This window comes from Camelus bactrianus, chromosome 3 (genome assembly GCF_048773025.1).
Source record: "Camelus bactrianus isolate YW-2024 breed Bactrian camel chromosome 3, ASM4877302v1, whole genome shotgun sequence".
In the NCBI taxonomy this organism is placed as follows: Eukaryota; Metazoa; Chordata; class Mammalia; order Artiodactyla; family Camelidae; genus Camelus; species Camelus bactrianus.
In genome coordinates this window covers 68,303,397-68,447,575 of record NC_133541.1, presented here as the reverse complement: position 1 = coordinate 68,447,575, position 144,179 = coordinate 68,303,397, and positions in this window count along the sequence as shown.

Sequence of the window (144,179 nt, the reverse complement as noted above, 5' to 3'; positions counted from 1 at the left end):
GATCCAAAGTAGAGGTATACTTAAGAAATGTCTTCCTTAAGAAGTAGAAAGTAATAAGCCCAGTCAACAATATTAAAGGAATTCATTCAATTAATGGATCTATTTCTGGAGAAATTTGATGCAAGCTTTTGAGAAATTTAAATGCTAGTCACTTTATTTTAGTAGTTAACTTAGATTGATCTAAGTTTCATCTCCAAGAAATCTAAGAGCTCTAAGAAATCAATTTACATTTTCATCAAGGTTTTTAAATAGACATTAGGTTTATAGAGAAGTTTGATTCCAGCAACTAATGACTTCTTACTTCTATTATTTGGAAATCTTCAAGAAAAGTTGTTCTATTACAGAAGGAACAGAGGACTGAGAAATGGAAGGTGTTCATTCCAGGTGGGCCTTTCCCTCCTAATTTGAACAGGTGGTAACAGGCAAATTATGTCACCTGTTGGGACTAATTTTCCATCTATGAAAAAGTTAAGAGTGCATTATTAGATGATCTCTGAGGCATGTCACATCTCAAAGACTTTACACAATTCTCATTTGTTAATCATTGGTTGAAAGTTAACGATTTATCTTGGTAAGTTTTCTGTTTGATAGAGCATTGTTATCCCCTCAAATATTAAAATCATAGTAAAAATTTGATGCCCATTATTAATTAGCAAATGCTCATTGTTAATTATTTTTGGTGGCTTACAGTGAGTTCCACAGGACAGAAATGGCACCCATCACAAATAGACAGCACTAGCATATTTAACCAGCAGCTCTATTGATACTTGTCTTTGGAAATTCACATTAATGGAGGCACTTGTTCAGAATATCAAATACTACCGTGTAACCCTGTAGAAAGAAACAATAAAAGGAATATCACTGTTAATGTTTAACTGGAATGAGTGTTACTAGTGGCATAAACATGCTGTGGTCAATAATTTCAGTCCCGGCTGGAAAATAAATTGAAAGAGTGGATTGAGCAGGGCATTGTGCTCAAGTAGCTTTTTGTATTTATGTGAACAAGCATCAGTTAATTTTTTCTATGCCTTCTACAGCATGAGTTTTCAAATGTGGCTGTACTTATTATCAACTGGGCAACTTAAAAAATCCTTATCTCCCAGCTGTGCTTCATAAAATTAAATCTAAATTTTTAGATGTGGGGTCTAGGCATTATTGCGTTTAAAAATTCCACACATGAGTCCAATGTGTAGAGTTGTTTGAGAGCCACTCTTCTTCAGAATGAATTGCTTTTGTATCTGAAGCTCTTACAAGTTTCCAAATGAACCTAATTTAAGAAAAATGTCTATAGAAAGATTTAAAAAATTGCCTTTTGGTATCAGAACCATGGAAATCCAAAATGTTGGTTTTCAAAATTTTGCCTTAGTTATATGCTACAATTTCACATAATTAATCCATTCACATGAATGTTGTTCTGCTATGTTTCAGATATCATAAAGAACATTTACTGACATAAGATTCATATATGTATAAAAAGTTTCCTATCTTGTTTAATTTAGCATTAAATAAATTTGACTCTTCATCATATCTGCTAATTAACCCCGAAATGCAACAAACTTTTTAGATTGCCATTAAAATTCTTAACTTTACTAAGCCTACTTGAATATGTTTATTATTAACCTGAACTTTTTGGTTTAACTTATTTAAACACATTAACTATGTGTTTAATTTTTACAGCTTTATTGAGGTATAAGTAACAAATAAAATTATAAGGTATTTAATATATACATAGTGATGATACGATACCATGCAGTATTTGCATTTCTCTGGTTTATCTCACTTAGCATAATACTTTCAAGATCCATCCATGTTGTAAATGGCAGGATTTTCTTTTTTCTCATGGCTGAATCTATGTATGTATGTATGTATGTATGTATGTATGTATGTATGTATGTATCTTTCTCTTTCAAGATAGCAGGTTTCTCATAATGCTTTAACTCTTTTTTTTCCTTAAAAGAAGCTCAAAAGCATGAAGCAATTTCTGCAGTGGCATGTGCACTGCATGTTTCTATTCTGACCTGCAATTGGGCAGTGAGTGCACCCTCAGGGAACAACAATGGGGAGAAAAATATTCTCCCTTTCCTATTTCCCTCCATCAGGTGCTTCCCTTTCTATGCATGTAACAATCACCTAAAGAGGACGGTTATATGATCATGTAGGTGCAAGGGGCCCAAGAGATGGGATCTTTAATAGTGGACAACCCAAATTTGGGAAAGCCCCAGGATTATCAGTATCTTCAAAAATAAAGTCTTCACTTCTGTAATATGTTGCCTTTAACAAAATGCTTTTAAATAAATGATCTCCTTTGATTTATATGCCAACCTCTTTAGATACAGGGCATGTTTTATTATGTCCACTTTGTAGACAGGAAATTAGAGCTTAGAGGTTAAGAAAACTCCTAAAGTAGTCATCGTGGAGTGTGGCCTCACATTCCATTTTCAGAGTCTTGCTCTCAGGTTCTTCCACTGTGTCCTGTGTCATGTAGTGCAGCAGTCTGTTCACACAATAAGAATAGCAGGTAGGAATTAAAGTGAAACTATTAGACTGTATGTCTGTTAATCTCCAGGTATGTCTGTGAGCTTGACTGTGGCTATATAAATTTTATAAACCAGAGTAACTAAAGGCATATAGTTTTCTGATATTTTGAAACTCTGTTCAGCAAGGATTAGAAATAAAGATTCAAAATATATTCAGAGGAATAGATCTTCCTGTGGTAGCACAGCATTTCAAATGTGTGAAAAAGACAGGAAAAACCTGAATTGCAATAAATTATGGTTAAAGTGAATTAGCTTATTAACTTCCTTTCTCTGTTTCCAGCAGCTAGAAGTTCTTAGAAGTTTTTAAAACCTGGGAATGATAGGCATCCTCAAGTTCAAAGACTCCCTTGAACCTTTTGGACCTACAACTGCAGCTTGAAGTCCTGTTGAAACAGGCTTCCCTGGGTAATTTTCAACACAGTTGGATACGCTGCACTGTTAGAACTAGCTTCCTCGAGGTTGTACATCACTGACATTCTGTCCTCAGCTAGATTTGGGAGAACAGAGGCTGCCTGTGAGACTGGCCTGGGGCATGTACACCTGACATTTCTTACCTGAGCCACTTGACCCTGGTCACCACTTCAGCACTAATAGGCCCTCCCCTACTAACACAGATGTCAGGTTCTGCCAGTGTGTCTCACACATAATTAGAAAACACATCTGCACAAGAAGCTTGGAGGGGAATTTTTCTTACAGAAAGAAACCTTTGCTACCTTTCTTAAAAATGAAGTCTAAAAGGATTGTTTTTACATGAGTCAGTTCCTTAGGGATAGATTGTGATCCTTGATATTAAACCATATATATTAAAGATCTGTATGTTCACAATAATTGGCTAAGTAGACCATGTTCAGGAATAAACAACTCTGCTCAGAAGTAAAAGATGTCACAATCTTTCCTTGATAGGTTTTAGTGAAAAATGAAATTGGCAGAAGCAGCACTACTCCCACGGGTGTTACTCCCTTTGATTTTAGAGAGGGAGGTGAATATGCTGGGCAGGAATGATCATGTCTGAAAGATGAAACACTTCCAAAATTATTCAACTTTTGGTTCCTGGTTCTTTGAAAAATAGCAAGTAAGTCTATAAACAACTCTTAGTTGTGCTCTTAAAATTGAAAAATAAGAGACTTGGTGACTTCCTAAGAAAACTCACCTGCACCCAGTAGGACCTAGGTTTTAGAAGCCAATTGTTCAAAGTACTTCATTAGATTTCACATACAGATCACTCCTTGCCAGAGGTGGTTAAGAAAAGATCAGGATCTTAAAGACATTATATCGCAGAAACACTGGCTCTTGTCGAAAACAGATTCAAGTATTGGATACAAAAAAGAACAGTCTTTTAACCCACAAAGACTTTGATCCTAATGGATCTCAAGTCAAGGATGTTTCAAGAAAGAAACTGCTGAAAAAGGGGCTCATTACTTCAATATCTGTCTGACTCCCCTTTAAATGGATTCAGTACCCAGGTCAAAGCCTTTCCCTTTATTTTGTCATGTAATCCCAAGTGATAATAGTCCTGATTTATGCTCACAAGGGGTCCTTCTCTTCATGTGATACTAGAAGTAATCTGATTTTTGAAGAGTATAAGGGGCAAAGTGGCTTGAATATAGATTTAGGAGATTTACCAATTGCTGTAGGGGAAATGGTAGAGGAATATGAGATATCTCAGAAACTATAAGATGCCTGATCATCTTCCTAAAAACTAGATGATTTTGCCATAGCATGCAGACATCTCTTCAAAGGCAAAGGCAGGCACATGGATTTCCAGTGTATTTCTGTGAGAAATATTCCCATGATAATTTTCCTTCAGTTAAAATTACTTATTAAAATTTTATTTAAAAATAAGGCATGGGATTTGGGGGGACCACAAAAATGTGCAGTATTATTTTATAGTACCTACATTAAGATGCTCAAAATTAGATTGCCAAGTAGTATAAAAGATCACTTGTTCTTGTGTGTTGTATATTCACTATAATGCATGTGGACTGAAGTTTGGGGCCAAAAGATTTTTTATCCCTTATTGCTAATTCATTTGAAATTCTAGATCTCCAACTTAGGTGAAACAACTTACTTGCTGTTTCTCAGAATCTTCCAGTTTTGTAAAAAGATCATAGGTAAGATAGACCAACTAACCTATATATATCAATAAAGGTAATAAAAATTTATGCTCTGCATTATTATACTAGATTGAAACACTCCCTGAATACCATAATTCTTAAAATATTTTTATAAGAATTCATTGAAAGAAAAGTCATCTATTTTGATTCTTCAATAAAATGGTGTATTTCCCTCAGGACATCAATTGAATTAGCTCAATTCATTTCTTGAATTATTTGGGAGCAATTTTCTCCTCTCCAACTTATATAAAATCTCTCTCTCTTTCACATACACACACACACACACACACTCACACACATACACACACATACACTCACACACATACACACACACAGAATTTCCTCTTCTATTTTTATGCTTTTATTTCTTTTTAGGAATTTTCTGTCTAACATACTAAATATTAATTTTTTTCTTTAGTTATGGTCTGTCTCTTTCATTAGAATGCAAACTCTGTGAGGGCAAGAGATTCTTCTATTTGGTTTACTGTTGTACTTCAGTACCTAGAATGTGTCTGGTCCATTGTAGTTGCTCAAAAAACATTCATTGACTAAATATGTGACTGTTCCTAGAGCCTGAATGCAGTGGTCAATGGCACAAACTCTTTTTTCAATTTTGGGTGTATGACTCTAGCTGGAATCAACGTATCTTGAAAAAAAATGGCAGAAAAAGATAAGTTTACTCTATTAATTAGTCAATAGAACAACCTGACCAGTGGAGAAGACACTGATGAAAGAAACTGAAGAGGATTCAAACAGATAGAAAGATATATCATGTTCTTGGATTAGAAAAATCAATACTGTTAAAATGACCATGCTACCACCTAAGGCAATCTACAGATTGAATGCAATCCCTAACAAAACATCAGTGGTATTTTTCATAGAACTAGAACAAATAATTTAAAAAGTTGTATGGAAACACAAAAGACACAATAGTTGAAACAATCTTGAGAGAGAAGAACAAAGCTGGAGGAATCATGCTCCCTGAATTCAGACTATACTACAAAGCTACAGTAAGCAAAACAGTATGGTACTGGTACAAAAAACAGACACATAGATCAATGAAATAGGATAGACAGCCCAGAAATAAACCCATGCACTATGGTCAATTAATCTACAACAAAGAAGGCAAGAAAATACAATGGAGAAAAGACAGTCTCTTTAATAGGTGCTGGGAAAACTGGACAGCTACATGTAAAATAATGAAATTACAACATTACACTATATACAAAAAATAAACTCAAAATGGATTATAGATCTAAATGTTAAGTCCAGAAACTATAAAGGAAACTACAGAGGAAAACATGGGGATAACACTCTGACATAAATTGCAAAATATTTTTTGGATCTGTTTCTTCAAGTAAAGGAGATAAAAGCTCAATTATGAAACAATATATTGGTAATCAAATCAAAATCACAGCACAGAGAGCAAATGAAACTAGAATGTGTGCTGAAGTCAGATTTAGAATAAAAATGTTTCTCTATTGCTGTTTTAGAGTTAAGTATTAGTAAGTAGAATTTTGAAAATGAAGAAAATAATAGTACTATTTACAATGAACTTGCTTGATATTCATATGGTCTTCACATGCATTTGCAGTAGTTTAAACATAATTTGTAATTTCTTATATGGGCATAGAATCAGTCTTTTGAGAGACATTCCACCCCATGTAAGGGCAATTTTTCACTTAATGGTGGCCGTGAGTTTGCAACTGATTTCTTCATAAAGATTCTGTGATTACTGAATTTGAGAAAAAAAAATAAGTATAATTAAAAATAAGGTAATAATCCCAGTATGCATTTATCAATAAATTATGAGCAATTCTATTTCCCTCATTGAGCTGCATACTATAATTATGAGGATTATGGCTCAGAAATAATTCAGGGACAAGGATGTACAATGGATTTAAGGAGAGACTGAGTAAGAAATTTCCACCCACAGGTGATAAATCTATACTTGCTTAAATAACTCAAATATCTCTCCTGTTATATGACATTTAAAAAAAAAAAAACCTATGACTAATTGATTTACAGACAGAATTTGGAGGCAGGAGATTGTCTGTATTTTAAAACAAAGTTTCCCTGATGCGAAAATCATACCGAAAAGTAAAAGTATGTGTCAATGTGTTTTTTTTTTCATATTAAGATGTTACTCCTTAAAGTGCGATACTGTTAAATTTATACAGAATGACTCATGAAGTAACATAATATTTACTTTCTTTTCAGCCTCAACTTAAACTATGTTTTACTGTGATACTATTTAAAGTAATATTGTTAAATAAAGGAATCTGGATATAAAATATGACTGTCCGATTACAATTAATATTACAATGAATATTGTATGTGTATATGAATAGTGTCTAATTTTTTATCCTTGTATGGTGTATTGCAGGACTACGGTTCTGAGAAGTAAACATTTAAGAGCAGAGTTTTTTCTGTCTTCATTTTACATTATACAAAATAAGCTTATTATTTTTCCTGAGATTTCTTCCTGCTTTCATTTTTCTCTTTTCTTCCAGTTATATTTTTTAGTATTCCAAAGTTCAGAATGGAACAATTTCCTTGAATGTGCTCTGAGATGATTTCCATGCTTTCTCAATTTGTATATTCCCACAAATCTAAACTAGAACATTACAGTAATCAATGTGTGACTAATACTTTGGGGGAAACATTAACTTCCTTAGCTAGCTTTGTAGGTTTTACATAATTATTTATGGCACATAATTATTCTCATTACTAGCACAATATTGTGCTAAACCTTTTCTGCCTCTAGGATTGTGGATTTTTCAGTCACACTAATTACATAGCTTTGTTTTATGTGTAAGTGGCACATGTCATATGTAGATTTGTAAGATAATGGACATGTTTTCAAATATATTACCATGCTTCTGCAGGCTTTAAACATTTTCTAATTATGTTACCCTCTGATTTAAAAGAAAGCAGCATTTGTTTTAATCCAAATAAATTATTTCTAAATTGATAGCTCAGAAAAATTTATAAGAAATGTGATTGTTCTCATCCACTATTTTTAGCTAAAGGCTCACCCAAAACTTTGATATTAAAGTACTCAGACTGCTCCCTACAATAGCCCTCTGTAACCTTTTCTATATGCCAAGTTGTCTCCTCACACAGCAACAATTATCTATGTACAAATTGTTAGCAAGAAATAAAAGGATTTAGGAAAGTGTTTCCCTTACTGGAAAAATGGTGTTTGTATGCACTGCCTTTCCTGTACCCCCTCCCAAAACCCCAGTATCTAGCAAAAAACTTATGTGCAAACTGAGTTCCCAAAGTATACCACTATTAGTAAATAGATTAAGAGCCGACACTCTCTGACTTCTACTGTTCAACATTTTTCAGGCACATAGTAAAAAAAACAGACAAAAATATTTATAATTTTAAATCATAAAAGCACAAGGGGTCCTGATAAAATATCAACATGAATAAAGGAATAAACAAATAAGCATGTGAGGGTAGCAAATCTACACAACATTAATTTTCTAAATATTTTTCTTTAATTAAAAGTTCTGACATGGTGGGAATAATTTTTCCCTTCAAGTGCTCTTGTTAAGTCCATGTATTCTTTGTCTTTGATAAACTAGGTGGGATTATTATTCTGCAGCTGCAGAGGAAAGTGATTTCAGCAGTATTCAACTCTGTATGCTGTCCAAGGACTCAGTCAATGGGGAATTCCGCATTCTCTCATATCAAGGATCTGATATGAGAACCAAAGAGGAGAGACCTGAGAGAGGAAAAGGGTTCAGTACTTGCTCATATATTATTTAAAAACCTGTGTTAGTGCTTTAGATGTCATAGTACTGAGAGATGGGGAAAATACCTTCATCTCTAGAACATAACGAATCCACCCCTTAATAGACTGGCCATGCACAATAAAGCACAATTGTGGTTTACTTGTATAAGTCAGGTGACTTCTCCCCAGGCAGTTTTGTGTGCAGGAATGAGATGGACTCTTGGGAATCAGAGATGTACTCATAAGTAAGAGAGTCTGCAAATTTTCCCAAGTGCAAAAGGACTTTATTTCAGTGCAAGTCGGGTTCTAATAAAAATATTCCCACCAGGCCCAATTCTATACTGTTTCCTGCCATAAAACTCCTATATGTGTCACAGGAAACTTTAAAGGAAGAAGCCCCTCGAGAAGGAGGAGTTGATTTAATAGCGTATCTACTCAGTATCATGAAGACAAACACCTGTACTTCCTTAGCTGCTGAAATCAGAGATACACCGGAATGTCACAGCCCTGTGCTCTGCATTCATAGCAAGCAGTGCATGTACTAATGGATGATTTTCACTGCCCTACAGTTTTACCGTTTTTGTCTGTCATACTCCAGACAAGACCAGCATGAGAGAAGGGCCAGCAAAGATTTATGCGGTATGATTAGAAGGAGATAAAGAGACAGACCATCACCTTTAACTATCTCTTAAAGTTGTCTGAACTTTTCAATAGTAAATTCTTCCTAAAGTACCTTCATGAAAGGCTAACCATTTGAACTGAGATTGGTAAAATTTTTTGGATGCTATCACATTAGTCCAATTTCACTTATGATCAACACTCAGTGTTTTGTAGACTAGAGATAAAGTAGACAGAGTTTAACGAGGCAGTGGTTTGGGGCAGCATGGGTTCTTCTACAACAGAGAGACTTTATGGGTGGCTGCCCCTGCCACAAAGGCTGTCCTTGAGTAGTATGCTCCTGGGTTTTAGAGCAAGAACTAAACAGAAGGGTGACTGGAGCAAACCGCAACATCATTCCATCATTGTCTGGAATGAATTCTGGCTGGGGGCATTTGTCAATGGTAGTATCATTCATTTTACTGATTTGAAGAAGAAAAATATCCAAAAAATACAGCAACATGTTTGAAATGACTATTTGGAGTCCGTACTTAGCCTAGCCAATGACATCAATCATTTCTATATATTTTAATAAAACAATTTCAGGTTTTTACTTCAATATCACCCTATTAAAACTGTTTTTAGAAGTTACTATGGCCTAATAATTGACATATTTAATCACCTTTTCCATTCTTTATTATCTTTGATCCATTCTTTTTGATACTCTCTCATCCTTTAAACATCCTGATACTTCAGTCCCTTTGTCCCTAAAACATGAAAGGGAGGGTCTTGACTCAAAAGTGCAGTGATTAGGAGGAATCAAGGCTACAAGTTACTGCTCTCATATGAGTTGAAAGGTGCTTGCTTACTGCTAAGAAAGGAATTCATCATGCAATTGATTAAGAGAATAAAGACAAAGAAGGAGAACTTCCTGCAACATTTCTCAGATCATATATCAGTCCATTATTTGATGGACCCCAGAAGAGTTTCCTTCCTCTATGCACAACCCAATGTTAAAAGCACATGGAATTTCTCAAGGTTCAACTTCTTAACCTCCTGGGTATATATTCTCCCTTCTATGAAGAACCATAGGAAATGCTAGGTAAATTATTTAAAATTCCCTGACATTTATAAACAATGTTCCTGATACTTTCAATTAGGGATTAGTCTTCTTTTTAAAGAGCTTTGGATTTGAATTCAAAATAGAGGGATTTATATGATTCTGGAATACCTCCAAATTCACAAATTCTTCATTGCAAAGTTAAGGGTGTGAAAGGATGTATAAATATTTGGTGAGTAGCCTGAGTCATTCCAATGGAAATATTCCCTTTCTGGTATTTTGGCAAGAACTGAAAATGCCCCAGGGCTGGGACTTGACTTTTGATTCAAACGTAAAAGACTGAAAATAAGTGAAACATATAGGAACATCTTAATCACCTCCCTGAGCCCTATATTCCCCATAAATACCCATTATAAAATGAGAATTTCCTGATGCACATTGAATTAGGAGAGTGAGAGTGGGTGTGGTGGCTGAGAGAGGGCTGGGGTGGGGCAGAAAGTGAGGAAGAAATCATCTCACTACCACTGCTTCCTAACTTAAGAGGTTAGGAGCAAGGAGTGCTGCTCATTTTCCGGGGAATTCCCCAGTTACCCACTATAGATGAGTGTCCAAGAGCTAGGAGCATAAAATACTAAAACTGGAGGATAGGGAAAGATTCTGCCTTTACAAACGGGCCATTGCTTTTTTAATCCTGTGTTAATGGTTTTATGGGAATAGTACTTTATAAGTTACCAGACCTCCTCTTCAGTTGTTACTGAATTTTTGTGTGATTTAAACTTTTTTTGAGGTGTAACATACATACAAAAAAGTGATAAATTTTTACATATATATTCACCCATTTCACCACAGCCTAGATCAAGCATAGAACATGAAGTGTAACACAAGAACTTTTTCCATACCTGCCCTACTCCAGTTAGTATCATCCCATGCATATTAACCTTTATTCTGATTCTTATGACTATTAATTTAACTTTTTGAATTTCATATAAGTAGAATTTTATAGTATGTATTTCTTTATTTGGGGATTTTTGCTTGACATTATATCCATAAGATTCAGCTATAATCTTTATGGATGTAGCAGTAGTCTATTCTTTTTAATCATTGTGTAGTATTCTACTATGAACATGAGAAAATTCACTTATCCAATCTACCATTCAAGGACATGTTGATTGTTCACAGGTTTTTTATATTATTGATAAAGTTGCCATGAACATGCCTTTTTGTACATGCCTTCTGCTGCACAAATGCTCTCAGTTTTCTTTGGTACATATCTATGAGTAAAATTTCTGGATCATAGGATTAGTGACATTAGTAGATAGTGCCAAGTTGTTTTTCAGGGTGGTTTGACCATTTTACAATCCCATTAGCAGTGCATGAGACTCTGCTTGCTCTGCAGCCTCACCAAAACTTGTGATTCAACTTTTGTGTTGCATGTGACAATAGTTTTTTTTTTTCTTTTTATTTGCTGTGTAGTGTTTTAATATAAATATTTCACAATTCATACATCTTTTCTACTACTTAAAGACATGTGGGTCCTTAGACATTATGGTGGGATGTAATGGTATTTCTCTCGGGCTTCCATTTTTATTTCCCTGAGGTTATATGGTGTTGAATATCCCTCTAATATTCTTTTGCAAGCAAGAGGAATGTCCCTAAAAATACATAAGTGTTAAGCATTGAATCAGTCTCCCAAAATTCATAGGTGGAAGTCCTAGCCACCAGTACCTCAGTTTGTGAACTTATTTGGAAACAGATTTGTTACAGACGTAATTAGTTAAGTTAGGACGTGGTCATACTGGATTAGAGTAAGGCTCTGATCCAATATGATTGTTGTCTTTATAAGAAGGCGACACTTAGACATAGAAACATACACAGGGAGAATGTCATATGAATAGATGAAGGGAGAAAACAGCCATCCACAAGCCAAAGAGAGAGGCCTGGAACAGAGCCTTCCCTTACAGACCTCAGAAGGAACCCATCCTGCCAACACTGATTTCAGACCTCTAGCATCCATAACTGACAGACAGTAAATTTCCATTGTTCTAAGGCACTCAATTTGTAGTACTTTGTTACAGCAGCTCTAGCAAATGAATACCATCAGCAACTGGTTGCTCACTACTCTGTCCAGAGTCAATAATCCTACTAATGTGATGTTACCTGTTTCTTCCAGGGGAAATACCACTTATGTTGCAGCCTAAATGGCAGCATTCTCTCATCAGAATACATTCTGGAATCTGCCATTACAGAAGGGAATTGGCGTGGGGAGAAAATGAGATAGGGCTGAACATCAGAGATTTTCATGCTACAGCAGGAAACAATGTTAGGGTACATGATGAGTCCCTTTGCTTAAGTAAGCCTGGAGGTGATGGTCCAGCCTTAATTTCTGCAGTGCCGACTCTGAAAAAGGAAAATGAATCTTCCATTCGGGGCTTGTTGAGGACTGCCAGCACTTCACAATGCACTAAGAATCTTCATTTGTGTGCCTTATTAATCTCACTAACTCATTAGAAACATGATTAAAGCAAAAGAGAATTTATAATACTGATTGCAAATAATATTTATGAGAGTTTATGCATAAAAAGAAATCACTCATCTAATAAATTTAAACCTGTAGTGATAGAAACAATGTTTAGCTGTTTTAGTTCCATACCATATTTGCGATGATCTATCTGTATTATAATTGTCACTCTAATATTATCTGCTTCAGTGAATTAGAGATTGTAATGGAGGAAGTGAAATATGGAAAAGAAAACTATTTCTCCCTGAGGATTGCAAAATTTACAAGAGAGACACTTCATAAAACAGCATACAATAATAGCAGCATATAAATATACATTTATGTACTACCGAGACAGGATGAGAAGACATATCTCAATAGCACTTTGTCTTCCTAGAAAATAAACAGCTGGAACAACAGGAACAGAGAAATTAATATTCAAGAGCGACACTGTGACCATCTGCAGTGGTGAGTAAGTTCCCAGGTAGGGGGTGTGCAAACATGAAACTGGTAGAAATAGATGACTTTTTTCTTTTTTCTTCTTCTTTTTCTCTTTTGAAATATACATGACTATACTAGAGGGATTCAAATGACCTTAATGAGCAGTTTGGTGTGAATTAACCCTCACAAAGAACTGAGAATTCTCGACTGAAAGTAAAAGTGATAATTATCTTCCTAAATCAAAGCATTTGAAGGAAGGGCAGCAGTTTGGTGTATCTGCATTTATGAAGCACTGACAGGGGAATGGGGCTGTATAAAAGGTTAGCTCCCTTCCCTATCGACCCCATCAGACTTCTTTCAGAAAATTGCCCTCGGTGCAGTCTGACATTCCTCTTTGTCCATAAATGGGTACAGCGAAAGGTCACAAGTAGGAAAGCTCTCAAGATATCATAGCTTCCAGCCTGCAAACATTTCTGTGACTAGTCTATTAACACCGCTTTTCAGAGTAACAATACAGCACGGCATTTCCCTTTTCCAGCTGCTGGTAGTCAGCCAATTCTTTGACCAAAGTTTAGATTAAAGGTTAGGGAAATGACTTATCTTATTGTTCAAAGCTTTCCATTTAAGTCATCTCCCCTGTGACCGGCTCACTATTTAGAAATATCCAGCCCCACAAATTGTAATATCAATGAAGAGACAGTTTTGTTTTAATAAGAACTTTTGGCCTGAATTTTGCATTAGTCACCTCTGAATCCAGGCAAACAATGAAATAAGCAACTCACCAGATAGGAATAGGAATCTATCACTTGAATCTACTTTGCCTAGAATATCTCTTGCAAGTAATAAAATAAATGTTTCCTCAGGGACGTAACGTCATCTTTGTATATACTCCATATACAATCCTGTATATACAAATCTGAAATGATGTCATACACTGCATGTAAACCAAACCCGAATTTCAAAATACATATTCCTACACGTCTCCCTTATATGTCAGTTCTGTCTTTATAGCCAAAGCTGCGAAGCAAAATCTTTAAAATGTCGGGCCAACACCACCTCCAACCTGTCTATTTGTTAGTCTGTTCTCTCTATTGGGATATATCATCCTGCCATTTCCTTAAGATAGAGAGAGCAGGTGCATTCATTGGAAACTTGCTCTGTTTAATTGTTTCCTCATAATAGAATCCCTTTAAGGGCTGCAGAGGGCTTTAGAGATCATTTGGTGCAACCCTAAACTGACTGGCTATACACTGTCTTCCCAGGAAAGCAATGGACATTTACTAATCATTTTCACAATTTCTTGTGCCCGAAGGTGTCTTTATTAATGTAAATCTCAGCAACACCTGGGACCCACAGATCCAGAGAGACGGGTGAAAGGGTCCTTTCAAAGTAAGAAAGCCCAATAAGGCAAGAGAATTTGAGATCCATTTGTTCTCCACTTGTCTTTCTCCTGCTTTGGTAGTTTTGGTGATGCATGACGGGGCTGGATAAGCATTGAAATAGCTTTTTAATTTTTTTTTCACTCAGAAATTTGCTTTAGAGGAGAGATGCTAGAAAGAGGAAAATTTCTGTCTTCAAAATCTTTGCATTAATCTACAAATCATGTGTGATTGCCCAAAACCCTGAGTGAACGTACATTTTCACCTGTCCACAAGCTATTCCTAATTCTCCCCACTGTCATTTATTTTATTTTGCTAAGAGAACACAAGGTGATATCTTCAGCAAAACAGACTCACAATTCCTCCTTATAAGTTCTAAGCAATAACATACAAGATGGGAGAAGTAAAACATTCTCATTTACTGAAAACGTTTGACTATATGTTCATATGCCAGAAGTACGTTATAACTAGGAGGGGAAAGCAATATAAAGAGAACACCTTGTTATTTAAAGGACTGGAAGCACGCAGGAATATGACCATAAAAACGGTGTGCCCTTTTCAGCACACATATGGACTGTGAGATCCTGTACTGCTGGGAGCTTACTGAGAACTGACAGATTTGCCCAGTGAGTTCAATCACATTTGAGGTGTATATAAACACTGTGTCTATTTCTTTTGCAGTTAGTTTTTGTAAAGCAGAAATGCTATTTGAACATACTTCCTATACTGAGGCTAAAGAGGAAAAGATACAAAGGGACAAACTGGAAAGTGAATTGGGAAAATTGGATCTCCATGGAAACTGGAAAAATAAGGGTAAGGCATCATTTATGTTATGTATATAATGAGACAATAAAGAAAACCATTTCAAGAATATAAATCATTTTCCAGGTACATGACAAATAATGAACTTTCGCTACTGAGGCAAACATACATTTCCTAATTTTCCCAGGCAAGTGGTAATATGTGTACACATGTATCTTTATTTTAAAATATACAGTGATATATGTATGTGAATATATGTCTCCACCAATATCTACAGTTTGAATTCTTCAGCTCTGAATATTGGTGGGTAATGTAACTATATTCCTAGGCATAAATATATCAAGAGCTACATGTCAATATACTTCCTTCTGCATGTAAATTACTGAAGAGAAAAAGTTTTCTATAAACTAACAGGAGGAAAGTGAGTTACATTGTGGTTAATGTAAAGATAATACTATCTACTATTCCTTACAAAAGAAAGCAGTTTGCATTGATGTGATAATAAATGAGATCCTGACATGCAGTATCCACAGAGTACAGAGGAGAGGCAGTTGGTGCAGTGTGAGGATATAACTGTGTCACTGGGGTTTATATTAAGGGTTATGGCCCCAGGCAGGCAATTCTCCACTAGAACGAGGACCTGGAAGACAAGTGAATTGCTTGCCTTCCAGAGAAATGAGTGAGAGTATTCTTACCATCATCTGTATAGAACCACCTCTTACCATACAAATCAATCAAGAAATAGGTATAGTTTTATAAATGTGTAACTCCAAAACAGAAGAGATTAATTCTTCAAGGTATTGAGTGATAATAGGTAAAAAATGAAAACTGAGAACGACTGGAAAAATACAGGTGTATACACACACACACACACACACACACACACACACACACACATATATATACAGACAAACATATGTAGATTTTATATATAGATATCAGAGATTTTACTGAAAAATTACACCTCCCAGAAACCAGAGTATTAAAGAGAAATAATGTAAACCAAGATTTATAATTAGTATGAGATACTTTTTCATTGGTTTTGATTCATAAATGGGGGAAAGGCAATGGAAGAATATTCTTATACTAAAATGAAAACTTGAAAGTCAATCTTCATGGTTTTAAAGCCACAGAAAATGACATCTCATTTTTTTCTTGTATGGAATTTACTGTTTTGATCATGAGGCATTTAAAATTGAATGGAGGAAAGAATGTTTGGAAATAGTATTTGGCCATTGATGACTATAAAGTGACAAAATGATTGTCATTAGTTGAGGGCTTACTCTTTGTTAAACATGTGCCAGGCACAGTTTACACGGACAAATTCACTTTATTTTTCACAACAATCCTTGTTTTAAAGATGAGGAAATATTACACTAGACAGGCTTTGTGACTCATACAAGGTAACACAGAATAATGGAAATCTGTACACAGAATGCCTCATTTTATGTAACTCTACCATAGCAATAGGGACGATTAAGTATGATCAATTATCATAAATTGTAAGGTCTACACATTGGGATTAGATTGAAGCTGAATCACCCGCATTAAAGAAACAATGGAGATGTTTGAACCTCGCTCTCAAAAGAATACTCACAGAATCTAAGAATCTCAGAATTCTAAAAGGCATTTTAGCACAGGTAAAGGAACTGAGCCCTACAGAAGAAGAGACAAATAATACAGGTAATACAGAGTCAGGACTAAAACAGAGGTCTGCTTATTACTCTACTGTTCTTTTCTCTGTATCACACTGTCTCAAGCATCAACACCTAAGAAATGCTTGTTGGCATTCAGTTTTTTGGGCAGCTCTGAGCATTATTTTTTTCCCCCAAGCTAAAAATCAGCTTTATATATAAATTCAAAAGTTTGAAAACAGTAGGATACTTTCTTTGAGTTCTAGTGTTTGATTTGATACATGTGTACATAATGGAAATGCAAGCACTACACAGATGGAAGAATCCAGTTATATTTAATTATTTTTGTGGCTATTAATAGTAATTGTCCCCTTGGACAGGGATGTTTAACAAGCAATCCAAAGAAATTTACCAAATTGTTTGGGATAAATACTGTTTTCACTATTTGATAGCTGATAAAATTAAAGAAAATAATGTTAAGTCATGTTCCTAGGCCTGTTACCAAAACGTTTTGATAGATTTCAGATCCTTAGAGAAATCCCTATGCTATGGTCATGTTTCAAAGAAAAAGTAGTGTTTATTTTGTTAAATTCTTAAATTTATAATAATTGAAAAATTAAAAAGAGTCTATAAAGAGTTAATGGATTTAAATCAAATGAGAATATTGCACAGAGTATTTTCTGAAAAATTCATGTACAAGTTTTAAAAATTAATTTAATTTTGTTTTTGGTATTTATTTTAATAACCATTGACTGCATTCTTGCTTCCACATTGGTAGAAATGATACAAAAAATACCTGAGATGTCTTGGTCATGCTCAAGGTTAGCTAAAATACAATGAGAAGTCTGTTATAATGGAGATGTCTAAAAGATGTTATATAAACACAAATGAGGGTCAAATTCACTCATGAAGCTTGAGAAAAACTTTGACCAAAGTTTATTAGGAGAAGGTGACACCTTATTTGGGGCTTTGCCTGCTTGGCTTTGGGAGCCAAGTGGGATAATGAAAGTGAGGAATTTAGAGTCACACAGATTAGAGGTCAAAGCCTACTTATGAGACTTTTGTCAAGTTATTCAAACTTTCTAGCTTCAGTATCCTCACCTACGATATGCAGATAATAATACCTACCTGACAAATTTGTGATTACAGCTAATGAATCATGATTACAGTTAATGATTACAGCTTCGCACTCAATAAATGATTTCAGTATCTTTAATGGAAGCCAAGGCAGAAAGTGGATACAAGTTCTAAGGAAGAAATAGTTTATGTAAAATCATAAAAATATAAAAACAAAAGCCCTAATGTTCTCAATCGTGGAAAACTCATATATCCTAGGTTCTGATTTATTTCTTGTAATTTCAGTCTTAATTTCACATGTTTAGCCAGACCTCATCCTATGTTATGGACTGAACAGCATCCCTCCCCCAAATTCTTATCTTGAAGCTGTACCACCAACTGTGATGGTCTTTAGAGATGGAGTCTTTGGGAGGTAACTAGGGCCAGATGAGGTCATGAGGGTAGGGCACTGGTCCAATGGGATTAGTACCCTTGTAAAAAGAGACACCAGAGAGTTTGTGCTCTCTCTCTGTACACACAAAGAGGTCATAAGAGCACACAGCCAGTATAGTATTTTAGGTGATAAATGCAAGAGAGAAAAAAGTTGAATGAGCAAAGAGGCCTATGTGGCTGGAATAGAGAAAGGGAGGGTAAAAGCAGAAGATGAGTTCAGAGAACATACTTGTATGTGTATGGGAGGGTAGAGAAGGCATAAGATATAGAGCAGTAAGGCACCTTAAGAACTTTGACTTGTACTCAGATAGAAATAGAGAATCATTAGAAAGATTTGAGCAGAATCCTGTCATGGTCTGACTTACATTAAAACATTCATGCTGACTATGTGATTGAGAATAGTGAGCTAGAAGCAAGGGTTAAAATCAAAACTACTATAGTAATCCAAACAAGATTACACAGTAACTTGCACCAAGGTAGTAGCATTTGAGGTGTGAGTACGGTCAGATTCTGAATGTTTTGAAAGTTGAACAACCAAGCTTTGTTGAGATGTGAGACAAAGAGAAGACTCATAGATGACTACAATGATTTTGGAATAAGTAATTGGAAGATAGAGTTGCCATCAATTGAGATAGGGATGTCTAACTGATGTCAGTTTTGGCTATATCAGGTTTTCAATGTCAATTAAACGTTCATGTAGGGATGTCCGGTAGGCAGTTGAATATGTCTGAAATTTGGATGGCTGGGTGGGAAATATAATCCCTTGAGATTGGATGAGAAACCAAAGAAGTGAGTGCATTTATAACAGACTAGAGGATCCAGGAGCTCAGTCCTATGGCATTATAACACTTAGAGATCAGGGAGAAGAGACAGAGCAAAGGAGGCTGAGAAAAAAAGGACTCGTGTGTTAGGAGAAAACCAATAGTTTGTGATGTCCTGAAGCCCAAGGAAAGAAAGTATGTCAAGGAGGAAGAAGTAATCAACTGATGGGTCAAGTAGAAAGAGGTCTGGATACTTGCCACTGGATCTAACAACATGGAGGGATTAATGAACTTGACAGAAATTCAACTTTTGTGGAACATAAGGAAAAAATCCTCTCTAGGGTGAGACTAGAGTGAAAGAATCTAGGACAGGCATTAGGAAATATAAACGACTCTTCTGAAGGGTTTTACTGAAAAGGATTTCACAAAGAAGGGTTGGTAAGTAGTTGAGAAGAGTTGTTGAATGAAGAATTTTTTTCTTGTAAAATGTCTGTAGATTGAGAGGAATGAGCCAGCAGAGAGCAAAATATTGATAATGTGGAAAGAGAGGAGAGAAATGCCAGCCTAACGTTCTAGCATGATGTTCTTAATGAGGCAATGAGGGTGGGTTCTAGTGTAAAAGTGGTGGGACTGGCACTAGATAGGATCACGGATATTCTTGGAACATGCAGTAAGGCAGACATGTGAATTCAGATGCAGAAGGTGAATGAATGTGGTGAGGGGCATCTAGAGAAGTTCTTTTGTTAATGCTTAAGTTTTCTTGGTGAAGTTAGAAACCAAATCATTGGGGAATGTGAAGCCGGGAAAGGAGGTAATGGAAGTTTAAAGAGAAAAGAACTGTGGAAAAGTCATCTAAGAAATTGAGAAAGTATATGGACTCCTGATATGGAGTATAATTACAAGGTAGCATTGAGAGCCAACTTTGGATTTGTGACCATAACGCTGAGGAGAGAACAGTTAATACCGTTCTGGGTTTTTCTTCATGATAGTCAGCTGCACAGGTATGAAATAGATGAAACGACTGGTTTAAGTAGGATTTTAATTTTCCAAGAGAGAATGCCATGAAAGGAAAGAGGGGCAAGGGAGACAGTGTATAGAAAATAATCAATGTAGGGATTGATAATGGTATTTCAGCTACAGCAGGAAAGTAAAAAGAATACTGGGGTGAGTGACCTGAACATATAGCAGGGATGGTCAGAGAGCAGAATGTATGGAGCTGAATTTCTGAACAGTCTGGCTAGTGGTAATAAAGTTTGGAGTATGACTGTAGGATTGAGTGGATAGATCTGTGAGGTAGACATTAGATCAGAGAAGTTCAAGTAACTGAGAGGTCAGAGTGCTGGAGACTAACCTATTTGTATATAAAATTCACAAAGAGTGATGACAGTATCTCTCAGAAATGAGGGGTGTGACTGGGGATTTAGTAGAGAAGAGGTGATATACTTTTATGATGTAAGAGTTTCTAGTGAAAAAGTGGAAGAGAACATTGGAAAAATGGAAGTGAGGAAATATTTGCCCCCAGGCCGAGCAGTTTGAGGGACAATAGGTACTTTTTGGGTCTGCAGAGGAAGCAGTGTCCTTACAGCAGAGGAGGTTCTCCTGTAGATCAAGAAATTGAGCTAAATGTTCAAAGGAGAGCTTGAGGGGATTGGGGAATGAAGCACTGTGGAAGACAGAAGGCAAAGATGAAGCATTTCAGGATTTGGAGAGGGATGGGAGAAAGGGAAAGATGTGTGTGGCCAGTGAGATTCCATAAGGAGAGAAAGTCTAGTGAAACAAAAAGCCATATAAAGATAGAAACTGGAATATACTAAAAGAATAAGCATAAGGAGAAGAGACAATGATAGGGAAAGAATGATTTGAAAGAGAGAAAATAATAAATAGTGTCACTATAGGACAGATAAATGGATTAAAATTTGTCACATGATTGCTAAATTCTTAGGACACAGTCTCATTTTCTGCCATTTTCCTTTGTCCTGTGCACTCTTCACATTCTTGTGTCAGAAGAGAGTAAGCAAGACTTCAGACGCACTGATTACCCACCTTCTCACAGGTTATCAGTGAAGACTAAGCTACTTGGTTTTTAAAGGGACATTTAATGGGCTATAATTTTTTTTTTCTACAGAGAAAAGCCCTAGATTTCCTTCTAATAGCTGCTTTGAGTTGCTCTATATTCTCTCCCATGCTCAGCCAAAAACCAGAGGAAAAGCAGAGATGTTCTCTCTCTCCCAACCACAGCAAAAGAAAGGCTAAGGAAACCCAGAGGCTTAGTCTCTTGACATTTCCAAATAGTTCCTGTTGATTAAGAGTGAGCTAAACCTTACTCCCTACCCAGCATCTTAATCATGGCCTAAGCAACAAGTAGTGGTATTATGCACACATGGTAATTAATGATTGGATTTGCATTCTTTAACAAAGTCTAGAGACATGAGCTTTGGAATATGTCTAATTTGGCTAATGTCTAACAATTCCATTGTTTTTGTAATGTGATAAATTTGAGTCAATGGGATAAATACTCCTATTTTTAAAAAGCTTGATTTATGTATAGGCATTTATTCACTGTGCTTATTACTTTGTTTAGAAGTGAGGGAATTCAACATTACTGAAATATAATCAGCTTGGGTTTGATAATTGTGCATTTATCCAGTCTTTTTATAGCCATGGTTTTCCCAAATAACAGTGCTCCCGAAGAAATTACTGATGTTCATATATATATATCAGTTCATATATGTGAATCAGTGAAGTTTAATCAAGCAAAGAGAAATCAAAAGGATGACACTATGTTTCCTACACAGATAAAATTATGGCTGGTTTGTGTAAATGTTTTGCTTTATTTTGAAGCACATTTTTCCTGCATGTTTTCCAGCCAGCAACCAAACTCTTATGTGCTTTTCATGATCTAAATTAATTAATCCTTCCCATTTTTGTAGGGTTTGAAACCATTTGCAATACCCTACAGTTCCCAAAAGCCCTATAACTGTTCCAGAGTTAAGACCAAGGAGAAACTGGGATATAAATGTCACAGAGTGATTCTTGATCATTTCCAGCTTCTACTAAGAAGTCAGAACTGGTAGGAAAGCTGCAAAAATCATCCTGCTATATTTAGAAATGATGCCTGTAAAAGTAAGGTGACTTCTAAAACTTTGAATAAACGCATTTTAAACTTTAATGAACATTTGACTTAAATTTATTAAAATGTGTAAATACTAAGTACAAAAAAGAAAACTAGCTTTTAAATATCATTAGGAACAGGACTTCATGGATTCGTTTCCAGAATTTTGATCTTAATTGAACAGAAATAACATCTGTAATTTGCTATCTCATCTTTACACAACAGAAAAATGTTTTCAATTACTTAATTCCACGTGGCTAAACTACAGAGTTCTTTGAAGAGTGACTTGCAATCTCAAATATGACTTCACGAAATCCTCCATCTCAGTTCTGAGAGAGCACTAATAGCTGATCTTTATTAAGAAAAGTGTCTGACTCGATTCTGCTCAGCAACCCCTTAGAGGTCAGTCTGTCTCCTCTCTCTAGATTTCCTGACTCCAAAAATTCAAATGAGACCTGCTAATCAGGCTCTGCTTTTCTCTCCACTGAGACAAACTCAACAAAGGAGGAAGTAAAATGATTTGAAATGACTTACTTTTAGTATACTTATACTTACTCCTGGTCATCAGTGAGTGGGTTCTTAACTAAATCTTTATGTCATCCGTCAGAGTCTATTATAAATCCTTTGGGGTAGGGTCGCTGTCAAGTATCCACTTTATACTTAGAAAACTGTATCAGTGGTCTTTTTTTCTGTTTTTGAACACCTTTTTCTGATCTTCAGTGACATCCTTGAAGGTTGATTTGGTTTTAGTAAGATGCCACTCTAAGTTTTTCACATAACCAAGGATATAACTTATCCAGATATAGAAGCTTTCTTTGCTCGATCAGTCACCTCCTTCAGCCCCATTTCCCCAACTCCATCAATGCTGTCTGCACACAAGACTCTTGACTGCATGATCCATATCTTCTGTATAGAGTAACTCGCTATTATGTTGGCTTTAAAATGCTATCACTGTGGACCTGATCCTCCAGACAACAATTTGCTATCAGAAATAAGCTACTGATTTGTAGTTACAGAGACTTCACGAAATGACTGATGAAAATTCACTGAGTATATATTAAGGGTCATTTTATTACCCTCATTATTCATTTAGACAGCTTGAAGTAAAATCTATAAGTCCTATTAAAATTTTTTTTCTTTCCTTTCAAGTTTGCTGTAATGTTATCCTCTTAGCAGGATTAATTTGGCTACTACCATTTGTGTAGTTTATTCATTTCATTTGGTATTTTAATGTCTCAGTCTATTATTTTATATAAATATTTATATGTATATTAAAATATTTTCTTAAAAATAAAAGAAAAATAATCTCCCTTATGTTGCTATTCAAGAATAAATATTAGAATGGGAGAATGATAATTTAAATGTTTATACTCTGGAGTCTTATGAGTAACTGTAGAGCCATTATAACCACAAAACAGAATGATCATTTCCTGTTACATTGGGATAAATTACCACTTGGCTCCTAATCAATGAGTTTGGAAAGAATTGCAGACAATTGTGTGACTTAATTCACATAGTTTTTTATAGTGCTTTTGAGATGCCATAAATAAAGTAACAGCTTTGGGCCATAAAAATACAAAGAGTAAATCAAAGTTTTAAGGGTTTATATGCTGTACTGTGCATGTATCTTATGTGTAGCACTTATGTTAAATGTCCAAAAGAGAGAATTCTTCATTTGTGCATTCATTTATTAATTTGTTCAATTGTGTCCATTATAGACAATATTCATAAATAAGATGAAATTTTTACAGCAAACATTTTTCATGTGTTTTAAATACATTTTATAATAATTCTACAGTATAAATAACTGAATATACAGGTAATATTTTAAAGTAACATAAAATAAAATGATTGTTTTGATTACATTAATTTATGAGAATAAAACACTTTCATCCTCCATTCTTTAATACTTTATTTCTGACATTTATAAAAAGTAAGACTCAGAGTCACCCTAGGCTCAGGGATTGTCAGTTTCTTCCCTATGTCACTGTAAAATATTGTCACTTTCATTGAGATGGGCATCTGGAGGCAGAATGACACTCTCGTTTTTCTTTTCTTTTCTTGTCTCTTTTTTGGGCAAATAATGCCAGAGAATGTCTTTAAATTCTGTATTTTTTGCCCAATTTAAATATATTCAGAAATATAGCTATTGTATCCTGGCTTGAGATTTTCAGCAAATTTTCAGTTAGTTGGTGTTCACTTATTCTTATACACTACATATAATACTATATTATAGATACTAATAGAATATATATATATATAAAATATATAACTAATTTATACTTTGCTTTATAAAAAGAAAGAAATTAAGAAACCCTAATAGTCAGGTTTTTATAAGAGCTTTCATTTTTCAATGGGAATTAATAAAATGGCAGGACAGGTTGTGCCAATTGGAGGAAAGTACAGGGAATTTACGGAAACTGTACAGAGGAAACACTGATTTTCTAATCCGAGATTAGAAAGCACTGAGGTGGAGAAAGTAAGGAGAAAGCACCCCCGAGGGGACAGTTTCGTGGCACTTAAAGAGCAGTGTGACTAGATTGTATTGAAAAACAACAGCTGAGCTGTCTAAGGGGAGAAAAAAGACAGTCTTTCTCTTGTATAAATTTTCAAGCTTCAGTAACTCTACTAGTACCAAACACAGCAGGCATTCTCCTATTCTTAGAAAAGTATGTACAGCTAAAAGTGAATTCTGAAAATTCAACAGAACATGATATTGCACAGGAAAAGCATAAATGTTTAAAATATTTTTTTTTAAATGATGAGATGAATGATCCTAATTTCCTAATACTTTTTGCTTCCAAATAGGTAACTTAACTAATGTTTTTTAAATAATGTGGCTTTGAAAATTCAAAAAATAAATTATTAAAATGGCAAATATTTTCTACTGCTAATGAAGGCATATTATGTCTAAGGTACCAGGCTACATACTACACCAGGGAGTTCAGGTAAATAATAGACATGGTCCTTGCACTCAGGAATCTTCAAACTTATGAGGATATTTTGGAAAACAATTCTGGAAACTTAGATTAAATACTTTTTATGGATCCCCTAGATTTTATCCTATACCTAGGAGTCACATATATAGGAGGCAAAGGGTGTAGGTGGGGTACATTACTGAATGGATTTGAATAAGGGGTGCATGAGCAAAACAAAATTTTAGGGAGATTAATCTGGAGACTGATATAGTAGCATTAAAGTTTTTAAAAACTGTATGCTTGAAACTGGATCTGGGGGTATCTATCTTTCACTGATGATGCTGTAAAGGTGAGGAGTACAAATTTAAACTTCTTTATAATTGACTAGGAATCAAAAAGGCCTTATGGCAGAGATCATTAGTTTACTCATCTTGGGGGGGTCAGACACGCAATTCTTCCCTCAGATGAGCAGTTCTGTTTTTCTGGCAGGAGCCTGAGGGAGTGAGGAGATGTGAACAGCCTGTGCTGTGGGATGGATGCACACAGCCATGCAAATAGGTGAGTGAGGTGTTTCTTAAGCCATAGCCCACGGTGCATGGAGAGAAACAGGCCTAGCTTTGGTGGCTCTGAGCATTTAAATACACAGGCATGACCTGGCCTCATTATGCTGGCCAGCACCACACTCAGCCAACCTCTGTGGTCCTCACAGGTATCAAGTGACAGCTCAGTCCTATTAGACCGTCTGTGTTTCCTGAGGCACAGCCTATCTATCTTTCCACTGACTCTTTCCCTCAGAAGCAGTACACAAGTGCCCATGGCTTAATGCAGATCATATCCAACTTTGCTTCTCTGAAACAACACTGAAAGAACCGTAAAGTCATTATGTTTTACAACTGCATGACTACCACAGGCTGAAAATTTGGCTCAGAGAGAGCTAATATGTGTGATGATGTGACTTCCATGTATAACTAAGGTAATATAAAACATAATTCTTACTTCCTGCTTTGCTGTGTCAAAGAAGGTTAAGAAGGAGGCAGATACTTCAGATCTTCAACAAACTTCAACTTGCCCCCTCCACCCTCCTGGATGCGCATGCCAAGTTGGACAGTGTTGGCAACAGCTGTTCCCTTCAGTACACGTCACTACTCCCCCAAAGTCATACTTTCTCAGGATTGCACTTTTACAACCATTGTTTTGGTGCAGCCAATTAGGAGGTCCCAATAATTTTTCCATGAAGCACAGAGCTAAGATTTTTAAAGATAAAAATATTTTTACTCAAGTCTTCTTTGTGTGTGTGTGTGTGTGTGTGTGTGTACACATATAGATGTACATATACATATACATGCTATTTTATAGTATTATTTAGTTAAGGGAATTAAAACATTAAAACTTCATTTTTAATGTTATTTAATCAATTTGTGGACATTGTTAATGAATTAAAAATAAAGTGACAGGGTTGGGTAAATGTTTTTATTTTTTGGGAATAATTTATTTAGTTTTGGCTATAAGTTGTGTTTTTCTTGAAAAATATAGCACAGATCTGTATAATTTTACAGTGGATAAGAACATACACTATGAAATCACACAACCTTTGCTCAAAAGCCAACACTTTAACTTGACTACTTGGATAAACTATTTAGTTACTGAGCCCCAATTTCTTTTCTATAAAACGAGGATACTAATTGTACCATTTTTAAGGTTGCTTGAGTTACCGCATGTGAAATAATTTTCACTGTGCCTGGCACATAAGCAGACAATTGATCCTGTCTGGACTGCACTTATCCCATAGTCCCTAATCAACATTATTAACATAATTAGTTGAATAGTTAAATAGAAGGAAGAAAATAAGGAAGGGAAGGGAATCTGCTGAATCCTACTTCATACAATGTATTACAAAGTATTATAACGACCTCTTTATATGTCTTTCTCTCCCACAAGACTATAAGCATCCTGCAAGCCAAGAAGATTGTGTTTTCCCATGTCTGTATCATCCAGAACTCCCAGCACCATATCTTGCAAATAGCACATTCTCAAACGCCTTAAAATGAACTGAACAAAATAAATGACATATATTTGTTTGTAAGATTATTTAAATTCTGTCACTGTATTAGATTGTAAATGTCATGAAGGCAGGGAATGGGCTTGTATTATTACTATTATTCTTATTTTGCTACCATCTCTCTATCAGTTTGTAGAGTACTTGCTGATAATAATTATATTGGATTCCTGGGAAGAAACACCTGAAGGTCCTTACATCCCTGGGTAGTCCTACCTATGAGGAATACCTCCTACAAAATTATGAAAAGAAACTCAGAAAGCATCACCATGAATAAGATCATCAAATTTTCAATAACATAGTAGATGTCAGTTCTTAACCTTGTACTGTATGGCATTCCTGAAAACTTGTGAACATAACGGCTACTTGAAAATCACAATAGCAAAGGTCATTTTACACTAGCCTATTAGGTATTTAAAATATTCTTGAGAATATTTTGAATATTTTCAATCACAATGTATCATTGGTTATTCTCAACATGTGCCATGATAGTCTTTGTTCTTTGGACTCAGAAGACTTCAGACAGCCTGGTTCTGCCTCCAAGAGGCCAGAGAGCCACACAAGGTCAGTTCACTGTAAGAATCAGGGCTGATGATGCAGGATGTTGCCTGGCTGCAGAACTCCCAGAGTTGCCTGTGAGGTTATCCAAACAAGCGCTTTTCACCCACAGTAAGAACTTACAAGATGTGGCCATTCCCCATCGAGAGAGCTTCTTGCTGTTTCTGCTGTCATCTTGATTTTTCCTTTTCGGGTGTGTAAGTCAGAAAATGGATCCCACGGGGCAACTCTCACACTTGTTACCCTCCATTTCCTCAGTCTAACTGAGTGTAAGTAATGGAACCGCGTTTTAACGGCCCACTATCCCAAACGCCCTCCTAACCCTTTGGCAGAGCTGCTTTGTAGCTGACAAATATGACAGGCAAGGCTAACGAACCCTTAGGCCAGCAATATTCTCATCTTTAATCCATCATAGACATCAAAAAATAATGAGATTTCTTGAAATGGTGCCAGCAGTGAGCTCATATGACACTGAGATGATAAATTTACTCAACCACTTACAAAGAAGTGGCCAGCACACTGAGAGACCCAGGTAATTTCACAACACAGAGTGGTGCAGTGTGAAAAATGTGGAGGCATTGCTACATTTTCTAGATGGTATCTAGACCCAGATTCTAGCCCATTTCCATTTTTAATGTTGCTTCTAAATTTTATCTTTTATCTCTTAGTGTTTTGCATGGAAAACTAATTCTGCCCTCCTTCTTCTGGAGATATTGATAAGAGAGATACTGAAACCTGCATGCACCAGGCTATTGCTGCTGCAATAAAATGGGAAAATTTTTTAGAAGATAGGTTTTATTTTAGAAAAAAAGAAAACAGAAAAGTAGGATTCAAATTCCTTTAAGATTTAAGTTGAACTAGCCTAATCTAGAGGACCTGAAGAAGTTTTGAAATGGCCCCAAGTACCCATCCTTTGACAAAGAGGCCCTGCTCACCCTAGGCGATTGGGGGAAATGTGTTTCTTTTATCAAAGTTTATCATTTTGATTTGAAAAAAAATTGAATATGAAAATGTATGTATTTTTAAATCTCACAAGGCTGTACAGCTGCTGCTTTTCTGCTCTGCATCAATGTACAAAGGGTGTTAAGTTTATAGCATCATGGAAAAGAAACACTTAGTGGCAATTTGCTAACAATTAAGTGGAAGTAAGCTGTCCCCAAATAGTCAAAACTCTGCACTGGGTATTACGATTAGAGTATCTTGATTCTGTCATTTAAAATTCTACTGTCTAGTTTACAAAAGCATCTTTATCTGCATGGTATCAGGATGACCCTAGAAAACCGGCCCACCAGAGTATCTCCTACCCTAGGCGCAGCCTTAAAGAGGAGGTTTGGGGGACTGCCCTGGAGTTCCCACTGCAACTGCTTCTAGACGCCCATGAGGCCAGAGCTATTATCTGAAGTTCCGTAAGGAGAAATCTCTTACCTGGCTTTTGCTTTATCCCCTGAAAAAAAAAGCCAACATCTGAGAGGAGAGAGATACTATTCATGCCCTTATTAGGTAATATGGATAAGTTGATTAAATACTTGCTATTCGAAGCATGGTTTGCAACCAGCAGCATCAGCATCACTAAGAGCTTATAGAAGTACAGAATTTCAAGCTCCATCCCAAGCCTCATGATTCAGAATCTGTGTTTTAATAAGATACTCAGGTGATTTCTACCCACATTAGAACTTTAGAAACAGTGGATCAGATAGCTGGGATTGAATGAGAGAGGTGCAAAGAATATAAAGCTACTGATGCTTAAGAAAAAGACACAGAGAAGCAGGTCTAAAACAAAACTTGGCATATTTTACATACTTTCGTGGGGTTTTAGTTTATTATTACATCATGGACGATGAAGTGTTATTTATAGCACCTCAATTCTAATTATATTAAGAAGGTGTTTAATTCACAAGAAAATGTTTTCTTTTGGATTTTAAGTTTATGTTCTATAGTAGAATTTATAGAAACATTAACCCTTTAGGTAAAGAATAAAATTTTTCATATTTAAGAAGGAGAATTAATTCTTTAAATCTACTGTGTGATCCCACAGACAATTAAGACTCCATTTCAGGGCTTTTGCAGTGGCCCTTAAGAAAAATCAAGTCCACTATCTATTTAATTAACTCCCCAGACTGATAGGTAGAAGGAAAGTACTAGGGAAACACCATGAATGTGTGTGTGTGTGTGTGTGTGTGTATTTGAGATCTGAACACAAAGAAACTGAAGATGAGAAAATATATCTTCATCTTTGATAAAGTGCTTCAACCAAAGAAATAGCCAGTATTATTCATAGTGCAAAACATTCTGTACATTTTAGCCAAATATAGTCCTTTCTTACTTAAGCTTTAATCTAACTTTTTAACACCTACACAAGCAAGACCTAAAGCCCTGACCCCTGACCACATGGTTTCTGGGAGTCTGGGCTGGGCAAAGGGTTGGACCAAAGCTAGCCCACGAGTTTCAGAGTGAGATGCCAAGAATAAAATGCACAAGTAAAGCTAGAACCAATATCCAATTAGACCATAAGAATGCACCTCTCAATGAATATTTCAGCAGAGAAAGGAGAACAAATAATAGAGTAAGAGAATAGAAATGAGAGCCATCTGAACAGAGGAAGTGCATTCAAAATGAAGGTGGGGACAGAATATAAATTGAGTCCCTAAAGTGCTGAACTGCAGGAACAAGACCCTTTTCCCGCCTGCTTCCTTGGTTGGGGAGGCAGTGGTATATTGAAGAAACCGAGATCATTCAGACAGCCTGGGGCTGAGTGATGGGATGAATAGGCCCCAGGGTACCAAGTGGTAGAATATTATCATGGGGGGAAAAATTAATAATCTTTGTAACCCAAATAGAAGCCAATTCACAGCAGGGGCCGGTGTCTCTGCATGAGAAGCCTTATGAAAAGGGTCTCCTATTAGAAATTCTTACTTAGATCCCTATTCATGGCATTGTGCAATTTTTAGTCCCTCAGAGAATGTCCTGATGATCCCTCAGCATTAAGTACTTTGCTCAGATGGTCAGTTGCTATTATTCAAGGAGAAATGTGGACAAGAACCAGATAGAAAAAAAAGCTGTTATCCATGAAAGTAATTTGAGTGGCGTCAGCAATGGATTGTTTGTCAATTCTGTAGTGGAGAGTTAAATGGATTCACTAATCTTAAGAGTAGAAATTATATAAATTCAAGTTTCTTCAAGTTGCTAAATAATACGATCTAATTTGTAAATTAGCAGTTGGGTTGGGTAGAAGAGTGGTGGATAGTGGACATATATCATAATCTTTTAGGACCTTGAAAACACTATATATTGTTCCAAAGAGAAATTTGGTTTGTTTAGTTATTCTGGGAGGTGACAGTAATATCTGTGTGAGGAAGATAGTATTAAAGGGAGTAGTGTCCTAGAGCAGTTAGGATTTTGAAAGAGGATCCAGAATGTAGTTCTGCCCTGTTTTTATCTTATGGCTTAGAAGTTGGTTCTATTTTATAGTTTAAAATTCAGCATAGGGTGGGATTCAGTAGACTTCTCAGTTGAATGTGTGCCACCACCTTAGATTCAACACACACAGGGAAATTGGCCAGGTAGCCCAATTGGAAGCACAGCTTCTCCATTTAGTATATTATTCTCTCCATGGGCATCAGCAGGTGGTTGGCCTGGGGAGGCTACAATGAAGCTTTATTTTGATTTCATACTAACAGTGGGAGGTCTAATGGCAGAGCGTCAAGGAGAATAGAAAAGTTATTACTAGAGTGCTTCTGATGCTCTCAGGGAGGTCTTCCAATTCAGAAGGTCTTGAAGCTCAGACAGTTCAGCCAGCTGTGCATGAAGAACTTCCCTGAAGCCTTCCTGGATCTGGGCCTACATAATTGAGTCATTTCCTTTTTATGTCCTGAAATTAGGGCCAAAATTCCACACTGTAACAGGTCATTGATTCTGCCCCAACCAGAATCCACCCATCACATTGGGAACCATATCCAGGGAGTAAGCTTTGAAAGGTATTACTTAGTACTACTTGTAGATAAAGTATCTTCAACAAGCAGATTATCTGGCAAAAGGGGGGCTCTGACCCATTTATATGGCTTTTGCAAAGTATGAGACCAGGAAGTTCCCGTGCACATTTATCTGGAAGTTGCTCTTGGGGGGAGACCAGCAGTAGTGGTGTTCTTTTGACGAGCCCAAGTTCATGGAACTATCCATAGTTTCTACACTGATACACAGACTGTCGATCCCTGTAGGTGATCATAGCATAGCACTGAAGAGTCCTGTACTAGAAACCATGGGCATATTCTCATCAGCTGGAACAGAATGCATATAAACGTGAATGAGTATACAATGGTCAGATAGTGTCTAATAGCAATAGACCTGAGAATTGAGTCAAATAGTAGACATGAAAACTGGCTCTTCAGGGAATCATTGTGTATGTAATTTTTCTGTTTGCTTTCAGATCCTTTCCTTGTTCATCGGCTGTGCATTGAATTTTAGGGAACTGATCATGTAAATTACTTTTCTTAGATTCTTTTTCCATTGGCTTCCGCCTAAGCTTGGTCAATGAGAAGCACTGGCAGCAGACTAGAAGATAAGAAAAAAGAGGGAAGCCAGAGTATTTCTATTTACTTTTTCTGTTTCCTGCAGTATTTAGCAGTGGCTGTGTCTCCTAAATAGTCCCAGCTTTGAAGTCTCACTGCAAGGCCTGGGCTTCTGAGTTTTAGTAGCATCTTCTCCCTGTGTCTTTGAAGTCTTGGTAATGCTAGCAGCTCTTACTTTTGTTAATTTTTGACACTCTTCAGCTTTTCAGCCTTCTGAAACCTTTTAAACTAATTTCTCATATAATTCTGTTTTCTTTATTTCATCTCTTCACACGGGTTTTCTGATACAACTGACTGTCAACAAGTCTTTCTTGGGCAAGAAGAAATGCAGAATATGGGATAGGTGCTGGGGATGCATGATCATGGCCTTATTTCAGCAGGCAGGTTGAACTGGAATCAAGAAAGAGTTAAGCCATAGTTTCTAGGGGCGAAACTGAAAGGAGGTCTGTCTCACAATCAGCCTGATTAGAATATTGATATGCAAGGTGTTAGGCAGAGATAAGGAAAATGGTGTAATTCAATAACCCAGCTAAGCAGGGTCACAATAACAACTTAAAAATCCAATGTTAAGAAAAAAAAAACTTCAAAATCAATGTAAATGTTTATTAAACATTGTCAAATTGGCATAATGGAGAGGTTATGTTGCTTAATACTCGGCAAAATTCCCCTTTGCTCTTCTCTCTATTCAAGTCTCACTCATCATGGCTACCCTTCTACAAGCTCTTTCCATCTCTGTCTCTCTTTTCCTCCTTCTTCTCCTTCTGGTCCAAACTCTTTGCTCTCCTCTTTCTTCTTCCATTTTCCTTCTCTTATGTCTTCCTTATCACTTCACTTCTTCCAGAAGAAGATTTTTCTTACGTAAATCAATCCAGGAGGATGCATACTAACTTACAATTTATTTTATTTTTTATATCCCTCTCACACCAGGTAATATAAACCAAAATGAAAATTGGAGATATTAGATCAGAATAAGCTGGCCTGAAAGGAAAGTGGAAAGATAAGCCCAGGGATATTACTCTCATCAGGGCTGAAAATGACCTTTCATATAATGATCTTTGCTTTATCCCTACAAAGGGAGAATTCAATGATACTTAGCTGGTTCAGAGAGCTGAGATCCAAAACTAGATATGGAAATCAGCTGTTTAGAATTTAGAGCATGCCCATGAAGAGGAATGATCTGTGTACTGGATAGGTTTCCAATGACTCTTACAGATAACACATTCAGTTAATGTTCATTAATGAATGTATAATGCCTGAAATACAGTACAGTACCCTACTAAGCATTTCAGAGAAAATAACTACTGGATACAAATATGTTACTATGGTGAATTCCTTCATAATTCCAACTTGGAATATGAAACATAGATCTTCCAGGCAATGAAAGCTGAAATCTCTTTCCCTCATTTTCCCATTTCCTGTGTAATGAACAAACTCCCTCAATCCCTACTGACTCAACTACTAATTACTGACAATGTCTCCCTGGGATAGAATTACAATAAGGTTCTCTGAAGAATGGGCTACAGCTCCAAGAATATCAGGTGAATACATACTGCTAGGAAGAAACTCCTAGCCCAGGAACAGATTTAAATCCTCCCTTTTCTTCTTAATATGGCCCCAGAGAGTGGCTTACCAGTTTAGCTTATGACTTCTGATCAGATGTTATTTATCTTTAGTGTTCTGCAGAAAATCCTTACGTTCTTTCCTATCCTTGAGCTTTATAACAAACTTATAGATCTTTGGAGGGTACTACATGGTTTACTGATAGTAACAAGAGAGGAAAAATGTCAGAAGTAAAGATTATGACAACAATCTTAGATATTCTCAAATATTTTAAAAGTATCAGTTAAATATAATATGGGGCGTAGAGACAGTATCATACTTAATGGTGAAAAACTGGATGCTTCCCACCTAAGATAAGAATAAAGCAAAGATGTCCTCTTTCCTAACTCCATTCAACACTGTACTGGAAGTCCTAGGTGATGAAATTAGACAAGAAAAGGAAAGGGAGAAATATAACTGACTTTGTTCAAAGAGGTATGATTTTCTATGTAGAAAATCACAAAGAATCAATAATAAATTTCTGGAACTAATACTCAAGTGTAGTTAGGTCATAGAATACAAGGGTGATATGCAAAGGTTAATTGTTTTTCTGTATACCAGCAATAAGCAACAATGCCATTCGCAGTCGCAACCAAAAATTAAATTAAAATAAATCTAACAAAGCATGTATGGGATGCACATGAAACTACAGAACTCCATGAAAATCAAAGGAAATCTAAGTGAATGACATGCTATTCATGTTCATGGATTGAAATACTCAGTATTGCAAAGATATTCATTCTTCCTTATTTTATTTATAGATTCAACACATGAGACTCATAATTAAAATTCTAGCAAACTATTTTGGAGATATTGACAAACTGATTCTAAAGTTTATATAGAAAGGTAACAGTCCTAGAATAGCCAACACAATATTGAAGAAGAAAAACACATGGAGAACTTGTATCATCTGATTTCAAAACTTATAAATCTACAATAACCAAGACAGTGTGGTATTGGTGAAAGACTAGACACATAGATAAGTGGACAAGATAGAAAATCCATGAATAAACCCACACAAATATAGTAAAGTGGTTCTTCACAAAGGATCAAAGGTAATTCAATGGAGAAAGGTTGTTCTTTTCAGTAAAGGGTGATGCAACAACTGGTGTCCAAATTAACAAAAAGAAGAATCTAGAAACCTTGCACCTTTCACAAAAATTAAATCAAAATGTATTATAAATCTAATGTAAACACAAAACTATTAAACTTTTAGTAAAAAAAAAAGCAGAGGAAAATGTAGGTGTCTCTGGGTTTGATCTTGAGTTTTTAGGTAAAACACCAAAAGCATAATCCATGCACAAAAGAAAAATACTGAAGTTAGACAATTAAAATTTAAAAATTTGTTTTGTGAAAGACATTGTTAAGAAAATTTAGAAACAAGATACACACAGAAAATATCTGGCATAAAATATTTGGAAAACATTTATCTGATAAAGGATATATGTCCATCTATATAAAGTACTCTTGGAACTCAACAACAAGAAAAAACCCAATTAAAAAAACAGGCAAAATATATAAAGCAGTATCTCACCAAAGAAGATCTAGAGATGATCTATAAGCATATGAAGATGCTCAACATTTTGTAGCATTAAGGAATTGCAAATTAAAACAATGACATACCCCTACATACCTCTTAGAATATCTAAAATTAAAAAAAAACTGATAAAACCAATTGCTCATGAGAATGAGAAAGAATAGGACTGTCACAGCTCTTCAGAGTGCAAATAATACAGGCATTTTGGAAGAGTTCGGCAGTTTCTCACAGAGTTAAACATAGTCTTAAATATATTATGCAACACTGTGCTCCTAGGTATCATCTCAACTAACTTGAAAACTTATATCCATGCCAAAAACTGCATGTGAGTTTATAGTTGCTTTATTCATAATTGCCAAAACTTGAAAGTAACCAAGATAGGCTTTAATAGGTAAACAGATGAGCAAACCTTGATAATTAATGCAATAGAATTCAGTGATAAAAAGAAGTGAGCTATCAAGCAATGAAAAGATATACATGAACCATAAATAGATATTTCTAAATGAAAAGAAGCTGTTCTGAAAAGGATACATATTATATAATTCCAATTAAACAATATTCTGGAAAAGGTAAAACTATAGATAGTAAATGATCAGTGGTTGCAAGGGGTTCAGATATAGGTGGACAGGTTTAAACAGCTAAGTGCAGGAGGCATTTTTTAGGGTGGTGAAACTCTGTATGATACTCTAATGACAGATACATGAGTTTATGCATATGTGAAAACTCACAGAACTTTGTAACACAAGGAGAGAATCTTATTGTTTGAATTTTTTTTTTAATTAGGAGGTGAGTGGATTCCAGGATGGAATGCAGAAGGATAAAATTATCTACCTATATTATAAATGTATGAAACAATCACATTTTAGGGAATTGGGGAAGAAGGTGCTGACTCATGGAACATTGTAAATGTGTAGAGTCTATAAGAACAAAGGCAATGAAATTGCACATACACTGCATGCTCACACATGCACTGCACCCCAGATGATAAAGCTGACTCCCACGTAGGTATGGGTTAATAGTTCCAATACTGTTTTACATATACTTGAATTAAATAATTAAGTAAATGATGACAGATGGTAGGAATTAGACTGATCATTGTTAGAGTAAGAATTTATAGGTAAGTAAGGGGAGGAGGCTAGAATAAACCGTATAGTTATGGATTAGAGTTGGAGATATCCATATGAACTCATACTGCTTAATATACATACATAGGTTACTTATAGAACTATTTATATATGCATATACATGGGTTAATATACATGCATATATTTCCTTGCTCTGCCATCTGAGAGAGCCTAGAAGCAATCACATCCCAATAGCAATGAGCACACATAATGCCGTATCTTGACTTTTACTACCATTTTCCAGTGAAAGAGACCAGAGCTATTTTGAGAAAAAGCTCATTCTAAGACCTGGGTAGGAATTATAGAAGGTAAGTCTAGAGCATCTTGCAGCGCCATAAAGTAAAGAAGTGGCAGAAAAAGATACTGATGGGCATATGTCAAAGGACACAGGAGTCAACTGAAAGTGCTCCCAATAGTCAAAGCTGTAATAATTCGAGCAATAAAATAAAGTTGTATTGGACTGTAACTTAAAGTACAAAATAAATACCTATGGACCTATATTGATATAAATAAATGATTGAATAAATAAATAAGTGAGGGGGAAGAGACACATCTCTCATGCAGAAGAATTCCAAATAATTTATTTAGATACTCTGCCTTCAAGGAGGCAGAGCATAATTCTCTCTACTGCTTAAGTCTGGGATGTGCATAATGTCTTCATTACAAAGAGAATAGTTTGTAGAGGGTAAAAGAGAGTAGCTTTCTAGTGAAAAACCCCGACAAACACTGTCTCAGCCAGGTGATGGTGGTCCACATTATCATGATAAGTCATGTTGATAGTATGTTCCTTTAATATGGTGTTAACAAAAATGACACTTAACCCTGTGGTTTTCCTCTGAAAAATACATAACCTCAGTCTAATCATGATAAACACATTATGAAAATCCCAATAGAGCGATATTCTACAGGACACCTGGCCGGTACTCCTCAAAACTGTGAAGGTCATCAAACACAATACTGTGTAACTATCACAGACAGGAGTAGCCTAAAGAGACAGGATAACTAAATGTAATATGGTATCCTGAAGAGGGTCCTGGAAAGAAAATGAACATTAGGCAAAAATTAAGGAGATGTGAATAAAGTATGGGCTTTAGTTATTAAGAAGGTATTAATACTGGTTAGTTAATTGCAGTAAGACTATCATATTAATGTAAAATGTTAAAAATTGGAGAAACTGGGTGTGAGGTCTACAAGCACTCTGTACTGTCTTTGAAAAATTTTTGTAAATTTAAAACTGTTCTGAAAAGTAAAGTTTATTGAAAAAATCATGTAGAATAATGGGTAGAGTTACAGAATAAGTATTATTTAATTGTGAGTTAATAATTACTGAAGCTTCATAGAGTACGTAGGTTTATCATAGTATTCTATTATATGTAGACTTGAAATTGTTCATAATAATACATTTTTTAACAGTTGATTAACAATTAAATATCAAGAGAAAAAAGTTGTTTCTACCATTCATTAGATGTTAATTAGAAATACATTCTATTATTTTCTCACCATATTCATAAGCGCCTCAATCTCTTGACAATTCTTTAGACCTTAGAACAGGACTTTAATTAGTATGACTATAATTTGTTGTCCAGAGTGAGACACATTGGAGACTGAAAGGGGATGCTATTAAGTAATTTTGCTAGGATAACAGGAGTCAACTAGGAGTAATATGGACAACACAAAGATACCCTATTGTTGATGCCTCTTTTTTTTTTTTTCAAACTTAACATGGCTTCTACAGTTTCCTTTCTCCATCTCTGTCTGCAGGAAAAGATAAATTTTGCTTCATTTACAATAGTGAATTTGTGGGTGTTAGAGAACTGAAGTAAGATTTTCTACCATTATAGAAAAGCTAGTCTGTTCTTAGTTATCTTCTTTTCTCACCAAGAAGGACTTGGAAGTTTAATACCAAAAGGAGGTGAGAGCCTCAGGATGTGTTTATAAAGAAAGAGAACTGGTCAAAATATGCCTCTTCTACTTTCAGACACAAACATAAATCAACCTAGCAATCAACAAGCAGCCAGAGGTAGGTGGAGTTTATGGATCTGAGTCTGCATGAAGTGGCTGAAAGGAGAATGTGGATGAAGGATATCCCAGTATGCTGGTGTAATGGTAAATGGGACTTCATAGCCGTTTGGGACAGCAATTCCATAAAAGAGACATCTAAGTTGGCTTAATATGGGCTGTCATTTTAACAGAAGTTTAACCCTGGAAATATTTTCATTGGAAACTGCTAGTAGTGTAAAAGCAGCATCTCAGTCCTTATCTGAAAGCATCTCTGGGACAGCACTGTGTTTTATGGATCTTTGTTTTTGACCACCTTCAACAGTGTCCTCAACATTGTAATGCTCACTGAAGTTCATAGAGATGAATAGTTACATGTAAATTTCAACACCTGAAACAATTTACCTTCTAAAGTTTTGTCACTGATTTGTAAAGTACTTCACCAAAATTCACAGGTTGTAGGGTCTAGTTGGACTGCACCACTTGTATCTACAACATATGTACAATGGAACCTTGGCTTTACCCAAACTACAATATTATATTGTGTTCCCACTAATCTAGCTGTGTTCTTTTATTGATGAAGCTGTCAGAGAACAGCAAAAGCCAAGAATGAGAAGATAAAGGAACAGAGAAAATAAGAAGAGAAAATGGATAACAGAAGAGGAGAAAAAGCTTGAAATCTCTGCTGGAAAGTTCTATTTAGATCTGATGACACATATACACTCCATTACTGTAGCATCATGAATTTGCATCATATTCTATCTTTTTTCATTCTTCCTCTTCCCCTATGGCTTTATAATCCATAAAATAAACTTGACAGAACTACTGAAATCAAAATGTAAAATATAAAACTATTCTCAATGAGTTTTCTTCTCTTGTAGGTAAATACATATCTTTTTCTTTTCTTTTAAATTTCCTAGGACTCTACTTCATCCATATTATAACATAAGCTCTGAGAAGAGAGAGTAATTTATTATTATTTGACTATCAGAGACATTAATTAAATATTAGCACATAGACTAACAACATTCAATTACTTTAAGATATTTGTTAAGAAAGACTTCATTCACCAGGGTTTTCAATGACCTATGTGTCAGTCTCTGGGAACATCTTCATCATTGCTACTTGCCTTCTCTGAAACATTCAGTATCATTAAACATTCTTCTCCTTTGGTAACAGGCTGTTTCATAATACCATTCTTCTTATTTTATTCTTCATTTTTTCTTTTCAGTCTTTAAAAGAAGAAGAACTTATGTTTTTTTCTCCTACTTTTTAATTCTAAATGTAGATGGTTTTGTTCTCTTAGGCAAAATGAACAACTCTTTAAGAAGATGGCTCTGAAGTCCGTATCTCCAGCCATGGTTTCTGCCCAGTTTTTCCAATGGTAGTTAGGTGTCTTTATCTGGACAGAGCGCAAGCACACTAACTCAGCAAATTCTCTATGAAGATTTAAACCACAACACTGGGAGCCATCTTCTTTGTATTTCTTGCATAATTCACCCTCCTCATGTTCTGTTGATTCTGTCTCCTGCAAGTCTCATATATATCCTTCTTTCTACCTCTACCACTTTAGACAATACTCTCACTATCAAAATACTTGCAAATAGATCACTCTGCTTTTATCTTTCTGATTATTTTTTTTACTTCCTTCCAACTCATTTACCATATCACTGCTAGGATAAACTTATTCTGAAATGCAAATACTATCACATCTTTCTCCTGCCTCACAATCTTTAATGGCTTCCTGTAGCTTTTAGAAAATAGTTCAAATATAAAAATACATTCTAGCCATATTAAATTATTTACAGCTGTCCTTGACCACTATCCTACCTTGTGCCTCTGTGACTTTGCTCTTGCTTTTCCTGCCACCAGAAACTCCCTGCCCACACTTCTTTTGCCAGGTAAGAATTCCTCAGTGACTCAGCTTAAATCAGGCATTTTGGATGTATTTCCTGATTCTTCTAGGTTTTGGGTAAGAAGGGTGCTACTCTTTTGTACTTCCCTAATGTATATTCAGATCACTATTCCAGTGTATTATAGGGATTTTTTTTTAACTGTCTCATTAGGTTGTGAGCAGTCTGAGGTCAGGAATTGTGTCTTATTTATTACATAGAAGACACATAATTAATGCTAGCACAATAAATGCATGATCACTATCATCTAACCATAAAAAAATCAGAATTCATTTTTCCTGACCATAGGAATTTGTTCACTGCATGTGAATATCATTTATGTGAGTAATGTGAACATAATTTTATTTTCACTGTTACATTTAGGCTTTTGCTAAACATGCTCCCAGCACTAAGAAGTCATTCCTCTACCACTTCAGATGCAGCAGCAGCTGTTACATGTTTTCAGCCTTAAAAAAAAATTAACTCAATATTTGGATTTGTTTAAAGGAATTAAAGTCTGTGCCTCTAGACGAACGAGCATGCCATTCACTACCCATCATCCCAGAGGTCTCCCCTGGGTGCTCTCACTTTTGTCAGTCTGGTCAGGCTGACATCTGTTGCTTTCTCTCTCCAGACTTCCCTGGGACTGTGTTAAATTGGATTAAAATATTCCAATTATTTTTCTATATGTAAATTGCTTTCACTCTGATGAATTAATTTTGAAGTGAAATCAATAAAATTGTACTATCTTGACCTGAGTTCCTTGCTAATTATCATGTATCCTAATCATCTTCATTATGGCTTTTTCAAGAGGGAATGATAATGTGGTGGGAATTGCATGGAAGGTAGTCAGGGAGTCTAAACTCCGGGATTTTTTTTTTTAATCATTAAGTTACTTACTGTCTCTGAGACCTTCAATATCATTAAACAATCATCCCCTCTGGTAGTATACTATTCCATATTAGGGATACAAGCAGTGTTCAGGGTTGAATTGGGTCCTCCCCAAATTCATCTCCTAGTATCTCAGAATGTGATCTTATTTGGAAAAAAGGTCTTTACATAGGTAATAACATTAAAATGATGTCATTAGGGTGGGCCCTAAACCAATACAACTGGTGCCCTTATAAAAAGCAGAAATGTGTAGACACAGACACACACAGGGAGACTGCTACGTTAAGACAGAAGTAGAGACCACTATGATGCTTCTAAAGATTCTCAGCAAACCAGCAGAAGCTAAGGGAGAGGACTAGAACAAATTCTTTCTCACAGCCCCCAGAGGGAACCCACCCTAACGTCACCTTAAATCTTGGACATCTAGCCTCAGGAACTATGAGGAAATTTATTTTTGTTGTTTGAATCTGTGGTATTTTGTAATGGAAGCCCTAGAAGACTAATACAGACTCCTCCTATTTAATTATTTTCTCCACAGAACTTTGTGTGGTAAGCTGTGACCAGGCTTGCTCATAGAAAGACACCAGGTGGGCCTATATGAGTTTTGTGCCACAGTAGGGATTTCAGCCACATATTCATGCAAGAAGAATGTTACGCCTCAAAACCCAAGCATTATGCCTAGGTGATGTCATATTATGAGTAACAGGATGGTTTATTCATTCAGCATATATTTTAGTGACTAATATGTGTCAGGCACTGTTAAAGATGCTGAGTATTTAGCAATTAGCAAAACAGACAAAAATCCCTGTCCTCAAGGAGCTTGCATTCTGGGAAAGAATCAGTCAATAGATAAATAAATAAGTAAAATCTCCAGCATATTACACTGAGAAAGCTAAAGCAGAAAAGAGAACAGGAAGTATGGTGAGAGGGCTGATTAATTTAGTCAGTGGCCACAGAAGGTCATAAATAGAAGGTGCCATTTTAATAAAGATAGGATACTGATGAGGAAGGAAGACACGTAGACACCTGGAAAGTGTTCCAGGAAGAAACAACATCAAGGGCAGGGTCTAAGGCAGGAGCATGCTTGACATATTTCAATAATAGAAGGAAGACCAGTGTAGTTGAAACAGAGCAAGCAAAGGGAGAGTCCTAAGAGACCAGGGTGTTAGAAGGAACGTCTGAGCAGACAATGAAATCTCCAAGAATTATAGTATCTTCTTGGAGACAGTGACAATGAGCCTTTCAGAAACAAGAGGAAATAACTGAATGGTTGATAAGTGAGAGCAACAAGAAGGGTTAGTGGGGTGTTGCAAGAGGAAATAAGATTCAAAGCTGAGGTGGGGAGAGGTTAAGAAGAGGAAGAATGGTCTGGAAGCAGAAATGAGAAGCAGAGAGGAACTGCTATCCATCCACAGGCCTGTAGTAAATGGCCTGAGGAAGAGAAAAGCCTGTGGCTTGAGAGAACTGCAGGGCAAGTATCATCTTCAAGGGAGACTCAGTTTTCACTTAGAGCCAGGCAGTAAGTGAACAGTCAAAGAAGGATTTGAAGATCTCGGAAATTCTGCTAATGATAGGCTTTAAATTTCAGAGAGTACAGGAAGGGTTTCTGGAAGGTATTAAAAGTATGAAAATTAGTGGCTAGAAGGTAAAGGATGACCTGGGATACCTGGGCTTTTTGTGATTTACAAAAAGATGAATAAAGACTCTGATAAAAAATTCCTGATGGTTCTAAGGGCACACAGGATTGGAAAGTCTGTGAGCATTGTGGGCTCGAAGGTTGGAAACCTTACCAGGGGTTTTGGGGTTCCAATTTACCTCCTGCTGATGGATGTCTATAGAAAGGGAGAGGTACCTTGTCACTCTGAGTAGGCCATGCTCCTCCAGCAGAGTGCTACACTGTACTTTAATGTCTGTCAACAGATGGAGGCTTGTAGACCAGGAGGACCTACAAATTTACAAGGCTCCTATTTGACCTTTACAGGTGGAGGTGAGCATACCAGTGCAAGCCATTTCTAGGCAATTCTATGACCCCTCTGAGAAGGAAGAAGAAAACTCTGGGAACTTTTCAGCTCTGGCACATGTCTCACCTCACTTGAGCTTCTAAACCATCCAGGACATGTCTCTGAGAGACACAAAAGAGAGATGCTGAGTTTGGGTTTACGGAGGGTCCTTTTCTTATGTATCTCCTTTGTGTTCCATAAAGTTTGTGAGAAGAAGCCAATGTGTTCTGTGGGCTTTCTTTCTTTATTTTTACTCTTGCAATTTATTCTCAGTTCTCCTGAAATAAAACTCAGGGGACTTTGGCCACAGCTTTGCCTTTATCTGTAATGTTCACAGCTCTGCTATGACAGAGACAGACACAAGCATCTCCATGATTTCCTCTGGCACTTGTCCTTAATACATATTTTTAAGCCATGGTTCAGAAATGATACAGAAAATCAAACGACAGACGTGCTGACTTCCCAAATTAGGGCATTTTCTCATTAACTACCTTAATCAAGTCCCTATTGGAACTGTGCATATGGCAAAGAGAGCTGTATTCCTTCTACAGAGAAGGCTGCTCAAGAACACCCAATCAAAACTGCTAAGGTCACGCCGCATATTTTGTTCTTTTTCTTTTGGGAACACTGGCAGAACTTCAAGGCAATCCAAAGAAAAATGTACCAATTACTGTGTAAATCCTCTTGAGAACCTCAGGCTTTGCAGTGTTTTCACATCATTATTATTTGGGGGTAAACTTATAATTTCTAACCACTTTTTAATGATGACAAGTCATTATACTATGTCATAGCATCATTTATCAATTCACAAGCTGCCCAGTTAAACAGTGTGCCTTCAGCTGACATTGTTACTCTAGATTAATGTCAAATCATTGCAATTTACAGAGTGTCTGCATATATCCCAAGTTAGACAAGACAGGGTTTCCAAAGTCTAGAAAAAGACAGCCCATCTATATTAGCTTGGGGGGAAAAAAAAAAACTAGATTGAGATTTTTCTACAATGGGAATTTAAGGGTAAGGGAACTTCCCAAATTGTCCCATGATAGAATAACTTAAACTTCTCTTTGGAGCTCTTCCTTCTGGTTCCCCATCCTAGATGAACTCTCCCCAAGGTCTGCTCATGTTCTCCCTCACTGATAGCTAGGTCTTCCTTCTCTTCAGCTGAGAAGACTGAGTAATCTGGCTCCAACAATAGAGCTTCCATATGCTTCTCTGATTGTCTTTCATGAACAAACAGGCCTGAGAACTAGCATATTTGGGGTGAATTCTGGTATCCTTACAGCCCCCAAGTAACAGTATTTCCAACTTCCATGCTGAACCAGTCTAGTATCCAGGACACTCCACTTACCTAATTGCCTAACTGTGGTCAAATTACATAATTTCTAAGATACAAGTTTTCACATCTGTAATATGGAGAGAACAAATACCTCCAGGGGTCGCTAGAATGCTAAAATTAGTTCCCATCTACAGAGACTGCCACAAAGGGCCTGCCACACTACAGATGCACAAAATGTAATGTGTTTATGCGCTGCTCTCCCAGGAGCCACTGCTGCTTCATATGCCTTTTGCATTGGACTGCCACTACATCCCATTCTGAGAATTAGATAATCTTGTATAGGAGAGGTTCAGGTCATTGTATATACTTAAATACTATTTAAGAAGTTATAATTTTCGTTTCTAACACACATTTTCAAGAGCTCTAAGCTAGTTATCACTTACTGAATTTCAAAAAGGTTTGGTTTTTCTATAATTGATTATATTAGTCAGGGTAGGTTAAATGCTATTAAGGAAATTCCAAAATATCACTAATTTAACAAAATATAATTCTAGGAAGTCTAAGGTGATGTTCCTGATTTTGGCAGTTATCCTGTAGCAGTGACTCAGATACGCAAGATCTTGTGGTTCCGCCCTTCTCTAGGTCATCTGAGATCTCTGTGATGAAGATGGAGAAAGAGCACAGACAATCTCACACAGGAAGTTTTTAAAGGATAGAACTGTGTGTCATGCATCATTTCCACCCCCATTCTAATGGCTAAAACTCATTTCCATGGATGTATTTAACTGCAAGAGAGCCTGGGAAATGTAGTCTACCGAGATGTCCAAAAGGAAAAGAGAAACTGTTTTTCAAACAAAATAATAAAGAGAACACAAATGTAAATGTTTAGTTCATATTTGGAGAACAGCCCTTGCCATTATTTTTTTCGATGCTAACATTTCTTTTCCCTTTTAAATTACTCATCAGTATCACCTAGATGAGTTGTGCCCACTACCAAATCATTAACAAGGGGAAAGGGGAAATGTACAGAGTAGGAAAAGGCCACACTTCTAGCCACTCTGCTTTAATTGTCTTGTTTCTTAAACTATAGAGTTCAGTGAAACTGCACCATCACCTCACTCTTGGCGTAGAATTTCTTGCATCCTATCCCTTGCCGGGGTCAGTTACACCCTTATATTACTTCACTCCATTCTCATCATTTCATGCAAGGAACAAGAACACAACTCAAATATCAAGGTAGCAGCAAAAAAGTATTATCATATTAACTTTATTCCAGTGCTTTTGAAGAATAATAAATAGTATAAGATTTTACATTTTTATAGATTTATCTATCTTTGGGCTCCTACTTATTTGGCTATTCTGTGGGAAATCTTTTTTTTTTTTCTGTTAATATATAAACATTCATTTTCTTGCAGCTTTTCAAACTCTTTCCATCTTTCTTACCCCAGAACGAAACCTTGAAAGCATGTGTCTTTAACACATCTTTTCAACAACAACTAACCACTTTAGAGGCAGGAGGTGCTAGATCGTGGACTTTCTACAGACAGCAGTAGCAGGAATACTCACCTGAGAGTAACAGCAGGCAAAGGCAGAGATGGTTTAAGTGGGCCAGACAAAAATAAACACAACATAGACCTCATGATTAATATTCTAAACTATATTCACAAATTCTAAAAACTGAAAGGTATGCTCTATTTACAGGAGCCAATTACAGACCCCCCCCATATATTCTAGTGATCATTGTATCTTGTTTCAAGTTTGCTAGACTTTTTTGTGGTAGTTCCTCCAAATCAGGTAGCCTTTAGGATTCAGTAAAAGCCCCACAATAGTCAGCATGATAAGTGCTACCACTTTGGAATATAGGACATATGGAACAGTTTTCCCCAAGCCTCTGAATAAGGCAGCCAATGGAAATGACAATTTGGTCAATATCATGTCAGCAATAAATAGCCACATCCATGTGGTTTTTTCATGACCAGTTTACACTGTGCTCAAGCCAGGCTCTGAATCGCTTCCAATTCCAACCACATGACAGAAAATACATTAACACAAACATGAAAGAGATCTGTTTCCACTTTGTTCACTTTCATTAAGGTTTAAAACCCCATAATCTTTCCATTTGAGAGCTTACTTGGTAAATTAATGATGACTGAGGAGTATGTTGGTTTGGACATGTGTTTAGTTCTCCCCTTTACTCTCCAGAATCTCTGCATTCACTTAATCTACCATTATTTTTGAGGTAAATTGGACATAGTAAACAAAAACTCATTTTTCAAGAAATACTGTGGACATCTAGGACGCGGGTGCTGTCTGGTTGTAAGAGTCCAGACTTGGGATTAAGCAAATCTGGGTTCTCAGTCTCGTTCTGTTATTTAGGAGCTCTGTGACTTCATCTCTCTGTGAGGTGAGGGGAAATGAAAGTAAGACCTACCTCAGGGCATATGAAAAGGATTAACTGTGATAAGGCACAGAAAGCCCTTGGTCCAATGGATGGCATCCAGCAGGTGTTCATCACCGGTATCATTAACATCACTATGTGCCAGCAATGAACAAGAAGCTTTACACAACACTCTACTGTAATCCACCAGAGGAAGTGAAGTTTTTAACACTGGTTTGTAGGGGAAGAAACTGAGACTCTGAAAATTGAGCTACATAAGCCCGGTGCTCATTTTTGTAGAGGAGCCTCTCACTCACGAAAGAGACATTCCTTGTCCACACTGCTGCTCCTGCGTGCACTGAATGATAATCCTAAGGGTATGAAATATGATCTTCTAAAATAACTACTGACATTATATATGAGTTGAAAGTAAGAAAGAAAAAATTAACTAACACTTTTTTTGGCTGCTGTACGAGGATGGCTTTCTGCTACTGCTGTAGCACCTACAGCCCATCTCTCCTGCTAGGGAAACAGAAAGGTCCTATTGGGGTTTATCATGTTGTTCATGATATAACTATTACTTATTTTGTTAGGTTCTAGGGCTTTTTCCCCTGCCATGAGAAGAATCACTTAATCTAATACTAAAAACAAAAAATGACTTTAATTTCTTCAGTAACTAGCTTTCTGACATTTATTACAATAAGCAAGAATAGGATTATATACTTGGCTTATCATTGTGAAAAGAAAAACTATTATTAAACACTAAATCCTTAAAAATTATAATTTAGGCTTATGGTATTTTTATTTATTTATTCACTTTAACATTTTTTATTGATTTATAATCATTTTACAATGTTGTGTCAAATTCCAGTGTAGAGCACAATCTTTCAGTTATACATGAATAGGCTTATGGTATTTTTAGAAAGGAGAGGCTATATGTTATTATTCATACATATTCATAGATATCTATATTCATAAATATATATTTGATCTCAAATATTTGAAGAGATAGAAACCAGACCAAAATGTGTTCCTATTTCTCCCTTTTCTACTTTAAGTATCTTATTTTACCACAAACCTGAAAACCTAGAATTCACTACCCAGAGAGTTTGTCCTGACCTCACTCTTTCCTGATTAAGCTAAGAATAATTAATTGTAAGGGAATTCAATAAAGATACTGATTATCTCTTTAATTCCAAAAACATTTGAGAATTTTCTCTTTTATTTGGGATCAATGAACCAATAATGCTTCTGGAGCTCAGTGAATTATTTCAAAACACCCACATAAGCATTTTTGGTTGTTTTATTTTACCTAAAAATGTCACCACATTACCCTCTTAGCTGGTTTCTAAGTGAGACAAATTTGGTCACACACTATAATTAGATTAAAATCTGCACTTTGAACCCAGATTTCTTCATTTTAATTTGGAAAACAGGCAGTTATAAATTCCCAGTATTTCTATGTTTCATGCTCTCACGTGTTTGTCAAGCGAATATAGTATAAAGCATATCTTCCTAATGACTCCTGCTTCCTATGAGAGCTTCAGCTTAAAACTCATGAATATTTGGAGCATGAGGCAGAACAGCAATCTTATCAGCTTTGATTTGTCACTCTGCAGCTTGCCTCCACATTAAGCCCTCACATCCAGTGATGGTCCATAACTTTGAGATTAGCTAAGCCTATAAGATAATGTATCTTACTTCTTTAACCAACTTTGGTGTGCTGCCAGAGATTTTTAAATGTCGGTCAATGCTTATGCTTGCTTCAGAGTAATTTTGCAGTCAGTCTACAGAAATCTGAATAGAAACCACTCTTGAGAAAGGATGACATCCTCATTCAGATAAATAAAGATATAGGAAAATATGATAACTAAATAAAACATGGGGGAGCTAAGTCAAAATAGAGAAGGCAGATTTCTTAGAAGTAACCCTAGAATTAAAAAATAAGAATTTTAAAGACTATGTAATTCCACTTTATCATTTTAACAAGGAAAACAAAAACAAAAACCCCAAAGAGTCTTTTACAACGTCACCAGGATAAGTCAGCTCAGAACCAGTGGCCACTGCACTGCACAAGGAAGCATCTCAGCAGGGTCCCTCACCGAGAGGTTGCTGCAAACACAGGACACTCCAGGAACCTGGGAGCCTCTGTTTTTTTAAAACAGAACTTAATAAAGAACACAGACACACAAACCCACAGAAGGATTCCTATTAGTGAACAGACAACTAATCACTGGGTCTTTTCCACTTTTAATTCGAGAGGTCAACATGAAAAGGTCTGAGGAACTAGGGAAAATGTGAAAAAAAACAAACAAACAAAAAAACCCTGATGATTAAATCCAAAGAATTGTATGTGACAGAGTTAACCAGAGCATCTTCAGCCAAGATCACAGAGCCCCTCACACAGACGCCAGGCAGCTGAGGCTGTCTGTGCCCGGCGGCCGCGTCGGTGCCTCTGGTTGATGGAATGGGAAAGGCAGAGACTGAGCAGCAGAAGCACATAGGTGGCTCAGGTGCTCTACCTGCAGTATCTTAAAAAATCCCAAGGCTTCCACGGAGCAAAGATGAGCTTTCTGAGGCCACACGGATTATAAAAAAATAATCATTCCAGCAGGGGGTACACATTTATATTTAGTTCACATGCATCCTTTGTGGGGGGTGAGTTAGTGTTTCATTGAGACTGATGGGGAAAAATTTGTTTATGAACTAAAATTTTCCAGTGTTCTCTGGATATATCCCTGGGACCCTCTAACAAAACATACACTGCATATATTTACACACAATCAGCCAGATTCTGTAAAATTGTGTAATGAGATTATATACATTTATGCACTAAAAATCTAGTCTGTCTTTATGCACCTTTATATCTCTCTCAGAAATACCTACAGCAATAGATTGGCAGAGGAAATCTCTCCACTATATTATGCATGACAGGAATGTGTGATTAGGCATAGAAATAGGAAGAGAAAAACTGATGTGCTATGTCCACATTTGGACAATATTACTTCATGTCAGGCTTTTAAAATATTTTATACATACTTGTTCAATAGATTAAGATACAAATATAGATTCAGGAAGATTCTCCTCTTTTTTATCTGATTTTGGCTGATGAAAATCTTACTTTTTCTCACATTAGAATATGAAGAATCTAATTCAGTAGGGCCAAAACAAGGCTAGGAATGCATGTTTTTAAAAAAGTCTTAGAAAGCCAGATAAAATCTGTCATATATTTAACCTTAAGAATGACTCACAGCATTATTACTTTGTTCTAGCACAAATTCCAAACATAAAAAATCTCTCAACTTTAAATATGAAAACTGTTCTCAATAATCAAAGACCTAAAGTCATGTGACAAGGTAGACACTCTGAAGGACCAGTGCCAACCTAGCCATTTGTGTGAAGGAAATTGAGCCAGCATATCAAATTCCTCAGGGGCTGCAGTGATGTCTCTTCTGCATTCCCAGCTTCTAGCACAAAGCTTGATCCTGAAAAATAGCTTGATGAATGAAAGTTGCATACTTACAGGGGACAGTGAACATTCTGTAATGTCTACGTAACTGAGAGGAGAAGACCAGAAAGTAAAAAGAAATAGGAGAAGTATGTTAGATCTAGATGTTTATCATCTACTTTTATACTGCATGGGTCTGCACTAGAATTTAGATGGTCAAGGACATGGAGTTTGGAGAGCTGTCTTTAAACTTAAGAGTGAGTGGCTCTCTTATTTATTCCTCATATTTCCTCACATTGTCAGGGTTCTGTTTCAAGGCTAAGAAATCTAGTTTATACATACACTTACCAATTCCTTTCTCTTGCTATTAGCAAGAGATAAATGTAGCTATTTCCAAAGGGTTCAAAGATGAGAATGCTGAATGAAAGTGGAACATAGTGAGTGGTAGGATCACCTTGCCAGATGATCATTCTGGTAGAGTAGGAAGGTATAGCTCTGCTGTACTAAAGTCTATTTTTTTTAAACAAATAAAGATGATTTATATGTAGAAAGCACTGCCCCTTCATGCCTTTTATGTCTAAGTCTTTAATGGGAGGATAAGGGAAGTCCAAGAAGGATACCACCTGAGACAACATGAGCTAAGTCTTTATTAAGCATAACTTGACATTAACGGGCACCTCATTTCCTCTCAAATGCCAAATTACAAAGGTTTTACTGTGTGTGTACCCCATGTCTATAAGGTAATGAGATGAGGTTTTTATGTGGTTTATGGAAAGCAGTTCTCACTATTTTATAGCCACTTCCCGCCCTTTTCCCTATTCTCAGCAGTAAATTCTTTCTTTTAATGTTCTATATCCCTACCTCAATTTCTAATCTCCCTTAAGTCAACAATTTTCTAAATGTCCAGTAGGTTCAACTTCAAGTTTCTCTCACTGTTTGTCATCTCTTATCCATCTGAATTTACTACCCACTAGGAGTGATAGAGGAAAAAAATACATGATTTTTGTTGAGATTTATATTCAGCTACTTATAATTCCTGTTAAATTTAAATTATGAAGAAACTAAGATGAATATTCTAGGTCACTAAGTATTTCATCAACAGAGAAAGCAGAAAAAAGAAACCAAACTATGTCTAAAACATTTTAAGAAATTAAGGGATTTTACCTAATTTTTACCAACAAATTATCCAGTTGAGTAAATATGGGGAGAAATTGTGGGGTTCTCAGACCATCAGGATAATAGAATGTAGAATAATCTACAACCAGTAGGTTTAGGAGTAAGAAGACTGGTTTGTGGGAAAAAGTACAAGTATGTTATCAATTAGAACCGTAGCATAGACTTTCTCTGTTGGAAAGGGAGATTACTTTTGGATTGTAACATGCAGTTTTATGGTGTTTCTCCCCTTAGATTTGGAGTTTGAGTAATTTCAAAAGGAAAGCTTTCTAGTTTCCCACAACCCACAGGAGGCTTGTGTTTCTGCACTCTTGCTCATACACTAGACATTCTGTTATATGAGTCTCCATCCCTCCCTGGGGAGCAGATGATGCGTCTTCATCGCTTGCAGAGCTGGCCTCCAAATGGTAATGAAGCCCACCGAGGAATGCAGGAAAAATCATGAAAAAGAAAGAGCCAGGTTAAATGATACTCCAACTGCTAAATCTCAATGATGTCAGCTCCTTAAGAAACATGTGCATATGCGCTTCCCCTCCCAAAATCCTACTTAGAGTTTCTATCTTTCTACTTGCTGAAATTTGTTCACGTTCTCTCAAACAAAAGCCTACCACCAAGACTGTGTACACACCTAAATCATCCTGTATAAACCATATGACATTCAGAGAAAGAGTTTCAAAGACAGTGAATCTCTGTTTGGACATGAAGAGGAAATGACCATTGTAAAATTTCTTAGCAAAGTCAGTTTACTGGGAGTGATTTGGAAGGTCAGAAGAAATTCTTTTTCTCTACTGCAGCTGCTTAAACACTGGCTAGAAATTAAGACTTTGGAACAGCTTCTTTGCTTTCTGACCATGATGCAACTCAGTGGTTTCAAACTTTTTTACCAAGGACAAGCCAATCCTGAAAATAAGTCTGTTTTCCACTAGTTCTTTAGAAAAGAAAATGTTTAGCTTTCCCCAGTCTGTCAATCTTGTGGTAAGGAAATGCCACCAGGGTACTTTTTATAAGAATTTGGGCTCAGAAACAGCTGTACAAATCATAAAATGAGTTTTTCCCCCTTTAATCTGACTGGCATTCAAGTCAATGGGCATTTTCAGAGACAAAATATAAAGCAGAAACACTATGAAACCCAACCTGGAGAACAGTATACACAACTGTGACAACTTGTCTAGAAGCAGATATTCTGATCATCGATTCTGGACAAAATGAGGGAAAATCATTTATGATACTGTAAGTAAAGCTCTCCTAGAGCTGTCTATTTGCCTGTAGATAGAAAAGTAAATTGATGCAAAAGCCCAAGGTCTCTGGAAAAGGAGAAAAATGTCCTTGAGACATGATGTGAAGGATATTACTCTTTCATGAATTAATATTCCCTCCTTGTCAGTTTTAAATGAACAAAGGACTAAACTCCCCACATGGGAAGCTAAATAAAGGTTTCCTAGTGCACAGCAATAACAAATGAATCACTGAAACCCGTTTCAACCCCAGAGAGACAGAGAACAGGAGATCATTCCCCCCCACACACACCTTCCTCTCCCTACCAAAAAAGCATTTTGCTGTTAGACTTCACCCCATTAAAATGTAATTTGATCTTACTAGGTATCTGTCTTTGTTACTGTTAAGGATCTAGTCTCCCTTCTTTCCACGCCAATTGGTGAGGAGGCACTAGACTGAAGGCAGAACCACAGCTGCCCTTGTAGCAACACAGGATGCAACCCTTGATTTAATTGTGTAGTGCAATGTGTTTCCCAAAGGGATTCTGAAATCACAGTTTCCTCATGTGTTAGACACTATTAGCAAGGTTCAGCATGAATTGAAAGAATAAATCAAAATTAATTCAGCCTGCTTCTCAGGAGTCCACCAGTTTCCTATCATTATTAAAGAAGAAAGCCATATTTGTATTAAAGATTTCAACTTTGAATGTTATAAATGTTTCTATTTATCATTCTATTTATTATTTTATTCATTCTCCATACACACTAATTTATACTTTAAAAATAAACACATTGGTTTATTAACTTTCACAAAAGTAACAGTAAAATAAATTGTTCACAGATCCTTAACATTATTAGCTCAATAGTTTATTTGATTTCTATAAGGGGAAAATAGATTAAGTACAAAATAAATGTGTATTTACAGTTCTTATTTTCTATTTTAAAATACCATAAAATATATTACTACATACTAATCTCATCTTAGGTTTATGTACATATTTATTTGATGCCCAGGTATGCATTTATTCTTGGAGAGAGGTCTGATGAACAGCCATCGCTAAGTAACTGGGAATAGACATACCATTTAGGAGGACTGGCATTTTAAGTCACATAAAAGAAAACTGGCCTTCATTCTTAGTCCTCAAAAATTGCTATAGAGGTAAGAGGGGGGCATGAAAGTACAAGAAACTATATTTATTCATTCAATACATATTTATTAAGCATTTACTATGGAAGAAGTGTATCTTAAGCAGAAAGAAAAGCAACTTGGCAAGGTCTATTTTGACTTAACAACAAGTAACAAGATCAGTGTGGCTACAGTGAATTGTGTTTGGGTTAAGTGGTAGGAGATGAGGTCAGATGACATAGGTTAAATCATGTAGTGCATTAGGTGCTGTTGAAAGGACACTGAATTTTATTATTAATAAAATGGAAAGCCATTGGAGGATATGGATTTGAGGCATTGCATGAGCTGAGAATCCAATACTATCTGGACTTGCTTGTTCTCTTTTACTGAATATTACCTGTCTATGAGCTGGATCTTTACAAGCAATGTATATTCTTGGGTCCCTCTAAGATCACAAAAATAGGGGTTTTGACGAGGTCCATAAATGCAATACTTACAAAGAAAGATCTGATAACCAGAGATGAGTATGGAGTATGGATGCTGGGCCAAAAATCAAACTAGGTAAGTTTTTCATGTGGCCCAAGAATAGACGGGTAAGACAAGGAAGAAAATCAAGTGACAAACTGGAAGTCGGAAGTTATAGTACTGTGGCAGAAGTAGACTGGTAGATAAAGCCATAAACCTGGGATCAAAGATGAGTCTAAAACCAACATCACCAGATACTGCCAGTAACTTCACAGGGTTCAAAGAAAATTCTCTAGATCACTGCCTACCACTACAAGAAATGTGTTCTACATGAGGAGAACCAAAATTTTGTCAAAACTCAGGCAAATAATAAAATAATCCCTTCTTTTGATAGTATCTTAGAGTTGCATTAATTTTATCTTTAAAAATATTCTGCCATTTCTCAATAGAGGAAACTGGTTTTAGAAATTTTAAGCCAAAAGACACACAATGCATAAATAAGGGACATAGCTATTAAACTCAAATATTTTGACTCTCAATCCAGTGACCTTTTTGTTCATTTAAACTTTTAAAAATATTTCACTTTCATGACTTCAGACCATTTGAATTGGATTTCCTGTAATATTTCACATTTTTTTAGGAGTCACTCAGAGAAAACATTCAGATCCTAAATATATACTTTCCTTGATCAGATTTGATAATAATTGAAGAGAAGGCATCTACGTTAAAAAGAAAACATTATTATATGTAAAGAACATGTAATGACTAGTCACTGAAAAACGTGTTGAAACAGAAGTCAAAATTTTCTTCCCTATGGCTATATGGAAATTATATAAATCAAGCAGATAGGAGGAGTAGAAAGCTTATCAAGAAATTAGTAACCAGACGTAACTGACATCATGGAACAACGACAGCGAAACAGCAGAAAAAGGAGTCAGGTTAAAGTGCCACCGAATCACAGCTGTAGTGGACAATTAAGAATAGGTAAGATTTAACAAAAGTAGCATCTAAATATTTAAAAAGTCTACATCAACTGTTCTCACCAGGGGGTGACTTTGTACCCCACCTCCCAGGAGACTTTTGACATCAAGAGACGTTTTTTAATTGTCACAATTAGAGGTGCTACTGGTAACTTATGAGGAGAGCCAGGGATGCTGCTAAATATTCTACAATGCATAGGACATCCCACGACAAATATTTATCCAGTTCAAAATGTTAATAGTGTTGAGGTTGAGAAATATTGATGTAAATGAAGATTTTTACTGTGAAACCACATGGAGAATTATTCTTTTTTAAGTCAATCGCAATCAAGAAATCAGTGGTGGATGATGCCATGAACCAGAGCTAAATAATGTTGGAGAGTGGGAGGCAATTTGAGTCACTAATCACTAGGAGAGGGGACAAGAAGATGATGATGTCTGTCGTGGAATACTACACTGCTGTTAGAAGCAACACAATAGACATGTGCATAGCACTATGCAAAAACACAGCACTGATTAAAATGCAAGAAGCAGAGTAAAATGTCTAGTGAAATACTCTTTAAATATATAACAAGTATGATAAACAACAAAATACATACAAAACAATACATATTTTGCGAAAACATCAATAAACAAAAAGATATTTGTTAAACTTCTTAAAATCATAGACTGGCTAGAGAGGGAAGAGAAAGGATTATGGAAGGGAGAGAAATGACCAATTAATCAGTCAATTAAAAGAGACATTGATGAAGATAATGTGCCATCAACTGAGATTTTGATTACTACAATCCTCTTCATATGACACTCAAATATATATAGTGCTAAAAATACTAATCCTAAGTGTGCATACTCAAAATTAGGACAGATGGTAATCAAGTAGAATCTTAATTATTCACATCTGGATTATGGATTTGTCTCATTGAGGAGAGATATGAAGGAAACATTTGGGGGGGGATAAATAGCTGCTTCTTAGATCAAATAATTTTAGTATCCATATGGAAAGGAAATATACTGACTGAGTTCCACATAAAAGACAGGAAGTGAATCAGAAATTATACAAACCACTATATATTAGTGATCAGTATATGATTAAGTTTCACATTCTGCTGAGAGCGGGAAAGCCAAGAAACATCGAACACATTTTATAAAAGGGACCTACATCAAAATGTGGATATTAGAAAAAATGCAAATGCAAAGTTGGGGAGAAAAAAAAGCAAATAATCTACCAGAAACCTGGAGACTGTTTAAAACACCTTATTAGAAACCCAGGCAAAATGTGTGCCAAGGATCAAGAAACCCAGGTGCTTAAACAAAATCCATGTATGGCTAACTGGCAAAGCAAAAGAGGTCATTGTAGGTGACGGGGGAAGAATGGCATTTTTAGTGGTACAACTGGCCAAGGCAGCAAAGCAGGAAAATCCACAAAGTGAGGCAAATCAGGTGCAAAAAACCTAAGACCAACAAAAAACGACTTTAAGAAATATTGTGTTTCATATTCCAAAAATAATAAAAGCTTAATAAAAAATAGGTCAGCAGTAAGAAGCCAGGTCAAGAATCACTAAGGCTATACAACGATAGTGGTGGAAAAGCTGCCCCTTGGAATTAGAGATCTGACAAAAGAATCAATGGATTCTTTATTTCAATTTTTATTATTTAAAAAGTAAGCTCAATGTTTAGTTCCAAATAATCCTCAAAATTAAAAAAAAAAAGTCAAGGAATTCTAAAAACTTTGTAATTCTATGTATTCATATAATGATTTATCATCATAATTAGATGAGTAAATTCTTAAAGTATGGATTTGAGGGCTGTAATCTTAAGAGTTTGAAACAGACATCCACAGGTGGAGCCTGTGACTCTGCTTTTAACAAGTTCAAACATGATTTTCATGATCAGCTTGTTTAGGAACCACTCTTCTAGATCTAATTAAAAACCAATTTAAATATGAGCAGTTATCATGAAAGTAACTCATTATTCAAATCACTTCTCACAATATATCACCCAAATCCATACTCTGCCAGAGGACTGGCACAAGATAATAGCTACTGTAATTTTTACCCAGAGAAAACTACGAAGTGTAGATAAAACATTCTAAACTTCACCTTCATATTTGGAACTGTAATAAAAGTCAAGATGATTCTACATTTAAATATTTATAACAATTTAGCAAAAAAGGAAATATGGTATCCTTTAAAGAAAAATCATTCCTATCAATTATTAGAATTATTTGACAGAACATTACAAGAAAAAAGCAGTGATATATATTATTCAGAATTTAAGTAATACAAACTTATGTAGTTAAGGGTGTTAAAAATAAGTGATCGACATGGAACAGGGAGACCAAGTATTTTAGAAGAGAGAGTGACATGGAGGCAGGGAAGAAAAAAAGAAGGCCTGGGGAGAGAGGCTTTTTCCAGTGCTGAGGTAATGATACCAAGGTGGAATGGTTACTTTTATATGTCAAGTTGGCTGGGCCAAGGGATATTCAGATAGTTGGTAACACATTGTTCTGGATGTTTCTGTGAGAGTATTTTTGAATGAGGTTAACATTTAAATCAGTGGACTTAGTAAAATGGATTGTCCTCCAAAATGGGGGTAGGCGTCATCCAATCAGCTGAAGGCCTGAATAGAAAAAAAATCGACCTTCACATCAGTAAAGAATTCTTCTGTGTGACAGTCTTCTAATTGAAAAATCAGCTCTTCCTGGTTACATAGCAGCCTTCCAGCCTTCAGACTCAAAATGGGACATCAGTTCTGCAGACTTTGGATTTGCCAGCCTCCAGATTCACATGAACAAATTACTTATAATCTCTGTCTGTCTGTCTGCCTGTCTGTCTGTCTGTCTCTGTCTCTCTCTCTGTGTCTCCCTATCTCTCTCTTTCTCCCACTCTCTCCCTCTCAGCTCCGATCCTCTGGAAAACTCTAATACACAAGGTATCACCTACCTTGTAATCTACCAGGACCTACCTGAACATCTTTACAATGACCTGAAAGAAGATGACTTATGAAAATCTCAATACTTCCACATAGGACTAAATATGTAAAGAAAATTATATGTCTAGTGGTGGAGTATAAACTAAAACCTAGTCTTATGTACAAGCTGGCAAATGAATGGAAACTAAGCTTTGTGTGAATTAGCATAATGTAACAGACTAAGCTAATAGAAATCACACACACACACATTATCATGTTACACTTAAAGGTTACCTCTTGTGGAATCATTCCTAAAAATGTGGTCTGAAGAACATGAGGCCAACAGAACTATGGTAATTACTGGGAAGACAGTTAAGAAAAAAATTAACCAGTAAATAGGATTTATTCCTTAAATGGAAAATAATTCATCTAAATCAGGATGTTGAATGAAGTTCTTTATGCCATGCCATAACAAAGGAATGGCAGTATAGAAACAGATTCAGAGAAGGGATAGCAGCTAGAAAAAGGTGTGTGGGTTTTTTCAAAAAGATATACAATCTAAATATTTAAAAACTTGAGGGTAAAAGTGGAGGTGGAGTTGGAGGAACTATATTTATAAAATGATGAAAGATGTGAATTACGATCAATATTTATTTGTTTTTCCAGTTCTGGAGTATTATATTTAGTAGACATCTCTTTAAGCACAGAATCAATAAATAGATGCAGCTGAAGACCTAACAGAATAGCAATGTCAATAGTTTGCTCTTAATTATTTGCCCACAATGTTCATCATTTACGGATTTTATCAAGTGGAAAAATGATAATTGTGATTTATCAAGTGAGTAAATGTTATTTATATGATGTAAGTTACAGACCTGGAAAAAATTTCAAGATATTGCCTCTTCAAGATCTGTACTTCACAATCTACAGATTTAATGCAATCCCTCTCAAATTACCCAGGATATTTTTCACAGAACTAGAACAGATAATCCTAAAATGTATATGAAATCACAAAAGACCCAGAATTGCCAAAGCATTACTTATGAAAAAGTACAAAGCTGTAAGTATGACCCTCCCAGACTTCAGACAATGCTACAAAGCTACAGTAATCAAAACAGCATGGTATTGGCACAAAAACAGACATATAGCTCAATGGAACAGAATATGTAGACCAGAAATAAACCCACAGATCTACAGTCAATTAATCTTCAAAAAAGGTGACAAGAAAATACAATAGAGAAAAGATAATTTTTTCAACAAGTGGTGTTGGGGAATCTAGACAACTGCATGTAAATCAATGAAGTTACAATACTCCCTCACATCATACACAAAAATAAACTCAAAATGGCTTAAAAACTTAAACACAAGACAGGATACTGTAAACCTCCTAGAAGAAAAGATAGGCAAAACATTTTCTGACAAATTTTAGCAACGTTCTCCTAGGGCATTCTGCCCAGGCAAAAAAATAAAAGCAAAAATAAACAAATGTGATCTAATTAAACTTATAAGGTTTTGCAGAGCAAGGGAAACTATAAACAAAACAAAAAGACAACCTACAGAATGGGGGAAAATATTTGCAAATGATGCAACTGAAAAGGGTTTAATTTCCAGAATATACAAACAGCTCATATAACTCAATAACAGAAGACTAAACAGTACAATCCAAAAATGGGCAGAACACCTAAACAAACATTTCTCCAATAAAGACATACAAATGGCCAGAAGGCATATTAAAAAAATTCTCAATATCACTAATTATCAGAGAAATGCAAATCAAAACTATAATGAAGTATCACCTCACACCAGTCAGAATGGCCATCACCAAAATTACAAGGATGTAGCACCTCACATCAGTCAGAATGGCCATCATTCAAAAGTCCACAAATGATAAATGCTGGAAAGGGTGTGGAGAAAAAGGAACCCTCCTACACTGTTGGTGGGAATATAGGTTGGTGCAGTCATTATGGAAAACAGTATGGAGATTCTCAAAAGACTAAGAATAGACTTACCATATGATCCAGCAATCCCACTCCTGGGCATATATCTACATGGAACCTAATTCTAAAATATACATGCACCCCAATGTTCATAGCAGCACTATTTACAATAGCCAAGACAGGGAAGCAACCTAAATATCTATGGACAGATGACTGGATAAAGAAGTTGTGTTATATTTATGCAATAGAATACTACTAAACCATAAAAAATAATAAAACAATCATTTGCAGCAACATAGATGGACTTGGAGACCATCATACTAAGTCAAGTAAGCCAGAAAAAGAAAGAAAAATACCCTATGATATCACTTAAATGTGGAATCTAAAAAATGACAAAAATGAAAATATTTACCAGACAGAAACAGACTCACAGACATAGAAAACTAACTCATGGTTACCAGTAGGGAAAGGGCAGGGATGGAGGGATAAATTGGGAGTTTGGGATTTGTAGAAACTAACTACCACATATAAAATAGATAAACAGCAAGGTAAAGCACAGAGAACTATACTCAATACCTAGTAATAGCCTACAATGAAAAAGAATATGAAAGGAATATCTGTATGTATGTGTATGACTGAAACACGCTCTTCACCAGAAATTGATACAGCATTGTAAACCAACTGTACTTCAATTAAAAGAAAAAATCTGTGCCTCAAAGCAGGCAAGCTATTGTTATTTTCATTGTAATATAGGAGCAATTGAAACACAGCATGTTTCATTACTTGTTCCAAGAAATTTTTGCAAACAATAAAACAGAATTAGAACCCAGGTATTTTGCCTCCTAGAACGCTTTCTTTTTATTGACTAACATATGTATGTACACACATGTGCAAAGCAATTAGCTATATGATGACACTTTCTTTATAATTTCCACTGCTGTCACATACCCATTTCTTTATAACTACATATGGTGAACATAATCCTATGGTTCTATAATAAAGCTAACCTGAATTAAAATGGCATTATTCTGTTGCAGTGGTTCTCAAAGTATGCTCCCTGGATCAACAGCAGAAACAATATCTGGAAATTCATGAGAAATGCAAATTTGGGGATTCTGCTTCAGATCTACTGACTTAGGAACTCTGAAGTTAAAATTTGTGTTTTCTCAAGCCCTTCTGGTATGCCTGGTGTACACTACAGTTAAAGAACTACAGCTTTAAAAAACAGCAATTTATTTCTGGAAAGGGGTAGAAGAAAGAACAATTTCTTCATATGACAATTTTTCATCGTCAAAGGTTTTGTATATCTTCAAAGAGCCTAACTCTTTAAAATGAGGCTAATTGTGTTAGATGTATTACTAAAAATCATCTTTCAGACTACAGATCTGAGCTCTTATATCTGACATCTTATGCATAAATAAATAGAGTTCTGTTGTAGAATATGTGCCTAAGAGGTGAGTAAATAAAAGACCTCAGATCAGGGGTTTCTTGCAGGCCATTTGTTTTTCCCTTCACTTTCTTCCAGGCAGTTGTTTATTTCTGATGGTACTGGGCCACAGAGGTTTCATTTGGAAATACTGGTAAAGTGCAAACCACTATAATTCAGTTTAACTCACATACAGCTTTCTAAGACTGATTCAACTGCTCCTTCCTTTCCTTAATTACTAGATGACATTATGCAGCTTTGGTATTTGGTCTTCAACAGGACAAATAGGTTATTCCATCAAATCCCAAGAAAGCACATAAATGATCAAGAACTATTCCATAACTTAAAATATTTCATCACAGGGATAATTTACAGGTAACCATTTATTCCATTTATCATATGCTACATACTTAATTTTGTTCAAAAAGAACATGCTATATGTTTAAAGTGACTTTGAGTTTGAAATTAAAACGGCTCTGTGACCACTGGCATTCAGTCTCATTCTAGAAGATCACATTTACAATTACTTGCCCAAGTTTTAACTACAGCTGTAGCACCAGGCTATTGACAATTTGAGCAATACTACCTGTGACTCCAGCCCATCTCACATAACAGTTTGAGATCTACTTAAAATGCAATTTGTTCTTAAAAATCAGAATAATCAATATTCAAGTTCTTAAGCCTCCATTCCCTTATCTGTAGTTAATATTGTCAAAATAAAAATGAACAGCCATAAAACTATAAGCATTAAACTAAAGTATTAATTTTAGGATGCAAAAGCTAAAAGAATAGAATGCATAGAATTAGATTTTTTTTTATAGAATTGGGAATATTGGTAATTTTTATTTCAAATCCTCCATATTTGTTCATACTCATATTACACAGAAGCTCTATTTACAAATAGAACTTAATCTTCTCTCATAAGAATATATAATCATTTAATCAAGAGAGAGATTAGTGGTTATTTTGTTTGCTTTGGGAAGAGGTACTCATTTTAATATTGTCTCATTTATTTTATTTTATTTTATTTTTTGTTTGTTTTAAAGTTTTATTTATTCATTTTTAACATTTTTTATTGAGTTATAGTCATTTTACAATGTTGTATCAAATTCCAGTGTAGAGCACAATTTTTCAGTTATACATGAACATACATATATTCATTGTCATTTTTTTTTCACTGTAAGCTACCACAAGATCTTGTATATATTTCCCTGTGCTATACAGTATAATCTTGTTTATCTATTCTACATTTTGAAATCGCAGTCTGTCCCTTCCCACTACCCCCCCAGCCCCCTTGGCTACCACAAGTTTGTATTCTCTACGAGTCTGTTTCTGTTTTGTATTTATGTTTTTTTTTTTTTATTAAATTCCACATATGAGTGATCTTATATGGTATTTTTCTTTCTCTTTCTGGCTTACTTCACTTAGAATGACATTCTCCAGGAGCATCCATGTTGCTGCAAATGGCATTATGTTGTCGGTTTTTATGGCTGAATAGTATTCCATTGCATAAATATGCCACCTCTTCTTTATCCAGTCATCTGTTGATGGACATTTAGGCTGTTTCCATGTCTTAGCTATTGTAAATAGTGCTGCTATGAACATTGGGGTACAGGTGTCTTTTTGAAGTAGGGTTCCTTCTGGATATATGTCCAGGAGCGGGATTCCTGGGTCATGTGGTAAGTCTATTCCTAGACTTTTGAGGAATCTTCATACTGTTTTCCACAGTGGCTGCACCAAACTGCATTCCCACCAGCAGTGAAGGAGGGTTCCCTTTTCTCCACAGCCTCTCCAGCATTTGTCATTTGTGGACTTTTGAATGATGGCCATTCTGACTGATGTGAGGTAATACCTCATTGTAGTTTTGATTTGCATTTCTCTGATAATTAGTGATATTGAGCATTTTTTCATGAGCCTATTGATCATATGTATGTCTTCCTTGGAGAATTGCTTGTTTAGGTCTTTTGCCCATTTTTGGAGTGGGTTGTTTGTTTTTTTCTTATTAAGTCGTATGAGCTGCTTATATATTCTGGAGATCAAGCCTTTGTCGGTTTCATTTGCAAAAGTTTTCTCCCATTCCATAGGTTGTCGTTTTGTTTTACTTATGGTTTCCTTTGCTGTGCAGAAGCTTGTAAGTTTAATTAGGTTCCATTTGTTTATTCTTGATTTTATTTCTATTGCTTGGGTAGACTGCCCAAGGAGAACATTCTTGAGATGTATGTCAGATAATGTTTTGCCTATGTTTTCCTCTAGGAGGTTTATTGTATCTTGTCTTATGTTTAAGTCTTTGATCCATTTTGAGTTTATTTTTGTGTATGGTGTAAGGGACTGTTCTAGCTTCACTGATTTACATGCTGCTGTCCAGTTTTCCCAGCACCATTTGCTGAAGAGACTGTCTTTATTCCATTGTATATTCTTGCCTCCTTTGTTGAAGATTAGTTGACCAAAAGTTTATGGGTTCATTTCTGGGCTCTCTATTCTGTTCCATTGGTCCATATGTCTGTTTTTGTACCAATACCATGCTATTTTGATTATTGTAGCTCTATAGTATTCTCTGAAGTCTGGGAAAGTTATTCCTCCAGCCTCTTTCTTTTTCTTCAGTAATGTTTTGGAAATTCTAGGTCTTTTGTGGTTCCATATAAATTTCATTATGATTTGTTCTAATTCTGTGAAATATGTCCTGGGTAATTTGATAGGGATTGCATTAAATCTGTAGATTGCCTTGGGCAGTATGACCATTTTAACAATATTGATTCTTCCAATCTAGGAGCATGGGATATCTTTCCATTTTTTAAGTCTTCCTTAATTTCCTTAATCAGTTTTTTATAGTTTTCCGTGTATAAGTCTTTTATCTCTGTGGTTAGATTTATTCCTAGGTATTTTATTTCATTACTTTGGTTGCTATTTTAAAGAGGATTTTTTTCTTTACTTTTTCTTTTGATTCATCATCACTGTAAAGAAATGCAACTGATTTTTGAATGTTAATCTTGTAACCTGCTACCTTGCTGAATTCTTTGATTATTTCTAGTAGTTTTTGTGTGGACCTTTTAGGGTTTTATATATATAATATCATGTCATCTGCATATAAGAATTAGATTTTTTAACTGGTAATTTTTGATTGGTTCAGGGATGTATTGGTGAGGAAGAGAGTTCATCTACCTGAATACATCTGGGATTGTTCAAATGTCTTGTCTAGGACTTAAAAGAGGAAAGAAAACCTTACACTTGCAAAAAATCAAACTCAAACCACACTATTCTGTCTCTTACATTTGTTAAAGTGACAGTCTTACCTTAACTGCTCCAGTTAAAATACAATTGGTACAGTAGGAAAATTCACTCCGGTGATGTTACAGATTCTTAGAAAAAAAATGTTTAATGTAACCACTATTTTATTAACTTTCTAAAACAGGATGTTTGTCTTGGCTGAAATGGAGGGTACCAAGAAAATGCCCTTTTCCTCCCTCTCCTCTAGTCATGAAGTTATAGTTATGAGTCTTTGTGAAGAGAAAATTTTTTTCAAGCTATTGAAAAACTTTATCAGTAATACTCTGAATTTTATGTGGCATCATCTATATTTTATTTTAAACATCTGATCTCTATCTATTTTTCCCTTTTTCAGCTCTTTGAATTTAGCTCCGCTGTTCCTGCTACATTATTGTGCATAAATAAAAACTATGGAATTCAATAAGTTAGGCACTCTTGGAATAACAGATAAAGAAATACTGAGAAGTTCATTTCTATCAAGTCACTCAAGTCTGCTCAACTCACTCTCATCCAAGTATTTTAATTAAAAATGAAGCCAATTCACATTCACAGTTTTCATCTAGGAATGTTGGTATAAGGCAACACATCATAACTTAGATCAACTCACATACAGTTCTTTCAAAACAGTGGTACTACTGCTTTCTTTTCACCATAGCCTAGCTGAAACTATTCAGTGTTAGGACTTTGTCTTCAATAGGACATATTGATTATACCACCATATCCCAAGAGACATATATCCATGTATACAAATCATGTAGTATCTTAAAATATTTTTCAATTCAGAGAAACATAAAAGAGTATGCATTGAGTACACTCAATTCTGTTCAGCAAGTATTGGTCAGCATTCTTAGATTTTGTCAAGAATGGTAAAAATCAATCTACCAGCTGGAAATGCCATTAAAAATCCCCAACAAAACAGAAATATACTGGTTAAATTAACACATTTGTAGCACATTCATGAATCAGGAATGTGGTAAGAGAGACACAGAAAAACAAGCACATGAACTAAAATTGACTTTTCTTGTAAATATGTATATGATATAGTTAGGTCAGTATCACTGCTCAAGGTTATCCTTCATATAACGTATGTGATAAAAAGTCCATGCAAACAACCCTCAAGCTGCTAAATAGTTGTTTTTAAATAAAACTGACAAATTCATTACATGCATACCACCTGAGGCCATAGATGAAGCATAAATCTTGTTTTTCTTAGTGACATGTTTATACACTCTAGCAACAGCTTTTCTGAATGGTAAATGGGTTTGTACATATAATAAAATCTTTGAATATTTAAATTGAAATATTTTATGATCAATGCAAAGTTTAGCTCAATATACCTACTCTCTACATTTATCTCTCCATGCTCTTATCTTTATAATCTTTATTAACGTATGTGGCTTCCACCTGTACTAATTATTTTCATAGTATTTTTTACTTGTGTATATTATTCCTGGTACGATATATGATATACAATTTCATCTAGGTTGTTTTATTTATAGATTTCTTAGCCTCTACAATCAGTTCTATAGGGACAATGAATCATCCACCAATGTGAACAGTTTTTCAATGAAGACTTTGAAGGGATTCCAACCTGACTGACTACATTTCCACAGATGTATTCACCCTATGACTGCGATAACCACATGCTCAACTATCTCACTCAAACTTGCAATGAAGGTAAATACACTTTTAAAAACAGTAGAATTTTTAGAACAATAAGTAACATATCTTTTAATAAAATATCTACTAAGCATAACCTTGCTATCTTTCAAATGTAAATATTTAACTTATATGACCATAAAATCTGTTGCAAAACTATGTGAGGAGTAGTTTTTGATCTAAAGGAGCAGCAAGGTTATATCAAAATCACCTGGAAAGGGAAGTAGAGAAAGACAGAGAGGAGTTTATGTTTGAAATTATTAAGAGGAATCCAAGAGGCCCCCTGCCCAAAATAATCTCCTTCAAAAGCCAAATTTCATGTCTGGAATTTCCAATTCCACTTCTTCAGTGAAATAACCTCAAAAATTTGTATTTCCATAAGTACTCACATACAGTGCTTTTCCTTGCCTGTCTCTTCCCAATTGGCAACTCTGAAATACCCTTTATCTTTTGTCCCTTCATAATCATCTTCTGTTAATCTAGATTTTCCCCCTCTAAGATATACTTCCCGAGAATATTCTAAATAGGTAAATGTCCCCTTCCCTCATTACTGGGCTCCTTGACCCTTTGGCTTCTATAATTTTTATCAGTCATTACAAAACTATTTTTAAGCATTAGTCTCTCTCACTAAACTGAGTATCTCTAAAGAAAAAGATGAAGCAACTATTAGTCATTATCTCTTTATTTGAAAAAAACTATTTATCACAGAAGTGGCAAGCTAGTGACACATAGTCCAAATTCTGCCTGCAGGTGTATTTTGTTTTACACCTGCACAATATTTCAGAAGTGTTGGAACTTTCATATGAAAACCCACATTTCTGGCTTATATTTTAAAATCTTAAGATTGTACATGCCAGGCCTTCATTTTCACATGACACCATTAGGCGACAGCTGAATAATGGCTCTCCATTTTAGACATGGCTGATGTCTCCAGTTTGCCTCAGCCTTCACCATTCAAAGTTAGGTTGTCTTATATACCCTTATTACTTTACTCCCTATAACACTACATACTTGCCCATGTGTTATTTCTGTTGGAGATTCCTGGCCTATTTAGATTAACCATTAAGATTACCAGAAGATAAATCAAAGAATAAAACACAGTGATATTAGCAGCAGCTAAATTTCATAGCATACAGAGCACTGTGGAAGGCCGAGCCTGGTTCAGGTACAAAAGGTAAAATTCCAGGCAGTAGTGCATATGAGCAGAAACTGGTAGGAAGTTGTTAGACCCTCAAAGGAAGCACATAATGTCTGGTCAATTTTGTAACCATCTCCTTCCAGACAGTGGTTACTCCATCAGCCTGGATTCCAGATAGACAAGACATGGAACAAAACCTCTAGACAACATGTACAAGACATGCAGTGTGAGAGTAAATAAATTAAGACATTATGAGGTGCCCGGAAAAAAAAAAAAGGATCACAGAATAGATAGTAGGGAATGCAAAAGACTATTTTCACCTTCTTCACAGTTTTGCTTAAGTACTAACCGTAAGAGAAGTAAATCAGTAAACCACACATTGAAACAATTCAGTGTTATAAAAAGAAAAGATCTGTGGAATAGTGCCATATGCATCTTCCTGATAGTTCCCTTCTGAAAAATATTCCATGTCTTACAAGAGTTTTGCATTCTCTTCAGATCAGCTTTTTTCCTCCACCCGATAATTTAAAAATTATTAGTTCTAAAGATCTCTGCTGCTGAATTTTTTTAGGCACTATTTGCACAAAAGTCCCCAGATATGATAATTTTGTGGATGTGTGTACGTGTGTTACTGTGTAGGAAAAACAGAATTAAGAGAGAAGAGGGAATGGAGAGTGGCAGAGAGAAAGAGATAGAAATACAGAGATGAGGAGGTGGTTAATGAAAAGCTAGAGCTCACACAGGTTATTAAACCTAAAAATATATACTTTAAATGTTTACTAAAATTGTCACTTTCTATTACTGTTTCTTTATTCTCAAGTAAATCAGGCGAACAGAACTGGTTGCCCTGAAATCTTGAACTGTGAATGCCATGATGTTCATGCTCCTCCAGGTAACACTTTAAAAGAGGGGTGGTAGTAAGAAAGGGGTCTCTGCCATGATACGAGACAACAGTCACATATTCTAAGTAAGCAACAAACATGACTGTGATTGCAAACCAAAAACAGGGTTGGAGAAACTGTAATACCCGAGAGAAGAGCAGATCGTTGACTGTGCTTACAAAACTTTTACAGGCAATCAGTTGTTTCGAACTTGTTTTCCTTACCACTGTGGTAGGCATTTTGGGAGATATGGGGACAGAATCTCTGTTCTTAACTAGCTTATTTGTAAAGGTAAAATTATTGGTGTTAAGGATATATATAACTGACTCGATTACAATTGTTACCAAAACTTCTACCTACAGCAATTTGAAATGGTATTGTATAGGATACAGTCTCAGACATTTTGTTCCATGTATCAATGACTGTTGCCATTGTATGCCATCTGTAGATACTTTTGATTAACATTAGATGACATTTAAAAATTCTGACTGAAATTCATAGGAATGATAACCTAATCACATACCAGAAGTTATAATTCTGCATACTCTCTAGTGTTGGGGCTGTTTTATCAGGGATCCACATATTCATTAAAACTCTTTAATTCCTAGAGGAAAACATAGGCAGAACACTGTTTGCCATAAATTGAAGCAATTTTTTTTTTGGATCCGTCTCCCAAAGTAAAGGAAATAAAAGCAAAAAATAAACAAATGGGACCTAATTAAACTTAAAAGCTTTTGCACAGCAAAGGAAACAATCGACAAAATGAAAAGACAACCTACAGAATGGGAGAAGATATTTGCAAGTGATATGACCAATAAAGGATTAATATCCAACGTATATAAAAAGCTCATACAGTTCAACATCAAAAAAAAAAAAAAAAACCTGATTAAAAAATGGGCAGAAGAACTAAAGAGACATTTTTCCAAAGAGGAAATGCAGATGGCCAACAGGCACATGAAAAGATGCTCAACATTGATAATCAGGGATAATGAAAATTAAAACCACAAGATTCTCACATCTGTCAGAATGACTATCATAAAAAAGAATACAAACAACAAAACGTTAGTAAGTAAGTGGAGAAAAGGGAACCCTGACAACACTGTTGGGAGGAATGTAAATTGGGGCAGCCACTATGGAAAACAGCATGGAGGTTTTTCAAAAAACTAAAAATAGAACTACCATACAACCCAGAGATTTCACTCCTGGGACTATACCCCCCAAAAATGAACATAAATTTGAAAAGACATATGCACCCAATGTTCATAGCAGCATTATTTACAATAGCCAAGATATGGAAGCAACCTAAGTGCCCATCAACAGACGTCTGGATTAAGGAGATGTGGTACACACACACACAAACACACACACACACACTAGAATACTACTCAGCCAGAAAAAGGAAAGAAATGTTGCCATTTGCAGCAACATAAATCAACTTAGACAGCATATGCTAAGTGAAATAAGTCAGGTAGAGAAAGACAAATACTATATATATCACTCACAGGGGGAATCTAAAAAGGAGAACAAACTAGTGAATACAACAAAAAAAGTAGCAGACTCACATAAAGAGAACAAACTAGCGTTACCAGTGGGGAGGGAGGGAGGGGTACCACAGGGTTGGGAGAGTGGGAAGCACAAACTACTGAGTGTAAAACAGGCTCAAGGATGTATTTTACAGAGTGGGGAATATCGCCAATATTCTGTAATAACTGTAAGTGGAAAGTAATCTTTAAAAATTGTATAATTTGTTTTAAAAACTAAAGAAAAAAAATTCTTACATGTGCCATGTATAAATAGATATGAATATACAGAAAATTATTCTCTTTTTCTAAATGTAACATTTCATTCCTAGATGCCAGCTCTAGCAAATACATAAATAAATCTTCCTTACAGAGATATCCCAAATGAAAACTATAGGGTTATTATAAAAAGCAATTATATTTGTGCTTGGATAATAAGCAGAATTACTGTATTTCATGGTAGATCATCTGTTGGTGCAGTCCTTTAATTTCTAGACATAGCTATGCTCAGGTTCTTAGTTCAAGCTGCATATTTAATCTTACTGAGTATTCATGTAATGCTTCACTCCTCTGTATTCTCAAGAACTGAACAAATACTAAAGCAAAGCAACAAGGTTATGTGAATGACTTCCACTCACAAACTGTAGTATGTTTAAACAATCAAGTGAACAATGATGAAATATAATGATTTCATAACAATGTGTTAAACCAATAACTCTAGTTTTAAGTACCTGAAGGATAAAATACTGGAAAGAGAAAAACAAAACTGAAATGAATGAATGGCTTTTAGTATTGCTGAATGCAGGAATTTATTTAGATAGGTTCGGTGTCTAGCCCTTGCATTCCTGACCTCCCTCACCTACCCAGTCCTACAAGGGGTCAATGGCTCAAATACAAAGTTTCAACTTTACCTTCAATTCTTATGATTAACCCTAGTTTGAGCCAAAAATGAAGAAAGAATGTCTAGCACTACATATGGTAGCCCATCATTGGCTTCATTCATCCAACAACCAGGCATTGGGACAACAAAAATGACTAAAAAATGATCCCTGCACCTAAGGTGCTCACCCTCTGGAGGAAAGAGGGGAAGTAATGATACATACCTGCAATTCAGTGTGAGTCATGTTATAATAGCTGTTCATACAAAATGATATAATTGAGAAAGAGTTAAGGACTCAACCCTGCTCATGACACAGAAACTCATGAGGACTTCTTGAATGATTTTGAGCTCTCCAGCAGAAGAAAATTCTAGTTGAGGGATCTTGTGAAAAATGCACAGGCTTAGAAGCATATAATAATCACATTTGTTTTCGAAGGCTGAAACTATAGAGAGATAGTTTGGAAGATAAATTAAAATATGGTAAGATTACAGGCAGAGAGACAGATAAAAGAGTATTTCAAAAGTCTAGGAAAAGAATTTTGAACGGTAGAATTTAGTCAATGTGTTAGAGGTGGAGAAAGAAGAGGATCTGAAGTAAAATTTGTTCAAAAGGCCAAAAAAAGAGAAAAGTATTTGAATTGAATGTCAGGAATATGCGAGAAGTAGGGGTCATATTGATTTGAGACAGTTAAAAATTTTGGCTGGATGGATTATAATGTTCTTATTACTCAGAATATAGGAAAATAAACATGATTTATAGAGAAGAATTTGGTTTTGAATATGCTAGGTTAAGATGCCTCCAAATGTAGGGACTAACAGTTGAAGACATTCCACAGAAAGCTAGAAATATGAGTCTTAAGAGAGAGGTGAGGACTGAAGATAGTGTCGAGAGCCATAAGTGTAATCATTCACATCAAAATGCCAGACTTCATTATTTACAAGCAGAAAATAACTTTATTCTTTTTTCTCTCCATCTCTTAAAGTGGTAACAGTGAGCTAGCTATTCTTCCAACTATTGGATGATATTTTCAACAGACACCTGTCTAGACAATTATCTGATTATTAAAAAAAAATCTTTCATCATTTTTTTTTCAAGATAGATTTGGTGCACTACATACAATAACTAGTCTAACTAATTCTCGACTTCTGGCTTTCATTCAGCCTCAGAGCTCCACCTCTCCTCAGGTTGGGGTGATTTCTTAAATCTACTCATTTTGCATTTCTCTTCTTCTTTCCCACTCTTATTCAGGATTTGAGGGAGAAAAGGGAGAAGAGACCACACATCTTACTTGCTGATAGTGATCTGGCATCTGCACAATTCAGGGCTTGGAGCGTGTTCCAAGATGGCTCTCATGGGTACTTCCATGGATTCCTCGAAGACTGTCTTTCCAAGAGCCTCTGACTACAGCTTTCTTGATGTAGGCAATGTTCTCTTCTGGCTGGCTACTTACTATTCCCTCCTCAGATTCTGCAAATGTACACCTCTAGTCCTGGGTACACTAAAGGCTTTCCTAGTGAGGTTGCCTTGCTATCTGGCCCTTGGGACATATACAGCTATTCCTTATCACTTGGGAAATCACAGCTGGCTTCCATTGTAGCCACTACATGCACTGATACTAGGAGGCCAATCCTAGTCGTTAAATATCTTAGTCATTCAAAATGTGCTTGTGTTCCTGCAGACTTTAGGAGACAAATTTTAAGTAGTGGATGCTGTGGAGAGGGGAAAGCGAATCCTTCCCCTCCTCCATGAAGTAGAGGAAACTGAATAGCATTCCAATGAATGCTTACTTCAGCAAACTCTATTTCTCTCTCCCTCTCAACCTCAACATTTTTATATCCTCCAGGATGTTGACAGAGTAACATTTTAAATAAATTGTTTTACCACAGAAATTGCACATTTTAAATAGATGCAACCATTTAGAAACTTCCTTTTGGAATATGAGATACTTGACAACTATTGGTTAGTTCTTGTCTTTTTGAGGTCTCAAGTTAATTAAGACAGAAAGTGACTTAAATAAAGCACTGTTACTCCATAATATAAGAAGAAATAAAAGTGCCTAGTGAGATTTTATAGAGACAGAAGAGAACTGCCAAAGCCAAAACTCTGCCAAGAACCTTAGAGATCCAGGAAATGGGTCAATGAAGAAGACTGAGGAAATAACTGAGAATGAAAAGGAGAAACAGAAAAAATTGTGTATGGATGCTCTGAGAGGAGTTGATTTAAATAAGGTGGGATTATTTTCCAGCGACGTATGCTTCAGGGTGAATACTGAAATGATCCACTGAATATGAGAATTTTCAAGGCATTGGTGATACTGGTAAGTACAAATTAGAGTCAAAGTTGGATTTCAGTGAATTGAGATGTTTGGAGGGGAAGAGAAGAAGAAATCTGATAGTTGTTCAGGAGGGGATCATGCAAACAGGAAGCATCACTGGCATGTTTGATTTCGCCTTGGAAAGCACAGAGTATGTCTGACAGGTCCATCACCTTTGCACGGTCAGATCAATTGTATTTCTTCCTGGTTCCAGAGAGGAGTTCACAACTGGTGCTTCAGATTCTGTAACTACTCTTGATCTGTGGTTCCTTTCTAAGTTTTCACTCCAGTAACTTTTTTCACAACTGAGACCAGGGATATGTCTGAGGTGAATTTGCTAATAAAGGGAATCGTGGTCCAGTGGGACCCTGTTCCCCACACGACTAAGTATCGTCTGACCCACTGTTGTCCTCACCATTCACTGACACCTATTAAGATACTCTCCTACTTTATCATGGGACTCCAGCTATTTGTTCGGTCTTTGCCTGGACAATTCCATACATTTTGATATATTTTGACATTGTGCTTTGGTTAATAGGGTAGGTCAGTTCCCCCATTCTACCCTACTTCTAAGTTTCTTTCCTACCTGTTAAAAGTAGAGGCCAGCTCTAAAGACAGTGGGCCATGCCATGCTCAGCAGATATTCCCAGGTCATACCAGAGTGAATACTAAGGCCTTCATTTCTAGATATCTGTTACCCTTTAGGAGCTAAACCAGAAAATGTCTCTGGTTTCCATCTTTTTAGTTACATTCTAGGGAGTTGGAAAAAATGCTGTGTTTTAAAATCCCCAGTCAACCAAGCTATAATAGGGATACTATCTAATTGAAGTAAATTTCCTTATACTTTCAAACATAATTACCTTTGGGTAAAATTAAAACATTTTTATTATTAACTACTGTACAACAAGAAAAAAGGACAAATAAAAATTCAACACCACTACTTTGTGCCTATTAATTAGTTATTTTAAAACGCCTACTTGGTTAAAAGAAAAATAGATCTCTGGATGGAATGGAATAACTTTTTTCTCCTTTGGCAAATATTAATGGAAAGGAAATTAATCATAATTCTGCTGTTCTGAATAGCAGGCATCTAATGAAGTTCAGCATCGTTTATAATTCTGTATACACGAGTGCTGGGCAGGCTATTGTTCCTTGTAGATCTCCTTAAACTTTATGACTTTCTCACAGACATGTCATTTTGAAAACAAAAACTTTTCTTATTAATCATAGGCATAATTAGAAATAATTGTGGGCTATGAAGCAGATTGAGGTTTGAATTTCTAGATGTTTTTTAAAATACTGTTGTTTACTTTTGTTTTTCTATCTTCATACATACACCAGACTTCCAGATAAATGGTTTGTCTACAAGTATATAATCTGAAACATATAGACTCATCTGTGCATATTGTATGATATACCCAAAATCTGCTCTTCTATAAAGTGAATTTGTACAGATATTTTACTGCCAAATATTGCTGGTCTTCACTTTTGGTATTCTTAGTCTTGCTCATTCTTTCCTCTACACACTGAATTTCTTCAGTTTCTTTTCCTCTTTATTGCTTATAATAGGTAACTTAGGATTCTATAAAGATGGTGATTGATAAAATTCTATTCTAACATTTATGAATGGTTTGCCTAAATTTTATAATAGTCCTGTGAAGCCAAATAATACACAACAAGTATGGGAGAATAAACCAAAGATTTTTTCCTAAAAAGCACAGAGTTTTAGTTTTATTTACTCTGGATTTTCTTTTATTGTTTGTTACTTTACAAAGTTAGCTTTGTAAGTATGTCAGATTAAAAAAGCATATGAAATTGTTAGAATTTACATTTTAAAATTCTACCAACATTCCTTGAATACTTACTATGTTCTAAGCATTATTCTAGGCACTAAGTCATGGCTTCTGATTCAGGAGAGAAACAAGTAAAAATAATTACAGCATGATGAACATAGTATGTGTAGCACACTCAGCATTTTGCTCAACATCTATTCCTGTTTTTCTTGCCAACAGAATCCTAATTTTGTTGGTTGGTGCAACTAAATAACTCATTTTCTCTTGCAACTAGCTGTGGTCATGTGACATAACTAGAAAAAGAGAGAAAGAGAAAGTAAGAAGGAGGAGGAAGAGGGAAAAGATTTGTGATTGTGCAGTGACAGAGGTTAACTAGAATTATTATGGTGATCATTTTGCAATAAATATGAATGTGAAATCGTGTTGTACACCTGAAACTAATAAGATATTACTTAACAGTTATACAACAATTTAAAAAAAAAGAAAAAAAGGAAGAGAAGGAGAAGAAATTAGAGAAGAAAGAAAAGGAGGAGGAAAAAGAAATGAGAAGGAAAGAAAGAGAGAAAATCTTCCCATCTGGGGAAACTAAGAATAATCAGACCACAACAGCTTGGTCCATGTTTAGCTTCTCGTGTGGAATTGTATTATTTATGGTGGGAAACGAAAGTAATTCAAGCAATAGAAATATTAACTTTATTGCATAAATTCCACTGTCCCCCTAAACTTTCAGAAAACCAGAAAAGTTAGAATAAAATATCTTTGTCCCAAAGAAGCAGGTGACAGCTACATTAGTGGTCAGAAATTATGCCAGCCTACTCCAAACTATTTGGCAAGGGTATGAAAGCATGACAGAGCTATAGTCAAAGCCAGGAAGAAGATGGATGCCAGGAGAATAGAAGAACACTGTGACTACATCCCAACACCACACCTTACCCTTATTTCATTTTACCAGGCTCCTTTACCCTTGCACATTTGGTTCAGATAATGACAAGAGAAGCTCAAAAAAACACAGGTGTCCTGAGAAATCAGTGTGAACAGGGCTGTGTAAAAAATTATTGCCAATTCCATGTCAACTGTAAGTATAAAAGTGAGTTTTTAAACAAACATTAGAATTTCATCAAAATTAACACTGTTGCTTTGAAAGCTGTTGTTTTTTGAGAATTCAACAGCATTTCCATCATTCAAAATATTTCTGAATTCATCTTTAGAAATATTTCCCAGAACATATGCACACTTTTAAATAGCCTTGGGATTAGGACTTAGTTTTCTTTTGAAGCTGATTTGATTAATGGAGATGGTCAAATGCGTGGCCAAGCCTTGTGATTAGGTTTGGTGATCAAGTTTATGGAGTATGTTGAATGGTTTGTTCAAAAGAAGATATAAGTATAAGGAAATACAACTGAAACTTTTTAATGTTCTGTCTCTGAAGGAAAAACTCATACAAAGTATCGATTTACTCATATACACCAGACCATATTTGTTAGCAAATCTTGAGAATGTAACATATTGAATAAGTCAATACCTTCCTGAATAATTGATATACTGTGCCATCTGACAAAGATAAGATCTTCCATAAAAGTTATTTATTTCTATTTTATATATTTAAAATATGATGGCTGAAAGTATTTTAAAATTCTGTATTCAATTAATTACCTCTAAGCTTTTCAAGAGGAAACCAATTACTTAGGTACTAGGTAAACTGATTTTTGCCTATGTAAAAATTATCTATGATATTCAGGAAAAACTTAAAGTTAATTTTATTTCCTTAGTAATTTTTTTAAAAGGCTTCAACTCTTGAGCAAACAAGTTATCAAGAAAAACCTTGGACCATCTAGAGTCTGAAAAACAGGTAGTTCCACACTTGAACATAATAAATGCTTCTTTCTTAATATGTGAATATTAAGAATTCCTCTCTGAGGGATTTTTTTTTCCCCAGAGAGAAGATGTAATGTTCCCTCACCAACATTAACTTCAGTAGATTCCCTGGCAGAATGAGTCTGCCACTCATCATTCCCCATCCCTTTCTTTCTCCCAAGCCTTGTAGACATGAGAAGAATTAAATGCTTTCTAGTTGTCAATATGAAAGGCTACAATGAATCCAATGACTACTAAGTGCCACATTGCAGCATTAACCCTCAAAACCAAACTGAAAAATAAAAGGTATTAATTATCCCTATTTTTCAGACGGGGAGACAGCCACAAGTCATTGAGCTTTGACAGAGCTCACACTGGAACTCAGATCCTCTTGAGCCTGAAGTTAGGTGAAGGAAAAGGGAGTCTAGAGTTTTACTTTGGCAGCAATAACATGAGCAATTTGTCTTTGATCTCATGTCAAAATAACAATCAGATGGCATTCTTCCAAGTCTTATGTGAACGTGCAAATAAAAATGCAAAAGAAAGTAAGGACATAAAACTGAGAGGGTGGAGTAGAAAAATGGTGGCTAAGTGTACTCCACCACCCCTGCCTTTACCTACTGACCCCACAGCCCCAGTGGAACTGGGGTGGGTGGGACGGTGGGAATACTCCTTTTCTTAGCCTTCTGTTCTGACAGCATCTTAGATTCAAGGAACCAAAAAAAAAAAAAAACTCACGTTACAAACAATATATTAAATTGGCACTTTCAGCACACAAAGGGCATGGAAATAGAGATCTCCCAGGATTCACAAATCAGAAAAAGCCATTCTGCCAAGCTTTATAACATGGACAATTCATATAGGAGCCCCATGATCTTCACTGTTACTGCATTAGCATTACTCAACTATCCTCTGTGTCTTTGTACAGATTTCCTCTTTACCTATTTGAAATTATGTCTTTTCTCTAAATCAAAGTTCAGTTTAAAAGTAGCTTCTCCTTCTGAATATTGGTTATCTTGTATCTATTCTGTCTCTGAATTCTCTTCCTACTTCTTGACTTCAGTACCTTCTAATTTCTCTATTCTTTTCATCTTTCAAAACCATATTTTCTAGTTCAATAACCCAATTGCCCAGCTATTACTTCTGTGCCATGCTGAGTCATAAGCACTGTCTAGCCTGTGTGAATTAGTTTTCTTTCGGTGAGGTGTGCATGCCTACTCCAGACAGCTGTGCCAAGGTGGGTGCAGGGTCACTTTGTATCAAATAAGGCCCTCAGGGCTGCCTGACAAGCAGAACGTTTGTCAGGAAATGTTGCCCCAAAGAACATTTCTGTTGTCGACTAGTACGCTCATCCTGTCTCCCTTCCGTTGTACTCCCATTCTCATCATCACTCTCCAGACTCCCTGGAGTCTTTTCCCTGAGCTCTCCACTCATCTCTCATTTGTTTAACATATTCTAATCAAGCTCCCGGAGTAAATCTCAAAATATTGTGGGAGCCTCCCTGTGACTGGTTCCCTTGTAGTTTTTAACTCTCAGATTTGTCCATATTGAGCCTTTCACAATTTGTCAATTACAGTTCAGGTTTCCCTACCCAGCACTGGTACCCACTGTGGTCTTCACTCTGAGCTTCTACTCTGGTCAGCTGGGACTCCCTGTGTTTGCCTGTCTCTCCAATCCCAGAGGCAGTAGTTTGCCCTGTGTCTTTCCCTCTCCTATGGATTCAAGAAAAGTTGTTGATTTTTGGACTGTTCAGCTTTTTACCTGTTGTGATTTATGGTGACTGTGAAGCTCCTTACATGAGGAACCAGACACTGGAAGTCTGTTTCACACATTCTTACAAAAAAACTGCCTTACAGATGTGAAGTATGATAAAAAATAGATCGTGTTTTTATTCTTTACATATATTTCCTACCTTTCCTTTTATTTTCTTCTTATATGTTTAGCTACTTCTATTCAGTATCCTTTGCCAGATCATCTTTTATTTACCTTAAAAGTTTTAAGGGATTTGAAGTGACTGTGAAGTCATTAGGGTGGTCAGAAATATTTTAACTTACTTTTCTTCAGCATACATGGTAAGATTGCACTTTTTCTGCACTTGTAATTAGATACAGGCAGGTGAACTGCTTTGGGCCATTGAAATATAAGTGAAAGCAACATGTGTCACTTACAGGCAAAAGTTTTAAGAGCCTGTGCTTGCATTATTATATTCTCTTTCCTTCTGCCATAGTGACCATCAAAGTTTCACATTAGTGGCACCTCTTTAATCAGGGTCCTACAGTAAAGACAAGGCAGAAATAAACCCCAGCTAACCCACTCTAAATGTGTAGACTGAGTGAGAAGTAAGGAAGCTGTCTGTCACTGCATTATAACCAAGCCCATCCCGAGGGATACAGAGCCACAGGGTTCGGTCACTCTGTCCTTTTTATTATTAACATCCACTCTTTTGGTGTTATTGTCTAGTCTCGTCCCATGGCTTAAAACACTATCTATATGTTTAGCTGTGACTTCTCCCCTGAAATCTTATCTGAATATTCACTAGCTGTCTTAACACATCCACTCAGATCTGCTATGCCTAACAACTTCTACTTCCAACTGTGATCTAAAACTGCTCATCACCTGTGTTCTCCGTCTTCAAATGGGGCACTACTCTTCACCTAGGCTTCCTGGCCAGAGCACTAGGGGTCATCTTTGACGACTCTCTCACACACATACTTCCATACCCGTTTTATCAGCAAATTCTCTTGGCTTGAACTCCAAAGTATAATTAAAATTAACCAATTCTTACCACCTTAATAACTATCATCCTAGCCTAAGCCTTCAGATTCACTTGCTGGGCTACTGTAATAGCTTTCAAGCTTATCTCCCTGCTTCCTCTCTGACTCTCTCTGCTCTCTATGAAGCACCCACAAAGATATTTTTAAATGTAAGTGAGGTCATTCCTTTTGTAAAATCCTCCCATCACAGTTAATTGTCAGTAATCCTTGGCCCTGCCCACACTTTCAGTCCAGTTTCCTATGTTGCTCATCTGGTGCGTCTTACTCTATTCATGCCCCATTGGCTACTCTTCTTGTTCCTCATACATCAAACATTCTTTCATTTCTAGGTCTTTGCAATGGCTGTTCCCCCTGCCTATAATGTACATTTTTACAAAGTTCAGGGATTTTTTTTTTTCTATTTCTTTCAGGTTTCTGTTCAGAAAAACCTTCTCAGCTTATCCTACTGTGGTAAATATGAAGACGTGCCACCAGATCCCATTCACAGAATTACATGCTGCTCAGCTGTGGGGAGCAGAACCAGCACATGGCCTCTAGCTGTCAGCTCCTTCAGGGTCTGCCTCTTTTGCACAAAATAGCCCTATCAAGGTCATGCTTTTCCTGTGGCAGTCCACATTCACTGGCTGACTAAGGCAGGAATAAAAAGGCCTGATGATTTTTAATCTATAGGAATCTTCTAAGGGGTAATACTCATTCAGGAGTTCCCCAGTGGGTTAGCTGAGACTCTGTCCGGACTGTGTCACAATTTGACTTCTTTCTCTGCCAATTTCTATTTCTTCTTCCTTTATTTTACAAGTGTTAATAACTAATAAACATCTTGAAACAAACTCTGTCTCAGTATCTGCTTCGTATCTCACAGAATCTATCGTAAATCTATCTAAACTATATCTCCTGTCACCTTGAATCCTCCTTGCCTGGTATTTTTTTTTTTCATAGCACTTAAGGCTATGTTATGCATTCATTTGTTTGTTTGCTGATTGCTCTCTGTGGTCACAGACTCATCCCTATTGTTCACTGCTGTATTCCAAGCACATGGAATACTGCCTGGCACATAAAGGGTGTCCGTAACATGTGAGGACTAAAGGAATGAAGGCTTATGTGGACTGGCCTAGGCACCTGATCTCCAGCTTTAACCTTCTCCTGTAGGAAAATATGTTCTGAATTGATATATGTTGCTGAAATCCAACCCATTTGTAAGTCAGAGATGTCCAATGTATAGTAATTAAAACTGAACTATTTTGAGAATTCAAAACATTTCTACCTATTAGAGACTTAATATATATGGTGAAAAAAATGAGCTGTTCTTTCCTTTCATTTTGTAAAGGATAAGTGCATCAGACCTTTGGCCATCCGGTACATTTTTGCATCATTAGTTATGATGGATAGTGTACTTACAAAAGCAATTATATTATGTGTGATTTGGATCTTGATGGAAAAAGATAAATTAACTGCAGGTTTATGCAACATAACAGAATTACATTTGGAAAAGAGCTCCACCTTGAACAGCATCCAGACCATCATCTTGGCCTCTTTTACAACAAACTCTCAGTAGTTAATGCTGCCTTTATGTTTCCTAACTGTCTGCCCTAGGGGGATGTGATAGCACTGAATCACCCAGAGTCTCCTGCCTTCAAGTCACAATAGATTAATTAACATCTTATTTGCATAACAAATCATCCTGTATACATTTAGATGAACACTAAGGCATGGCAACAACAGCACTCCCATCAATTATTCTTGCACTGATGGCGCAGTCTGGGGTGTTCAAGTGATGTTATTAAAATACTTCTTAACATTAAAACCTGGTACATAAAATTGCCACATAAGCACCTATTCAAAAAAGAAAACCTTAACACTGTATGTATTTTTTAATTGTTAGGATTGCAGTTTATTGGGGGCATACTGTTTCTCTAAACTCAGTATTCCTTTTAACACTCCATCAACTTTCAATTTTTCTTGCTTTTTTTTTCTTTTCTGTTTTGTCAGAGTCCCTTTTCTTTTTCCTTCCTTTCTGTAGCTTGTCTTCCTCTAACAGCTAGTTTCACTTTTCTCTGCAGCCCCTTTTTCTGTCTCATGCTTTATTTGTCCTTCCCAAGTATGAATCATAGAGAGTAAAGAAAAGAGACAGATATCAATGTAAATGGTAGTGGAGTAACCATGAAGGTCTTTATTCCATAACTGATATTTCATAGAATACTTATTTCTTTAATTTTATTTTACTGTGCTCTTTGAAAAAAATGCCTTTATACTCAAAGAAACTGCACAACACATTTTTGTCTGTGTGTTTTTGTGGCAAAAAAAATCTTCAAGAGAGATTAGTGTCATATATTTGTCTGTTGTGAAATTGTTTTTAAGGGGTGACAGGACATTATATGAGAAACGTCCAAGGAAGGAAGGTGTAGAAAAGGGTTGGTGAGGACAAGCTTACCCCTATCCTTGCCTATATCTGTGCTGTCATAGTTACTGTGAACAACACAAGAAACAATTAAAAAATCCCATCACACCTCATTCCTAATATGAAAATAATCATTGGATTTAGAATCTTATTTTTCCAATTTTATTTCCCTGCTGACTCTCTGTATATCACTGAATTGTCTCCTCACCATTAAGTTAAAGTTAATGGAATCTTATAAATGAAAGATATTCATAAACTGTCCACTCCTATAATCACAATTTATAGATGAGGAAACTGAGACCAATATTTTAAATGTTTTGGTATAAAGATCTAGAGTATTGCCTCATTCATTCTACATATTCAATATCATTTTCATAATTAAGTGATAGAATGTTAAAGCATTATTAATGGAACATTTCAGCTTGGGTTTGAATCCCAGTCCTACCATCTACCAGCTGGATGACCTTGGGCAAGTGCATTTGTCACTCTATGACTCAGTTTCCTTATTTCTAAAATTGAAATAACACCACATACGCTGATTGTAAAGACAATGATAGTTATACTTGTAAAGCAATGACTAGATTCCTGGCAAAAGTAAGTGCCATATAAGTGCTGCTATTATTATTATCCCTGAACCTGTTTCTGCTTATGCATCCCCTTTTAAGGGAATCAATCAAAGGAGAAAACTTTGAATTAACCTATAATCTTCCTTCTAATTTGCCCCCTACTTTTACTCAGTTACCATGTTCCATCACCCACATGACTGCAGTACTTCAGAACTATAAAATTCCTCACTTTGATTATCAAAAGCATATCTATTGATCTTGTTTCTGATGTTTTATACAATTGAAAATGCAACAATTTTTAAAGGAAAAGCTTTACCACTTTTCTGCTTCAAAAAGAGTAGTTGGTATTATAAATAGCTAATTTGTATCATATATCACATATACGTTTTACATACATAAGAAATATAAATAGCTAATATTTACTGAGTAGCTACAATATGGCTCACACTATACAGCTCATAGCTCTCACAGCAAACTTGAAAGTTAAGTATTTTTACCCTTACTTTACTCATTGAAGAATGGAGAACCAGAAAGTTTTAGTTGCGTAAGATTATATAAACAGTAACAGTTTGATTTGGAGCGAGTGCAGAAACCAAAGCTCATGAGGTACAGGACAGACATGCTGCTTCCTTACTGCCAACAAGATAAAAATCTAAGCAATCTGGCAGGCATAATAGGCTCCTCTGTTCTGGCTCCCTACCTATCTATTCAGAATCATTTTTCCTGAGAACCTCCAATGTTCCTATTATACTGATTTAGCTCTCTACTTTCAGCCTTGAATGGGGCATTCTTCCTTAAGACTCTGTGCCTTACTTAACAAATACTACTCTCCTTGCCTGACTTTCTTTCTTGGCTTTGTCTGCTCAACTTTTGGAAGGCTCTGCTGATGTAGAGAAAAGTCAAACTTAGTACACGGTTTGTGGGATTGTAAATTGGTGTATCTCCTATGGAAAACTGTATGGAGGCTCCTCAAAAATCTAAAAGCAGATCTACCATATGATCCAACAATTCCACTGCTGGGTATATATCCAAAGAAAATGAAAATACTAATTTGAAAAACTCCATGCATCCAATATTCACAGCAGCACTATTTACAATAGCCAAGATATGGAAGCAACCCAAGTGTCCAACAACAGATGAATGGATAAAGAAGATGTGGTATATATGCACAAAGGAACACTACTCAGCCATAAAAAAGAACAGAATTCTGCCACTTGTAACAACATAGATGGACCTAGGGAGTATTATGTCTGGTGAGATAAGTCAGACAGAGAAAGACAAATACTTTGTGTTATCACTTAAATGTGGAATCTAAAAAACTGAAACAAATAAATGTATATAACCAAACAGAAATAGACTCACAGGTATAGAGAACAAACTAGTGGTCATCAGTGAGGCATGGGAAGTGGGGAAGGGCAAGGAAAGGGTAGAAGATTAAGAGGTACAAACTACTATGTATAAAATAAATAAACAACAAGTACATATTGTACAGCACAAGGAAATACAATAATTATTTTACAATAACTTTAAATGAAGTACAATCTATAAAAATACTGAATGACTATGTTGTACACCTGAAATGAATATAATATTATAAATCAACTATACTTTGATTAAATAAACAAATAAATTTACAAATAATAAAAATTAAAAAAAAAAAAAAGGCTCCTCTGAACTCCCCATGCTCTATATCTGGGTTATGAGATGTACTTCCAAGGTCTGTATCAATAGATGATAAAGATTGATAAGTACATAGGTGAACAGATAGATGACTGTATCAGAGTTAATTATTATGTTCAAAGTATCTGTATCTTTTTAATTTTTTCTCATTCTTCTGTCAAACTCTGAGTTTATTAACAACTTTCATGCTGATTATAATCTATAAAATCTATTTTTTCTTTGAGTATAATAAAACTTTAGATTGTTTGTGGCATAAAAGATTATGACTATTATAATTTATTTATTGATTACACCTAATATAACTCTTTAGTCTTAAATTCTACATTTCTATTAATTATTTTTATTTGTTGGTTTCTTTTTTGTAATCCCTTAATTTTTGACCTTTGCTTGTTAAATAATTAACATTTAAAAATTCAATCTAGAAAGCTGCTTTGAAGGAAATTAGTTCACTACATGAACTGTGAACATTCCAAAAATTGGAGTTCATTTTATTTTTATCACTTATTATATTTTCTTGTTTCTGGTTTGTTGTTGTTGTTGTTATTTTATTTTTGTGAAATTAATCATTTAAAAAATTTTCTTTACCCCAATAACTCTTAATTTAAAAGTACTGAGTAATTTCAATTTGTTCAAGACTAGATTTTATCATAAAGTTTTATGTAAATCAATATTTTCAATTAATATTTAAAAATTAAATAATAACTATAAAATTCCAACTAATCAGTTTATTCATCCATTCCATTCAACTTAAGAGGAAATGTCTTGCTTTCCATAGAAACTTTGCCTAATATGGATTATTACTTTTCTGAATGCTGAAAGCAGCAAACTGAGAAACTTGCTTCCACTGATTTTGTTCAGCATAGAAAAAGTAGGTAAGTATTATTCTTCTAGTCTATTAGCTGGGCACTGATAAGCTCATTTGTGTGGTAAAATTAACCATCACTGGGAAAATAACCACTGAAAAAGTTAGATGCAACCCACAGAACACAAGTATGTAAATTATTATTATTATTTTTATCATCAGCAAGAGTGAAAACCTCATAATTCATGGAACATTAGTTAGCCTTTGAGAATAGTTTTGCCTGAGCAATGGAAAAATTAGCCCTTGTCAGAAAGCTGCTCTTGGTCTGTATAAGAACAAAAAGGATAACATTGTTTCCAAGTTACTTAATGGGATCTAAGCACAAAGGTTAAAAATAATTGTAGGAACACAAATATATCCAAATCCAACAAGATAAAATTCATAATATCTGGCAACCAATTAAAAATTACTAGCCATGAAAAGAAGCAGGAAAATGAAACTCTACAGGAAGAGAAACATCAACAAATTAAAAAGCTAGAAACTACACAGATGATAAAATTAGTAGGTAAGGACATCAGAACAATTATTCTGATTGTATTCTATATGTTTAAGAAGATAGAGGAAAGACTGAACACCAAGTAGAGATATTAAATGCATAAAAAAGACCAATCAAACATTCAGAAATGAAAAGACATTGTAATGTCTGAGATTAAAAAAAAAAATACTAGTTGAAATTAAGGGCATGTTAGAGATTATAAAAGAAAAGATTTATGAACTTGGAAGATATAGCAATAGAAAATATCCAAAATGAAACACAAAGAAAATGAAGAATGAAGAAAATTGAAAAGAGTATCAGAGAGTTGTGGAATAAGTTGTGTGGTCTAATATATGTGTAACTGAAATACGAAAAGAAGAAAAAAGAGAAAGTACATAAAAATAATTAAAGAAATAGCAGAAAATTTTATAAATGGACCCCAAGCACAATAACCTAAAGAAAACAATGATTCATATCACAATCTATTATAGTGAATTCACTGATAAAAAGAAAAAAAATTAAGACAGCCAGAGATAAGATACTTCACCCACAAAAGAACATCAATATGTTAGAAAACTTGTCAGAAACAAAGCCAGCTAAAAGATTGGAATAACATCTTTAAAACACTGAAAGAAAAAGTCATCTTAGAATTCTTCAGCCAGAAAAACTAGGTTTCAAAAATAAAGGAAAAAAAAAACTTTTTTCCAATTTAAACAAAAGTTAAAAGAATTTATAACCAGCAATTCTGCACTGCAAGAAAAGATTCAAGGAAGTTTCAATACAAAGTAAAAACGATACCTGATAGAAATTTGAAACTATAAAAAGAAATAGCTATCCCTGGAAATTATAAACAATGAATAAATCTAAAAATTTGTTTTAATTGTATAATACTAGGAAAAGATAATTGTCTGTTTAAAGCAAAGACAGTAAGAATGTATCAAAAGTTTTCTACCATTAATTAGGAGTCAGATGTGTAAAACTTGGTAGAGGCTAAGAGGAGTAGCATGTGTGTACACTGATGTGAGGTTCTTATACCATACGTGAAATGGTATAATATTTGAAGCAAGGCTGTGATAGTTACATATGTACATTGTAAACCCTAAAGCAACCATTAAAATAAAAAACAAAAAGATGTAGCTAATAACTAAATGATGGAGACAAAAATGAAATCTTAAAATTTAATACTCAGCACAAAAGAGGTCATGCAAAGAGAAGTAAAGTAGAAAATAAATAACACAATGGTGTACTTAAATTCAAACACATCAACAATTACATCAATCTTAATGATCTACCACCCACTCAAAAAGAAGAGATTGTCATTGTATAGTAAAGAATTTGCCTTACCCAAATAGAGGTCTTGCCTTTGCTTGTGGCTTCTGGTAGATAATCTGTGTTACAACTGATAAAAATGTTTTTGGTTACGGTGGGGCTGGCCACCCTAGCAGTCTTAGTTTGGGGTTGGTCATGCCAGAGATACCAAAAATATGACTTAAAGTGGGGGGTTTTGAGTCACCTGGGATCATTCAACCTGGAAACAGAATTCAACCAGACAGGCAACCAATCAATACAATTAAAACATGCCTACATAATGAAGCTACAGTAAAAATCTCTGGAGTCTGAAATTCTAGTGAGCCTCACTAGTTGGTTGCTGTGATGAATATATTGTCATACTAATAAAACTAAGAACCCCCTTGAAGTCCATATTGCTTCAAATAATGTTTGAAGTAAGATATCTAACTTTTGATGTCACATATTCAGAGAAAAAATTGTGAGTTCAGTGATTGTGAGCTGAAGGAAACAGAACCAGGTACATTGGTGGTCTCAAAATCATAGGTAGACATGTAGTTTGAAAGGCACATTCAATATAATAATATTATTTTGTCTTTGAAAATTAAAAAAATTTTTTTATCACTTTTGTAATACCAAGTTCTGAAAATAAGCAGAAAAATTTTTTTAAACTTGTGGTAGAAAAAAATCATTATTGTCAATCAAGGTCATAGCCCACTGAAAAAGTACGAGGGTTATTTGCTTATAAAAGAGAAACTGAATTTCACAAGCAGAGAAATAATGTTATATTGGGTCCACATTAAAAGATCAGAATAAGTGAAAGGATCTGAAATTCATGTTACATGAATGAATTAGTGGAAGGAAGGTTAAGATATTTACTCCACAGGAAAAATAATGGTGATTAGACAGTTATTTCCAAATATTTGAACAAATATTATGTGCAAGTTGGAATATATTTGTTTGGAACTTCAGAGTCACAGGTCCCCATGACTGGAATTTATAAAAACAGCTGTTTTTCTTGACCCTCAAATTATTAAGAGTCCTATCTTTTCGAGACTCTGTACTGTGACAATTAAAGAGTACCTCTGGTGTGGGGCTGGTATAGGTGTGAGCTGTGCCATAGCCATTATTTAAGAGCTCTGAGCTGTGAATCAATAAACGTGAAGGATTCCAGCACATGAAACTTGTTTTCAAGTCTCCTAAGGGATCTTCACAGAGTTTAGCAACCAACTGTCTTCCATCTGTTCAACACAGAGAACACAACAATTTGGGCTTGAAGTGAAACGAAAGAGATTTATGATAGATACGAGAGTTTTCTGACAGTGATGTTTATTAGGGTATGGAATGTGTAACCAATGAAATCTCTTCACTGGAGGTCTTCACACAGGTCATCTTCTCCGCTTTCTGGAGAGGTTTGAATTTTCTGCAAGCATGAGATGAACATAATGACTTATTCCAAACACAGAATTCTTTTAAAATGTACCAACATCTCATTTATCTAGCTCCATTCAAGAATGAATTGCTGTATAAAGGAAATGTTCCTAGTAAATAGTTTATTTTCACTGACGATGTAAATACTTACATTATAAATCTTTCTGAAGCTTAACTTACAAACTATTTAAAATATATGATATTGAATTTATTTCAAGTTTTATTTTAAGCTTTTTTTAATTAGACAAGATTACAATTATGATCTTAACTATTTTAATGTGGTAAATATATTCTCTTAAAGAATTTTAAACTTTGTTTTTCCATACATTAAATCATCTGACATTGAAATTTAGCCTCAAAGTCTTTTCTTTTCTTTCCTTCCTATTGGACTTCCTAGAGTCACATCTACCTGCTGCATTTTTTGCTGCTGCTGATTTGGCTGCATTTTGAAGTTTCCACCTCCATTTTACTTTAATCTGTTATTTGTTGGGAAATCTGAATATTTGGACATTTAAATTGTCTCTAAGTTAAAACTAAGTAAGAACTGAATGAGGACTTGAGATTACTGTTAAAGAATAAAGTATAGGGTTATTACCTGCTTACGAAACTTTTCTTGCTTACTTTCTGTGTTTTTTTATTAGGCATTTGGGTATTTTGCATAACTGTCATTTAGGTGAGTGTTGATGTGTTAGTTATCTACTGTTATTTGATAAATTATCCCAAAATGTAGCCTATAAAACAACCCATGTTTATTATCTCACATTGTCTGTGGGTCAGGAATCTGGGCACAGCCTAACTGAGCATTACACTTCGCAGTTCCCACAAGGCCATAGTCAAGATCTGGGGGCCTCATCTGAAGGCTCTATTGGGGAAGAAATCACTACCAAACTCATTCATATGTTGTTGACAAAGCTCAGTTCTTCATGGCTGTTGAAAGGAGGGCCTTAGTTCTTTATGGGCTCTTGGCCAGAAGTCACCCTCAGTTCCTTGGCACATAGACCTCTCCAGGACATCCCTGGAGATCATCTGTTTCATCAAAGACAGGAAGAAAGAGCCTTCTAACAAAACAGAGGTCATGATCTTTTATAACCTAATCACAGAAATGACAGCAATCATATTTGCCATATTCTGTTCATTAGATGAAAGTCACTAGGTCCAGTACATATTGAGGAACAGAGATCACACAAGGGCACGAGTACTAGGAGGAAGGGGTCACTGGGAGCCTCGTCACAAGTTGCATACCATAGTTGCTATACCTAATAGCTCAGTCAGGCAGGTACAAAAATACATTTGTATGTATCTAAAGTGATTTTTTTTACATTGGATTAGTGCATTATCAGGCTTATTTCTGTGATATAATAAAATATGTGACATCCAACTTATCATAAATGACTAAGTCAGATAAATAATTTAGACTGAAAAAGACTAAACATCCATTTAAACTTTATTATTCAGTGAGAAGAGCAATATTTTGGAGTTTAGGGGTATTAGAATACGTGTGTTTTGGATCAGAGCACAAGACAAAAGATTCAGTCTGCTGCAAAGCCAAGGATGCCAGTAGGTTTTCTGCGGACTGAGTTGCTCAAGGAGGATGAATAGAAGTTTTGTCAATGGAACATCAAGATAGCCCTGGTCTGCATTATCCCAGATTAACAGGAAGCAAATTTATTCTTAACTTTGGCCCCCACTTCTTCATTAAAATATAACTTAGCACATGACACTTAAAGTACTCATCCTCAGATAACAGAAAGTCAAAGTGAATTTATTTCTGGCAGTTTGTGTCACATGGTGGGATAAGATTCACTTCAGCTCTCAGGGCCATGCTTACACTATCGGTGTAGGGTATGATTAAAAGTCGTCACCTTGACTAGGCTTGAGATTTCTCCAAGAACCAGGCCTCCATTGACTCAGACTGGAAACTGGCTGAAAACATAGGCTAAACCAGACAAATATCCTCAGTGTGACCAGGTGTCCACATTCATAAGCATATAGATAACATACATTTTTAGAATTCAAGTCTAATTCAGAATCAGAATATTTTACAAGTTCAAGTGGAAAGAAACTCTTTCATTTTAAAGGTGACAAATGTTTTCAGGATAGAAAGACATACTACAAGGCTTTGATCTTATATATGAGTCATTTCTCTTACATTTTGGTTTCAATTTTAATTTCAGGGAAAAACATAACTGATTCTCAAAGGAGTTGGGAGACAGTTATGGCATAGCCCACAGACGTTATTCTTAGTGTATCATCAGTAATTAAATGATGCAGTCAGCTAGTGGAAGAAAAGGAAAGATAAAATGAGGTCTCTTCAGAATAAAACCATATCCCATTTATTTTGTATTATGACTGTGACAGTGATGCTAATGATCATGGCTAAGTACGGTTGATTGCCCACTTCCCAATACCAATGTCTTGAGTACATATAAAAATGCTGTCATAGATGGTGCACATTCAAGAGTATAATGCTAAACTACTAAATACCAGCTTACTTATAGGTATTTATTTACTTGACGTTATTCATTTTCAATGATGAGATGGAGGATGTGAAGGAGAGGCTGACACAACTAGTGAAATTAGAAACATATAACAACGCTGAAAATGATATTATGGCTCAAGTTTGCCTTTCAGTATTAATTACAGTTATATCCTTTTACTCACAATGGTGTCCAGAGAATTTCTGTGACTGCTTCCACTCACCCTATTCCCTCCCTTTACCTATACTGTCAGCCTTCTTAGAATAGTGATCAACAACCTAGCTCATGGCACTTTAGCTTGTCTCAATCATCTAAACAGGAATAGTACCACTAAAGTCAAGGGAGGCCTTCCTTTATCTGTAACCAGGGACTTTTTTTTCCCTGTGTAATCACACTTATTTTCTTGGTGACATCTGGACTTGCAGATTTCTCTCCGCTCAGTTTTGAAAACATAAAAGACTTATTCACTCAACTGTCCTCTCAGAGTCTACAGCCACTCTTTATTACTTAATTGCTTTGAACTTCAGAAGTGCAGCTTGCGTTCTAGGTCTTTTCCTTTCATATTCTCTCTCTAGAGCGTGTGTCAGAAAATAAGCTCTTATCTTTATAACCATCACTCCAGGACCTGTATCTCTGGCTCTGTCCTCCTGAGCTCCAGATCAATACTTTCATAGCTCACTGAGCCACCCCACCCAGAGGCCCCACAGATACGGCAGACTCAGCATATCTAAAATTAAACTTCTTTTCTATTCAGTTATACTTTTCTTGGTGATTTCCTATCTGGCATGAAATCTTTACTGCTCAACCAACTGTCTTAACCATTCTTGGCTCCTTTCTTACTACTGTCACCTCATACAAGCAACAAAGGCTGCTTACCTCCCAAATGTCCGCTATGTCTGAACTCCCTGAATAATGCCCTCTGGTATACTTTCATCCAAATACTTCTCATTTCCCCTGATGGTATCAGAGTAACTTCCTAATTTCTCCTTTATTTCCTAAATATATCATGCAGTGTATACCTTCATGCTTTTACAAATCTTCTACCTCAAGGGTCTTTTTCCCTTCATCTACCCCTGTCAAACTCATACAACCCTCAAGTCCTACACAAAAATGTTCCCTCTTCCCCAGTTTAAAAGTTAAGATTAACAATTACAATTCACTCCTGACGTGTGCACTTGGTACACACTTCTCTCAAATAATATGGATTATATTATATAATTAATATTTACTAATGGCTATTCTCTCTACCAAGCCATGACCTGTTTGTGGACAGAGATCATTCCACATCTGGAATATGGCAGTTGTGTAATAAATATTTGTTGAATGAACAAATAAATGAGTGCTTTGATAAATAAAGAAGCACTGAATATTGTAAGTGACAAAGGCATTTTTCAGTGCTTCCCCTTTCTGTTATTAAACATGAAGCTATATTATATAATCTTATTCAAATCAATGTTAGTACCTTTTTATAAATAACCCTTTTTAGGTTCCCAATAATCTATATTTTAATATTATGTCTCTAAGGCTGAATTGTAGCCTGTGCTGTATAATTGTTTGCAAAGTAAGAAAATTTTTTTTCTTGGAGCATTTTTCTTTTACATACATATTAAGCATCAGGACACGTGTGTTATCCTACAAGTCAAGAGTAGATGACTACAAATTTGTAGTGTAGCTCTTTAAGGACTTCCCTAGAGGGAAGAACAAATTTGTTACATCAGCAATTTTGAACTCTTTAAGTTTCTTTGATTATGTTCTTAGATGCTCAGCTGTTGTCCTTAATGTGCCTCTAACATATTTTCTATGAGACTAAAAGGCTAAAATAGTCTTTAAGATTGAGTTATATATATGTATATAAAGGTAGAGGATACCTATTCTTACCTCTGCATGTAACAAATGAGTTTTCCTCTCCGTAGAGGAAGAACTTTAACAATTGTAGTTTACTTCTGCTGGAAATACCTGATTACATATATACCAGCAGATCTGCATAATAAGCAACAATGAAGTCATAGCTTGTTTTGCTGTATTATGTCTTAATTCCTTAAAGCTTTTAATTGATGGTGCAGAAAGAGGCTAAGGATTGGGGCTGTGCAAACCACAATGAAAAGGAATGCTTATATTGAATAAAAACAGAGTAAGGGTCACTGTAGAGCTTTTATATCTGGTCATTCAAGATCTGTTTCAGTGGCTCTTCTACTTCTCAAATGAGTTTGAGCCTTTCACATGAGACAAGCTATATGGAGAGAAATACTTCTACCATGTTGCATACAGACACTGAAAATAATATTCTTTAGAATCTTGAAAGATCAAAGTATCATAAAACTTCTAAGTCAAGAGAGTCTTGTTAATGTTGGTGAATCAAAAACTGGAACTAACTAGAATGTCATCTTTAATTTAGTAAAGAATATATTTTCAGAATTTAGTTAGTCTTAAAACAGTAAAGTTGTCTATATGTGTGTATGTGTGCAAACTAATGAATTTTTAGGATTAGAAAGATGCACATTATATGATGCCACATGATGGATATAGGGCTACTTACCCTGCTCATTTATTAGCCAATTCATTTATACAGTTTGTATCATTTGTAATTCAAAACAGTTATTAATTGCTTGCTACATGCCTGTGATACTAGTGATAGACACGAAGAATTTGAAGTGAACAGGATCACCTCTCTGCCCTATACACTTTTCTGTCTAATAGAAGATAAAGACAAGTAAATAGAAGGGAAAAAATAGAGTATGAAAAGGAGTAAGATATGGGAGAATAAAATGATACAGCAGCACAGAACAGGGCACTTAACCCAGACTTGGATGGATCAAGGATTTCCTGGAAGAGATGTCTAAGTTGAGACTTAGAGGGTGGCAGGAAGTTGTGTGTAGAGAGAATCCCATGAATTGGAAATATTTGAGCTGACAGCAAGCATGGTGAACAACCGCAAAAAGCAAAGTATAGCTACATCAAAACAGAACAGGAGCTTTATGAGGCTGTGATGAGAATTTAGTGATTTTGGGGGATTCAGTCCCAGATAGTTTCTTTTTGGCTACCAGGAAACACAATTTGAGTACAGAAGAATAGAAGAGAGGCAACTTGCTGCCATTGTCAGCAACGCTACCAAGTATAGGGCAGAAAACCGTAAAGGACAATTTTTCCCTGGTAACTTTTGGCAGAATGGTAGAATAAGGAATTTAGATATAAGCCTGTGACAGAAATGAAAACACAGACACCTGCCTCATACTGACTAGCTGGTGCAAATTGCACAAATTGCAGTTTAAAGAGTGAGTAGGGATATTATGCCCTCCCAGCATCCAATCCCATTTCCTCCCAGTACTATGTAAATATCAGTAATATTCAGGTGTCATCCATCCCCATCCAGCCTATGGACCCCAGGGGAAGCCAACTCTTTTCCTGTAATAGGAACGAACCCAAGAGGACTAATGAGCATATCACCTTTCTACCAGTGATCAGTTTAGGAGTGAGCTTCATCTAATTTTAGTCCACATAATGTGAAAAGCATTACTTGTTCTTCTGAATGAACTTTCATAATTATTCCTTGTTTTGGTCTGAATGGTTTTAGGTCTGATTAGCTGCAACCAACATATTATAAGCCTGTGGATGATCTTGTCACATTGTGTGTAAAGGGGCACAGTGTAGAGCTGCACTGTTCAATACAATGGCCACTAGGTATAGGAGGTTATTTGAATTTAAATTACTGACAATTAAAAATTTATATCCTAAGTTACAGTAGCACATGTGGCTAGTGGCTACCATTATATTGTACTAATATAGAACATTTCTGTTATTGCAGAAAGTTCCATTGGGTAGTGCTGGTCTAGAGAATCACAAAGAAACCACAGAAGAAACATTGGATTAAATCAACTCTGAAGCTTGCCTACCTCTGGACTTCCAGATGTGTGAGCCAATAAATGCCACTGGTGTTTAAGCCAATTTGAACTCAGCTTTCAATTCCTTCTAGCTGGAAGCATCCTAGCTGATTAGAAAGTTAAGCTGTCGAACTATAAAAAGTAAGATATTTTGTGCACCAAATAAGAACTGTGATTCTCTCAAGTGACAGCTCCTATCATTTTCTCTGGCCCTTTAGTTGGCACTAAAAGTTTTGGTCAATTAATAAAGGAATGATTATATAAATTGCAAATCTCCTTCTATTTAATATTGTACCTATTTCTCACAAAAAGAGTTTTTTGTCTTATTATTTTCCTGAGATTAAATTAACTTATTTAGGTCATTTGAAATAACATACATTTTCAAGTGTTGTGTTAATCAAAAGTCTTACTGAAACATCCAAGAAAGAATTCTTTGATTTTACAAGACAAAGGTCAGCTTCTCTTCAAATCTGTGTAGCCTCACACAGTTTAAAATCAGATGTAACTGTCAACTCTCTTGCACACCGTATCTTCTTATTTGTCACATTTAGGTGTTGGATGGGATTCATTAAAGGGCAATGTAACAACAGGGGGCAATTATATTTTTACCATGAAGCAATCACTACTCTCAGAAAAGCTCAGGCACCCATCTGGGGCTTTTGCCCTAGGGGAGCAGTTTTCTTTTGATAATCTCACCTATTGAACTGTCATGTTCCACCGCTCAATTAATTTAGCTCAGTAGATGGTTCAATAAAAATGTTCCTTCTATTCAGGCAATTTGATGATTCTCTCTGCTCTTTCAGACCAAACACAGTGAAGTTGTGGGCTTGAGTTCCTGCTGCTGCACACAAAAGCTCTCAGACCTCTGGCTGCCCCATGGTGGTGTCCTTCCTGTGGCTCTGGCTCTAATGCAGATGGAGAGGGAGTGTAGCTGATCTTTCTTCATCCATCTAAGAAACCGGGCAGCTTTTTGTACAGTCAGAACATTTAGGTTAAACAAATAACTAAAACGCCAGATTGAGATCTGAGCCTCATCTCTGACTCCAACAACTCAAAAATAAAGCCTTATATTTGAGACAAAGAGAGCAACCCTTATCTGCTTTACATAGTGTCCAAAACATTCCTGTTAATTCTTCTATTTATTCAAAGATGTCTTTGAATGCCAATAATACTAAAGAGCTACTGCATTGAACTATAACTTTTTAAATTGTCCCTTAAAATTACATTAAAAGTGATGAATACTTGAAGTTTTAAAAAATTCAAAAGGATACATAGAATACAAAGTAAATGTCCTTCCCTCAACACACACACACAGACCATCCCTCACCACCACCTTAATCTCACTCTTTTCCTTTAGATAACCATTGTCAAATAGGGTTGATTTACTTCTAGAAATGTTTCTGTATATTCAAACACACATACGCATGCACACACATACACACAGAAAGTTGGTGCCCATTTTACGTAAAATAGAATCCTAATATATACATTGTACTAGATTTATTGTACTTTTAAAAATATCGTAAAGATAATTCAGTACTAGACATACAATGCATTTCACTAAAGGAAGAAAACTTCATAGTACTCCACACCATAAAATCATATAATTTCTTAACTTTTGTATTAATGATGGCAATATAGATAGTTTCCACTTTTCCTCAGTATTACAAACACTACTGTGAAGAACATCCATGTGCATGTGCACATATATATGATTATTTCTAGCTCCTAAAAGCCGCTGAAGTTTCTGCAGTCCAAAGACACTGCCCATAATACATTTTGATAAAGACAGTTTGCAGTTCAAAACAGATCTAGATGCTCATTTTCCACAACTTAACAGTTCTTCATATTGTCAAATTTCAAGTTTTTTCTTTGCAAATTGATAGTCAATAAATAAATTTAGATTTCCTTGATTACTAGTAAGGTTAAGCATGTACTTTTTTGTGTGTAATTTAGAAGTTATTCTTCTAGGGATTGCCTGTTAATATATGTGCCCATTTTTCTGTTAGGTTGTTTGGTATTTTTCTTACTGATTTATGAGATCTATGATGGATTTATGAGATTTACGATGGATACCAACTTTTATTTTATCTCTGACAACTATGTTTCTCTCAGTCTCTCTTCTCTCTCCTCTCCCTGTGCCCTCAGTGTGGCCATGGCCAAGAGCCTCAAGCTGCTTCTGTTTGCCCCCGTGGCCTGCACCTCTCTCGAATACAACATCCAGGTCTACTGCCTGCACGACCCCCGTGGCGCACTCAAGGAGGTAGTACAGCTGGAGAAGCAGCTAGGCGGACAGCTGATCCAAGAGCCTCGCGTCCTGCACTTCAAGGACAGTTACCACAACCTGCGCCTGTCCATCCACGACGTGCCCAGCTCCCTGTGGAAGAGCAAGCTCCTTGTCAGCTACCAGGAGGTCCCCTTTTACCACATCTGGAATGGCATGCAGCAGTACCTGCACTGCACCTTCACCTTGGAGTGCATCAGCCCCAGCACCAGCAACCTGGCCTGCAAGGTGTGGGTATGGCAGGTGGAGGGCGACAGGCAGAGCTTCAACATCAACTTCAACATCACCAAGGACACAAAATTTGCTGAGCTGCTGGCCCTGGAGAGTGAAGGAGGGGGTCCCAGCCCTAGTGGGCCCCAGTGCCTTCAAGATCCCCTTCCTCATTCGGCAGAAGGTCATTACCAGCCTGGACCCACCCTGTAGCCGGGGTGCCGACTGGCAGACTCTGGCCCAGAAACTCCACCTGGACAGCCATCTCAGCTTCTTTGCCTCCAACCCCAGCCCCACAGCCATGATCCTCAACCTGTGGGAGGCACGGCACTTCCCCAAGGGCAACCTCAGCCAGCTGGCTGCAGCAGTGGCTGGACTGGGCCAGCCAGACGCAGGCCTCTTCACAGTGTCAGAGGCCGAGTGCTGAGGCTGGCTAGGCCCACAACGCCTACACTCTCACCAGCTTTGGTACCCGCCAGGGACAGGCAGCAGCCAGACAAGGCCCTGCCCCCACAGCAGGGAGAGCTGCGTGGACAGGCCCTCTCCTGGCGGATGCTGTCCCCTGACACTGGCCCTTCAGACCCTGCCTGCACTCCCTACCCTCTATGGCCTGCCTGGCCAGGCCGGCACTGCCACCTGCTCCGACTCTGCCCTGGCCCACGGGGCCCAGGGTGGACGTTGTCTGGAGCCCGGGCTGGGCCCAGCCCATCTGTGTGTGTATGTGTGTGTGATGCTACCTCTCCTCCTGCCCAAGCCAGGGGGCCACGCACACACGGGCATGCATGCACAAGACGGGCTCGGGACATGGCCCGGGATCTCCTGCCTGAGCTGGACCTTATGCAAACATTTCTGTGCCTGCTGGGTAGGGGCACATCTGAGGGGCCCGGCTCCAAGCCTGCAGGACTGAGGGCCACAGCTGAACAGGGGGCAGCCCCTGGATTCAGGCACACAACCACCACAGGGGCATGTGCCCATGCATGTCCCATGTGCTCTGTCACACACATCCCCCAACACACATATCTCATGCTGTACACCTGGAGGCCGCTCACGTCTCTCACGCCCGGTGTCAATCCACACCTGCCTCTCACAAGCTGCCCTTCTACCCACCCAGGGACACCCAACAGCTCCTCCCTGATCCTCCCCCTGCCCCCCAGCCAAGAGGAGCACTGCCCAACGAGGCGTGTGAATATGCAACGGGAGTCCTGGGCTGGACAATGGCAAGTGTGTGTGCTGTGGTATGCCTGCTCCTGGGGCTGACCGGTGGCCCCGTGAGGGGTCTGTCTTGTGAAGCTTGTGCCCTGACTCTGTCTTAAGTGCATTCGTGCACTCTTTCTCTTTTTGTCCTGCATAAACTATCTTTTGCCCTTCTAATTATTTAAAAAATTTTTCAGGCATTTATTTCCAACTCTCATTTCATCGCTTCTAGATTCTTCCTTTTGATTAGGTGAACTTTCACCATCCCAAGCTAATAGTCTGTAGATTCTTCTAGTAAATTTATGGTTTAAAAAAATCTATATCTTTAACTTAACTTTATATATTAAAGATATATATCTCTTTATAGACTACCTGGAGTTATCTTTGTCTAGCTGAGAGACAGAGATTAAATAAATATTTTATGAATTTTTGTCTAAATGAATATTAAGTTTTCCTGGGTTTCTTTTTCCCTATTGATTTTTTTAAATATATATTTTTATTGAAGTATAGTCAGTTTACACTGTTGTGTCAATTTCTGGTGTACAGAACAATGCTTCAGTTATACATGAAGATACATATATTTATTTTTATATTCTTCTTCACCATAAGTTATTACAAGATATCATAGTTTCCTGCACTATACAGCATGAACTTGTTGTTTATCTATTCTATATATATCAGTTAGAAACTGCAAATCTCTAACTCCCAATTTATCCCCTCCCACCCTCCTACCCCCTAGTACCCACAAGTTTGTTCTCTATATCTGAGAGTCTGTTTCTGTTTTGCAAATAAGTTTCTCTCTTTTTTTTTTTAAGATTTCACATATAAGTGATATATGGTATTTTTCTTTCTCTTAGTGGCTTATTTCAGTTAGAATTAGTCTCCAGGTCCATCCATTTTGCTGCAAGTGGCATTATTTTATTATTTTTTATGGCTGAATAGTATTCCATTGTATAAATAAATCACAGCTTCTTTATCCAATCATCTGTCTATGGACATTTAGGTTGTTTCCATGTCTTGGCTATTGTAAATAGTGCTGCTATGAACATTGGGGTGCATGTATCTTTTTGAATTAATGTTCCCTCTGGATATCTGCCCAGGAGTGGGATTGCTGGATCATATGGGGGGTGGGGGGGGTGGGAGGGTCTATTTTAGTCTTTTGAGGAATCTCTGTATGGTTTTCCATAATGGCTGCACCAAACTACTTTCCCATGAAAAGTATAGGAGGGTTTCCTTTTCTCCACAGCCTCTCCAGCATTTATCGTTTATGGACTTCTGAATGATGGCCATTCTGGCTGGTGTAAGGTGATACCTCATTGTAGCTTTGAATTGCACTTCTCTGATAATTAGCGATATTGAGCATTTTTTCATGTGCCTTTTGGCCATTTGTATATCTTCACTGGAGAATTCCTTGTTTAGGTCTTCTGCCCATTTTGGGATTGGGCTGTTTGTTTTAAATACCATCTACATCTACATTATATTAAATTCCCAAATATACATTAGTGTGTTTCTAGAATCTCTACTTTGATCCAAAGACTTGTGTATTTCCTTACAAATGTGTTGTCATTGTAATTACCCTACCTGTACATTATAATTATATATTTGAATTTTGGTAGTATAAGTCATCTGTCATTAATTTTATTTTTTCATAAGTTCTTGACTATTATTAGATATTCTCATTTCAAGGCTTTAGAATCCACTTTGCAAGTTCCACAAAATACTTTGTTGATATTTTAAATTTGTTTTTGTGGATTTATAGAATAATTGGGAGGAAATTGATGTCATCAAAACACTAACTCGTCTCATCCAGAATCATGTTATGACTCTACATTTATTTCAGTTATTTTTTATGTTCTTCAATAAAATTTTATAGGTTTCCACATATTGGTCTTACATATATTTCTTAAAATTTATTCCTGGATATTTGCTAAAAAGACTTTTGGGAATTCCTCTTTGTAAGTCTGACACCAATGAAATCATTATACATTTTCTCCTTCACAAAGGAAGCAGATGGAATTAACAGACTGCTATTTATGCTATTAGCAAGTAAACAATCTTTTATATTGCTTTAAGCATGTATTCTATGATGTTAGTGTGCCCTTTGCTAAGACAGACTCTACATATTGGAAATACCTTCCTTCTTATTTAGAAAAAATGGTTTAATATTTAACATATCCAGAGTAATTTGCAATCAGTTACATAAAAGATCGAGAATAAAAATGTTCATTACAGATTTTTTTGGATGGGGTACAATTAGATATAGTGTAGGTGTTTGTTGCTGAGAGGACTGGTAAACAACTCACAAAATGCACATGCAGCAATACAGAGCCCTTATAATCATTGTGGTGAGTGGCTAAAGTAAGAAACAGACATCAGCAGGAGTGATGTCAGCAAGATGGTAGAATAGGAGGTCCCCTACTCATGTCCCCATCAGCAATAATAATTTGAAAGATACCCACAGACAAAAGTATCTTTGTGGGAGCTCTGGGATCCAGGTAGGATACTGTCAAACCCTGGTGGAGCACAAAACCAAGAATAGTCATTTTGAGGAGGCAGGCCTATGCCCAGGTAGCAGACTTACCAACCATGGTTATGACCACAGACTTGGAAACAGCCCTTGGCATTGGTCTTGGCAATGATTTTTTGGATGTAATATCAAAAGCAAGGGCAATGAAAGCAAAAATAAACAAGCGGGACTGCATCAAACTAAAAAGCTTCTGTGTAGAAAAGGAAACCATTAACAAAATTAAAAGGCAACTTATGGAATAGGAGAAAATATTTGCAAACCATGTATCTAATAAGAGGTTAATATCCAAAACATATAGGTAATACATACAACTCAATAACAAAACAAAAACAAAAACAAATAACCTAATTAAAAATGGACAAAAAACCAGAAAAGACATTTTTCCAAAGAAGACAAATAAAAGGCCAATATGTATGCGAAAATATGCCTAACATTACTAATCATCACCAAAATGCAAATGAAAACAATGACAGGATTATCTCACACCTGTTAGGACTGTTATTTCACTTATATGTGGAATCTAAAAAAAAGATGAATGAACTTATTTACAAAACAGAAACAGACTCACAGACATAGAAAACAAAATTATGTTTACCAGGGAGGAAGGGGGTGGTAAGGGATAAATTAGGAGTTTGAGATTTGCAGATACTAATTACTAGATATAAAATAGATAAGCAACAAGTTTATACTGTATAGCCCAGGGAACTATATTCAGTATCTTGTAGTAATTTATAATCAAAAAACATGAAAATGAATATATGTATGTATATGTATGATTGAACGATTATGTTGTACATCAGAAATTGATGTTTACAACACTGTAACAACATTGTAAACTGACTATGCTTTAATTAAAATATAACATAAGGGATATCAAGCGTTGCAAGGGTGTACAGAAAAGAAAACCCTTGTACACTGTTGGTTAGAATGTAAATGGGTATAGCCATTATGGAAAATAGTATGGATGTTCCTCAAAAAGTTAAAAATAGAACTACCATATGATCCAGCAATCCTATAACCAAAGGGAATGAAATTAGTATATGGAAGAGATTATTTGCACTCCCATGTTCACTGCAACATTATTCACAATACTCAAGATATGGAAACAACTGAAGTTTCCATTGCTGGATGAATGAAGAAAGAAAATGTGGTATCTGTCTATCTGCCTTTCTATCTATCTATCTATCTATCCATCCATCCTGCATGTACATATTTACAATAATACATTGGAGTATTATTCAACTACAAACAAGAAGGAAATATTGCAATTTGCAAACATGGATGAACCAGGAAGACACTATTCTCAGTAAAATATACCACACAAAGAAAAATGCTGTATGATTTTATATGTGGAATATAAAAATGCTGAACTCATTCAACCAGAGAGTAGAGTGGTGGTTGCTTGAGGCAGCAGGGTGGCAAAGCTGTTGACCAAAGGTACACTCTTTTAGTAGCAAGATGAATACATTCTGGGGATGTAAGGTACAGCACAGCGATTGTAGTTAATGATACTATACTGTATACTTGAAATTTGCAAAGAGATTAGATCATAAGTATTCACACCATACACAAACACAAATGGTAGCTATGTGAAGTGATGGATGTCCTAAATAACTTGGTTGTGATAATCATTTCAAAATGTATACATAGATTAAATCACCACATCATACACCTTAAAAAATCATGTAAAATCTAAAAAATAAAAATAAAAACCTAAGAGACAAACTGCAAAATAAACAAATAAATAAAATAAGGATAAAATACAATATTATTTATGCAAATTTAAGATACTTCTATGCATACAAACACTACATGTTTTACAAACACATAAAGAAAGTGTAAGTATAAACACATTAGAATGGTAGTCCTTGGAGGGTAGAGGGGAGGAGAATGGGAGTGAAAATTTGATCAGTAGAGAAGCTTTTTTCAGGCCAGTGATGACAGTGAGCCAAGAACAAAGAAGTATGTTAATTCAGCATTCGCTTTTCACCTGAAATCAATGAGGAAAAAATAAAAGGAAAAAAATAACACATTTTATGGACTGCTTTTTCAAAATAGCCTAAGGATACTCTATATTTTGGACAGTCTTCTTTGTATTTTGTTTAGTGCTTATATGCAATAATGTGTAATTATAACCTTTGTATAATTATGTTCAAAACCAAGAAAGTTTTTATGCTTTCCTCATGTTTTCTGATTGAACAGCTTAATATTGGTAATGTGAGATAAATTTCCTATATTCATATGTATATGAATATATAGCTAGTCAAAGCTAAAGTACAAAAACATTATTTTTTGGTTACAATCAGTTTCTACCATGCACAATTGAGTCATACTGCTTCTTAAATCACTGCAATTCTTACGTGCTTTATTGTATACAAAAGACATTCAGGAACCTAAGAATTTATAAACTCCAGTGCAACTTAATACTTGATGTTGACATGTATAACATGCAATATTAATTCTTTATAAAGGATATAAAATGAAGGATAAGAATATTGTGAGATGAAATACATTTATATAATAGAGCTCCTGGAAAGAAAGGTTAATATATAATATGATTGGGCATGAATGATATATGTTTTTAATGATAAAGTGTACTGTTTGCAGAACAACTTTCTTTTATTTATTCTTCAAAAGGAAATATTTATATTATTTTAAAAAGTTGAACTGTAGATGATAAGTAGACATTAATTTTAGTAACTTAGGGAAAAAAGAAGTGAGAGTTATAAATGAAAAGCGAAGTAAATACAAAAATGTAAAGTTGTCTAAGGAGGGGGCATATGCAGATGGAGATGTTGAAAAACTACCAGATCACACTTCAGGAGATAGTGCAATTTCAAGTGTTACACGTGGATCATACTCAGGTGAGTTTCTCTCCTAAGGTAAAAGTGAGGCATTTTCTAAGCTATAAAAAAATTCATACTAATAACAAAATCAATCTACTTTTAGAGAAAAAAATTAAAAAAAAAATATATATATATATAAAAATTCAACATGACTTTTAGTTTGGAGTTCAGTTACTTCTCAAAGGCACCTAGATTCCAGGTTCTCGATGGATAAATCATAGAGTTATAGAACTGCGGCGCCAAAAGGGAATTAGAGCTTATTTTGTTAGATTTCCTATTTTTGTAAAATGAAGGAAAAAAACAGATGAAGACAAGTTCTAAGACCAAGTGTGAATGTGGTATGATCCTAAAAGGAGAACAATTCTCTCACTTATGCTTGGAGCTAACAGAGACATTGAGATGAGAAGAACTGAAGTTTGTGTGCTCCAGTTGGGATTACATTTGACACAGGATATCAGAAAAGGAGAAGAAATATCTTAAAAGGGAAAATGGGGAAGAGCAATTGCCTAAAAGTCATAATGAATGCTTTGGAAGTAATTAATATGCTTTACTACCCTACAGGGCTTTAAAAACTAAAATTTACAATATAAGATAAATCAGCATTAACTGCATATTAAAGGTGAATCTAAATCAGTTTAAACGGTGACAAATCACACCTTAGATTCTTGGGAACTTAATTCAAGAATGTCAACCTACATTATCATTCATTTCTGTTTTACCTGGCAAGCATGTGGGTAGATCATGATTGCATGTGTGTCTACTTCAAATCCTAAAGCATATGTTTTAATTAATCAACGTATTTATAGGTTACTTTTTGAAATTCCCAAGGTGAGCTTTCATGGGGCCCCTACTGTCCTATGCGTATTCTGAATCTTGATTTATAAATCCTAAAACCACTTTCAGGTGATTAATATCGAAAGTACCTCCTGAACTATTAACATGACATTTGTTACTCTTAGATAATGTATTTTTTAATCAATTAGTATGGAGAGGAATGTAGAAAAAAGCATAGTGCATTTAAAGTAAAAATATTTCAGTTGATTTATTACCTATACTATTTTGCAAAGTTATTAATTTTCAAATATTCACTTTCTCCTGTAACAAAATAAGGGTGAGAATACCTAATATAATAATCAAATTAATTATTATATGTGATAGATGTAATGTGCTTTAAAATCATAAGTATTATCTTCCTATATCTAAAGGTATTTGAAATAAAACATAAAGAAACACAGATATAAGTAATTGAACATGAAGACAGAAATCAAAAGCTACTTTAGAAAAACCAAGCCTAAGAATAGTTGCTTTAATGAGCCCAATTCTCAACCTTGTGCTTCCTAGAAAAGAAAGCAAATCCGAATACATAACAAGGAGTCCAGGATGGGTTATCAAAGGGAAAAATTATTTAGCGATGTCATTCTCAATGTAAACTTACCTTGAGCACAAAATTTTATAATAACTCTTTCTCAAGAAAATCCTACCTGTTATAAGCTTGTTACTTAACTGAAAACACCCTGGAATGAGTTCAGAGATCCTAAGAAGCTTTAAGTTTACTTGGAGTTATCCGATAAAAGCCTGATCTTATTTCCTATTCAAAATAGTCACTTCTGTTTTTCTGGTCTTAATTCTGGGAATCTTTTTTAACAGTAGAAATCTAAACCAGTGGATCTAAGCCTGGGATATTCTGTCGTCTTAAACATGATGTTAAAATGAAAGAGAACATACGAATTTCCTTCTATCCCAGAAAATCCCAGATCTATGTTCATCATTTATTGTTATGCCCTTTAATGGCCCAAGGAACAATTGGAACCATCGTAAAGTCTGGATGCACAGCCAATTCCGTCATTTGGATGCTTTATGATTTATATGCTGCCTTCCTATTGCTTGTCTAGTGAACAACTGGCCAATATTTTAGAAAAATAATGTAAGCAAAATACTTGGAACATTGCCTAGTACATAATAAATACTCAATTAATAATAGCTATTGTTACCATTTTGTTAATATCAGGGTAGTTTATATAGTTTTTAAGAGTGTCCATTACTATACTGGTTATCAAAAAAAATTAAGAATTTTCCAATGTCTCAAAACAAAAGTTGAACAGTCATGTAAGGAAAGTAACAGTTTATTTAAAAAAATAAAAATCTTTTTAAACTTTCCAACATTTCTTTTCCTCCACATTCCACTAAAATGTCTTACCATGTACGGAAGCTTAGAGGATTATGAATCATAAGAACCAATGTGCATGAGGCAAACTTATGTTTATAGTATCTGTCTGCAAACCTCAATAGCTATAATTTAAAAATTACACCAATGTTTACTTCTCTGGAATACAAGGAACAGCCATTCTACAGGACTATTTTTATAAACAGTGCTGCTTATAGGTAATGGGATAAATTACAGCCTAGAATCCTGAAGAGCAGTCACCAAGTATTTGAATATGAACAGTTTATGTACAAAGAAATATTCTGGCCCAATTCCCAACATAGTTGATAACAGAAATTCACAGAAGCTAATCCTGTCCTATTTTTAAACGTATGTCTATATTAGTGTTTGATTTTGGTAACAACTCTCTATTAGTGTTATATTGATAATAAATACTTTATTCCTCAATTCAACTTTTTTGTAGGTATGTAATTTAAACACCACATTGATAGTTATTAAAAAAAGAGTGATGAAAGTATATATAAAGTAATTTTATAACTTTCGTAGACCTTTACTTATTTAATTTAGTCAAAAATTAGTATTAGAACCTTCTGTGATGAAATATATTATTGATGTTATTAAAATAAACAGACACGTAAAATTACCTCTAATTCTTATAGACTGCACAATGACAAAAATTTTATGTAAAATCTTTCTGTTAAAAACTTAAAAGCAATTCTAAATCAGTTTTTAATAGAGAATTTTGCTATCAACAATATTTGCTGGGGTTTTATATTTAATTTAAAAATAAAAGATCTTGATCCACACAAAAACTACTAGAACTGATAAATTCAGCAAGGTAACAGGATACAAGATTAACAAACAGAAATTTGTTGCATTTCTTTATAATAACAATGAAAAATCATAAAAGAAAGTAAAAACAAATCCTTCTTAAAATCACATCAAAAAATAAAATATTTAGTAATAAACATGACTTATACACTGAGATCTATAAACATTGATAAAGGAAACTGAAGATAATTCAAAGAAATAGAAAGATATCTCATTGGAAGAATTAATACTGTTAAAGTGCCCATACTACCCAAAGCAATCTGAAGATTTAATATGATCCCTATCAAATTACCCAGGACATTTTTCACAGAACTAGAACAAATAATTCTAAAAATTATATGGAACCACAAAATACCCAGAATTGCCAAAGCAATCCTGAGGAATAAGAACAGAGTTAGAGGCATAACTCTCCCAGACTTCAGACAATACTACAAAGCTACAGTAATCAAAACAGCATGTTATTGACGTAAAATCAGACATATGGCTCAATGCAACACAATAGAGAGCCCAGAAATAAACCCACACACCTGTAGTCAATTAATCTTTGACAAAAGAGACAAGAATATTAAATGGAGAAAAGGCAGTCTTTTCAGGAAGTGGTGCTGAGAAAGCTGGACAGCCACATGTCAATCAATGAAGTTAGAACACTCCCTCATACCACACACAAAAATAAACTCAAAATAGCTTAAAGACTTAAATATAGGATAAGACATGATAAACCTCCTAGAAGAAAACATAGACAAAACATTCTCTGACATAAATTGTAGTAATGTTTTCTTTGGTCAGTCTCCCAAAGTATTAAAGATAAAAGCAAATATAAACAAATGGGACCTAGTCAAACTTAAAAGCATTTGCACAGCAAAGGAAACCATCAACAAAACAAAAAGAAAACCTATAGACTGAAAGAAAATATTTACAAACGATGTGACTCACAAGGGCTTAATTTCCAAAATATACAAACAGCTCATACAACTCAATAACAAAAAAAACCCAAACAACCCAATCAAAAAATGGGCAGAAGATCTAAACAGACATTTCTCCAAAGAAGACATACAGATGGCCAATGGGCACATGAAAATATGCTCAATATTGAGAATTATAAGAGAAATGTAAATCGAAACTACGAGGTATTACCTCACACAGGTCAGAATGGCCATAATCAAAATGTCTATAAATAAGTGCTCGAGAGGCTGTGGAGAAAAGGGAACTGTCCTACACTGTTGGTGAGAATGTAAATTGGTGCTATGGAAAACAGTATGGAGGTTTCTTTAAAAAACTAAAAATAGAGTTACCATATGATCCAGCGATCCCAGTCCTGGACATATATCTTAAGAAAACCCTAATTTGAAAAGATTCATGCATCCCAATGTTCATAGCAGCACTATTTACAATAGCCAAGACATGGAAGCAACCTAAATGTCCATTGACAGATGACTGGATAAAAGAGTTGTACTATATACAATGGAATTAAAAAAGAATGAAACAATGCCATTTGCAGTAATATGGATGGACCTAAAAATTGTCATACTAAGTGAAGTAAGTCAGACTGAGAACGACAAATATCATATGATATCACTTACATGTGGAATCTAAAAAATGATACAAATTAACTTATTTACAAAACAGAAACAGTGTCACAGAGATAGAAAACAAACATATGGTTACCAAAAGGGAAAGGGCAGGGGGAGAGTGATAAATTAGGAGTTTGGGATTAGCAGGTACAAACTACTATACAAAAAACAGATACACAACAAGGTTCTATTATATGGCACAAGGAACTAAATTCAATATATTGTAATAAACTATAATGGAAAAGAAACTGTAAAAGAATATATATACTGAATCACTTTGCTGTACAGCAGAAACTAACACAATATTGTAAATCAACTATACTTCAATAAAAAAAATTTTTTTAAAAGGTCTTGAAACTCAAAAAAGAGATCTGGCAGCTTCTAGAAATTAGGCTAATGATCTCTAAGTGTGAGTGCTGAGAGAAAATAACTTGTCCTCTAATGGTTTTGATTACTCTAACAGAATCTTCTGTGTGCGCTGACAACCCACTTCCTGCAAAAGCCTTTATTAAAACATACATGAGCAGGATGAAGGAGTAACTTTCATTGAGATGTTTTTGCAAGATGCTAAAGTAAATAGCTGTAGATAACACATGCAAACCCACCCTAAGACTGCATTTAAAAAGAGTTAAAAGAAATTTAGAGACTGAAGCCACAAGTTCAAAAAGTCTTTTTAAAATATTCTGCCACTCCCTGGAGATTAAGCTTGGACCAAAACACCTTGGTGTTAGAGTCCAGTGCTAAAATGTACAGGTGGAATTTCTTTTTTTAATATGTTTCCTGTTCTTCAATGCACTCTTAGGAGAAAGGCACAAATAATTCACTTGGCTCTTGTCCATCTTTAGTGACATTTCAGTTTGTCAGATAAATATATCTCCAGGATCTCTTTGGATGATCTACTTAGGGTAAGGATGCAAATTCTACCAACTACCATTTCCCAAGAGAATCAATTTATTAGTGTATTTAGTGTATTTATGGTCAACTTTTGACATAGACAAAGATATTACAAATGCCCAGGATATATTTACAGCTGCATTCTTTGTGACAATATCAAAATTTCAAGCTTTATAAGGGCAGGACTATACTAACCAATTTTCCTTGTAATTGTTTATTGGAGAGTTATTGTTTTATAAAGTTGAAAAATCATCCAAAAATCCATCATCATGTGTAATCAACTGTTTTCACTTTTCAGCATACTTATCTGATATTTCTATAATAATGATGTTTAAATGCTGCACTCTACTCATTCAGCTTTTTTCAGAACTTTTTCAAGAAAATATATTCCCCAACTTGACATTTAAGAGTGTTTCCTCAGACCATCTTCATTGTTATCTATTCCTTTCTAGTCATTTGCTCTTGAAGGCAGTTGGATAAAGAAATGCTTTTTTTTTCTGTTCTAAAAAAAATGAAATCATTAATGCAAGTTGCTTGAGTGATACTCTTCTAAGATTCAAAATAGATAAGAAAAATACTCCATTGTTTAACAAGAAGGCTGAAGATAATTTGCAAGCTCTTTTGTCCTTTACAGGGAGTGACTTCAGCAACAATTAGTGTGGAATTGTCAGTGAATCTGAAAAACTGTCTTTGATAAATTTAATTTTTAACTGTCTTTATGCATGCAATTATCCACATTTTGGGGATGTTTCCATAGTTTGTGGAAAATGACTTAAGTAGTCTAAGAGGAAATATGAAGTACATCAAATTCAATACCAAATAAACCCATACCACATTGTTCATTTCTTTATTTCTCTTTGATATTACAATGAAGGACACTCAAAGGAGAAGAAACAATCCAGCTGAATGGTTAAAACCCATAATGAAATCCCATGTGACAGAGGTAATGCACTGGTAAAGATCATCTGGGGATTTCTACATACTGGGGATTCCTATGCACTTGGGATTTCCAAGCACATTTTTTTCATACTTCCATAATCACCATGATAAAGCTCAAAAGCAGGTATCAAGTTACCTTCCTTCCATATTTCTTATTCTCCCATAGTTTCCCTCCCCTCCCTGTTTAACTGCTACTACAGTGAGAAAGCAATGGAGCAAGAGTCTACCTGTATCCCTCAGGTAAGCAATAACACCTGGAAGTGATTCAGATCAGACTTAGGGATAAAGCTCATACTGGCATGCAGGCTTATGCGATCTTCCCAGTTCTGCTATCCTGCAATAAGACATCTGAAAAGAGCTCCCCAAGTCTGGACACTGTAGCTAATAATTTTAAGTAGAAAAGACCACCTACAAAATCTGTCAGGAGTGGTTTCCTCAGAAATGGTAACTTGAGCTAAGTTTTGAGAAATAATGAGTTTTACTGTGAAGTGTTGAGATACAATTTAACATCTATGTGGAGAAAGGTGAAATTAGCATTTTGCTTTCTTTTGTCTAGAACCTAATATTATTATTGCCCTATTCCCAACTGGTCAATGAACAGTCACCAAGGGGCAGGACTTACAAGAAAGTACACAACCACCTCCCCTCACATACAATAGTTTTCTAGTATCTAATAACTTACCAAATAGAGAAAAGGCATACTATCTATGTAATCTTTTCTACTGAACACTTGTGTTAGCAAGTATAGGCAGAAGCACAGAAAGGAGAATTATACTAGTAAAAAATCAATTGAGAAAGCATCTCTTTCATAAATTTGAAGAGAGATCAGGAAAGGATTCTCAAGTGAGCCCAATGAAGTTTAGCATGCACTGTTTTATTTCAAGTCTCTGATGACTAAGTCATATGTTTATTTAATTAAATAAGGTAAATGGAGGAAGGTTTATTCACATTTCATTCTTATACAAAATGGTTGTTTACTAACACTATAATTTCTTCTACATTTACATTAAGTTCCATTAAAAGAAACACTGTCCTTCTTCAACTAAGGCAACTAGAGCTAGGTGGGCATGCTACAATCTGGATTTTTGTGTTCCCTCCAAAATCGTGTTGAAATCTAATCCCCAATGTGATGATATTTGGACACAGAGCCTTTGAGAGGTGATTAGGTCATGAGAGTAGAACGCTTAGGAATGGAATTAGTGCCCTTATAAGAAATGGCCAGAGAACTAGCTCTCAGCTCTCTACCATGTGAGGCTACAAAAAGAAGATGGCAATCTGCAAACGAGGATATGGACCCTCACCAGACCTCACCAGATTTGCCAGCACTTTGATCTTGAACCTCACAGACTTCCAAACTGTGAGAAACAAATGTTTGTTGTTTAAGCCATCTAGTCTGTGGCAATTTGTTACAGCAGCATGAACTAAGACAAGTACAATAAAACAGATTTCTTAAAGGAAGAGCAAAATAAATGTCTAATCATTTTCTTCCCCTTTCTTGTTGAGTATCAGGACAAATGGCTTCCTGTATATTCAGTTTGTTATACTCAGTTGCATTCATTATTCTTTTTGATGCTCAAATATTCCTACTTTTGATCAATGGGAAATACTTCCTGTTGGCTCCTGTATCCTTTTGACAATACTTACTAGTTTTGAGAGTTTCTTTGTTTTCTGATATAGCCAGATTTCTCTGGCTGGTATTGTGTCTAGAACAGTACTAAGTGCTCTGTAGAAACAAATTAATAATTGCTGAATGAAAAGATCCTGTTTGGCTATCCTCCTGACATTCATGTTTATTATCATCTGCTTCCTTGAGGTCACTTTTTATGTTTTGGGGAACTTGGGGCAAGTTTCTTTTCTGTTTAATTTCTTGCTTTATTCATGTAATGCTGAGGAAAACAGGTTCCAGTAGTCAAGGTTAGCAGTCAGAAGAAGATATTAAGCAAGAACTATTAGAAGGTGAGAATGTGTACAAAAGACCAATGAAGAGAGAGATTATTAAATCTAAGCACAAATAACATCAATTTGAGTATCAGTTATTTTCATCCCTGTCATTTGTGTAGACAAAGCTATGTATCATAAATTTCTCCTTGTTATAATGTAAATAAATAAATTCCCTAATTTTTAAGACCGATTTATGTGAACTGGGCCTATTTTTTTTTTCCTTCAAATATTTTGTTTTTTCTACCTATATTTTTGTCACTCCTATTAGATCTATTTGCCATCCTTATGGATACTTCCATATACTTAATGGCTTTATTTTTCTTCTTACACTACCAAGGCCTCCAAGCTAGTTTACTTCAGTCATTCTCTAATAACAACCTATGTTCCTTCGCTCCAGACTTTCTGGCCCACCTTACCCAACTCAAATATCTATTTCCTCAGTTATACGACTTTCTTCATTTGATGGAAAAAAAATGGTACTGACTGGCTCTTTCACATTTTCACATCAACCTGGACCATTAATGCTAAAAGAGATTAAATTGGAGCATATATTATAGTCTTTTGTGACCCCTTAGATATTCTGCAATTTGTGAAGGTGAAGGCAGTTTGGAATAATTTGTGTAAATTATCTTTGTTTTCCTATCAGGTAATAAATTAAATAGTAATGTTACTTGTTAACAGAAAATAACACATATAGGCACTTCAAAAGTATTTCTTATTTTAGTCGTCTTCATTTCAAAAAAGACTCTGAAATAGCTACTAAAATGATTTGTTTCTTCCCTTGCCACCAAATTTGAGAAACCTCAATATCTGCCAGAAGACAATGCCACTCTTGCATAATAAGTCTCAGACTTTTGACCAAACTTTAGTATGAACTGTTAATTTGCTGACACAGGTTGTGTTTATGCAGTCTCTGACAGTGTCACAGGGTATAATTCCTTCAGTTTCCCTTTACTCTTCTGAATTTATCTCCACTCTCACCATCCTTGCTTCCCTTCCTTCACTCAGGGGAAGCCTCCATACCACACCCAACTCCCTGTGCTCTCACTCCTTGCTTTTATTCTTTGCTGTCTCATGCAAAACTGTAATCCACTTACTATATCAAGTCTTCTTTATCTTCAGCCTTTCCTCCTGGTTCCTTCCCCTGAGATCACAAAATATAACTAACATCCACAGCTAGACAAAACCCAAAACCTTCTTACAGCTTGCCTTTACTCAGGACAGTGATCTACAGGTCTTTACCTTCAGAACCAAATCTTCTGAAAGAATACCACATACTTTTCACATTCATCACTTCCCTTCTATGACCTAATTGCTAGTCTAATCTTTATTCATCTTCTGGGTTCTCACTGGGTTCCCTGTTTTAATTTTCACTACAACACTTGACAAATGTTTCCCCTCCATCACATTCCTAGTCCCTATCCAGCTCCTGTGCTGCTCAGGACAGCATGTCCATCCTCTCTCCCTTCTTGTCTTTGGGGAGGAAGACCAGGCATCACCATATCTTGTAAAAAAATTAATTAAAAACTGTGAGCAAATTTAAGATGCTAGTGAGAAGCAGGTTTTTCCTTCATGGCGTACACCGGATGGCCATTTCTGTTTATTTACTCTGTCTGTTTATATAAAACTGATTAGTTATTTGAAGTGACATGGCTAGTCCCTTCCCAGGAATAGTCAGTCATTTGTACTGATATAATCAGCCACTTACTTGGTTGTATTTGGTTATCTGTGCTATTTTAGCTGGCCATTTCTATCACTCAAAGAGTAGGTTTGATTGATCCTCTGGCACTGAATTGACCAAACCAAACAAGTGTACTGAAACAGGGACATATTTAGCACAGACAACAGTGGAGCTGAGTAAAGTTTGACCCTCTAATTCTTAAGCATTTCCTCACCTTCACTATCACTATCCTGGTTTATATGATCACTACCTTTTGTCTATACTAATTCAATAATCATCTAACTAATCGTAACGCCTCTATTCTTGTCACACCCCATCCCGATGATATATTTTCTTTGTGATAACTAGAGACCTTACTAAACTCAATTCTGAACATGTCACCTCTATGCTTATACACTTGAAAGACTACCTGCTATCTTTAAAACAAAGTCAAAACTCTTTAAGACGGTTGGCTTACAAGATTTTTCATAATTAATCTCTGTATTTCTCTCCAGTATCTTTTTCAGACTGCCTCCCTCATATTCTGTACTTTAGCCACTAAAAATGTCTTTCATTTCATCAAGTGTGTCACATTTCTTGTTCTCTTTGCTTACAACAATCCTGGATGTTTTATCACCTCAAAATTAACTGGGTAACTACTATGTATCCAGTAGGATCCATTTAGACATTTCCTTCTTCGGAAGCATTTCTGGATCATCCTAAGTGGGATGCAAGAAGATCACTATACTTTCATGCTGTATTTTAATCCTTTATTTCCCTTTTTTCATTATCCTCCCCTCCCTCAATAAGGTGAAGAAGATTATGTTCATTTTGCTCAAAATGATGATGACACGTAGCTCAGTGTTGGTTCATAGCATCTGCCTAATTAATTATTAAAGAATAAAAAATGACATTACACACCTGATAAAGATTTGAGAGTTTATGCTATGCACTAAAGAAAAAGGAATAAAAAATTAGGGCAGTCATCTCAAGTTCTTTTAATTATAAGGCAGGGTATAAACATGCAAGTATCATTTTGTACATAATATTACTAAATAATATTTAAAAGAATTCATTAATACAAATGAACAAAAGTAAACCAAACCAAGAAAAAAAAAACTTTATCTTATTTTTCATTTCAGTTCATCTCAGGAGGAAGTAAGCCCAATTTGTTCTTATAAATCATTATGAATTGCTTTTATTTTGAATGAAAAAAAGGGAAAATTTCTACAAGTTTCCTTTAAAAATAGGCAACGGCATTTTGATTTTTGAGGGCTATTTTTATTATTAATAGGAATATGATAACAATAGTATTCACTAAATTCAAACATGTGGGTGTATTTTTGTGAGTTGTTTTATTAAAATTTATCTGGGATAGAGATATATTGTTTGGTTGACTAAGACAGGGACAGATGAAGAATGTATGTTAATAAATTGGAAAGCATTTTGAGGAACTGTGCAGAAAAGACAGACAATCTGTTAAACTGTAATAATTAAAAATCTATTTAATGAAGTTAAATGAAACTGAATGCAATGATTAGTTTATTAAAATAAGTAAAGAATATGGTAATTAAATTTAAAACAGCCAAAATAATCCCAGGAAGGCAGGCTAATGAAAAAAATTCTTTTCATAATAGCATTTAAACACATGCAATCCAGGTAAAAAAGAGAATTTAATTATTTCAATAAACTTAATTAGATGCAGCATGCACAGACAATTTACAGAAACAAGAAATATAGATATAATTAATGAATATTTTATTTAATTAATGTAAAGGTATTAAATCCACAAATTACATACTTATGTTAACCTAATCATCTTTAGGTAATTAATTTTTGTGAATAGTGTACATTTTTGTGGATAGGATGCATTTCAGAATTATTATAAATTTCAGTATCTTTTTATATACTTATTATGTACTTCCTCATATTTCAAAATTGTTTATAATAATTCCTTCTACTCATATAGCTGCAGAGGACTAAAAGTAATTCAGATTAAGAAATTGAGAATGCACTTCAAGGAATGGAGCATTATTATTTACAGCCAGGCAGTACTGTGTACTGAGAGTCTCACTGGAATAAAAGTCAACATCCATGGATTCTAGTCTCAGGTGTGTTGTACACTCAGTGTGTGATGTTGAGCATGCACCATCTTTGGCTTCAGTTTTCTCATCTGAGAATTAAGGGGACAAATTTAGAGATCCTATGATCCCCTTCAATGTTTCCCAGGGTTTATTGGGGTAGCATCCTAAAATGAATATGCTCCACAGTATTCTCTATGGAAACTGACTTGAATATAGAGCTGTAGAGGGAGTGGTGATGCTTCACTGTATCTTCCAGGATAGCAAAATGTCATCATCACGAACTTCAAAAAGAAAAGCCTTTGTTGATGAGCTGTTGTCTAAAGACATAATCAAATAATTATTACAATGAACTGATCTACAGTGTCAGTTTCCAGAGATGTTTTTCAGACCTTAAGCTTTATTAGATGATATAATCTTTTTAAAAGACCTTGGAGGCTAAATTTGAGGACTGTTATAAAAACTATTTTAAGTTTTAAAGTTCATACTAATTTTAGAAAAGGAGAGATGGAATGGCTAACAATAGATCTTAGAATGCCTGTTATAACAACCTAGAAATAGCAACATTTTATTTTCAAATAATACAAAAAGGATAAAATTAGTTTTATGCAACTTGTATGCCTGAATATCACCATTTTTGGCAGAATATTTTCGGAGAATCGTTTTTAAAAGCAAAAAAATAATGTACATACATAAACTGACTCACTAAGAACAACTCTTGAATGTGTATTTTTTTTATCCTTTTACTTGGTGTTACCAAATTTTATTTGAAATTATAATTATTTCATTATGCAAATGATCCATAAGTTTCACAAATGCGTTTTCCATGTAAACATTCATGGTTACAGCAAAGCTACAATTTTTCTTTAATTTTTTATATGCTTAAATGCAAATACATAAAATTTATTTTATAATATTTTGTATGATGACATACAGAAAATCCCATCCTCCCTCTCTTCCTTCCCTAAATAGGCACTGAATATCTTCCATGTGAGAAAAATTATGCTAGATACTGAGGATGTGGAATGAACAAAATAGACATGGTTCTAGTCTTTGTGAATTTTACAGGATAGTACAGAGATATACAGGTCACAAAAATTAGTATATAATTATAACTTTTACAGATATATCTAGGATATTATAAAATGTAGAGGAGCTAATGTAGACTGAGTTGAAACAATGGGAAGGACCAGCAATTGCCTTTTTGAAGGAAATGACATTTAGGTTGAGACTTGCAGAATGCGTTTGTGTGAGATAAGGCGTCAGAAAAACACCCTTATTCTCTGGTTGCACAAAATACAGGAAGAATAGGCAGAACTAGAACAGTTCTAGTTCTGGGGAAGAGCAGGTCAGTTTGAATAACTTAATGGATGGTAGAAGCTAAGGAATATTGAATGAAGGAATATACCTAAAATGAGACTGATAAGACAGGGGCAATACTATTTTCACTTTTAAATTTCACTGTATTGTAAAGTGAATTCTCAGAGTCTAATTTTCCTGCACAATCTAATCTCTGTTGTATATTGTCCTTAGGTCCCATGGCCTGTCGTTCCATGTTCCCAAAAAATGTTTCACCAGGCACTGTGGTTCAATAAATCTATTCAATAAATCTATTTCTTTGTTATCCGTTAATAATGTTTGCCCTATCTAGAAGAGCAACTTCATTTTCCTAGTAACTTAGAACAGACTTGCAACTCACTGCCACAATCTAGGCCTTCGAGGTTAAAGGATCTTGAAAAAAAATTTTTTTTAAAGAAAGAAAGAAGATAGAATATTGTCCTTGGAAATTAGCTGTAATTTGTAAGGCTTTCTGGTATATTCATTACACTGGTGCTGGAGACATCTTCATCACTCACTGTTACGAAGGATTCTAAGGACTGATTCAGGTGAATCATGAGTTCTTTTATGGAACAGATATTGAACCTTTACTATGTACAAAGAGCTCTCTCTGTTTTAAGGATGGGAAACAGGATCTTGTATTTGGTCAAAGCTAGTAACTAGGTTTTCTGTCACCATTTCATAAGTTCTCTGGCAGAAGAGCATGTTGCCTCAAAGGCTGAAAACTACTGCATATAAGTAGTGTTGTCCATGGGATTATTTAATGTTGATATTTCACTGATAGCTTGTCATCTCCCACCTCCCCAAGTATTCTCCAAGATGGTCGAATATCCTCAATCAATGGTATTAGCAAAATAAACAGTTTTTAAAAACTTAATTTTTCTATAACATAAGGGCTAAAGAAAGTCACAGCTTGACACATGGCTCCCATCCATTCTTTTTACATGAATTACTTGCTCTTTGTATTTTACTGTAAGTCCAAGAGCTTGATATACTTTAGAGGTGCTAAATTCTCAGGACACCCTAGAGATCAAGTTATTATTTTCTTGTTAAAAGTTAGGACACTAAATGTAAGAAAATATGCACACAGACAGGTAAGATCTAACAGCAAATTGACAGAAGACTAAATAGCCTCTTAACTCTTACTGCAAATGCCCTTTTTATTAGAGAATACAACATGCCAAATTGGATAATCTGCAGGAAAGAGAGTGATGATCAAAAAGATACTGTTTATGGACTGACATTCACCTCATTATGACAACCATTCATCACCTTTGCTTTTCCAATTAGCCTCTATCTTCCATCAATTAAGTCCCACCAATAAGAAATAATATGTAGAATTTTGTTATTCAGATTATAGATAAACAGCAATTTGTGTTTAAAAATAAAGGTTTGTCAGCTGCTATTTTTCATTTCACTTCTTATTGGAATCTTCTTGCATAAATATGAAAGAGAACCACAACAAATGCATCACTTTTTAGAAAGAGTATTTTCAAATAATAAAATAACTATAGAAAAAATGAATTAACTCACCTAAAAATAAAGTATAATTCTAGTAAATTGTCAGAAAAAATGGGATCAATTTCTGAGGGTTCCCCCCAAAGCTTTGTCAGCCTAACCTGAGAGAAGAGTAATTTTTTTCACTCTTTTCGAATAGAAGTTAAAAATTAGGTGCAAGAGATCTGAGACATGCCTGTAAGGTAAGCAGAAAGATTATTCTTTCTTCTGAATGTCCTTACTTCTAACATAGCAAAATGATCTAAGAGCATCTTAAAAAAAAATTCTCTGAAAATGACCAGATTGGTTGTTCCTTAAAACAGCAGAAGCTATTATTTTTATGTGGGTTATTTGGGTTACTCTAAATAAAGCACATAATAAATAACCTTCAGGTCACAATTTTCTTTAAGTCTATTATTATACATCCTGCATTTTCAAACAGTGATGCAAAAGTGTGAGGAGTGAGATGTTTCTCTTACCTACAGTTAATAATTTTAAAAACAGCTGCTACTTATTGAGCACATATGCTACCTGGAATGAAGCTGTCTTAATTGTAATATTATTTTTAAACCCTTACAACCCTATAAAGCAGGCATTATTACCATTGCTATTTTATAGACTTGAAAATTTAGCCTCAGAAATGTTAAATAACTTGCCTGAAGTCACATTATTTGTAAATGGTAGAGTTGGTATAAATTCACTCCTTCATTTTAATATTCATTGAACTTGTACTCTGAGCCAGGCAATAAGGTACATCCAGGAAACATGGTGCTTAAATATATGACAAGGTTTCTGCTGTCATGGCTCTTATGCTGTAGGCAGAGACTGACAATAAATATGCTAAAAAAGTAACTCCAGTAAATTAAAGAAAGAATGAATAAGAATTTCATTTTGTTGTAAGTAGCTACAAAGAAAATAAAATGTAGAAATGGGTAAGAGTGACTAGGTGTGAGGACAGGTTGCTAACAAAGGCCTATCTGAGGAGAAAACACCTGAGCTGAGCTGAGATAAAGGACAAGAATGCTGTGAGTAGGTAAAAATTTGGGGAAGAATTATTGAGGCAGAGAAAAAGCCTGAAAAGGTTCTGAGACAGAAATAAGCTTTATTTGTTTGAGGGACAGGGGGAAGGAGGTTAGTGAACAAGGGAGGGATATGAAGTAAGAGCTATAAAGAGAATCAATGAGTTCCTATACAATCAACCAAATGAAAAACCTTCTAGGATTATTGCTAAAACCAACAAACATGCCAGCAGCTGTAAAGATACTGCTTCAGAGTTGGATGGACATTTTTAATTACTTTTGTAGTAGAGAGGTAAACATAGCTAGTCGCCATAACCCACATATTTTTGCTGATTATGGTGTACTTTCCTTGGTGCAGCAAAGATTTCCTTGGGTAAAGCTGACTACATGCTATTAAAACAAACCGGTCCAGAGAAAGTCAATGTTCCATAGGTGAACAATATGACAGTGGGTAATTTTTCGTTTAAACGAAGAATGACCAAACTGTCAAATACATCACTTATTAGAATAAAAGTTGGCATTAATAATTATATTGGGATCATAGGTACACTTCTTACATTATCTCAGGCATTGTTCATCATTCCAGCTAGTACCCACACTGTTCTGGCACATAGTAAGTTATCAATAAAAATTTGGTCAAAAAAATTAATGAATGAATGAGGAAACGCAGCATGGGAAAAATAAATCTTAAATCATTGGACAGGAATTGGGAAGAGATGTTTACTTGAAACAAAAATATTTTCCAATAGAAAATCAACAAGCTTTACGTCAATAATTCCTATTAGTTCCTGATGAATTATTTGGTTTGCATGGAAAGTCCCACAGTGACATGGAATAAGCATGCATTCTTTAAGCAGAAGATCAGGGTTTCAGTTTTACTTCTAATATTCTCTATTTCTGTAATTTTTGCAGATCATTTAATATCTCTGAGTCCGTTTCCTAATTTTAAAAATTTAAACCTCACTGTGTTATGAGTAGTGTGTTAAACAATAAATATTAAAATAACAAGTGAATTTTACCCCCCAAAATGTAAAAGCACCACTGAATTAGTTCAGAAGAATCAGTTTCTAAACAGTTTCACGACTTGCTTCAGCTCATTTCTATCGTAAATACCAGGAGAAAATGAGATTCCTTAAATGTTGTTTTCCCCTTAGAAAATCACAAGTGATTACCGTCATTTTTCTTCTGTGGAAACACTGTATTATTTTTATTGATTTTTTATTTAAAGTTATTTTGAAGTAATTTTACAAGCCATTTTGTAGCAAATCAGAATTTCTGTATAAGCCAAATTAGCTCAACGATAAAAGGTTCTAAGGTAAGTGATTTATCTTTTCCTCTGAATAAAAGTGATAAGAAACCAATAATTAAATCATGGCAAACGAAAACTATCGGAGCGTACACTGGCTAATGTTCCTGTCAAGGAAAAATATAAGTTGGTAGAAGCACCTGAACTATAGAGCAAAAATGTATTTATATCTTACTCCATGTAAAATAACTCATGTTATCAATAGATTTCAAAGATGAATTTGCTTCCTGCTCTGGGGAAAGACAGAGAACCTAGGGGTAAGCAAATACAAAATAAAGTAAAATATAATAAGGAAGGAATAAAATAAGTGCCAACGAGAAGTATAATTATGTACAGGGTTAAAAGGCCCAGAAAGGGCTTGCTTGAGTGTGAGTGGTGTCTGAAAAGATTCTCTAGATTATGAGTCATTTTAGGTTACCCTTAATGAGTTGAGAAACAGTTTGTGGTTTAAGGTTATGATTAGAACAAGAGATACTTATAAGGAAAAATGCCATTTTAGGTAAAAGGGAAGAAAGACTAAAGTTAAGAATTCTGACCATATTTTGAAAATAAATCATTTAAATGGTTTACAGAAAGTAAGGCTGGGGATATATCACTGAGATTTAAGGAAGAGAGACCTTTACGCTTTTTGAATTGGGAAGTAATAAAACATGAGCTGAATTTTAGAAAATTTAATTTGGCTATTGTCAGGAGGATAAATTAAATGGACCAGAGTAGGCCAGACGAGACATACTAAGACTCTTTTCTGGATGTAAGCACTGAAAACTAACAGACAGAATAGATGGGAGAGACATGACAGAGAGAGAAACTATAAAAATTGGCAATGGACTGATTTTTCAGGGTGAGAAAGGAGGAGGTGTCAAGGATAATTATAAGGTTTCCAGAGAGAAGGATGATAATAGGTAAATGGAAATGAGAAGTGTCAAGAAGATAAGTTGCCTTTGGGCAAGAAGCACTGGGTGCTGTTTTCATTAGAGCTAGATAAATTGAAATGCCACAAAGTATAGAAATCATGGCTTGGACTTGTGTTACACATGTCAGAAGTTACCTGAGTCTTCCTTACTTTAGTAGCTTTATTTATTTTTTTTAATTAAAGTGTGTAGGTAGAACTTAACACTCTCCAAAAACAATTCTGAGGACTTTAACAGCCCTGAGCCATAAGATTTGCAACTAAGCCTAAACCACCAAGAATCCTACTGACTAGCCAAGTTCAGATCAGAACTTGTTCAGACTGAAAGCAGGAAGACTATACACCAGAGTGCATTGCAAGATGGACAGAAATACTCATTCTACACAAACCATCTTAATCTTTTGTTTCTTATGTTATTCTACGAAGCTTCAAATAACTTTTAGAATGTTATCACTGCCTGTCCTTGTATTCAGATGTGATCATAGAAAACAACTGTTTAACAGAAGAAATCGAAAATATTTTAAACTAATAGCTTATAGATTGCTCATTCACAACCAAACGCCGCATTTTAATGGGGATGGTGGTGGTTGTGGTGGTATTATTGCCTTTTATATTGAAAAAGTGTGTTATTACAGCTAAACTGTTACCAAAAAACAACAAAAAATTGCGAAAAACTCAGGACTACCCAAGGAAGTGTCTTCTTTGTGGAAATACACACACACACATATGCATACATATACATATATACACATGTATTTGTGTGTGTATATATATTTATATATGGTTTTCTCTTAGTAAATCCTTGTTAGTTTGAAACATTGAATCTATCAGGAAGCCGCTCTTACGCAAGACAACGTGAAAAGATTTGGAACCTCACTATAACTGCAGGTGGTAAAGAAACACTCTTCATGGATTGCTGCTTTCTTCTAGGTAACTGAAAACATAGAAACATACCCTAACAATTTCATTTATTACTTAAAACATATCCAGATTAGGTTCACCTAGGGAAAACCAGGAAATATAAAGATTCTTCTAAGCAGCAATACTCTCAACATTCACCAAGTCGGTTGTCCTATTATAAGCATTTTATCTCCTCCAGAGCTGAAGGGTATTTCATCCTGCGGGTTAATTGAAATGTAAAGTTTTGTTTCCACCACCATCTATTCCTGATCATCTGCATATTTCTGTTGTCATTTGTTCCCTTTTTCTCTTCTCTCTTAGAATTTGCATTGTTTAAAAACCCACAATACATACAGTTCGCTTTCTTCATGAATGTTCTGTGCCTTCCTTCATATATCATATTGTGGCACTTCCCTCAGTCAAAGGTGATTAAAATTATAGGAGGAATTGATATTTCTGATCACCGTGACTACAGCCTGGGTAGCTGTCATTCTGATGACTGGTAACACTTGCTAAGGTGGTTGGACAAGTATGTCCTCCACAACAGAGAGCCTGAAATAATTAAATATCAAGGTCCTTTGTGAAAATGGATTTGAAGTTTAACATAGAACATGTCAGGACAACTTGTTCTGTCCATTAGCAATTTTGTATTTTTATTAAAGATACATTCAGGAATTTATTGTGACCATTGTTTAACATAATAAAAAATGTAACTTCTTACTTTCCACCTTCAACATTATAACACAACAGTTCAGGACAATACAACACTCAGATTTCAAACACACACACACACACACACACACACACACACACACACATACACACACACATTGTTATTTCAGAAATGGCCAAAAAATAGCAGTAGACATACTGGAGGCAACAACTCTCACTGGCAATAATATTGATTAAAAACTATACTTGAAATGAACTTTGAATAAAGTGTGTGAGTAAAGTATGGGAGTAAAAAAAAATCCTGATATATAAGAGTACACAATTCCATGTAAATTGTCAGTCTGGGCCAGAGACAGCACAGGACAAGAATAATATCCAGAACACAAAATAATCCAAGAAAAGAAATCTAGACTAAAATGGAGAAAAAAAATCTTTGTAACAGTAGGGCTTTTCTGAGAAGACCTCAGCATTGATATCAGAACACCACCGTATCACGGTTTTTCTGCAATGATCCGCTCATGACAGCTGAATAACAAAATGTGGAAAGATACCATGATGACATCCAAAAAAAAAGGAAAAAAGAAAAAAAAACCTTATTCTTTGCCACAGGTATCTAGACTGAGTGGCCCCTGTCAGTATAATGCAGTCAAGATTTTTGTATTGAGATTAGATAATACTAAGAAAACTGCATTAAACACAGAATGTTGCTTTAGTAAAGTACAAAATTTTGTCTGAAAACTTTAGACTTATTTCAAATGCAGATTACAGGAAAACCTAGGTTCAGGTTACTCAAAATGTTAATTTTTTAAAAAAATAATTGATTTATCTATGGATCATTAAAATGATGAAAGTTCTACTTACAAAACTAATATAATATATACAGACCTCAAGGATTAAAAGCAAAGGCTAGATATAAATTTATTATTTCCTTCTACCAGGTATGACTCTTTTGTTACTGACTCATTTTAAGCTTCATGTCTTCAAATATTTGATTATTTAATTTTTACTGAGTTACCTCCATTAAGTATTTTTCACAGTCTCTTTAATTCATCTGTTCTAGTAAGTATTCACTTCTATTCGGAATGCTGTAGTTTCTTCCAAACATCTCTTTGTCAGTGAGCCTGAATGCCATGTTCATTTACAAGTTTTTCCTAGCTAGCTCATTTATCAGATCATCTAATTGATCTCAAATCTTTAATTAAACATTGTTGGGACAAAAGAAATAATCAAATCTATGATGATCTTTCTGGGTATTGATTTACCCTCCACACCCTTCCTCTTGGACTAAATAATTGCTTTTTAACTTAAATTCATGAAAAAAGTGTCACATTTTGTCATTCTCACATTATTGCTTAAAGACCATTAATTTATCCCTTCACTCTTTCAATAAATGTTTATGGGGCTATAGGCTTGATTTTCTTTTTAAATAAAGTTACTTGCTTACTTGCCAAGGACAAATAAAAATTTTAAGTGTCTTCTCCACAAATAGTAGAAAAATCTTTAGCCATATGAACAGGTAAATTTAACTTATACCAACTGTTCTTGCATAAGCTAGTGACTCTTGCATTATTATACTTGTCTCATGGCTAATATTTTTAAATGAAACTATAAGGTCTCATTTGCAGTGTCTGTACGTTTACATGTATATTTTTGTATGTGTCATAGGTATGTGGTATTTTCTACCTTCAGATGGTATTACCAAAATTAATTTCTAAAAGAAGTTCTATTTAATTGGTTTTTTAAAAAATGTAAGCACTTTTATGAATTAAACTCTCAGAAATACAATAGAAACTAACCCATATGTCTTTCATGTTCATATAATCTGAAAAAAATCTTTAGTAAATAAAGCTACTTGTTGGTTTAATTAAAAGAGGCATATTTTTAGTTATCAGAATTAAATATAATACTTTTATTCCACCTAATCTGACATCAAATTAGTCCATGTCATTTCTCCTATAAAACTTGTCAGCAAGAAAAATAGCTTGGGATGTTTGTTGACTTTGTCTAATGTTTCACAAAGTTTTTGTGGGTAATCTAAATGTAACTGTTAAGAACAAGTATATTAAATACATGCAAGTAGGACAAAAGTTTATAGGAGAACTTGTCAATGGTTTTCTCAAATCCTTTTGGTAACCTGAAACCTTAAGTTTTGCTAAGCCAAATTAAATAATGAATAGTCATTAAATATTTAGATAATTTCCAAATAAGATAAAATACTGAAAAATTAATTATAGGGCATAGATTTATCTATTTTGGGGTTCTTATTACAGAGAAATTAAAGATATTTTTGTATTTGTTAGTAAATATATCTGTGCCATACTGAGAAATTACTGGGAAAAAAGTATGTTTCTAAAAATATATGAAATGTAGATTTAAATTTGTTAATTAAATGAATGAATTTTACTATCAAAATAAGCTGGTGTAAAATCAGAATTTGGTTTTTTCTTTGTAAAAAAGACAAAGTTTATTTAGATTATTGATCTACTCTTAATAAGTGATTGTAAAATGTTTTTTCCTTACTTCTTAAAATAATTTACCAAGAAAAACAAAAATCTTGTGGCTTGTCAAAATAATCAGCTGTTTCATGTTGTCTTTGATTACTTAGGTAAACCTAGTCATCTCAAAATTAAGAGTTAAGTTTTTCTCTGAACTGTGTAACTTTCTATACTTTCCTGTGAAGTGTTACTTTGGTTCAAGAGATAGCTAAATGTCATTTCAGAGTGATATATGATACTCTTTGACCTCGTGTTCAAAAATCTTTTTGATATTTCTGACAAACTTCCCAAAAGTAGAATTCTAAATAAAGTATTTTTGACCTCAAACTAACTTTAGGATTTTCTAGAGGGTCGCTGCACACCTCAAAAGATTTGTTCCCTCTCCTTATAAAAAAAAAAAGAAAGAAAAAGAAAGAGAGAGACAGTAAACTAATTAAGCTAATTTAATATGTTAAATTACATAGGAGCATTGTCAAGTAAGTAATACTAAACCTTCTTAATGTTGTATTCATGCAGGTGTATAAGTGTACCAGAAATTGTGTGAAATTGCTAGAAGTCTAATATGTCCTACTATAATGTTATCAGTCATAATTGCAGTTATTACTTTAAAATGTGTGTGAGAGAAATAACCAAATGTCAACTTTATTGTAATAAATTCTTATTAGAGCTTTAACAGTGGGCATTTCAAAGCCTTTCGTCATTTATAGGCAGTTACTGTTTTACTGTGATAATTTGCTGAAGTGTTCCTGCAAAAGTACTTCATTTTCAAGGAGATTAAAGAAAAGGATTTCAACAAGTACAGGTTTTTGATAATTTTAAGCTCATAAAATTGAACAGAGTAAGAATTTCCAGAACTAATAGAAAACTGGATTCATCAGAGGAAGAATTAATATCAGGGGACCGAATGCACAGAGGAGGATAATTATCACGCTTATTACTTTTTGTTTGAAACTTTGCTGGTTACTTAATGTTTTGTTTTTCCAGATTTAAGGAATCTTTTTCTCTGAAGCTATCTATGACTTACAGCAATTTGATAAAATATACCTTTGCAGATTAGGACAAAACTTTTACTTTTTGCCTTACCTGATCCTCCAAAATTCAGAAAATCTTGAATATTCTTTTCATGGCAGTATAGATACAGTTAATGATTTGCATAGGCTTAATAATAATCTGTTCTCCTTGTAACAGGTCTTGGAAAAATTGACTTGGTACCTTGTTTACAAGGTTTCAACAAAGCAGTAGTTTTAAAAGGAGCTTATACAGTCAATCACTATTCTTGCTGCACTTGTAAAAATAATCAGGCCAAGCTTAATGCAAAAAAAATTAGCTTTGCTGTGACTGTGTTTGCAGGAAAATGAGATAATTTGTAGAAAAAAATTGTTTGCATCTTTGTGAATATTAGATTCTAGTCCTTTTGTGAATATTAGATTCTAGTCCTATTAATTGTCTTTGAGGTTTTGTTACATATCTGTAAACTGAACTGGATCCTGAATTCTTCTAGTTTTCTCAAGTATCTGGCTATGACTCTTCAGGTCAAAATTTCCAATTTTCTTCCATGCTCCTTATTTGGAATCACTAAGAACAAATACTGCCCTTGAATATCCTTGGAAGTGACTATCCCAGGTCATCCTCCCAACCTAGATGGCAGCCAAACTTCAGGGATTTGAACCTTGAATAAATATCTCACTGTTAAAGTAGACTCCCCCTGACAACTGGCCCTGCACAAATGCTGGAGACCTCCAAGTCAAATTGGCTGGGAGGAGAAGCAGTTGACACCAAGTTAGATTGTCTCCTTTCAAGACACCAGATCAAGACTTCATACTTTAACTAAACATGAAACCCTTTTCTCTTCCTTTCTTTCCTTCACTTCAGCTTTGGCCTGTAATGATAACACTGTTATCCTTGTCTTCCACGCCAGTGCTAAGGGGGTTAACCTCTGGAATTCAAGACAACATTTTATTTCAGGCTATAAGAAAGCCTAACTGACCCCTGGCTTGCATGGACAAATGTAATAATCTCTGCAAATACATTAATTAAGTCACCTTAGTGAAAAGGGTTTGTGCCCCAACAGCATTTGTCTTTGTCTATGGTGGTTATCATTCTCAGTATGAATGCCCAGATGGCTGGTGCACAGGCTGGTAAATGACTCACGTTATCTCACTGTGCCTCTAACTTTACAAACATGAACAAAGACACCTCACTGGTCAACTCCCCTAGATTTACATCATTGAATTAGAAAGGATCTAGAAGGTGATCAGAAATCTCCCCTTAACTCTTAAAGATACTGCAGAACCCTCTGCTAAGAAAATAGCTGCACCTCCAAAACCTTAGATGCTCTGGCCAAAGTTGCTCTCATAATAGGACAGCCCTTGATTATCTTTTAGCTGAGCAGGGAGGTGTCTGTGTTATAATGAACACTACTTGATGCACCGGGATTAACACTTTTGGGGAAGATGAAACTCAGCTACATAAGATCACTGAGAAATCCAGCTGGCTTTAAAAGGTGACTCCTTCAGCAGACTCTTTTCTGACATATTTGATTTTTATTGGTTTGCATCCTGGGGACCATGACTTTGAAGTGCACGCCAAACACTGGGAATTATCCTGCTTATAATCATCACGGTACTCGCCCTGGTGCACTGTAATCTCTCAAGGGCTTTAAATGCATGTTTCCATCAGCAAATGATCTCCCTTAGACTACAATGTCAAAAGGGAACAAAGAGAATACTGACTTAAAAATTGTGAACCTGAAGTCATAATCTGTGAATGTCACAGAGATTAAGCAAAATATGTCATGACCTGGGAATACCATGCCAAGGACCAACAAAAGCTGTGAGAACTACAGAGTGATAACTGTGAGTGGCACTAATGCCTTAAATTTTTATTATATCTCCCAGTTAATCTGAAAGTCTGATCAAAAGGGGGGAATTGTTAAAAAGAAGCAACAGGTCCAAAATAGAGTCACTTGTGCTAAGCTCATTTCACCAAACCAAGACTTACTACCTAACCTAATTAAAGTCTCAGCCTTCCCCAAGAATGTACTTTCCATTGATCAGTTAGAAATGTTCTGGTCAGAACCAGTGAGGTAATCTGCCTAATAGACATTTTTGTCCCCTCAAAGGAAGGTAACCTTGCCCAAAATAATCGTTTAATTTTTGGTTTATGATTTCCTTGTCCCAACCCCTCTATGCCTTTAAAAATCTGTCCTTTTTTTGTAGCTCTTTGGAGCTCCTTTCTATTTGATAGAAGGGATGCTGCCTAATTCATGAATCATTTAGATTTCAAATTTACTCAGTGGAATTTTGTCTTTTAGCAATATTCAAACCAGATTATATTAGCAAAATTTAAGATGAGTATGGAGACGGAAATGGAATAAGGACTTGGCTGGATCATTGAAGACCTGAATATGTGTTTTATTAAATGAGAAAATAAGTGGAAAAGTCAGCAGTATTTTGGAGGATGAGGTAATTCAAACTGCAGTGAGAGATTTCACGGCATAGACTACCCTACTGGGGTAGTCAGAGAAGACTCTTTCTGCATTAGAGTAGGGAAGAGGCAGTGGCAGTGGTTCTAACAACAGCAATTGTCAATTAACCCAATACAGAGCTATAGCTCTTTGGGGTTCTTTGTTTTCAAACTTAACTTAGTAATTCTATCAGGAGCAAAAACATGGGGAAAAAAAACTTTATTTATTTCTGTGAGCTCACTGAATTGGAGGTAAAGATATCAGATATAAAGATTATCACCTAATCCCTGCACTATCTAATCTTTTCTATTCTCGAAGGCATTTCAAAACAAAATAAATGAAATGAAATGAGCTTTCTGGTCAGTTCAGTTTCTTATGCTCAACTCATTTTAATTCCCACATGAGAAGTCTGTGAAACAAAGAGCACACAGAGCTATGTGAAGAAAAAAAAATCAGAAAATCACACATTTCCCTAGACAACTGCAAACCCAACATTTCTCTTTGGACAAGTTATAGATAATTTTCTGTGGTGAAAACAATCTTTTCTTGGGCCAATAAAGCAGGAATTAACAAATGGAAGTGGGAAAAACTGACTTAAATCATTATTGGAAAAGATAAAGCTTTTGGTTTTACTAGTAACAAAAATACAAATAAAACAGATTAAAGTAACTTTTGAACCTCCCCAACATCCCTCAACCCTGCCCTAGGCTACATTTAGGTCATGAAATAAAACTCCAATTAAAAATTGTATTACTATAACAACAACAAAAAAAGAAAATGTTATAACTACTACTTTAAATGAGAATGACTAAAAAGTAGATATTATAAGTAGCCTTATCATCAGTAAATATTTTAAAATCTCAACCTATACAGCGCTATATAACACATCTGTTCATTTAGATTATATAAACCTTATTTATCTCTTTATTTTATAAATATAAATATAATACACTTTTATAGAAACACTTTCAAATTTATGGGAAAATACTGTTTTTATACTTTTCAGCAAATATGTGAATGACATCTCTTTGAGGTTGAACAACTGCTTGCTTTTGAAGAATGCTTTTTCCTCTGAAGAGTGCTCAGTGTACACTCAAAGCTTCCAACTTATTACCAGAGTTATGATACTGATATTATGATAAAGTGGTGATATAAAATTACATGCTAGATATTTAGCATGCAAAGAAACAACTTTATGCCAAAGTGTTCATTCAACAATTGTGTTTTCTTGAATTGGAATTTGATTTACGATGCCTTATCAGCAATGTACACTAAACTGTTAAAAAATGAAACCAAAAACAAAACAAAATAAATTTGGTCTTGACCTCAGTTGCCCTCTTTATATGGATTGAACAAACAATTATAAAAGATAATCCAAAATAGTTTCTAGCAGTGTGATAAATTCAGTGAAGTAAAAAGGAAACGAAAAAGTCAAATAAAGCATGTGTGTGTATGTATGTGTGAGTCCATGAGTATGTATATGTATGTATATACATACCCACACACGTGTGTGTGCATGCATATGTATGTGTGAGCCCATGAGTAGGAATGAATATGTGTGTGAGTATAAAATAATGGAGACATTTTTTGTGTGTGAGAGAGATTAAAGAAAATGTTCGTATATGAAAATAATAATGAATTATTTTCTTTTTGATTAACTAATTTTGTTTCTGACTACAAAATACATGTTTTAAATACAATGCATAGAGAGGTTAAATTATCTTAGGTTTTACAAATAAATTTATTCACTCAGCAAACACTTATTGAGCACTTATGGCAGCCATATACTCCGAAGTATAGCGTATGCAGTCTTTATGATACAAAAACTCCTACTTTATCACTACAATTCTTTTTGACCATTGCTGGTGAAGGAGAGCAGCATTTATCACTCCAAAATATATCTATTTGGCATAAAGATTATCTTAGGCTAATTATTTTTAAGAACAGCAGACACACAAAAGAAGCTCTAAAAGCCCAATAGAAATTACATTTTTTTAAGAGATATTTACATTTCTAAGAAAAATCTTCATTTGTAAGGATATCTGCCTCTCTCTACCAGAAAGAGAAGGGTAATTAAATCTCTAGAAACTCTTATCAATGGGATGACAATGACTTAAATCTGCAAAACAACGATATCCTTTTTTACTGTGTTTTTGCTGATAGCCTCCTATAACGGGCTCCCTTATCCCCCAACATCTTCTTTTGTCTTTAGTTGGACTTGGTATTTAAGGTAGTGGCTTCAGCCAATTTGGGAGAGTCATCTAGTTTTCCTGACTCTTTCTCATGTATTCAGGAAGTATACATGTTCTGTTTTATAACTGTTGTCTCCTGTTTTTCTCCTATTAATCTGTCTTTTATTATGGAGGCAGAGGTACTCATCCAAGAACTTAGAATGGCAAAGGGGAAACTATTCGTTCCTCTTCCACACTGGTGCAAACACAATTCCCTCTTCTCTTGATACAATGGTGTGTGTGTGTCTACACACAAACTTTGTATATAACATATCTCATCTGCCTGATTTTGAGGGTCAACATAGAAACTAGTTCTCTTATGAAAGTATACTCTCCCTACCCTCTCCATTCCCTACCAATCATCATTACCCAAAATATTTCATTTAGTGGTTTTTCTTTTGTTTTGAGATTAGGATAGCTTTGCATTTAAAAAATGGCAATGGAATGGAGATTTTTTTTTAAACTTGGGTGATGAAGGAAGAGAGGGATGAATAGGCACATCACCGGGGACTTTTAGGGCAGTGTGACTATTCTGTATAATACTCTAATGGTGGATACATGCCATGATACGTTTGTCAGAACGACAGAATTCACAGCAGAATGAGAGAATTCTAATGTAAACTATGGATTTGGAATAGGGGCAACTGTCTTAAAATAAATAGTAGTGCTGAACTAGTTTTCTTGGACTTCAAAGTTCATAGATCACAGTGTTTCTAAATCACAGTTTCAAATAAAAATCACCTAAGAAGTTTTAAACAAATTTCAATGCTCAGGGCAGTCATAAAACTGAGAATATCATGATCTGTAGAGTGCTGCCCAAGTAGGTAGATTCACCTGAAAGTTCTTGAGATGATTCCAATGTTAAACCAAGTTTAGAAGCACTGATGTAAGAACATCAAGTCATATTTAGAAGCATCTGAAGTACTGTAGTGGGCAAACATTTTCCTAAAAGTCATACAGGACTTTCTGGCAATTTAAAGACTATACACTTGTAATTTATGTATCAATGGAAAGTATGAAGGACCATTTCTTCTTCATTTGCACCTGAATGGGCCATAGTAACGAACATAATAAAATTTAAATTTAAATATCCCAATTATGTTAGTGAATTATGTTTTTAAAACCACTTCTAATAGATGAATGAGACTATTGATGCAGAAAAATAACAATGTCAATAATAAAAAATCAGGAAGCTGCCCAGTAAAATTCAGCAAAACAATGTGTGAGCAAATTAAACTGCTACTTCAAACTGGTCAGGATTTGACCTAGCACATATTTCTTGGAATTCAGTAAAGCAGTAAGCTAATTATTTCACGCATTTGTAGAATTCATCCTTATATCAATTATTTTTTTATTCACTTAGTACAGTGTCTTCTTCATAATGGTTTCTTAAGAGATAATACATTCTCTATGCCAAGTTTTCTGATGTGTCTATAAGTCTACTTTATTAAGTCATATACTGTGGCTTTACCCATATTTTTGAGTATTCTTTAAAAAAAAAATCACAGTATTCTCCTAAGTACACTACAATTGAGGCTTTTTCATTTTCATTTCATTCTTTTCTTTGGTAAAAAAGTTTTAATCCACCATCTTCCACTGAATATGCATTTTGTTTTCTGTAATACTAGAATATTTGTTTGAAGTGAAAGAAGCAGCATTTTTTGGTGTGGTGGTTGCACTTTATTTTTAACTTATACTTTCACATGTGCTATGTGGCAGTGCTAACAATACAACTGTATTTTCAGCGCATTTCATAAAACTGTTAGTCTCACAATTGTAAACTTCTTGCCGAAAATTTGTAAAGCAAGTGGAAAAAAAACACGTAATTTTTTTTATCGGGGGAAGACAACATTACTTTTGCTGAGAAAATCTGTTTCTGTTTTATAAGTTCTTTAGTAGTAAAGGGATAAATACCAGTTGGGACCTATCCAGTAAAATGGACAATCAATACAGCCCATAGCAATTCTATCACAAAGAGTCTAGGGTTGTTGTTATTATTATTAATATAATATCACCATAGTTATGATTTAAAATTCAAAGTAGAATAACGACACACTTTTTTTTTTTTTAATGATGAATTACTGGCACTCATAGAAAATGTGAAGTTTTGGTAATGCCTATCTGCTACAAAGAGCTCTGATCTACAATGCTGGTTTTCATAACTGAAGAAATGCTCATCTTCTGTAGGTGGGACCATCCTGTTTCTTTCTCTACGTTAGAGGTGACTAGGACTAGATGTCCCTCTAGGCAAGCTGAGGATACTGAATTACTGAATAAAAATATATATATTTATAGGGGTCAGATCAAGATAGCAAAATAGAAGGATGCAGAGCTCACTTACTCCCCAAAATACCTACATGTGGAACAAATCTCATAAAATACCCACTGAACTCTGACAGAAGATCTCATACAATCAAAGTTACAGGAAGCATCTCCATGTAATTAGGTAGGACAAAAAAAAAAAAAAAAAAAAAAGAAAGAAAAAAAATAGGATGGGACATGCACCCCTGGGAGGGAGCTGTGAAAGAGAAAAGTATCCCTCACCCTTTCACCAGCGAGGAGATCAGCCAGAACAGAAAAGGAGCTTTAGAGGCTCGGAGGAGAGCACAGGCAAAATTCACAGAGTCAGAGAAATATAAGTAAAATGAAGAAGCAGAGGAATTACTTCCAATTAAAAGAACAAGAGAAATCCCATGAAAAAATAAACAATGAAAACAATGAAACAGACCTCTCCAGTCTATCAGAACTTGTTCAAAAAGGAGATAATAAATATACTAAAGGAGTTAAGAAAGGCTATTGATAGAAACACAGATAACTGTAACAAGGAACTAGAACCTATAAAGAGGAACCAAGTAAAATGAGAAAACTCATTTGCTGAGAAAAAAGCTGGCTAAGGGCAATAAATAGCAGACTAAATAAATAATGCAGAAGAATGAATAAATGATCTGGAAGATAGAATAATAGAAATCACCCAATCAGAACAGCAGACCAAGAGACAAATAAAAAAAAAAAGAAGAAGAAGAAAGAAAGCAATATAAGACATCTGTGGGAAAATATAAAGCATGCCAATCTATGCAAAATAGGGATTCTCCCCAGAAGGAGAAGAAAGAGAAGAGGATTGAAAATGCATTTGAAGAAATTACGGCTGAAAATTCCAAACTTAAAGAAAGAAGTAGATACCCAGGTACAGGAAACACAAGTGTCCCAAAGAAGCTCAACGCAAACAAACACACACCAAGACATATTATAATCAAGATGGCAAAAGTTAAATACAAAGAGAAGATTTTAAAGGCAGCAAGAGAAAAACAAAGAGTTAGTTACAAGGGCACCCCCATAAGGGTATCAACTGATTTCTCTACACAAACTTTGCAGGCCAGAAGGGAGTGGCAAGATATATTCAAAGTCCTGAAAGGGAAACACCTGAAACCTAGAATACTCTACCCAGCAAGATTATCATTTAGAATAGGAGAGATAAATAATTTCTTAGACAAGCAAAAAATAAAAGAATGAAGCCATACTAAACCTCTCCTAAAAGAAATATTGTAAGTTCTTCTCTAAATATAAAAGAAGCAAGAATCAACAGAAAAGAGAAAATTATCATTGAAAATGTGATAATTAAAATGAACAGTAAAAGAATAAACATGAAGGTGTAAAAAGGACATCAAAATCATGAAATGTAGGGGAGGTAGGATAATGTTAATATTAGCAGTAAAAATAGCAAGATATGATGACAAGAATGACTTTGCAAATCCTTTGGTCCAATTCCAATCTTTTATGTCACTAAGAAGTTTCTATAGTTTGAAGCTTATATTAGATGCAGAAAAATCAGGAAAATCATTTTTTTAATTTTAAACTCAGAAGATCCCATACCTGTATGGGTGTTGCTATATACCCATATGAGTATTGCTATGAGCACAAGTTGAATTTGAATAAGTTAGTAAATGAATAAAGCAGAAATCTGAGAGTGATTGTATTCACATTGATTTTAATTCACTATCAATACTGAAAAAAGGAATTAACCTAAGCTTCCATGAATGATTCTATATGAAAATTTTATGGTCAATAAATGACAGATTTGACATTTTATTCACTAATTCCACTTATTTATTATGTAATATCGACTGTACTTATACATATATGTGTAATATATATTAAAGAAAGGTTATGATTTACTCAAAAGTCACCTAATCCTGAAGGTATCCTTTTTGGGATTTGGAAGTCTCTTAAGAATACTAAATATATTATTTACAACGTTGAATACAAGAGTTTAAAAATACTAGTAAAAGAGTTCTTTCCTTGAGCCAATTACATTTCTTCCTACTATTATTCACAAATGTTTAAACGCTTTCAACATTCCTCAGAAGCCTGGCACACCAAATGGAAATTGGAGTTCCATAAGTGGGTATGACTGCAGATGTTGAATTGCTACTGCTCAGAATCACTTTTATACCTTGGGCCACTTGTTCTTTATATTCTGCACGCTGAAGCAAATAATGCATTTAGAGAAATGTGTACTTTATTTTTGTCATAGTCTGATAGAAAAGGAGCCAGGTGTGGTGAGAGAGTTTTGACCTGGGAGAGGTCTTCTGTGAACATAAAGTGTTGGTCCTGACAGGGACTCAGGGCTGAGACCCAGGCCCACTGGAGAACTAGGTCAGGCTCACAGACCCATGGGAGAGCCATTGTAAGGCTGGAGCTGAGAAGTTCCAGATGGTAAATGTAGTCAGTAAGAATATTTCTAAGAAGCAGCAGCTGGCCACATAGAAAGGGTAAAAATCTATGAGTAATAAATCTAGACACAGAAGCTAACTCTTAGAATAGGGATTAGGTATCTGAACAGAGAAAGAAAGCCAGAGGGAGTGACTATGTAAAAGAAGCAAGACTTATGTGCACAGTAGACACTGAGTCTTTCCTGTTACTTACTAGCTGGAGCAACTCCTCTCTCTCAATTTCATCATCTACTGAAAAATTAAATGAGGTAACATTTGTGAAGCTAATTTGCAAACTGATAAGCTCTGTGTACAAGACATTTATTTTTAGATAAGGGCAAATTTCTTCATGGAGATGGAAGAATTTGTGCAAAAAAGCTAACTTTATCTGTTATAACAGCTTTCCGACAGAGGTGCAGCTGATTAACATTTTAAATTAAGTTTTTATTTTGAGATAATTGTGGGTTTACAAGCAACTGTAAAAAAAATAATGCAGAGAAATCTAACATATTTTACCCCTGTTTATCTCAAGGTATCATCTTTCAAAATTATAGTACAGTAGAACCACCAGTATATTGAGAATGAAATATTCAAGATACAGAACACGTTCACCACAACAAGGATCCTTGGTGTTTCTCTTTTATAGCGATATCCACCTCCTGCCTCCAGTACACCTCTACCCCCATTCCTGACTCCTGGCAATCAAATTGTTCTCCATTTCTATAATTTGTCATTTAAAGAATATTACATAAAAGGAATCATGGAATTGCCTTTTTCCTCTCAGCATTTGGTGCAAAAAGAATTCTCATTCATTGCTGGTGGAAATGCAAAATGACCCAACCATTTTGGAATATATTTTAACAGTTTCTTACAAAACTAAATGCACTCTTACCATACAATCCATCAGTCACATTCCTTGGTATTTACCCAAATGAATCGAAAACTTATGTCCACAAAATACCTGCATGTGGATGTTGATAGAGACTTTATTCATAATTACCAAAATTTGGAAACAAGGTATCTTTCAGTAGAGAAAATGAATAAATAAGCTGTGGTATATCCAGATAATAGAATATTATTCAGCACTTAATAATGAACTATCAAACCATGAAAAGATTTGAAGAAAACTTAAGTGCATATTACTAAGTGAAAAAAATCAATCTGAAAAGGCTGCATACTATATGATTCCAACTATATATCATTCTAGGAAATGCAAAATTGTGAAGATAATAAAAAGATCAGGTTTTGCCAGGAACTGGAGGGACAAGTGATTTTTTAAAATTGTATCCTGAACATTTTGGATACCACATTAAGAGACTTTGTATCCCATAATCCTATCTATCTATCTATCTATCTATCTATCTATCTATCTATCTATCTGTTTGTTTTGCATTCAGTCTCACCTTTGAAGTGTAATATGAGGGTTAGATGAGAGTGTATGTTTTGCTTCATGCTGGGTGCCACTGCTACCACCTTGGTAAAAGTGGGGGCATTGACACTGCCTCTCTGTAGACTGGTGAAGTCAAAGTTCAGCTCCCTCTTCAGACCTGCTGACATGCAAAGCCACTACTGACTTACAGCACCTCATTGCCTCTGTGGTGTGAGATAAATTCCTTGCTGGACCCTACGGACACCAGGATATGGGGATATGTAGGCTCAACTCATTCTACTTTGTTATCGCTGACTTTTGATCAGCTCCCACTTGCCCTTCTGAAACCAGAAGAAGGGAGGGAGGAGTGGTGTGCTCGTTAGCTCTGCCTCTTGATATCAGTTGAGGGTTGAGGCATAGCTCTCCAATGGGCAATACTGGCACAAAATAGGGGCGAGCAGAGTGTCAACTAACCTTCCTCACACTACCTCATTCTGCCTCAGTGTGCTGGGAAAGGATGGAGGCTCAGCTCCCCACTAGGTCCTGCTGACACCAGAGAAGGTGAGGAACAGGAGAGTCTATGAGCTCTGCTTCAGGGTGCTTTGTTCAGTTTTGTTACTGCCAGGTGGGGGAGTTCATACAATGGGCATCCTTGGCAACACAGGTAGCGGGATTGTGGAACCTGTACTAATCCCAACCCACACCAACTTATTCATTCTCAGTAATGCCAGATCTGGTGCAGGCTCAGCACGGGCACCCCTTATAAAGAGGAGGGAGGATGTGTTTGGCTTACTGGAAAGTACCCTCATTTCTCACCCCATCAAGTCCCACTGCTGCTGGGCAGTTGTGGAGGCTCAGACTACCACTAGACCCCACTGAAACTACTTTAATGGAGGAATTGGAGCATTGCCTGCTTTTGCTAGATGGGGAATAAAAGACCAGCTCCCAGCTATGTCCTGCTAATCAGATGGAGGAACAGAGGAACATCATCTGTGTCTATGGGAGTGGAAGACTGATTCTGCACATATACTTACTAAAACTGTAAGATGTGTTATGTGTGTATTTTTATGTTTCTGTTAACTGGAGTAGTGCAGGTAATGCAAAAAAGCCTTCTGTTGTTAGGCTATTCTTTTCCTGGTCCTTTGACTAAGAACTGACTTTTCTTTGAACTTTTTCAGTCTGTATCTCTTGGCAATTTCAGGTTGAGACTTCTGCAATGCTCTGTTCCAAATATAAGGAAGGCAATGAGGAAACTCAGAGAACCCATCACCCTGTCCTTTCACAAGTCCCAAGGTTCCTAGACTTTCTACTTTTCAGTGTCTTGATATGTCTATTGTTGTGTTATGTCAAACGATTTTTTAGTTGAAGAGTGAGTATCTGGAAGGAGTGGAACTCCTGTATCATGGTGGAAACAGGTGATTTATTTTTAAGAGCCAATTTTTCAACTCCTTTTTTTTTTTTTTTGTATAGAGCAGTTCATAATCTACTCACAGTTTTCTCAATGCCCAGGTAATATCTGTATTCAGAACTTACGGGAGCATTTTTGATTCTGTAATCCTTTCACTTGTTTCTGATTGCCATTGGTTTTAATGGCCAGGCTTTGTTGCTTATAATTCACTGAAAGTGGTGTTGATTCCCTTTTGACCCTTTGATATTAAGTAGCTTTTGGAGTATCTTCTTTACCCAATACCAGATCTTTACTAATAGTTGAAATCTGGATTTTTTTTCAAACTCTTACATTATCAACTATAGATTTACAGGACTTGACTATGCTCTCTTATTTGGATTCATCCTAACTTAGTAAACTTGAATGTTAAAATGAGAATATAAAGATAAAATATGTTAATGTTCTGATGTTCTGTATGTTCTTTATTAAAATTCCTACCCATATATTTACCATTCTTCTTTTTAACAAATAGAATTATTTCAGAAAGAGATGAAAATGTAGCATCCAGTATAGAAATTTCATGAATATTTTCTTCTAAATAAATATGTTGATCCACGAAGTAGATGGCTATGGTTTTTGAGTCTGGTCTTAATTTTTGCATAGGGAATTGCTGAATCCAGAATTTGTCACCAAAATCAAGATTAGACATGAAATACAACTAGATGATCCCTAAACAATATTTGTTTCAGGTGCATAATGAAGGCAAATATTTCTACAGTATTATAGAAAAAAATTAAAATTATGAACACATTATGTTCTATAATGATTGATATTTCATATTGGACCCTCCCCAAATATTGTATTTTTTGTCAAGATACTCAAAAGTATTCTCTGTAAGCATGCACCATACAGCAATAGTGTACCATATCACCGTTTATTTTAACAACTCCCCAGAAAGATGGTTGTCACTCAATTTCAGCAACAACTGAACTCTCTCTCTTTTTTTCGTAGCTGAGGGAAAGGGAAAAGATTAACTATATAAAGGGAATATATCTTTTATCTTCTATCCCTGTGGTTCTTGAAACTTGTCTGCATGTTAGAACCAGCTGGGAACTATTAAGAAACACTCAGGCACAGATGCACTTCCAGAGATTCTGCTGTGACAGTGGAGCCTGGGCACATATGTTTGTAATGACTTTCCAGGAGATTCTAGGGGCACCAGTTCATCTCTTGCACCTTGTAGGAGTTACATCTGTAATTGCCTTCACAAAGATAGAAATGAATTAGATTGAAATATTGGGGTTTTAGGAAGTATGAATGTGCCTGATATCAATAAGCATGACTGAATTAGTTATGTTTTTGAAAAAGCATATTTCTGTTTTAAATAAGGGAAAATAATTTCAAGTTCAATAAAAATCCAGTTTTAGCACTAGTATATACCTACTGGCCACTGTATTTTGCAATTAAGATAGCTCTTTTATGTAAATAAAATAAGCAAGGTTTTTTTCCCTCTCACTTACTTTTCTTCTTTTTTCTCCCTAGATGTTGATTTAGAGGTTCTTATACTTCAGGTATTCTCTATGTAGCACCACTGAATGTAATATACCACAGCTTTCTATGGTCTATTAAGAATCCTAGGAACCCGCAAGTGGATTAAAGTCATATAGGTGGGCCCAGTACTGAGTGGCTCATTTAATTCTGTAAGCAAGCATTTTGGAAATCAGTCTAGTTCAAGAACTTGGAATTATATACACAGGACAACTATAAATTTGGATTCTTCCTTGTGTAACTACTTAATTACACGCAAATCCTGTTTGCCTCATGAGGGCTTAGTTTCCTAATTCAGTAAACTGATGTAGTAAACCCCTCAGAGAGGCTGTTCATGTTGACCTATTAAGATGGCACATTTCCTTGACCATTAAAATTGATATATGAATGCTATGTAGGGGAACTGTCACTATATCTTTTCTCTCTGAGAAACGGTCCCTAAGATAGATATTTACCAGAAGTATTTAAAAAATTGCCCAACTTAATCAAATTATCAGTACAAACAACGAAGGATCTGCCATATCGAAGGCAATATAGTGAATATAAGGGTACTCTCAAGTCAAGTGATATAATATTAACTCCCTGCTCTCACTAGTTTATAATTAAAGAAACAAGAACATATAAGCAGGGAGTAACAAAAGGTAAAATGTGCTTTATGTAATTAACAGGGTGAATTTAATAGAAGATATGTTATTTTTCTATCACTGTGTTGTGTAACAAATTACTACAAACCTAGAGGTTTAAAGCAATGCAAATAGATTATCTTCCAGTTCTGGAAGTCAGAAGTCCAAAATATGTCTCATTGTGCTAAAATCAAGCTGTCAGCAGGGCCGTGTTCCTTTCTAGAGCCTCCAGAGGATAATGTTTCTTTCCTCTTCTTGCTCCTAGAGGTCATCTGATTTTCTTGGCTCCCTTCCTCCATCTATAAAGCCAACAACATCAGGCTGAGTCCTTCTCATACTGCCATCTCTCTGTCTCTCTTCTCTATTTCTCTCCTCTGCCTCCCTCCTCCTCTTAGAAGGACCCTTGCGATTGCATTGGCCTACTGGGAAAATGCAGAATAATCTCCACTTCTCAAAGTCAGCTGAGTAGCAATCTCACTCCCACCTGTAACCTTGATTCCCCTTTGATGTATAACCTAATATATTCGTAGTTTTCAAGGATTAGGATACAAGCATCTTTGGCAGGGGAAGGGAGTGTGGAAGAAGGAGAAAGGGGCATTATTCCACCTGTCACAAAGGGTGTCTGAGCAGAAGCACGGGGCTAGAAAGGAAGGGTCCATATAGGGGAGAAGAAGATGCATCTGAGGAAGTATTTTAGGGTCAAATTGTAGAGGTTTTGAAAGACAAAGGAAGGATTTTAGACTTTTAACTAGAAGACCATTAGAAGTGTTTGGCTGAAAAGAGAAACGATCAAAGCAAGCAAAATAAGATGAGGAAAAAGCACTGTGCAAGTGAAATAGGAAGCAAGCAGACCAGATGCAGGAGACAAGTCATGGCCTTGGCTGTGTAGTTCAGGTGTCAGATGGAAATGACTTGGACCAATGTGATGGAAGCAAGAATCCTTAATCGAATTTGGCAGATAAGACGTGGAAATATATATGGCTCCAATGTCACAAACATGAGAAAGTATAAAAATTGTTGGCACCATTTACAGAAGTGAGAGAATTATTCTGTAATGAGGAAAATCATTAGAAGTAAGAATTCTTTACAGAAAATACAAAAGATAAGTAAAAATGTCACAAATCCTATTATAAAGTATTCTATGATCAGCTAAGTATTTTTTTTTCAATTAAGACTTCTTTTGAAGAAAGCAATTTGAACTTCACAGCAAAACTGAGGAAGAGGTACAGAAAGTTTCCATATACCATCTGTCCCCACACATGCACACCATCCCTATTATCAACATCCCCCACAGGAGTGGTACATTGGTTACAAGTGATGAGCCTACACTGACACACCATAATCACCCAAAGTTTACATTATAGTCCACTCCTGGTGTTTTACATTCTATGAATTTGGACAAGTGTATGATATGTACTCATTTAACTTGGAGATATCCATACAACAACAATGATGGCATTTCAAACCTTAAGGAAGAAATCTCTTAGGACTTTGTAACTCAAAGTGCAATATGTGGACCAGCAATGTCAGCAATACCTGGAAGCTAGTTAAAAATGCACAATCCTGGGCCCCTGTCTTGGATATTCTGAGCCAGTCTACAATTTAATAAGATCACCAAGTGAATATTTGCACACTAAAATTTGAGAAGCACAGGTCCAGAGCTAACAACTAAAACTGAAAATCCCTCTCAACCAAACAAACATATCTGAAATTGGCTAAGATCAACACGGCTTTGGAGATTTTTTAAGGGAGAAAACTGAGCAATAGTCACCTGGATCAATTCTCTTCTTGATAAAATACACTGATTGCCTGATCTAAGCATTAGTACTACTTTAATGAGACAAACTGGTAATTATACATCTTTAAAAGAGACATTTTAAAAAAAAACTTACAAAAATATTTTGTTGTATTATGCTTAGTGAAATAAGTCAGACAGAAAGACAAATACTATATGTTATTATATGTGAAATCTAAAAAATAAAGCAAATGAATGAATATAACAAACAGAAACAGACTCACAGATAAAGAAAATAAACCAGTGATTACCAGGAGCATGGGGAAGAGAAGAGGAGAAACAAAGAGGTAGAGGATTAAGAGGCACAACTACTGTGTGTAAAGTAAGTAAGCTACAAGGATATATTGTACAGCACTGGGAATATAAGCCAATATTTTATAGTAACTTTAATTGGACTGTAATCTACAAAAATATTTATTGAATCACTATGTTGTAAACCTAGAACTAATATACTGTAAATCAATTATATGTCAATTTTTTTAAAAAAAAGAACTTCAAGAAAAAATTTCATTCACTTTCTTAATAAATATTTATTATGTACTTCATGCTAGTCACTGTCTAAGGTATTTGGAATACATCAGAAAATAAAGCAATCAAAGAAAAATGTTAATCAAATCAAAGGATTTAACTTTTTATGTTTGATAATGCTATTATTTCTATACAAGGTGCTATTAACTATTATGGAATAAACCCCAATTATAATTTTTATTTGAGTGAATGATCAGATAAACCAGTGTACAATAACATAATTATGTAAATTTAGGAAATACACAATTTAGTCATTGAAAATTTAAAGCTGTTGGTTTAGCTTACTGTGAGTTCCTCTTTTGCTTCTCCATTAGAAGGTCCTATCAGTTGGTTTGTCAGATCTGAGATGTTAAGTACTTTTCTTTCATAGAAAATTAAATTTCCATTTAGAAATATCTTACTGGCAACACTCATCTTTATCACTCATTTACCAGATACTCTCGAGAACAATCTGTTTTCAATATACTATTTCAATATACATTCAACTGTAGAATGCT